The 144,179-nt window shown below is 38.8% G+C and overlaps 1 pseudogene; it reads right to left on the bottom strand.

Moving 5' to 3' along the window:
* Positions 1–60,423: 60,423 nt before the first annotated feature.
* On the bottom strand, positions 60,424–109,261 carry LOC135709394 (uncharacterized; annotated as a pseudogene).
* Between the last annotated feature and the right edge of the window lie 34,918 nt (positions 109,262–144,179).

Here is a 144,179-nt window from a genome sequence, read left to right as displayed (position 1 = left end):
AACTTACCCAGTACGTATTCTTCTAAACATTTCAAGAAATTAGGCTCCAGATTCATTTATGCCCACAAATTTCTTGAAATTATCCTCAGATTGCCCTTGGATTTTATTTTGGGGTTCCCTGGAATTCTGCTCAGAATTGTGATGGAATATTCCTCAGAAATTTCAATAAGCTTTCATTAAAATACACTTTGCATGATATGAAGATGTGCATCAAATTTTACTCAAAATAATCTCAGATTTCACAAGACACTGGAATTCCTCTATATGAAGAGCAGATTGCACTTGCTCACAAAAGAATTTCAGCTCCTTTATCAATTATAATCAAATTTTTCGAGTTTTTAAAACTGCATAGGACATTTTACGCCAGATTATTGAAAATGTCTTGAAGTATAATCACTTTTCAGAATTGAAAAAAAATTATTCAAGTTTAAAATGTGTGGAAAATATGCATGTTCCAGAGCTAGAAAAAAAAAACCTTTTAAAACTCTGAATTTTCAAAACGTTATTTGTTACTCGAGAATTTTTTGCTGCAGATCTATTAAGTTCGATTACTGAGTGCAACTAAAGAGAAAATATATTTTTTTTGCATTTTAAAATGCATTGCATTCCTTAAAATATCCTAACTAAAAGATTTTGTTAATTACATGTGCAATGATGAGATTCCCTGAAAAATGGAGGTATTTTCAGGAAAAATTAAATTTTCCTGTGAATTCTCGGTTTTCCAGGATTTTTCACGTAGCAGACACATAGTCATATCACCTTGTACCAGTTGACGATTGTTAAATATTATGCACTATAAAGATATGTCACTCATTATATTTTTGATAATGATGCTGCGCATTTTGCATCAGAGTATACTCCTGAGCTAAAAATAATCCCAATAAACCAAAAGTTCCGCATTCCACAATAAATCCCACTTTCTCATCATGGCTCAGGCATCTAATCCATGGGTCATTGCCACCTGCAGTAGCGTGTGGATTACAATTTTATGAGCTTGTTTAAATTACAGTCGTCTGCGATCTGGTCGGGATGTATTCAATGATTATTAAGTTTTAACTCTTCTACGCAGCCGATCAAAATTCTCCACCAACTTCGATACTCCCGGGGCAATGATAACGGTTCGCACTTGTTTCATCCTTATTAATCTTAGACCCCTGCCGACCTTCTTACGATCGTAGAAACGGTACGATTCCATACGGTACATTCCATCGCCTCTCATGATGACCTATCATCAAAGATCCAAGGGAGGTGGTTCACATTTTGCAACTTCACCACCACAGGTCTGGCATCTTGTTGATACTTGAGCCATTCTAATGGATTCCGACTGCGTTGAACACACCTTCTTTCCAAACGCACTCAGAGCGCTGCCACCCGGTGACGGATGGTTCTGATTAACGCATTCCTTTTCAGATATTTTCCCGCGCCACTGCTATGCTACTTCGGTCAGTGGACAGCAGAATTGAATGTGTTAAAAAAGAAATTCTTTCGCTACCCCGCAAATAATGATTCCCATTTGAATAAAAAATGATGATAGATCTGACCGCTTCGATTTGTTTCACTTGCTTCTGCTTCGCCTGTATGACGACAATTCTTCCCGGTGCATAATTACCGGACCATGCAAGGTGGTCCTAACCTTGATTCGCCGATCAACCCCCATTCCGAGCTTTCCTGCATTAGCTTATCACGCGTATAATCAAATTACGGTTGCATTCGCGAACCCGACCCGAACCGGACCCACTATACCGTTTGATTAGATGCAAATTGCTACCCTTCGGGTGCACCGGTCATCCCGGAACACTTTATGAGGATGTGACCGTGACTAATCACTCATGTTGTAGGGATCTACGAGCAAGCACGGACCTGTCACTCTCATCCAGGAACCAGTTCGCCCAGGCCAGTAGTGCCGTGCTCCTAATGTGTCACCATCGTGGATCGGCAGCGGACGTGAGTGAGTGGACCAGTTCTGCCACCGAGATAACGCATCTGACGACTTTGATGGGTAATCTCGGGAGGAAAAAGAGCGTAGGTTGCGGCAGAGTGCGGCGGTGTTTGCGATGATGAATCGCCGCCGGCTCAATTAAAGTGCGATTATAAATTATTTCATGTATGCCTGCGCGAGCGCGCATTCAAACACAGCACTCACTCACTGACTTACTCACTTACTCATTCACTGATTCACTCGTGGGCTGTGGTGTTCGTTGGGTGTCCATTAGAGGTGCCGGAGTGGGCCCTGCTCGGCAGCTGTGGTCACAAATGTCTGTAATTAGAGAAATGGTTTATTTTTCCTGTCAATTGGCAGCGCTTTCAGGGTGCGACAGTGCGGTGTAATTCCGTCTTAATATGTGAGATTACAAATTTGTTGCTTTGTAGAGGATGGGAAGCTTGCCCACGGAAAGTTTGCGATCATTCACTAACGTTTTCATTTTCTTCTATTTACAGGTGAGTTCGCAGAAAGACATGCAATTGACATCGATTGAAGGTAAAGCACTGGCATTGATTGCTGAGAATCATGGTTTTTAAGAGTATCGATAATAATTGCTGAATAGCTAACGCATTATACAATTTCACTGAGATGACCATTTGACAGATTCAACTCTAATTGAGTCGAAAAATTCAAATACATACTACATAATGTCTTTCATATTTGCACAGCTACGAACGTTCGCAAAAAACTCATATTTCAATTAGTGAAATTGCTTAGTGAAAAATAATTAACAAATGCAGTCTACCATTTTTGTTATTTAAGTTCCCTCGAAGTTTTTTGATGCTTGAAACTCCGAGGGAACTTAAATCAGCGTATCAAGCAAGACAGTTAAATAAATTGAAATTATGTTTGAGTCTCCGAACAAATTGTTCTCCAGAGTTTGGTTAACATAAGTGAATGTATGAGCAATATTGACCACTGTTTGAATTCTTAATAGACAAATTAATCAGTTCGTTCCGTGTTCCATGAAACATTTCCAGCCAAAATGCCAAAGAAACATTCAGTTTTGTCTCGACCCCTTCCGATTTGAGTGAAACATTGCTCACATGTTTGCTGCTACCAATAGTTGCATTTTCTATCTTAATATATTTTTTTTTCAAGAGTAGCGTTTGAAAAGGGCGTATTCAAAAAAAAAAATTATTATATTTTTTCAAAAAGTCATTACATGAAAATTATTGATCGGATCAAAATTACATCTGAGTAGGTAATTAAATGTGCTTCGAGTGAAAAATATACTGAACCAATAAACTGAGATACTTTAAAGTTAATAAACATTATATGTTGATTTTCTTTAAACAACCCTCTTCAATTTTTATTTTAAAAAAAGCTGAAGTAATATCGAAATTTTTTTAACTGTTTGCTCATTTTCACAGTTTACTGAAATTGCTTATTTCTTACTAAAACAATAATTTATAAGAAATGTGAGTATTATTTTTGAAAAATTTGCGCAAATGAACTTTTTTCGTAAGTCCAGCCGTTCTCAAATTAATGCGAATTTATAAATAATAACTGTGAATTTTGAACAATTCATTAACAGATACGGTGGCTGTCAGGCTAACCCGTTTCTATCTAGACACAGCAGAAGAGAAACAAGTTGATGTTGTCAAATGAAAGATTGGTGTTGGTCAGATAAGAAACAGCGTTTATTTATTAGTTTTACCCCTCATTATTTGAATACATCGAATATTTTGGGTGTTTAAAGTTGAAATTGAATTATAACAATGGTATTGTCATGTTCCAGGAATTGATTTTAGTTTCTTAAAAATCGTCCATTTTGTATCCTTCCGTAGAAGCATAAAAAAATCATTTTGGTCATACACCACTGGTAGAAGGTTGTTCCACATCTTGCTACATTCCATCATTCGAAGACGTTTTGTTTGGTGGCAAACGATAAACTTGAAGACGGCATCTACTACAAATGTTCAAAGATTTCTTCAAAGGTATTTTCAACCGAAATATTTCAGTTCTCCGATAACTTCACATGACAAGTTTCTTGTTTTTGAACTACACTTATTTGATTTGGAGGGAGGTTTACAACACTTGAAATTATTAGATTATATAACTTGAAACGCTAACAGAGATGAACTGAATGGAACAGATGAAAGATTTTCCAATATATAGGAAAAATGGCTCGAATGTTGGCCTATGGATTTAAGATTGGGTCCATCGCTAAAAATCTTCTATTTATCAATTTTATCTAGATGAACGCGTAATTTGGTATTAATGGATATTTTTGGTCGCTATTGAAAATTTAGTCAATTGCTGAAATTATATATGGGCCCTAATTAGGGGCATTTAGGCCGTCATTGAATCCATTCCCCTATATATATATATATATATAGTAAGCTACCGGCTTACATTCTTCACCAAATTATATGGCATTACTTCAGCTTTTTTTTTCAATACTTCATGTTATAAACATGAAGGGTGATGTTTTGAGAAAACCATCGTGTTATGTTTTTTTTTATAAACTATGAATTTACTGAGGTTTTTCTTTCAGTGTATTTTTTTTTCAAAAATCATTTGTAAACAAGTTGTTTGTAAATTTTTCTCAGATGTCATTATGATCAGATTAATCATTTTCATATTATGGTTTTTAGGAAAAATGTAATCCATTTTTAAATACGCTTTTTAAAAAGTTACTCTGGAGAAAAAAATAATAATATTCAAATGAAACAAGCAATCATTGATAGTAGCAAACATATGTGTAATGTTTCATTCAAATCGGAAACTCAAATGTCCAACCAGTTTCCTTTAAGGGCTGGAAACCTGCATAAATGCAAATCATTGCTTGACCTTACCGAAAATGGTTAAACATTGTGTATAATTCCTGCTAAACTTTAACTGAAATAGTTATGGAACTTTACTTGAATGTTTGTGTGATAAAGTTTAACCTTATGTTTTATGGTTTTTTGAAAGTGAACATTACAAATAATAAGTTGATAATAACCATTACCATTCAAAATAGTTGTTTTCTCCATTCAATTTCGGAAAGAAAACTATAATAGAACCTTTTTACTTACGGTTTGAGAATTGTAATGATAATGGTTATGGTAGTCAGTAAGGTTAATGGATGGTTTTGTACTGTCTGTCAACTTTACGTGGAATATATCGCGAATAGGTTGCCTGTGAATCAATGATTACCAATTCGCGATATATTCCACGTAAAGTTGACCGACAATACAAAACCATCTATGAACTTTACTGACTACCATAACCATTACTATTAAGGTTCAATTTACTTTGAATACATTTTTTAAAAATTCAAACGCAGTTTTTTTCAACGCGTTATTTTAGATTGCAAAAAGCTTGCGTCATTTTGTGTAAAATATCAAAAGGAATCGAATAGTGCGAGCTTTTTGCAATCTGAAATAATGCGTAGGAAAAAACTGCTTTTGAAATTTTCCAAAAAAGCATCAAAGTAAATTGAACCTTAAATCAAACCATATGTAAAAAGGTTCTATTACAGTTCTCTTTCCGAAAATGTATGGGGAAAACAATTATTTCGAATTGTAATGGTTCTTAACAACCCATTGTTTGTAAGGTTCACTTCCAAAAAACCATAATACATAAGGTTAAGACTTTATCACACAAACATTCATGTAAAGTTCCATAACCATTTCAGTTAAAGTTTAGCAGTCATTATAATCAATTTTTAACCATTTTTGGTAAGGTCAGGCTATGGTTCCACGTTAGCCTGCTACAAACATTTTCCCTGGCATCCAAATCCGATCAAATTTTGGGGACCTCCATACCGACCGAAAGAGTATTGGCTACTAAACATTTTGGATATGCCAAATGAACGCCCTAACTTTCCCCCTTTTCAGTGAGATGCAGATATTAGGATTTTTCTTGAGATTTTTAAAAGATACAGTTAGTGCAATCCATAGCTCATTAGGGCTCATTTTTTATTTATCAAATGAGTTTTTTATTTTCATATATTTGCATGCATAAATTGAATTACTCACCCAAAATTGCAACTGTTTCTTTTAGGAAAAAGCCACAGCTTGAACAGCAGCTGCCAAAATTTGTGAACATGCCAAATTAAAGCCCTAGCTTTATCCTTTGGTATGTTGTTTAAACATTGGGGGTTTTTTTTGAATAAATAATCTATCAAGAATATGCAAAAATTGAGCACTTTTGAAAACTATTAGAGCGCCTTATTACCGAGGGGTTCATCAATTTGAGCTTAGCCGATCGATTTTTCTATAGAAAAAGAATATAACTTCGGAATGAGTTATCCGTAAGAGTAAGTTATAAGCAAGACTATGCTGAAGGTAACTGGGTTTGTTAATTTAACTTTTTATCCATTCGCCCTTTTATCCATTCGCCCTTGTATCCATTCGCCCTTTTATCCCTTTTGATATTAAATTAATTTAAATTTCATTCAACCTTCTGTACGTTCGGCCGTTTGTTCCCTTAAGTTTCATTCGGTCTTTTGTACCTTCGGACAACTGTTTATCTTCGGACCTTTTGCCATTCGACCTTTTATCCTTTCTAGGAAGCTATTCAATTTTCATAAAGAAATTTTATCGGATGAAATAGGAGAGTTAAATAAATAAATAAAATAAAATAAATAAATAAATAAAAGAGGGAAAGGTCTAAAGACAACAGGTCGAAATGTCCATTCCAAGATTGTTGCCTCTACAGTTGTATGTACTACTGTCATCAAGTACATAACTCTAGATGGGAGCTTACCATCAAGCATACTGTATTGGTCGAAAGGTACAGTAGCACCTCCCCTACCCGTCTCTCGTTGAGATCGTTAAGTTAACAATGAAAGTAGCAGATACAGTGCTAGAGGCAACAATAGCTGCAATTTACAAAACTATCGACTAGATGCCTACGTCATATGGCGACTTGAGTGTGAAACAATCGATAGAACTGTTTCCGCACATCGAAGGTACATGAGCAAATCGGGGATAATCTCTTTTGGCAGTGATGGTGTGGGGGGGGGGGGAATAGATTCCCCTCACCATCCCTCCCAACAGGGGAGTTTGGTAAAGGTGATGATCAATCCGATTCGTACCTTCCTTAAAATGGAAATCGTTGGTCAACCGAATTAACTTTACAGAGCCGAGGATTCCTGTTCACTATACAATACATTTTAAACATATAAATAGTCAAAAGGTACAACACAATAAACAATAATTATTTATCTTTTGCTATCCAATAAGCCTCCTCCACCAGAGCGGGAGCTGCTTCCAGTGGTTCCATTGTATGACAGATTCGCCTATGGCACTTCCATTGTAGCAATGGACGCAAAACGTTGTCAGCACTCACACTTTCATCACGAAACGGTTGCTTTCCAAAACTGACGACGTATCGACCGAAAGAACTGCTGATGAAAAACAATGAGGAGGACCACACAATGGTTGCTGCCGAGTAAACAGACGATCGCGTTACACACATTGAGAGTGGAGTGAACACTGATCATAAGCAGTAGTAGTAGTAGTAGTAGTAGTAGTAGTAGTAGTAGTAGTAGTAAAATTATGTTTATTCCTGTTGATTATGGTAGTATATTGATTTATCATTTCAATTGATTAGCCTACCTGGCTCTTCATCTTTGTTTAATTTGATATTCTAATTTAATATTTTCGTTTTTCAACTAGTTTACAGAATTCCCCTTTGGGGATGTGTTTTATTTGAATTGAAAAAAGTGATAACCTAACTACGAGTATAACTTAACCTATCATGCTAGATCACGTATGATCTGATGATTTGACCTCAGACAGGTGTCTCTGAACCTTTCCAGGATGAATACTCTCCGTTCTTCTAATGTCTGAATTCCAGCCAGGAGGTTGATCTCAGAATTTCTAGTTTGCGCAACTCTCCTAGATTGGCAGACCGTACTCGATTACAGGAAGGATGATTTGTTTGTAGACAGCAAGCTTATTTTCCAGGGACAGGGTTGACTTCCTGTTGATTAGTGGATACAACGATCTTATCATAAGATATCTTATGGGTCTTTGCCGCGTTGATACGGATCTTCCAGCTGTTGAAGTATTCAGACAGGACGTCCAGGCCTCTCTGAAGTTTGGTAGTCAGCCCAAGTAACATTTCAAGTTTTATATCATTCTACAAGTCTAAAAAACAGTGTACAGAACCTTCATAAAACCCAAATTGTTACTTGGGAGAGCTCCGATGACCCTACCATTGTAGACGATGAATGTGTCATCTGCGAACAGAGACAACGATCCACCATCAGGGAGAGCCGGCATATCGGAGGTGAACAGGTTGAATAGAATGGGGCCAAGGATGCTTTCTTGTGGAACCCTGGCACCGATGTTGAAAGCATCCGATGTGATGCCATTCAGAGAGACTCGGAAAGTCCTGTCTGTTAGATAGTTGTTTATTATCTTCACTAGGAAGATTGGAAGACCGTACTGTTGCAATTTGCACACCAGGCCATCATGCCAGCCATTGTCGAACGCTTTTTCAATGTTCAACAACGCCATGGCAGATATTTTCGAAACAGACTTGTTCCGTCTGAGAATGTTTGTTACTCGAGTCAGCTGGTGGACGGTCGAACGACCTTTCCGAAAACCAAACTGTTCCTCGAGTAACAAGTTGTTTTCTTCGGCAGATGTTAGAAGCCGGTGGTAGATCACTCTTTTGAACAGTTTTGATAACCCTGAGAGAAGGCTGATTGGTCGATAACTTTAAGGACGTATCCTTCCCAGGTTTCCGGATGGGTATGACTTTAGCTGACTTCCAACACGAGGGGAAGTAGCCAAGTCTGAGGCACTGATTAAATATCAGTGCCAGATGGCTGTAGAATCTGGAACTCAAGTGTTTGAGTTCCAGATTCAGGATGTTTTCGAAACCTGGGGCCTTCATGTTTTTAGATGATTTGATATAGGCCAACAGTTCGTCAGCCGTAATCTCGGATTCCTCTGGTAAAATGTTAGGAATCTGAAGAAGATTGATTGCATTTTCAGCAACTTCAGATTCATGAGGGCTGACGATGTTTTATCCGAGATTATGGGAGCTGACAAAGTGTTGACCTATCGCGGCAGCCTTCTCTTCAGGAGTTATCAGATAAACCACTGGGTCCCCGGGACAATCCAGTGGGGTTAGTGGTGGAATGGGCCTAGGCTTGTTTTTAAGAATTTTTGTAAGTTTCCAGAAGGGCTTAGCACAATCTGGGAGAAAGCGGATCTTACTAACAAAATCTTTATTTCTGAGATCCACCATCCTGGCCTGAATGATCTTTGTTAATCGATTGCAATTGCTCTTCAAGTTTGGCAGGCCAGTACGCTGGTACTGCCTACGAATGGTGTTACGGAGTCTAATGAGATCTTTGGTAGGGCTGTCAAGGTTCAGAGTGTTACTCACCTGTCTGGATACTGGCACGTGTTGATCCCTGGGCCGGGAAATCGCCTCCTCGATGGTTTTTAGGCACCGGTCAACATCTTCGGACGTCCCCGGTTGGACATCGTAGTCGATGGTATTATTGCGCCCAGTTGCACTGATCATAAACAGCTCCAACTATGTTATTTACAGATTGCTCTGATGGGATTTTTGATAATAGATGATTTTTCATGGTAATTGCTGAAGAAATATTTCAGAAACATCGCAAATTCACTCTTTTCTGGTCGCACGATCTCTTATCCAATTGTTATTCATAAAACTCTGAAAGTATTAATTTGCCATATGACTGAAATCCAGGGCTTCCGGAACCTGTTTAAGGGTCATTGAATTTCCAAACTGCTTGAATGGCAATCCAAGTAATAATTAAAGCTTTGTAGATCATAATTAAGACTTATAGAATGCTTTAAATTCTCGATAAAACATGCAATGATACTTGGGATGGTTACTTATGAATTTTCCACAACATTCTGAAAATGTTTATATGCCGCATGACTAGTTTTTGATGAAATTATAACTTGACCACTTCCTCTGAAGCTTCCAGAACCTCTTCCAGGGACATTGAGTGGCCATTTCTACCCTGCTCAATTGGTATGATCACAAGTTACATGGCAAAACAAATATGAAAATTTGAATACGCCAAACGTCAGGTTTTGACGAAATCAGAGATTTACCACTTCCAAGGACGCTTTAGGAATGATACGGACAAAACGGATGCTACGACTACCATGACAAACTCCATCTGTAACATAGCTCGATCGGAGTGGTAGAAGGATAATGGTTTATTGCTTGCCTGCTTAGTCGCAATATACACGGATGAGGACATAGCTTGATCTGAATCTTTTTTTTTTTAATTATAGTCACTTTAACGATCTTGGGTTATTTGTGACTTAAAATCTGAATCGAGAAGACATAAAAAAATGAACGACGAGAGAAATGACATTAAAAAAAAAACATTAAAACAAGTGTATCATATTCGGCTTTACTTCGTGAGCTTGCCAACAATTTGCTCGTTTCCATCTACCACCCCGAGTGAGCTGTGTCGCAAAAAGGAAGAAGATTATATCAGTATTGCTTTCCACTTCTGACATAGCGTTATCATTCGGTTCGTTGATCGCTTGTCATTTTGTCATTTGGAGATATTCTTGATTCCATGGTAATGTAAATCTTATCAAGTCACAAGCAAACAACATTTCGGCATTCCACGATAAAGCCCCCTTTCAAGTTCGATAAATATCAAATAAATTTCTGACAGAACTTTCTCGCTGCTTTAGAAACTAAAAGAAGCACACGAGCAACTTCAGGCTCCTAAAGGTACCCATGCGTACTCTTAACAAATTGATGTTCAACATAAGTTCTGAAGAGTTCTGAATAAGAGTTCCATGGAATTTCTTAGAAACTCTAATGGCTGCATCAAAATTCCGTACAAGTTCACTATGAACTTCTAACCACATGACAACCACATTTGTTGAAGGAAAAAAAAGTGACATAGAAAGGTAAGATGTAAGGCATCCTGAGGTGACCATACCACACCATACTGAGCTGTGAGGGATCATACCAGGTGACTCATTGCATAGTTGAAAATTTGATTTGAATTGTTGGGTAGTTGAAGATTTCTATAACAAAACTTAATCAACCAGCAGCCTAGAAAACAAAGATTTCTGATCACCTGGTGGTGTTTGGAATATGTTCAGAGCCACCTTGCTTCTTCTTCTTCTTCTTCTTCTTCTTCGCATTTCAAGCTTATTGCATATCGCATATTAGCTTATTGCGTGCTGTCAACTTAGTGTCCTAGGTGCACTTCCACAGTTATTAATTGAGAGCTTTCGATGTCTGTACCATTTTTGCTTTGGTATAATTGTGTGGCAAGTCCAATCATACTTCAAACCCAGGGAAGTCGAGACATTTTCCAACACGAAAAATTCCTAGACTGGACCGGCAATCGAACCCAGCCACCTCCAGCATGGTCTTGCTTTGTAGCTGCGCCTTTATCGACTGAGCTAAGGGAGGCCCCTAGAGCCACCTTGTATCATGTGAGAATATCCGAGAGATGTAATTTGAATTGATGAACAGTTTGAGATCTTCTGTACACTTGTACCTGATCAACCTGAAGTTTTGAAAAAAATATCCACACGAAGAAGATCTTAAAACACAGATTATGATCTTCAAAATTATACATGATCAAGTTTAATCCTTGAACAAATATCTTGAGAACGTTTGGAAATCTCTAATCACTTGGCAGTATTTGAACATTTAATTTCTGAAAAATCTGGTATTTGAGAAAACAGCTGGGAGATGTCGTATGAATTGATGATCAACCTGATCAAGTTAAGGTCTGGAACACATATTTTGTGGAATTTTTAAGAGATCTATGATCACCTGGGGATATTTGGAATAATTTCTGAACAACCTGGAGTTTGAGAGAATAAATGGCAAATGTGGTATGAATTGTTGAGAAGCTGAATATCTTCAGAATAATACATGATCAAGCTGAAATCTTGAACAAATAACCTGACACCTTCTGGGAGGTCAAGATATTTCTGAAGTCTTGAACTTGGTCAGGATTTTTTTCTGGAGAATTTTAACTGTTCATTGTAAGATTAACGTTCTCCATCAAATAGGCTGGATATTGCTAAGCCTTGAATCTGGTGTATCTTGTATTATTCTCAAGAACTACAACTATACAACGATTGTAATCTCAATGCTTAAATATTCTCACATGTTACCAGAATTCTCATAAATTTTTCCAGATAATCAATAATCTTCGTTATGTCCTCTGAATTTATATTTTTAAATATTTTCAAGATTTATGATATATCAGTTTTTATCCTGAAGATCATTAATTGTCCAAATCAGTAAAGTCAAAATTAGTAATCAAACATTTCAATCAAATCCTCTGGATATAAAGTCAACCTACCTTTACTCGATTATTCCTTAGCTCGACTACTTGGACCATTCTCCCCATACAAATTAACCAAATTTACTTACCAATCTTGACATCCTCCCAAACTCAATCATCCCTACAATATCGAATTAGAAAGAACCCAAGTAACAATTTTGGTTTTATGAGGGTTCTGTAGACCATGATTTAGACTTGTAGCATGCTTTAAAACCTCAATAAAACTTGTAATGTTACTTGGGAAGTGACTGTATACTCATTCGAATAAGATTTTCATTAAGCCCTCTAGATGTTTGTTCACCAGGTATTTTCATGAAGGAATCCAAATAACATCTCCCAAGTAACAATTTAGCAGCCTTTTGGCTTTCACACTGATTAATTGTGGTTTTATAATGGCAATTAGCAATCTTTTTAGTTTAAATACAGCATTTAATAGTCCAAAACACATTCTTCGTGAGTAGTTCAGCATTTTGCTGTTTTAAAAACCTTTTAAAGTCTGACGATAAAGTCAAAACGGGTCTATTTTTAAATATGAATTTAATGCAGCACTCTATTCCTGTACAAATCTGTTGAGTCAGTCAATGCTCGGTATTTTTTTTATTGATGTCACGACAAAATACTCCATAAAGGTGTTTCATTATAAAAGCAATTATAAAACCGTTCGGTTTCAAACAGGAATAAAACGCATTTATTGCTGCTTTTTCAAAAAACCCCCTACTGTTTAAAAAATAAATCAATTGAAGCTTTAAACGCAGGATCACAAGTAATTGCCAAATGATAGTCGAGTAATAATAATTCTAGCGATGCTGTCGACGGAAGGGAAAAGGAAACCAATTCCAGAACTTCTTGGGAGGCCCAGTAGCTCCGACTGAACCGGTCAACAATGACATCACAGCCGACTGAGAAGAGTGAAGTAAATGCGGTTCACGAAGCACTGGAAGCCCTCAAATTAGACCCTTAAAATTGATGAGAATACCCAAAATATTGTCAATGGCGTTTGCGTTACGTTCTGAATAAAAACATGCATCAGTGCCAAGCTGGGACTGCGGGAACTGCTGACAGGAAGGTTCAGAAACTGTCAGTCAGCTGGAAATTGGCTAACTTCCTAACCATAGCAGCGGTTTGATTCGGCGAGAGGCTCAACAGTTCCAAAAAATCCAAGCAAGCGCACATTAACTTCCTTGCGAGCTTCCTCGCATCATGCGAGAGAAGAGTAACTTTTTGGGAACGATTGAGCTTCCACCTGTCCCAAGTTATGTAGATACACTTCCTGATAAACTGCTTCCAATGGATGATAATCGTCCTTATCGAAGATGCCACGCAAGTTGTTGATCCAACGCTGGCGTAGAAGCTCGATGCAATCGAACAACAAAACTATCGAAAGATAAACAAATTTTGACCTATAAGTTTTTCCAGACAGCTTTGAAACCATTAATGCCGTCATAAAACGAAACGGAATAGGATCAAGCAAAATGACCTCAGATAAAATCGATTAAGTCTGAAAATTGTCTTCATTAAAGCTGAATTAAAACGGTTTTGCATTTGTTAGCAGTTCCATGAAAGCAAAATAGCTTTTTCACAATTGGCCAACGGAAAATCAATTTTTATGCCACCGCTATATTGGTATTATTCCATCTGTTTTTTAATATCTTCGTTTATCAAGATGTGTTTCCTTGAAAATAACTTTAATCTCATCAATGAATAAATGAGCAGTAATAGAGATTCCAAAAATCACCAAATTATCTCGACTGGACGCAATGATTAATATTAAACATAACTATAATTTGTTTCCTAAATTAAAAATAATAAGTCAAATCAACGATATTATTAGATTAGATTTAGACCACAAAATGAGTACTTTTTTGATATTTTTTTGTAATTTTTTCACTTTAATTATGAAGAAATTTATGTGGAATTTTTGACAGATTCATTTTTGAACAAGGAATGTGACAAGATCGGATGATATTTTTGTATCCCGTTTTACCTTGATTGATGCTTTATTTATAGTGTTCTTAGCAAGCGTCAAAGGCAAATGGCACCAGTTTTGATGCCAAATGGCTTTTATTGTAGTTTTAATAAGGATTCCGAGTGGTTCTCAATGCTTTCATCGTATAACCTTTTGCTGCAAATCAATCTTGAAGTGCCTCGAAAATATGCCCTTCAAAACCTTCTTCAGCTTGGGCCAACTAGACAGATTCTAGTCTTAATGAGGTTTTAGTGGAGGTAAAAGCCAAAGCTGTCTTGGTCAGGGTTTTATGAATGTTGTTTTATAGTAGCCTTATAGTTCTTCATAAAACGTGAAATGTTACTTGGGCTGGCAGGTATTTTTTATAATACATAGGAATAAGAAACTATTGTAGACTAATAAGGTATTTTCTGTAGATCTTAAATAGATCATAATTTTAGCGTAAGCGTTGTTATGATATACTTCGTAGATTCGATACTAGCGACACTCACGTCTCTTCTGAAATTCTCAGTTAGACTACTTTCAGGAATAATGCTGAGGAGTAAACATTGGTTCCAATCTAAACAAGAGTAACAGAAGCATGACTGTCGCTATTCCCGGTCACGCCCATCTTTACCATAACTAGGGATAGGGAAGGAAATGTTGATGTAGTACTTACTTAACGAGAGGCCACCGACTTAGCGACACCCTCATAAGTGCTACGGAGTTGGAGGGTTGGGTAGGGTATTCGGTTAGGATTCACCTCAAGTTGGCGATGCAACCAAAAGTATGCATTGTTTATTTGTTGTTTATTTAATCTCTCGATAGCCGGCTATCCAAAGAACATATTCATTTCGTTTAGTGATCATGAATTTTAAGAGTCATGACGGAGAGCTTGGGATTAAACCCAGGATCTTCTGCTCAGTAAGCAAAAACGATCCCTCCAGGGTCATCGAGCATCTCAGAACCATAACGCTTCGCGACAATACAGGACTACGTTTTCGCTTGATATGCAAATAGTTTCCGAGGTTAATGTTCAATATCAAATATACAAATGATGGTGGCGATTTATTGTGCTGTGGAAGAGCATGGGGTTAACTCCATGATTTTCTGCTCAGTAAGCAAAATCTATCCCTCGAGGGTCATCGAGCATCTTATAATCCACAGCACTTCGCGTCAAAGTACGAATACATGGATGAACTATCTATTATTGAATAACTATTATTTACGATAATTACATGAAATAAATAAAATATAGACTACAAACAAAACGTGACTGCTAAAATCTCAAAAAAATATTCTCACAAATATATTCCACGCCACCAGGAATCTCAAAACCATTAGACGTTATAATGATACTCTGCACATGTTAGACACAAGAAGAGGCCAAAAAGCAAGCGTCCGACACACAAAACCCGTCAAATCCACTTGTAGTCACAATCAACGATTCTATGAATCGCGAGCGTTCACGAATCATTAAACCGCTGACTGCAACACTCTGAAAGCCAAATTGACAGGCTCTATGCGTCAAACACCCGCCCTACAATCTCCTCACGCATCCAACAGCACAAATCTCCATTACAACATCTACTACATCAACTCCGAAAATCACTCATCTATAGCAAGTGAGTGGAAGCAACCCTGCATGCAACCATTCTTCATGATACACTTTTTCTGCCTATCTTTCTATTAGGCCTGTGGACATGCGTTAGCTTCGAAACTTCTAACCAAACTGGGTAAATTTTCAGATCACAAAAAAAACCAAACTGGGTAAATTTTCAGATCACAAAAAAAGTTCTATTAACAACCAAGAATTAATCGTTTGAGGCATACTGAAGCATTAAGAAGGTGATATGTGTCACTATAGGAAATCATCATCGTTGCAAATATAAAGAAATTAAACATAACCCTTTGCTTCAGTACCGTCAACCTCCATGTGCATGGGGAGGGCTTAAATAGATCATAATTTTAAAAATAACATTTATTGGATATTAACTCATTATGCCATGTTAACAAATCCGTCTTCTTGGATTCAAAAATGGTGGTGAACATCGAGTTTTGACATCTTCACGTCGTCCTCGATCCAGAAATACCCATATTTTTTGGGTATTTGATATGATAGTTTTCCTCAACCGGTGGTCGCCATCTTGTATTTCAAAATGGCGTCCAATATCGATTTTCATCCTCTACACGTCGTCTGCTTTCCGGAAAGACCCATATTGTGGGTATATGACAGTTTTTTGCAACCCGATGGCCGTCATCTTGGATTCCAAAATGGTGACAGGCATCGAATTTTAACATCTACACGTCGTCCTTATTCCGTAATTACCCATATTGTATTTGACAGAATTTTTCAAACCAACGCCTGCCATTTTTGATTTAAAAATGACGTCCAATATCGATTCAGACCTCTACACGTCGTCCCCGTTTGAAATGGTAGCGGGTCATTTCACCGAAGGACGTTTCGCCGAATGGATCATTGCGCCGAAGAGTAAGCCATTTTCTACGGTTTAAACTTTTCTCAAAGCTCAGTAAATTTTGAAGTCAGTCTCGAAAAAAGATTAAGAAGGTTCGATTTTTTCAACCTGGCAAGCTATTCAAGTGTAATGCTTCCATCTTTTGAACATGAGCAGTTCTTTTGAGTTGTACTGATTTCGGAAATTGTTAGGCAATCAATGTATAATTTTTTTAGAAATGTTCCCTTCTTTTGTTCTTTCGAGTTGTTTTGATTTCGTTATTTTCGAAATAATCATTATGTTTGATTTATAGGAATGCTTCCTTTATTTAAATATTACCAGTTCATTCAGATTGAATCATGATTAAAATTCGGCGAAATGACCGATTTGGCGAAATTACCCATTCGGCAAAATGTTCTTCGGCGAAATGTTCTTCGGCGAAATGTTCTTCGGCTAAATGTTCTTCGGCGAAACGTCCTTCAACGAAATGACACAGCCCCTTCGGAAAATACCCATATTGTAGGGTGTTTGATAGTGTTTCTAAAACATATGGCCGCCATCTTGAATTCCAACGTGGCAGCTGATATTGAATTTTGACATCCACACGTTATCCTCGTTCAGAAAATACCCATATTGTAGGGTTATTGACAGTACAACTAAGCCATCTTGGCCTCTACACGGCCCCCTGTTCCGGGAACACTCACATTGCACAGCAGCACTAGCGCCGCGTAGTGGGAGATCTCTGAACTAATATGACCACCATCAAAAGGACTTGGTCACCTAAACAACTTTGCTCAAGACAGCAACTTTCTACATGGGCAGGATCAAGAGATATTCTATGTTGGACCCAAATTCCCAAATATAGTATACCGCCCGTCATAAGTAATATGAAAGTGAAGCGCCTCTAGTGGCGTACTTCGCATTTAAACCTGATTCGATTGGCATAGAAGACAATATAGCTTTATATATCGAAACAAATGATATAATCCACCCTATTAGAGAAAATCCCATAATCTGTTCGCTGATAGCCCCGCAATTAGGATCCGGCAATAAGGATTCCTGACTGTATTTCATGTTGGGGCTCTTTTAACGACATGATTATGATTATGAATGACCATATGAACTAAAATAAAAAAAACGGAATAGCCTTTTTTCATATGATTTGCTTTGCCACATCGCTTTTTCTCTGGTAGGGGAATGGCTCTAATGTTGGCCTATGGATCTAAGATTGGGCCCATCGCTAAAAATCTGCTATTCATCCATTTTATCTAGATGAACGCGTCAATGGGACATTGAAAATTTAGTCGATTGCGGAATTTATGTATGGGCCCAAATTAGGAGCATTTAGGCCGACATCACATCCATTTCCCCTATATAACAACTGTGCAGACTTAAGTTTCACTAACTGAGATGTATTTTCCAATATGTTCATTTGATAAAAGGTTCATTGAACCGAATATGTCATCGGTGATTTTTGCGTACTTGAATTTCGCAAGGGTTATTCATATGTAAGTAAGCATGAGATCAAGTTTTTGAGTCTTCCGCAGCACGGCTTTTTTTATTAGACGAGATGACTTGTCTAAAGCTATCACATATTATTTTCATTTTCCATGTAAAAAGCTAGGTGTCACTAAATGTTTGTGAAAGTAGGTGGATCCAGTTTTCTGTATCTAGATCCGCTTCGGTTCTGTGCTAGGGGCAAACATATCATCTATTACCAAATATTAAATTTTACTCAACACAAACCATACGCATAAAAGGATCCACTTCCTGCTGCCAAGATCGACTAAAAGCCATTAAACAGCCGGACAATTACAGCGAAAGAGTTAAACACTACATCAATTCATCTCCTCTGTGCAATTCCGCAAATCCATCCTCTTCCTCGCCCGAATCCAAACGGAAAAAGGTGTTGATAGCAGCCACACGACTATTAAATCAACAGCCCAGTCAAAGCCACTCGCACCAATCGACAAACGGCTGTGCGTGACCAGTCCTTAGCTCTAACGATCTTGTTCAATAGGCAGTCGCAATTTAGTTTCCCATTTTTTTTTCGCTATTTTGCAAACACCACTGACTGATCGCTAAGTTAGGTGTTGCGGTGGGAAAAGGGGCGCCACCCGAGCCTAGCCGGAATTATTTCGCACATCACGCGCCATCGCCGGTGTGTCCCCGGTCCTGAGTTGTCAGTTCCGGATTTGATGGATTGCGCTGCGAGTCCCGAACCAGCATTACTCCAATATGATCATCATCATCATCATCATCATCATCTACTTAGATGGTAGAGCTGGACGTAATTTTTCAAACGATCCGTCTTCGGAAATGATCTTCGGGTGCGTGCGACTAGGGAACCTACTGGGGAAAATGGGACCTCAAATAAGCTATCGGTCACGATTTGCGAGTGGCTTGTTATGATGGCGCTGCGTCGTCGTCGCCAAGGGTCCCTGTACCTATTGACGAATCTCCAATTCCGAGTTGTGTAATGTTGAGCGAAACTTTCCGGACGATAGCGGTGCGTGACGAATTGCGATTTCGCCTTCGGAATGGTTATCGAATGATCGGGCAAATTTTTGCTGATTTAGCTTCTTTGTTATTATCGCACGGCTATTATCGGGCTTTTTGGCAGCCAGGCAGGTAGGCAGTCTATGGACTTTTCGCTTCCCAGCTGATTGGGCAACTTTCGGCCGGGCGTGCGGTGATTGGTTTTCTCTTCCTGGGGAGCCAGCCTCGGACGGGGAATTGACACAATTGTGATTGATGCTGGCATTTTAATTTGCGAACTATGACGCGTCGATATGGTGTTGAGTGGGGCGATGATTGCCGTTTTGTGTGTTGGTACAATTTTGACATTCTAATCCAATGATCAGTAGTTTGGATTTGGTGAGTGGATGATTTTTCAGAATAGATGATTGAAGGCAAAGTATTCTAATTAACTTCTTGAACTTCACCATTCGGTAGTAAGGTAAGGTAATCGATCATTTTTACACTTCCGATCGCGCTCCAGTTCCATTGACCGTTGGACCTACCCGGTCAGTGTGAAGGCACGTGCACGGAAAAGGTTACCAAAGGTTAAATGCCAGTCGTCACTGGTGTCAGCAGCGGCAGCCTGTCAAATTATGAATCCAAACATGGCCAAGTCAAATCACGAGCAAACGACCTGACCTGCGCGGCATGGTGTGGTACCAGAGATGCAGATCAACTCCGTCCGGATGGACAGCTTGCACGGGGCGGCAAAATTCGAAAGTGTGAAAGTGTGTGGGGATCGCGTTATCGAGCATAAATTGATTAGACCCGCGTGGTACAACGACGGTGGTTGACGAGCTAGACCGATCGACTAGCTGAGCGCGCGAATTTGGCCAAAGCGCCACGGATTTCGGTTTCAGCACCTGCGGATCGGATGCTGTTGGTGGTTGGTCGTGATTAATGACACTTTAATATGGAACTTTCAGCGCTGTGTGCGAGCTTGGGGGCAGCTCGCATTCGCACACGCGAGTGATTAATTGTTGGCCGATTAAAGCGAGTCAAATCGAAAATCAAACATTTGGGCAACAAACATCGCGCTATGGGTTTCGATTTTTGCTTGCTTGTCAGTGAAAGTTTTCATTAACATTTATGAGGTGTCCTGCTCCTCGGTGGTTAGCTCATTTGAATCTTGTTGTGCGAGTTTGTTGAACTTGGTTCAATGAATTCTTTGCTTGATTGTGTGTACACTTTGGCTGCGGGATCGGATAAATGGACGCTTCCCTTTGGCATTCTGCGTTGGTCCGTAGCGTAATCGATTTTCATTCACGGCTCATGATGGTAATTCATGATGCATGCGGTAACCATAATCGATGCGCGTCTGAAGGGCTATGGACTACACCGCTGGCATTAATGAGCGTCAGCAAACAGGTAACAAAGAACTAGGAGTGGAGGTTCAATTGGATGCAATCATGAGTGTGATCCTTTTGAAAAATTCACTTTCTGGCTTCGTGGGCATGTCGAAGGGATGGTCGGGCTAGTCTCCAGAAGAAATAAAATCAAATATTTAATTAACTTTTTTTGAAAAAAAAAAAAGTGAATCATTTCGACTTAAACATTGCGACAAAACGATTATAAACCAGTTTGTATATAGTTGAAGATGCTAATTTCAAATAACAGACTGTAGTGGTAATTTTTATATGATAGATGGAGTAGATGAAAGCATATAGTTGATAGTTCCGTTAGAGTACGGCAGTGTGAAGATTGTATATAGATATTAGACAAGCGAGCTAGGACAACTTTTAAGGAAGGTACAAATCGGTTTTTTCATCTCTCTTTACCAAACTCCCCCTTTGTAGAGGGATGGTGAGGGGTGTCCCCCCGCCACCACTGGCAAAAAGAGATGAAAACCGACCCGCTCATGTACCAACTGTGTGTTTTGAAACAGTTCTACCGATTTTTTACCGCACTTCAGTTGTTACTTGAAGGAAGGCATCCAGTCGTAGGTTTGGAAAAGTGCAGTTTGTATATTTGAAAGGCACATTTGTAAGAGCATTACGGTGCCATTTTAATTTTTATTAAATACAAATATTACTTAAGTCTACTTTTAGTTAAGATGTGAACGAATACTAATGGTTTACTCGAGGTAAGAAGGGTGACATATTTGACGATAGGATCAAAGGAATAGCTTGGAAATGGGGTTTCGTTGAACTTCAGAGAGATTTTTTCCGGCGCTCTGGCACATTTTAGGTCATTCGTGATTTGTCCGGGGATGATATTTGAACTCGTGACCTTAAGTTTGAGATGCTTGGATTGCTTAACACTACGCTGCTCCGCCCCACCATCAGATAAATATGAACATCATGCTAAAACTGGAGCATTACCCCATGGAAAAAATTAGACGTTCTTTTTTTTTGTCAACTTTTTTCATTCTTACATTTTGAACACGCTGCAATTACCTAACGTTTCTTAGGATCTTATCTGAAGTTCCTTTAGAACTTCTCTGATGTTGTCTAGTAATTTCTATGGAAATTCTTTGGGACTTGTATTTAGTTCCCTAGGAACTTCTCAAAAGTTCCTCCGTAACATCCCCTACAGTTTTCTTGGAACTTCTGCTAAGTTCTTCAATATGCTCTGTTAAAATGTCTCAGGACTTCAGTAAAGCTTTCGGAAAATACCTTACTTCTTTGAATATCTCTGAAGTCCATTTATAATTTCCGTGAACTACATGCCCCGAAGTTTCCCGAAACTATCCAGAACTTCCTTCGAACGTTTCCAAAAGCTTCAGAGAAATAATCCAGCAGTTCGCTCAAAACTACCGAAACAAAGTAAGGGTTGCATCCAAGACACGACCGTAGATTTGACGTAGGATTACGTGCTTGGTATCAATATTTGGCGACTTTGTTAGGGAAACCTCTTTTTTCCATCACGAAAACGCCCTTTCTGATAACAAAATACGCATTTTCGTGCAAAAAACGCACGGAATCTATGTTTTATCCAATAAATAATAATAATAAATTATTGCCTCCCAAAATTTGAACTAATTTGGTAAAAAGCTGACTTGGAACAAACCATTTGAAGTTTATATGGAAATTACCATGGGAAATCCAAACTTTTTGTTCATTGTCTTGTCTTTGCACTGTTAAAAAGTTCTAAAGCTATTATTATGAAATACATTCTCAGCTAGAACTTTGGAGAATATAGTTTTTAAGCCAAACGTCAATAAAAATAGTTGTTCATTGTTTAGGAGATTATTCGTGCAAAATTTTCCATTCGCGTGATATTCGTGATCAATCATATAAATTCGAGATTTTCTCGAATTTTTGCTTTTTTGTAGCCTCCTGGAGAAAGACTTACCTTAATTCTAAGTGTTTCTGGTTAATTGACAAGGTGATGTGGTATTCGGTCATTGCGATAATTTGTATGTACCACTTCAATACTGTTACGCATTTGACCACAAACGTTTGGTTGCTGATTACATTATCAAAGAGCTTTGGCAAGCGAACGTTCAATGAAAATTAACTCTTAAACAACAATAATTTATGGCGGCCCTGAAAAGAACCGTTTTGTCGTGATGGTTAAGTAATGCTGAGCTAAAGGGTGATACGGTCAAAATTTGGTCAATATCAACTTGACGTATTTCTTTCAATTTTGCATTTAAAAAACCTGAACACCCCTCATTTTGAAGGTGTGTGTGTGTAGAATGTTGCTCCTATTTTGATTTTGGAATTCACTCTTCAGTTGTCAAAATGCCGTCCAAGCAAGAAGAGCAGCGTATCAAAATTTTGCTCGCGCATCGCGAAAATCCGAGCTACTCGCACGCAAAGTTGGCAAAATCGCTAAAAGTTGCCAAATCAACCGTTACAAATGTAATTAAAGTGTTTGGGGAACGTTTGTCGACAGCCAGGAAGTCTGGATCGGGGGGAAATCGAAAACCGGAAGCCGCTGAGACGACAAAGAGAGTTGCCGGTAGTTTCAAGTGAAACCCTAACCTCTCTCTCCGAGATGCCGCAAATAAGCTGGGTGTATCGTCTACAACCGTGCATCGAGCCAAAAAACGAGCCGGACTATCGACTTACAAGAAGGTAGTGACTTCAAATCGCGATGATAAACAAAATACGACGGCCAAAGCGCGATCCCGGAGGCTGTACACGACGATGCTGACGAAGTTTGACTGCGTGGTAATGGACGACAAAACCTACGTCAAAGCCGACTACAAGCAGCTTCCGGGACAGGAGTTTTATACGGCAAAAGGAAGGGGAAGGGTAGCAGATGTTTTCAAGCACATGAAACTGTCAAAGTTCGCAAAGAAATATCTGGTTTGGCAAGCCATCTGTACCTGTGGCTTGAAAAGCAGCATTTTCATAGCTTCCGCGACTGTCAACCAAGAAATTTACGTGAAAGAGTGTTTGAATAAACGTCTGCTGCCTTTCCTGAAGAAACACGGTTGTTCCGTACTGTTTTGGCCGGATTTGGCATCTTGCCATTACGGTAAAAAGGCCATGGAGTGGTACGCCGCCAACAACGTGCAGGTGGTTCCCAAGGACAAGAACCCTCCCAACACGCCAGAGCTCCGCCCAATTGAGAAATACTGGGCTATTGTCAAGCGGAACCTAAAGAAGACCAAAAAAACTGCTAAGGGCGAGCAGCAGTTCAAGGCAAACTGGCTTTCTGCGGCGAAGAAGGTGGACAAGGTGGCTGTACAAAATCTGATGGCAGGGGTCAAGCGTAAGGCCCGGCAATTCGGATTTGGAAAAGCGGAAGCCTAACTGAATATTTTTCCTGAATTTTATACTAATTGAACTTGAAAAAGAAATTTAATTTGATTTTTTAAATAAACGATTTCACCGATTTACACGCGTTTTCCCTTGACCAAATTTTGACCGTATCACCCTTTATTAGGGTGTTCAATACAGATGAGGCTCGAGAGCTGTATGTTGTTTGGAACGAGAGTGACGCGCTTAGCATAGATTTCCCACAGTGGCTCACGATGAGCAACTGAATCCGATCAGTAGCGGTGCGGCATCTTCCTCCTTCTTCGGTCAATGGACGCTCATGTGGGCTGCAGCTCGCTTCTTGCGGCAGCCTTTCCTTGTGTGCTGAAGCACAATGTTCAACGCCACGCGCCGAAAGCCCTGCTGCTGCTAATGGCGACCGACTAGATACCACCACACACGATGTTTGAATAAGCACCGTTTGGTGAGACCAGATGGAATTAAATTTTAAAATCTGGGTTAGGGCAAGTGCTTTTGTAGCAAAATTTCAAATCCATTCGCTTGCTTAGAATTAAAATCCATCCGCTATTGACAAGTTATAAGTAATCAAAACCTGACCACTTTTCGTAACGCGGTCGATATTGGTTTTTTGAAATTGCACCTCCAATACGTTCTAGAAAGACGTATTTTTGCGTCAAAAACATGTCACCTTAATTCTTATCCGGATCCTACGGTTTTGCTAATCCAACTACTTTATAATAAAATTATCTAATTTGCAGAGCTTCGCATGGTCATGCAATTAGCAGCGTCACTCATCATTCAGGTGTATTGTATGTGCTACGAAGAGTTCAATTACCAATATGTGAGATAATTTAAGTGCAGTTCCACGAACTTCAGAAAAATTTCGAGAACTTCATTGAAAATCTAAGAACTACATGATTTGAATTTCTCGGAAGTCCAAATTATTCCAGGAAAGTTATGACATTTATGAAAATTTTAATATTTATGAAAACTTCACAGAGGACAAGAGAACTCCAAGAAAACTTCATAGAAGTTCAAAAAATGTTAGGGACTATTTAGGAGCTTCAACGAAACTCCAAGAACCTACCAAAAAATTAATGTTTGATCCTTGATTTGTTTTTTGTCGATCTTTTTTTCCGTTCTGAGAACCAATGCTACCGACGCCAGGGAGGCAGCTCCCACACCTGGACCCTACACCAACGGCTTTGCTTCCCTCCGATGGAAGGCGTGATCAGAGATCTTATTCCTCAGAAAATCCCGACGGCACCAGGCTCTTGGAGTGATAGGTAGTTACATCACTTGCGCCACTAGGAGTGTTTAATAAACATTAGGAAAATACGGGAGCATTTTAAATTAAGCTTCAGGGCAGTTTTAAGATTTGGGGGAACCTCACGGAAGATTATTTCAGATATATAAATTTAAGGAAATTTGCGTAAAATTCTGAGAGATTCCTAATTTTTCAAGAAATGTGGAGAACTTAAGAGAGGCTTACAAAAATTTAGAAATATTTGGAGAACCTCACACAAGTTCAGGGATTTTCAAGGAAGGTAAGGGATTCTTTTGTTATTTCTTTTAAATTCAGTGCAAAACTGATAGCTTCAGGAGAATCAGAAGAATTTGAGATAAGGTCCGAGTTTTTCAGGCAAGATCAGAAGACCCCAGGATAGTCCTATTAACTGCAGGGAAATTAAAAAAAAATGAAGGAGTTTTTATAACTTCTGGAAAATTGATAAAGCTTCAAGAACTTCCTAGAATTCCAGAAAAAAGGTGGACTTTAGGGAAGATTCATGATCATGAGGAAAAATTAGGGCACTTTTGCGAAGCCCAGAGAAGTTCAGGGATGCACAAAAACTGTAAGGGAAGTTCCATGAGTTTCAGGATAGTTTCGAAAACATGAAAAGAACTTACAGGCAGTTCTTTTTTATAATACAGCGTTTATTTTTTCAGGCTCATTTGCGGTAGCTTTGCGGAGCCTTTATTCATTGTTTAGATAAAAAAAAATAAATACTTAAAACTACCGTTAGTAAAGCGGGGTTTTACGGGAATTCCATTTATTACCGAGCAGCAGAACCGAGATCTTAAATAGAATTGAAAGCTTTAGCGAAGCTTCGAGAAAATCAAGACAGATTATAGAATCAAAGGGCAGTTCAAACAATTTCAAGGAAATTGTAGAACCTTAAAGATGTTGGGAGAAACTCAGAGAATTCAGAAGCGTCAGGGAATTATGAATATACAGTGTATCGCAAAATTGAGCGTACACCGTAGTGAAACATTTTTTGAAACATTCTGAATAGAATATTTTTTTCAATCTTGACTGGTGGTTGAACAGATGTTTATTGATTTATCGTTTTAGTTTTGGACTTTATTGTATAACCTGTATGAAGTAAAATTTATTTTAGTGAAACGCACGATTTTCAACTTTTTATCTAGTGTACGAATTTTAGTAAAATTAGTGAAATATGAATGATCTTTTTTATGACTAAAAATGAGAAAAATTTAAAAAGTTTAGTTCATTATATTTCAAGACATTAAGGTTTTTCAAGGAAAAGGATTTTTTTTTTCAAATAGCTCTTACTTTTAATAAACGCAACCAAATAAGCCCAACCAATGATTGATAAATTAATGATGATTCAGCAGCCAGAAATTCAGAAACGTATCTCTTAAAATTGTGCTTTTAAAGATTTTTTCTGAAAGTTAAGGACATCTGTACACTCAATTTTGAGATACACTGTATATCAAAAAAATTGCCGGATTATTAAAAACATGTTCTCTTAATGGTAGGTAACCACTGATAAGTTCAGGGAAAATTAGGGACCGTTTATAATGGTTATAATACTTAAAGGAAATTGTCGAAACTTCAAGGTAAATATTTTAATTTCAGTAAAGTTACGGTTTCTCAAAAAATACTGAAAATTCAGGGCAGTCTAGAGAACTTTAAGGAAATTCAATAATCGTTTAGGGAGTTTAAATACCACCAGGAAAGTCTAGACTATTGAAGAAGTTTTAAATAAGTGTCGATAATTTAAGGGAAGCTTCATGAACTTCAAAAAATCTTGAGAACTTCAATGAAAATTATAGAACTATATCAATTATTTCGTTCTAATTCCATGAAAATTACGGTAACACAAAAGTTCCAGAAATTTAGAAAAACTTCGAAAACTTCACAGAAGGGCAGCGATATTCACAAACATTTCGAGAACTTCAACGAAATCTATGGAGCTGAAGGAGAGATCCGCGAAATTCAGGATTTTGTATGAACATTGGGAAGGCCAGTTCCGTTAGTTTCAGAAAATTAGTGGGAATTAATTAATTTATCTTTATTAGGGAGGCTTTCAGCCTGAGGCTGGTTCACCTCCAAATTAGTGGGAAGTTTCAAGAAGTTCCCAGATCTTCAGATAACTTCAGAGACGTTAAAAAGTTAATTGAGGGCTTCGCATACGTTCAGAAGCTCACTGAAGCTTAAATATTTTCGGGCGGTTCAATTAAATTCAGCTCAATACAACAAGATTCATGAGAACTGCTAAAACTTTAGAGAACTTTTGAAAATTTCAGAAAAGAACAAAGAACCTCAGAGCAGTTCCGTTAACACTAGAAAAGTCACATACATTTTAAAGAAATTTAGAGAACTTCAGCGAATTGTTAAAAGTTTAGAGGAGATCCATGATCATTGAAAAAAATTAGGAAACTTTAGGAAATCCTTAAAAGTCTAGGGAAGTTTAAGAATTTGATTAGAAGTATTGTGAGGCTCAGTCTAGTTTCTCAAACTACAAAAGAACTTCAAGGCAGTTTCATTAACTTCAGGAAAAAATTGGGAACTGCCAAGTAGTTCTGAAAACCTCAAAATAGTCCATTCCATATTCAACGGAGATTTCCATTGAAATATTCCTCAAAATTTTGGTGAAGCTATCTTCCGAATTCATTTTTTTTTTAGTTTTCCTTGGAATTCTCTACAATAAGAAACCCTTTCGAAAGATTCTCCGAATATTCATTGAATTATTTCCTTTCAATCTCACTCCTTCCCTTGGAATTCTACTTACATTGAAAGTCTCCTAAGAATTCATTGGCATTTCTCCTCACAAATTACTTAGATTTCTTCTCATAGTTTGTTTGGCAAACTCTCCTGAATTCATATTCCGAATTATTTTAAAGATGTCCTTTAGTTATACTTAGATTTAATTGTAATACTCGTTTGGTATTAAAAAAAATCCAAGGACTTATGCTCCGGATTCATTTTCTCCCACAAACTTTATGAAATTATGCTTAGAATACCCTTGAAATTTTCCACTGAAGCTCACAGGAGTTTTGTTCCTCAGAAATTCCTAAGAGTTTTCATTAAAATTTACTTTAAGGTCACTTTTTAGTCACAATTTTACAACTATAAGTCACTATTTGGTCACTTATTTCATCAAAATGGTCACTAAAATCACTATTTTTAACAGTAGTGATTGCTACCAGCCCTGATATTAGCTTATTGCGTGCTTTCAACTTAGTGTTCTAGATGCACTTCTACAGTTATAAATTGAAAGCTTTCGATGTCTATACCATTTTCGTATTAGTTTAATTGTGTGGCCAGTACAATCATACTCCATGCCAAGGGAGTCGAAAAATCCCTAGACCTTACGGGAATCAAACCCAGCCACCTCCAGAATGGTCTTGCTTTGGAGCTATGCCTTTACCAACTGAGCTAAGGGAGACCCCAGAGCTTCCATTTACATTTAACAAGTTCTTCGAGCTATCTACGAAGATCTATGAAATCAAATGGTGCTCTCTAAACTTGACTTCTTAGAAGGTCCCTAAGCTTCTAGGAATTCACAGTTTCAGTTATCTGAAAAATGGATCTCCTTGATCCTCCCCGCCGCACATTTTAAAAGTAGTGGTTAAGATATGTGAAATTGTCGATCTAGTTGATGTTTTTTTATACTCCTGGTATCCCACTGCATTTCAGAGAAAATAAGTATAATAGTGAGCATTGAATGCGATATAGGGGAAATGGCTCTAATGTTGGCCTTTGGATCTAATATTGGGTCGCTTAATATCTGTTATTTATCAATTTTATCTAGATGAACGCGTCATTGGGATGGTACAATTGGATATTTTTGGTCGTTATTGAAAATTTAGTCGATTGCAGAATTTATATATGTTCCCAAATTAGAGGTATTTAGGCCGACATTACATACATTTCCCCTATCTGTCTTGTTTACGTTACCCTTATGGAATGCGATGGAGTTCGCAACCTGAATACGGTTCTGAACTTAAGTATCAAATAATATAGATCATTGATGCTTTACGTATTCCTTTCGTGAGATCATGCTCGCCCAACATCAATTAACTGGAGCTTCCCCATAGCTGCACACTTGTCGTAAAATGGTTTCAGCAATTCTTATGCAACTTATTCCGGTTTCAATTAAGTTGCTGCAGCTTTTAGAGATGCAAGTGTGCTGCATGGAATGCACACCTCAATTCAAATTAATCAAATTGTAGAATTAAGACTGTGATCGGGATTTCTGTTTTCTTTGCCTAAGATGTTCAATTTATTTAAGAGATGAAGAGATTGTTGTCCCTTTCCAAACTGAGATCATCAAGAATGTTTAAAGTACTAGGTCATTGATAATTGTTCCAAACAATGCCTCAAGTTTACTTTTAAATTTCGACCTGATGATCCATACAAACTGATGGCCGCCCTACATCATATTTTCGTATAAAAACTTCGCAATAACCAGTAGGGTGCCCCACAGACCACCATGTTGAGAAAAGCCGTTAAGTTCCAGTTTAGATAAATAAAAATGTCCATAAATTTACCAACATATTTTAACCTGAAATTTCTCACGACTTCACTCAACTATACACGCCACTGTCAATCTTCCTCCGAATGGCAGAGGGACTATGCATACTTACGCTACAAGTTATGAATGCGCAATCCTTGATGATGGTGGTGATGATTGGACGAAAAGCGATAATGAAATGCATAATTTTTCAACTCCTTCCTTTGGCTCTTTAGAACCCGTCTCGGAAACCGGGTGGAATCAAAGTTCAAGGTCCCGCATATAATTGCCTCCGTCGGCAGAGGCGCGTCTTGACGCGTCGTGATTTTCAAGCAAGAAGAGTTGAAGCAGAAAATGTTATTCAGGTAGAATTTCGCATCATGATTCCATCTGCGGTCGGTCGGTGGATCTAAGAACACATCAGACGACGTGCGATGCGTGTATAAACTCGCACAATCAAGCGCAACAAAGACCTAGAATGTCGACTATTTTTTCCCGTGTGGTACCCATCGTCATCAATTGCGAGCGAATTGGAGCGCGGAAACAGATCTCCCCTTCATCGCATCATCGATTCAACATTGAAAAATGAAAAGCTCGCTGTTCACACCGACCGACCGCCCGCCCGGTGATTGACTGCCCTCGCTGAGATGCACTTCAAAAAAGGTGGTCTGATTTTGAATAGGGATCTACAATGGAAAATGCGCGGTGCGGTGTGTGAGTAGTGGCGTCAGTCATGCGAGAAACACCATCGATCCCAGCAACAGAGGGCCCACAAAAGATCGCCCATAGCGTCCCGCCTGCCTGTGCCTGGATGGGTTTATGATCGCAATCTGGCTGCCGCTTACGTCCGGTTTATTAGAGGGCCCTATTGCAGTTCTTCCGAAAGGTTTTGTGACTCGCTGCACACTGTGTGTTGGGGAGTGGCCTTTTGACTGCCAACTTGAACAACAAAACACACGGCCGGTAACGGCCGAATGATCAATTCTGAATATCGATCGACAAAGGGCGGTCCGATGGCCGTCGGTTCAATCGGGAGCCCTCACGACGACGACAAAAGGGAAACCCGCCAGATCAGCAGTCGGCGTTTTCGATGAAAAAATTAACCGATTATTAGTGTCAAGGCGGTACAGAGTGAACCTAGCCAGTCAGTCGGCCAGTCGGTTTGCGGGAGTGATCAAGAGAAGGGAAAATTTGCGTATAGACGCTCTGGTTCGGTGGATCGGAATAGCGGAGAATGCGAACGCACAGCAATCCGGAGGGGAAACCATACCAATTATGGCACCACGATACGACTTTATGACGAAGTCGATGGCCATTATGAAGCTGTCGACACGCAGCCCTTTAATTGGTGGATGTTTTGTTTTCTGGAAAGTAAGGATTTTGCAACCCGTAGGGGTTGCGACTCGCTTCCGATTGATGAGAGGATGATTTGGGTTCTGCTTACCCGCTGCGTGGAGGGAATGGTGTAGTCTGTGTAATTTATGGTTGTGAAAGGAGGTCAACTAGAGGGTTTTGTAGGGCGACAATTACAGATTTGCAAAAAACATGAAAATGGGTCAAGAAGGCGAAAGTAAGCTCACTTTCGAGAAGGAGTCAGTAATGGGTTTAATTGGGCTGATCGAGGGGTGATTGAATATTGATGGGAAATCTTATACCTACCTATGTTGAAAAGCAATCAATGTTTTGTTAACGATCTGTTCTTGATTACGGGTTTGGATAAGTTTAAAAATGGGGCTAAAACTCTCGATAAAGAAGACCAACTAAATCATAATTTACTTAGTCCGAGGTCCTACATGTCCCGAATTTTTGCTTGAGATCTGAAAAAAAAGGTGGACGGGATCTTGAAAATGTTTCCAAGTGACCAGTTCCAGGCCAAATAGGATAACAACATATTTTTTTTTGTCTAGACCTTCTCCGATTTGCATGAAACTGGAAATAATTAACATTTTCGGAAAAAATCCCGCCATTTTGTATCTTGTATTTTTCAAAATTGCGTCATTCACATTTTTCAGTAAATCGTAGCACGAAACGTAATGTATGATCGAAATGACGTCTGAGACAAAGCTATACAGAATTTAAAAGTCTTTCGGGGAAAAATATACACAGTAATATTTTATAGAAATTTTGAGAACAATTAAAAAAAAAAGTGTTGAAAATAGAAATATTTCGAAAAGTATATCTTTCATATCTATATTTTTTTAATAAAGTTTGTATGCAAACTTTTGGAGTATTTAAAATCATGCACACTTGAAAATCGACAAAAATCGTAGAACATCAACAATTGATCATATTTTTAAACTTCTTGTTAACAAGCTTTTTTATGTAATTTTTGAATAGATAACGATTTCAAATGTCTCACATATTGTTCTGTTTTAAAGTTTCATAAATCTACTAGCAAAAAATCAAAAATTTTACCAAACAATCTTGTTCATCAATTTTTTAAATGTTCAAGTGTGCATGGTTTTAAATTCTCCAAAAGTGTGCAATTTTTATGAGATTTATAAAAATATATATTTATATAAAAATTAATGTTATACTGGTTGAGGTAATTTCGTTTGTAACACTTAGTTGGAATTTTTACTTAAAATTTCTTAAAAAATACCAAGCATACTTATTAAGAACGACTTTCTTTTTCGCTACAACTTTGTTTCAGGCGCCACTCCGATCAGAATGGATATTTTTGTGCTATAATTTATTGAAAAATGGCAAGATGCCATTTTGAAAAGCTTTTCTGATTCGTTATTAAGCGTGGAACTGATTTTTTGCAGATCTTGAATTTATTGAAGTACAAAATCAAAACAAACATATTGCATGGTCATGAAGATTCACCTGTGACTGAGATCCTGGGTCTAGCAGGATCAAGATTAAATCAAATCAAGCAACGAAAAAAATAAAAATTAGAGCTGAGAACTCATCATTAGAATGTTCCTAATGTCAGGCGGTGATGTGGCATCATGTCAAAACATCATGTCGAAGACGAGTGGCGTGTGGCAAACGTCGACATGATGTTTTGACATGCTAGCAGCTACAAGCTACAAGCTACAAGCAAGACCATGCTGTAGGTGGCTGAATTCGATTCCCGGTTCGATCTAGGAATTTTTCGGGTGAAAAATTTCTCGACTTAAATCATGCTCATTTTGTGCTTAACACACGATTACAAAAATGCAAAAATGGTACAGGCTTAGAATGCGCTCAATGAACAACTGCGGAAGTGCCCAAAGAACACTAAGTTGAGAGCCAGCGTAAAGTTTCAGTAGGGCATAATTAAGCAAAAGAAGAAGTTAAACTTAATTCAAAGTGAATTATGTTTTATCCTTGAGCAGTTCCACGTCAAATGCCGAATCGGAATAACTAAAGAATTCTTCAATTTGCATAAAACTTTGCATTATTGCTTGTTATGCGGAATGATTCAGATTTTTGCTGAAATAAGTTAGTAATATACACATAATTTTGTTCGCTCTTATTAAAACTAGCGTACGGGCAAAACTTTTCTGCAATCAGCTCGCAACAAAATTTTGTTTATTATTAATTTATTTGATAAGGCTCAATCGAATAAACTTTACAGAGCCGAGGATTATTGTTCACTGTACAATACATCTTAAAACTATAGTCAATAAGTACAACATAACAAACACTTTATCTTCTGCTATCCAATAAGCCTCCTCCATCAGAATAGGATCCGCTTCTATTTGGTTCATTGTATGGCAGTATCGCCAACGGGGGCAGAGAGCTTCCATTGCAGCAATGGACGCAAAACGTGGTCAGCACTCACACACTCATCACGAAACGGTTGCTTTCCAAAGTCGACGACGCATCGACCGAAAGAACTGCTGATGAAGAACAATGAGGAGGACCACACAATGGTTGCTGCCAAGTAAACACACGATCGCGTGACACACATTGAGAGTGGTCTGCTTCTGTCGACAGCCGAGTTAACACTGTGCCACAAAACTTAAATGCACTAAACTTTTCGGATGCTGGTTTACCAGTGCATCTAAGTGCTAGAATGTTTTGTGACCGACGTTTTGGCTTCTCGGAATCTGGTTCCTGAAATTTTTGGAAGATTCCTTAAATTCTCGGAATATTCCATTAATTACGGGATCTTCCTGAGTCCTTGCATTAACTAATGTGACTTCTATGAAGTTCTCTGAACTTCTTCGAAATATTAGGAACACCCATGCACAGTTAAATCATTCTCTGAAGATCCTGGAACTTAACAAAAAAATTCTGAAATTCCTAAAGTTTGTAGGAACTTCTATGAAGCTCCAATTATTTCCTTGAAGTAAACTGAACTTGCTTGTGGTTCTCTGATCATCACTGATGTTCTGGAAGCTACCCTGAACTTCTCGTATTTCTTCTAAAGTTCTTGGTGCTGCCCTAAAGATAATGAAACTGTACTAAACATCTTTAAGCTTTCCGGAAAAACTTCTCTTGGCTTACTTGAAATTTACGTTCCCGCATTTTTTTCCCTGATTGGTTTGCCGTCGATCTTGTTTTCCATCCTGAGCACCAATGCTAACGACTCCAGGGAGGCACCTGGACCCTACCTATCGACCTATTATCTGATGAACCGGGGACCAACGTGATCAGAGATGTTATGCCTCAGAACATCCTGGCGGCGCCGACTGGGATTGAACCCAGGCCTGCTGGGTGAGAGGCAATCACGCTTACCACTAAACCACCGGCGCCACTTCGTTCCAACATGAAGTCCCCTAAATTTTCAAGAAGCTCTAGAAAATATTCTTAATATTCATGGAACTTTACTGAAAACCCTTAAATTTTACAGAAGTTGTTGAAACATTCCTGAAATTTACGTAATATTATATTACTGATTACGTTATATAATATTACTGATCAGATTTTTTTGAAAGTTCCTGCATTAATTGATGAAATTTCTCTTAAATTATCTGACATTTCTCGAAATACTCCGAACGTTCTTGAAAATATTTGAAACTGCCTAAAAATCATTGAAAATTCTCAAAAATTTCCTGGACTTTTCTGAAAATCTCGGATCTGTGTAGAAATTTTTTGAGTTTCTCCGAAGTTATGTAGACTTCCTGATATATCATTGAAGTTAGCCAAACTTCCGTGAGGTTCTCTGATCTTTATAGATGTTTTGGATGCTACCATGAAGCTCTCACAATCCTCCTAAAGTAGTACCAACAACCCTTAGATTAACGGAACTAGATTGAAAATTTATAAACTTTCCTGAAAATATTCTCTGGGCTTGCTTGAAGTTTTCGTTCCTTCATGAAGTTCTCTAAATTTTCAAGAACTGCTCTTAAATTTTACATTTTTTTCCAGATATTCATAGGACTTCATTGAAAAGCTTGCAATTTTCCATATATTTTTGGATCATTCCTGAGATTCTCGAAATATTCCATTATTCCTCGGATCTTCCTGAATGTTTCTGCATTAATTTGTGGAACTTATATGAAGTTCTCTGACCTTCCTCCAAATACTTTGAACGTCCCCGCAGATATTGAAACTACCTAAAAATCGTGTAAAACTTTTCGGAAATTGTCTGGATTTCTCTGTGCAGAATTCGTGTGAAAATATTTGAGTTTTTTTTTCGAACTTCTGCAAAGTTCCTGCTATTTCCTTGAAGTTAACTTAACTTCCTTGAGGTTCTTTGATCTTATCTGATGTTTTCGAAGTTAACCTGAAGTTCTCGGAGTTCTCTTTAATTTCTTGGTGCTGCCCTGAAGTTAATGAAACTGTACTGAACACCTTCAAACTTTACTGAACAGCTTGTTTTTTGTCGTAGGTACCGCCCCCTGAACTATTTTTTGTCGTAGGTACCGCCCCCTTAAAACCCTCCTAGTTCTTGGGAGATGCAAATATGTCTGTGTTTTTTTTGTACTTTTTTAACCAGTTTGACCAAATGTTATAAATTTTCACAGTGCAGCAAATGATATCAGATAGATGAAAAATGATTAGTAAGACTGAATTTAGATATTTCCATAACTTATGGCTACGATATTATCGGTACCCGGAGTCGCGGAAATCGATTCTGTAGGACATAGTAATATCCCAGACAAAAGTATCTTGTGGCATGTCAAATCATGTCAAATAGGTGATCAAGTGAATGAAGATGATTTGTGGTGATTTTGGCCAGTTTGACATCGGTTCCGGAACGCGGATCTGTGAATTCAGCGAACGGTTTGTTGAAATATAATTTCATTGAGGTTATGATATCATATTATGCCAAAATGACAAGCTATGATCGCTGAAATCAGATTGTAGTGTATCTGATGACATATGGACACATTGGCATTGGTTCCGGAAAATCCGTGGAATCCGGTTTTATACCCCACAATAACATTCGCGGTATAATAATCATGTTGCATAACAAATCATGTTAGCATGATAAGATTAGGTCAATAAAGATTATTTGTGGTAATTGATGGCCATTTCATAGATTCCGCAATAATTACCATAATTATTATTTGTGGGGTATAAATTCCGGAATCCCGGAACCGATGCCAATGTGACCATATGCCAAAGGAATTACCACAAATAATCTTTATTGGCCTTATCTTATCATGCTAACATGGTTTGTTATGCCACAAGATACTTTTGTCTGAGATATTACTATGTCCTACAGAATCGATTTCCGGGACTCCGGGTACCGATAATATCGTAGCCATACGTTATGAAAATATCTAATTTCAGTCTTACTAATCATATTTTATCTATCTGATATCATTTTCTGCACCAGACAACCGATTTGCGTTAAAATTTAAAACAATTGGTCAAACTGGTTAAAAAAGTACAAAAAAACATAGACATATTTGCATCTCCCAAGAACGAGGAGGGTTCTAAGGGAGCGGTGCCTACGTCAAAAGTGTGTTCAACTATTCCCCTTGAATAAAAACCAAAGTTTATGAAAATCGGATGAGGCATTGCTGAGAACGAGTTTGTTGAAAAAAATTCGTTCGTCCTGGTACTTTACGGGTTAAAACACTACAGAGACACAAGTAAAAACGAACGAAAGCAGGAATTACAATGCTGCCAATAGCATGCCGGGCAAAGGAAAAAAACGCAAATTGAACCAGCTGCAGCAGCAACCGTTCTCCTACTTATTCACTAAATGATAACTACGGGGCATGCGTAGGATCAATTCTACCGCGGCACCAGTGTTGGAAAAATCATCATTTCCGCTCTCATACGCTCTCAATATCACGCGTGATATTGGAATAAAATATCATGTTTTACAAGCTCCTTTGATATTGCGAGACTATTCACAACGTGCACGAAGTGACTGCTGCCAGCCGTTATGAAAGTTTCGGTTGCGTTCGGGTGTAAAACAAAAATATTTATTTTATATTATTTCGAGTGCAATATCACAGCTTTCAAAATCAACCGCAGTTGTTTGCTTGTTATTTTTCGTCTACGAAAATTAAGCGTGATCTTGGGCATTGGTGAGATTTGGTTTTGATATTTTCCCAACACTGCGCGTCACACTGCACAATGTCACAACTAATTATCGAATATTTATCTAACTATAATATTCGCCATTACAAATACGAGATCCAATGATGTAACATTGTAACAATTTTCCTGATATTCACTATAAATTCTCTGAATATTCCATGATTACTCGAATCTTCTTGAAAGCTCCTGCATTAATTAATGGAACTTCTCTGTAGCTCTCTGACCTTCCCCTGAAGTACTCGGAACGTCCCTGAAAATATTGAAACTGCCAAAAAATCGTTAACATTTCTTTGTAGTTTTCTGGATCACTATGATGGAAGATCACTGTCACATCACTGGCTGTCACTATAGTTATCATATTCATCAGAATCGTCATCATTGTTACCAGGTACGCATTGAGGATTCATGAAATATTCTTCTTCGTTTTGAACTGTGTGCCACAATGTTCCGATCTTGGGGTCTGAACGAGCCAATGCAGACTTAATCAAATCTGACAATTTGGCCTCTGAAGAAATTGTGCAAGCAAGATGGGGACGAAAATATTTATAATTTTTGTGGCAAGATTCACCAACTTGTTTATCCACAAAACTCAAGAGAAATTGCTTTAAAATAAACGAAATAATTTGGTTTCTATAGCATAGATTAGTAACCAATGATTTTACCAACTTATCCACGGATTCTGCTAAATGTTTGTATTTATGAATACATGGAGGTAGATTTCTTATAAACGGAAACTCTGTGTATACCTGCTCTTCTAAGATGTTGTACAACTCTGCTAACTTGTCCTTGTTCAAAAATTGGCTTGGCAAGGCCAAACTGCTTATCAAACGCAGGTTTCTCATCATATCAGCATGCACAGAGAGTAGCCTCCTGGTCATGTTTGAGTAAAATGCTCAAAACACCCCAACTTGCCCCATTCTGCACACGACGAAACTATTTCCACTGGATTCCTGAGACTTCTTCCCATAAGAATGATTATATTTGCAAAGGTTAAATCAGCGCTGATCAGAGATAATGAATTTTGCTCCTTTTATGTCGATTTTTTCCCACTGTGCGACGCCAGGTAATCAGCTCCCACGCCTGGACCCTACCAATCGACTCATCAACTCATGGACCGGGGACCAACGGCTTTACTTCCCTTCCGAAGGATATAAAACTTGATCAGAGATTGTATGCCTTAGAAAACCCCGGTGGCACTGACTGGGATTGAACCCAGGCCCTTTGGGGTGAGATCCAATATTCTCAAAGTATGTCTGAAGTTATCTAGACTCCCTGAAAACCCCAGAACCTGTAAAAGTTTATCAAAATTTTCCAGTTGGATTGTTCTTGAAATTGGAACTCCCTATTTGCTTCACTGCAGCAAATGTTGAGTTCCAGTTTAATTGTTGTATGTTTTGAAAAAGCTGAGGATTCTCTTAGTATAGGAAAAATCACATTCAGAGTTTATTGTTATATGATCGATTTCTAAATTCAAAACATTCGGGGTGGTCAATTTCCCGGAAAACTTGAGTTGAAGTTTTCGGATTTTCCCGGACATCACGTACTTTGAAAATTCATACCTCTTCAACCAAGTATTGCAGAAATAATATTTTGTATAGTTGAAGATTCTAGGTTTCAAATAACAATCTTAAAGTGGTCATTTTATTCGATAGAGGAGGAGATGAAAGTATAGAGTTGATAGTTCCGTTAGAGTATGGTAGTGTGAAAATTGTGTATATAGATTAGAAAGCGAGCAAGAACAACTTTGAAGAAGGTACGAATAGGGTTGATCATCTCTCCATTTCATTTTCATTACTAATGATTCTTAAACCATATTACTATGCGATATTAGTAAGTGAATTGAATTTTAATTGAATGTGCATTTTGTTGTTGAAATGAACTTGAAATTGATTACAACCAAATTTAGTCTGAATCCGATTTTTATAAAATTATACATTGAAAAGTTAACATATTTTCTCAAACAACATCATGTGTTGTGATGGCATGATCATTAGTAAATTGATATTTTTCCGCTCTCATACGTTCTCAATATCACGCGTGTTATTGGAGCAAAATATAATGCTTGACATTGATTTTACGTGTAAAGTTGAAGCCTCGATTAAAGCTGAGAGTTGAATCGACGCAAAAATGATTCCGTTGCACCTCGTTTCCTTAGAAAGAGAAGTTTTAATAGAGCTATCTCTTTTTTATCTTCAGTGATGGCAGACACGAAGCGACTGCTACCAGTCGTTATGGAAGTTTCGGTTGTGTTCGGGCGTAAAGTAAAAATCATGAAGCTTTGATATTATATTATTAGCTTTTTTTGATATTTTTCCATCACTGACACAGCTTGACAAACTTCACATTCAAGAAAGAAAAAAAAATAGACTCACAATAGACAAAGTAAAATAACAAATGATATAATCTAGATAACAATTCTTGTTATCTCAGGTGTTATTTTGTTGCAGTTGTTATCGCATTACTAATTTAGTTATCTACCTTGAATAATTTTGCTATGAGTTTTTCATCATACAGAGATAACATTCAGGCTCGTCATTTAAAGAAAATTCTTGGAATCTAGACGAGTTCATAGTTTACTGAGATTTTAGAGATCTAAATCATCAACGTGTTCATAGAAAAATCGTTCAATATTTGTTTCTTGATAATATGTAATCGTATTGCAGTACAATTTATTTGAAGATTTAGATTATTCAGTGGTGATTATTGACAGAGGCTGATTTCGTCTAGGGGTTCCCGTCCCCGTGACTCCATGAGATCGAATAGGCTAAAGCAGAGCAACGAAAAATTGTAATGCTTCAACCACTTTCGTCATCAAATGCTGGTTCAAGGTAACAATCTAAAAATACTGTCGCATCAATGCCAGTATCAATATTTGGCTATTCAATTGGCTTTGTTCGCAATAGTTCGCTTACTGATATTTTCAGAAACATTTGAAATCAGATATGCAATCGTTCTGATGTTCTGAAAACAATCAAATCCAGAACCGGCACTTAATATTTAATGACCCATTAAATGAATCCATTTGGACCACATCCCTTAAACAGACGACCACTGGCATTGCTTTGAATCAAAATGATAAAACTCACTTTTGCTTTCGTACACATCGATCGCACTTCGCACATCGGGAGCAAACGTGGTAGTATGTCATATCAACCAACCAACCAACCAACCACCACCGCAGCCTACAACCTGGAGACAGACAGACAGACAACCCAGGAGACAAGCCACAGCGCGCGAACGTGCGGGAACCTTTCGACTCCGAAGCTCCGATCGTAATCTGTTTTCACTCTGTCCAATTCATTCATTCGAAGCTCCACTGCACAGACTCCCGATGGAGCACATGGAGACCTCACAGCCGTCGTTGGTTTCGTTTTTTTTTTTTCTAGCTGCTTCGAGGGCTCATGTTCCAGAGGGCATTCTCACCGACGACATAGACGTGCCAAGCGAGCGATGTGCGGGTGGGGCGCAAGGGAGGTCCGGGGCGTTTTCAAGGTTGCCTTCCTTCTGTCATTCATCCAGCAGCAACATGAAACGATTTCGATTTCTAAATTGAATGTGTTTAGATATATTAAATGGGAATAGTGAGCTTTTTGTTCATAAATAAACATGAGGTTTCGAAAAGTGTCCGGGGGTGGTGGGAGGAGGATGGGGTTGAACTTCCGAAGGGGGAGAAATTGATACCCACAGGAGATTTGCGTGATGACGACGGTTCAGCAGAAAACGCCTCTAAAACACTTTCGTTTGTGGTATTTCGATTGTGATGGCGCGGTGATGACGATTGTTACATCCATCAGGGCAGATGAATGGGAAAGTGATTTCCGTGATTGGAGGCGAAGAAGAGCTGTCATCCTGTGCCTCAATTTTTTTGCTTTTCGTGGATGATAATTGCCGAGATGTACCTTTTTTTATAGCGATTTGAAGATGACTGTGGCATTTTGATGAAGGATGCTGGCATTTTTAGGTGATTCTGGAGAAATGTTGTCGGATTGTTTGATATGGAATGGAAAACGAGGTTCTGGGATGAAATAAAGCTACAAATCTCGAACTGACTGTAAGGCACAATGGATTAAGCCTACACACTAACGATCAACAAATGGCTTCACTAATGAGTCTCGGTGACCCTATTCCACAAATCTTCAAGCCCAAGACAAATTGAGACCGACAATTTTCCCTTTCTATTGGGCTTGACAACGATGTCAAGTTGCATAATGCGCACAGCATTCGAGTAATAGCATACGGTGCCTATATGGGAGCATTCCACAGAGCTAGTCGGTAGAGACCTTGCCCACATGCATACATAGTTCCCGCAAGATTTGGAGCAAATAAATCATTTATTACCCATCCACGCATCGTTGAACTTCGCAGACTTCAACGACGACAACGACAGCTGGTTGGTACCTATGTAATGCATGTAGGGGAGGACAGTACATAAAGCACTCCCGGGATAAGACGCACTTTTTCATTTTATTTTGAGTTTTTCTTGGAATTTTTAATCCAATTCAAGGATTTAACATGCAGGATTTTGAGTTCAGATGCTATGCTAGAAGTGTTGCTTGATAAGACAACAAAAAAGTTACGTAAAAGCCATGAAAAACACAAATGAAAGTCAGTTGGTGCGTTCTGCCCAGGGGGTGCGTTGTATACCATTCTCCCCTACGAAGGGAATTTGTGCCACTATTACAAGCTTCACAATACACACCATCGCCCACAGATGTTTCGATTGATTCTTTGATTTGACTTCTTTTTTTTCGAATGAAGTTGAATCACACTTGAATAAAAGTACGACCGCACTGTAACAACACAATACAATTGTTGCCGGTCTGAGAGAGACACTAGGATTAGTTGTCTCTCTCATAACGCCGAAAATTTCGTGTCATGTCGTTGCAGTGCGGTCGTACCTTAAATTAATACCTTTCTTCAACGTTGATGTTTGAGAAACTTGGTAGCTCTGCACGTATCTTGTTGAAGCCACTGCGTGTCTTGTAATGAGGTTGGATTTTCGTGTCAGTGTATGAATTAAATTACGATCAATCATATTGTAAATTGAATCTTATTCACCTCCCCTGGTTAACCGCCGTCGCAGAGCGAAAACAACGCAACTACACTGTATAACATTACGAGAGGAACCTATTGGTCTTGTTGTCATGCTCCATTAAACACCAAAATTTCAACTAGTCAAGGAGCAAAACTATGTTGGAAAACATGACCTCGATTGCATTGAAGATAGCTTGAACAAGATTGTTAACTATTGCGGCAGTACATTCATTCCTAAAACTGCAGAGCAGCTGCATCAAAATTCAAGCTTTTCCATGATAGGGCATGTTGTGTACGGTCTTTCATAAATTCCTTTTAATTAACCTTATAAATGTAATAACTTACTTACTTACCAATCAGGCTAACGCTTTGTTGTCCTCTGCTGTCCGAAGAAGTCGTCTCCACTCTACTCGATCCATGGCCACAGTTTGCCAGCCTCGTAGTCTGCGAAGGGTCCGCAGGTCGCCTTCTACTTGGTCGATCCACCTTGCCCGCTGCGTGCCTCTTCGTCTAGTTCGCTTTGCTTCGTTCTTTTGAACGCATTCGGAGAAGACGAGTGATTTCGAGCCGTACGAAGTAACCCTGGATTCAGCAATTCTGTTAAATCCACGCCTATTTTTTAAAGGAAGAATTAACATTAAACATTAAATTAAAATTGGACTCCATTTGGAAATTTAAGCTAAAAAAGTGTCGGTTCACGTGCGAAAACTTTCTACACTTTTAGGAAAGCGTATGTGAACCAGCCTCAGGCTGAAAGCTTCCATAGTAAAGAAAATTTAACTATACCTAAGCAAGATTGTGTCCTTGCCAAATACCAAAGCAGTGAAGAAAAATCTGGAGCTCACTTAGGAAAATGTCAAACCCGCTCTGACAAGTTTGGTTTCAGTTCGGAAAAAGTTGAATCAATGCAGGAAACGTTGGATTCATTTAGGAAAGCGATTAAATCAGCTAATGTGCACTCCAGAAAACGCGAAACTAATTCTTCAAACTTTGGGTTCGGGATATGTTGAATCACTTCAGGAAAGCTTTGACAAATCTAAAAAGGATTGAATAACATAACAGAAAAGAATAGACTTAATAAGAAAAATGTTGATGATTTATTCGAAAGTTTGAACTTAATTCAAAAAAGTTCAGACTCAGTTTTGAATCTGCTTTGAAAAGTGTCACCTCAGTTAGGAATTTCCTGAATCATTTCTGATTTGGTCTCACTACTAAACATTTTAAACCAATATTGAAAAGATTGCATTTAGCTCGAACATTGTTGAACCACTGTATAAAATAATTGAACCATTGTAGCAGGTTTGTAAGTTGAGTAATTTAGAAAGAATACAAAAATCTGGCGACTACGATGGGCTGGGCACATGGTAACAATGTTAGATAACGACCCAATGAAAATGGTTCTTGGTAGTGATCCCACTGGAACAAAACGAAGATGTTCGCAACGAAAAACTTGATCAGATTAAAGGCGGCTTACCTAATGAGTTGCAAAACAAGATTAGGAATGATGTTCGATGAAATCCGTTTTCAACAACTGAAACCGGCTCATCCGATTTCAAGGACCTGGCATGCCGTACTGGTCTAGAACTAATTTATGTAAAAAATCTGTAAAAGAACAAGGTGATATTCTACAATATAATAAAATCTAGCAAAGCGAGTATCCATACCCAAATGAATTTGCGATACTCGAAAAATAAATATATACTGAAAGTAGCGGCGCCGGTGGTGTAGTGGTAAGCGTGATTACCTCGCACAGTCTCAGTCGGCGCCGCCGGGATGTTCTGAGGCTTAACATGCCTTCCTTCGGAAAGGAAGTAAAACCGTTGGTGCCCGGTTCATGAGTTGATGAGTCGATAGGTAGGGTCCAGCTATGGGAGCTGCCTCCCTGGCGTCGGTAGCATTGGTGCTCAGCAAGGAAAACAGGATCGACGGAAAACAAACCAAGGATAAAAAAATACACGAAAAGTTTTTATTTATTGCCTCCTTTGTGATAATCGAAAATTTTGAGGGGGGGGGGGATGAGTGGTTGACAAAAAAAAACTTGAGATTCATTCTGACCTAATGAGTTTTATGTCTAGAAATATAGCAACAGTTTGCAAAACTGTTATTAATTATCCTTAAATAACGCGTTTTGGGGGAAATGGCACAAAACAAGCCTTTTGCGGCTGTAGATAGCCGGCAGTCGCATATAAAGCCAAACAACTTATAATTTATCAGAAAATGGGGAGAAATGGGTAATATGGTGTACTTCCGGTAGTCTGCGCAGGACGAAATCAGCAGCATTGGGATCCCCAGATGTTTTAAATAAGAACAGGTATCTCACACCTCTTGAAGCCAGTGGCATAAAATAAGTGTGACCCTGGGTTAGTTGTTTTCCCACTGTTCAATAGTTGGAAGATATACTATTTATGAACCACTGTTATCTAAATATTAAAAAATCCATCTTACTAACATTTAAACCGGTTTATCTGAAACTTTTACCGGAATTTGGTCTTGATTTCTAGTTTCAGCTGGTCAATTTTGATAGATAACCGAGCAATCGATCGCGAAAAATAAAAAAAAAAAAGTAAAAAATATCAAGCAACACAAAATTGATCTAGTTCTACCATTCCTTTCATATTCACTTAAAGACCTATCAAAACAGAACTATCTCAAAAACCTAAAGCATAGTTCCATAAATAGCGAGAGGCTTGAAGAAGTTCCAAAAAATTAAGATTCTCCAAAATTAATTGTAAGCTTTTTTTTAAAAAAATAATTAAGAGCTGTAGAAGGTTTAAACATTTTTTTGAATTTAATACTCAAAATTACTTGACATTTTTAAACGTGTCCATTTTTTTTCCTGAAAAGCAATTATTTGTTCCTATAACTGTCTCAGACTTCATTCCGATTGAAAGTGACATTTTCGAGTTATGATTTGTTGGAATTTTTTTAATAGGGTTAGTGAACCAGTTTTTGGTTCAAGAGGTTCCCTAATTGGCCCTATCTTAGTTTCTTTTTTAAATTGTTTTCCAAATGTATTTAAATGCAGGGTTTGAGCATAGATTTTGTTATATGATTACACGAACAAAGCCACTAACATTTATTTAAAATTGGTTAATAACCCTAGGGGTAAAAACTTCCCAAGTAACCATAGGCTCGTTATTTCGCCTTTTTGGCTATATACAGCTGAACAACGGCTAAACCAGTGTTTTCAAGTTCTGGTGATGCCCGCATATAGTCAAAAAGGTGAAATAACCAGGCTTGTTGAAACTCCTCAAACACACTGGGGGGTTTTAAAGCATTCTTTTCCTGCGAGTTTAGACAGCCCTCACCAGAGATGCCAGATTTTTTTCTATGCAATTCCGTAGACTTATTCGAATCTACGGATTTCTACGGATTTTTCGAAGGTGATATTTTTTTTTTTAGTTCTAAGGTGACATTTTTTTTTAGTTCTAAGGTGATATTTTACGTTAAATGATAAATCGATGAAAGAACTTTTGAAAAACGACTAGGGACAGCCCTCTGGTACCATTGCGTAGGTGACGTCGGACTACGTGGTCTTATATAATAAATGTTATTTTTTAACTGCAGCAGGACTTGTGTTTTGTGTAGGAATAGGAATTTGAGCGGGGTTCTCTATGTTTATAATTTTTAGTATGACTATGATTGCCCTGAAAAGAAGCTTTTGATATGAATTTTAGTTGGGACATGTTCAGAAATTTAACTTTTTTGGAAAATCTTGGTGGCCCTGAAAAGGGCCGATGGTAGTACAGACATGAATACCATGATACTGTTGCACCTTTAGTTTTTGGCATAGGGGAGAATGGTATATAAGGCACCCCCTGGGCAGAACGCACCAGCTGACTTTCGTTTGTGTTTTTCATCGGCTTTTACGTAACTTTTTTGTTGTCTTATCAAGCAGCACTTGTAGCATAGCATCTGAACTCAAAATCCTGCATGATAAATCCTAGAATTGGATTAAAAATTCCAAGCAAAACTCAAAATAAAATGAAAAAGTGCGTCTTACCCCGGGGGTGCGTTATGTACTGTTCTCCCCAACTTTCACTGATTGCTTCCCGGGGACCCTTGTTCAGCCATAACAAAATGTGCGCGTGAGGACTTCCACGGTGCTGAAACTCAACCGTGTCAAGCAGCTTGTTTAAGTACACACAGCACGTTACTAGATCATAATTGACCAGAGTTGCTATTTGTAGTGCAGTCAATTCCTGGATAGGATATGTTAAGTCATTGCCATTGTGTCCTTCTGACAATCGATGTAGGATATTCAACAAATGGGGCCACTTAATCTCATTTGCATCTCATTGAACAAACAAAAGTGCATTGCAAGCCTTCGGAAACTCTAAGGCGAAGAACTTTCATTGTCATATACAACAAATGTTCACTGGATGCCATCATGAAATATTTCATCCGAACTCATGGCTTGAATTTCCGTAGATGGCCGAAACATTTGGCAGGAAAAGCTATCTCTTCGCCGTGCTCGTCATATATTAAAAATGACAGATGAAACCCGTTTTGCGCAGGAGCGATCTCCAGGCATCATTCCAAAGGAGCGTTTCCTGTTGCCCAAGCAGCAATTCTGTCTCATTATCCACGGCAATGGTTTCCAGCTCAATTTAGGATCCAATGCAGGGGTTTCAAGACCATCTATGGCGATCTGAACAATAGCGGCGGTACAGTGGTGTCTTCATCTAATAAGAAAGCCACGTTTTAACCGTAGTTTCCTTTATAAAGTCGGACAAGTACGACGAGTTATGGATTACGTGCTTTTTGTGAACACGGTGAAGGCCTGATCATCATCGAACTGACGGGGAAGAGAGCGTCAGAACAACATTCGAGCAAAAAGAAAATTATCAAATAACTATCATATGATATATGTAATTTCGTTCTAATTCCTCAATGTGGTGTAAATTAAACCTTTTCTGAAATGTTATTACTAGGACATTGCTTGCTATTTTCAGAATTCACACAAGCACAACATCAGCAGCTCTGATTATGAGAAAAACTAAAATACATACATTCGTGACGGCCTTCGGCGACAGTGTCGTATGACAGAGCCTGCCGTATGACATTTTAGTTTGGTACTGTAATTTGAAAACTTATTTTTGCAAGTGTTGGAATCAAAAGCAGTCGATTCACAGCAAATGTGTCGACTACGGTGACCGCTTACAAGACTGGTCTCGACACGACTTTTATTCGCCTTCACCGTCGAGAGAACTTCAAGCAAAGATTGACAGTATATTATGGGAACTTTCGGCGGAGTGAATAGATAGTACGAAGGCCATGTTTCACGCACATTCTGACGTCTGCTTACGGGATATCTCATAGGAGAGAAGAGCTACAGAGTCGCCGTCAACGCCAATTTTATCAAAAAGCGGATAAGTGAGCAAGAAAACGGTTGACAAGTTGCAGGGGTGTATTTTACTTTATGCTTCTTTCCCTTCAGAATCAGATTATACTCTAGATTGTAAAATTAACTTCTGAAGGGAGACGTAAACTGAAAAAAAAAATCCGTAGAAACTATACAGATTTCCGTAGATTTTGCCTACGGATCCGTATTTCCGCAAAAAATTGTAAAATCCGTAGATCTACGGATATTTCCGTAGATCTGGCATCTCTGGCCCTCACCTCGATTCGCCACTCACTCGAGGTGAGGGCTGGCTAAACTCGCAGGAAGAAGTAATGAAAAACTTCTCGAGAGAGAGAGGTAGAGTGAACTTCAGCGAGAGGATGATTTGACGTGAGGTGCGCTTTTCGAGACTCCGGATGATTTTTTTGTTCGATGCAAGAAGCTCAGAGTTCACCCAGAGTGAGAGTAAGAGCGTGCGATAGAAAACATGAACATGAATGACAGCAAGCCTCACTTTCATTTTATCCCCCTTTGCTCACAAGCTCTGAAGCTCAGTGGAATGATTTGGCAGTAGGCATTCTACTCCTCAGAAAAATGCTACGCTCCGCTCATTTCAAACTCGCGAGCGAGGCTCCATCAAGCCTGGAAAAAAAAGTGCCTATGGTTGCTTGGGTCGAGCACCAGTGCCATAACTGGTCCACTTACCTTACGAAATTTAGAGGTTTTTTGCTTGATTCAAATGTCCGAATTTTAGGTGACCATAACAAACAGTTATGCAAAGTTTCATGCAAATCAGAGATGATCAATTCTGAAGTTAATTTTTTTCGCTATTTGGCCTGGAGGTGCTCAGAGGTAAATTTTATAGATATGTATGGGAAAATTGGTCGAAGTATCCAGGATTTCTAGTAAGGGGGAAAATCGTGTTAAGGATGGATTGAGTAAGAGCAAGTTTAATGTATAAGTTGAGTCCAATTTAGCATTTAGAAAGGCAACTTTATATGTGTCTCAAGGGGAGCTTGATTTCTTAAACCTCCCTTCACCATGTCTGTGTTTGAATGTCAATGAAATAGAATATTTGAATGATTTTCATTTCATTTTTGATAATTTGTGATTCCCTCTCAAGTAACATTTAACGTTTTGTGAAGTACTACAAGGCTTCTTTGAAACAACATTCATTAAACCCTGGTCTAGATAGCTTTGCCTTTATTACATCCACCAAAACCTCATTAAGACTAGAATATGTCTAGTTGGCCCACCCTGAGGAAGGTTCTAAAGAGTGTATTATCGAGACATTTCAAGAATGACTAGTTGTAAACAGGTTATTTGACGAACGCATTGAGAACCATTTGAAATCGTTATTAAAAGCATATCATTTTAATTCGGCTTTTTGAAATAATTTGCAGATTGAATTGATTTCATCTTAAGCTATTTTGCCTGTTCCTATTTCGCTACGTTTTATTACGACATTAATAGTGGAAAAGTTGCCTGGAAAAAGTTAAACGTCAAAATTCGTTTATCTTTCGATAGTTTTGTTGTGCGATCATTGCAAAGATGTTTTACTCCTTGATAAGGGCGATTCATCTATTGGAAGCAGTTACTCAGGAAGTGTACCTACGTTACTTGGAACAGGTGGAAGCTCAATCGTTCCCGAAAAGTTTTCCTTCTTCCGGATAATGCGATGAAGTTTATGTGCACTTGCTTGGAATTTTTTGAACAGTTAACCCTTTCGCCGAATGAAATCGTTGCTATGGTTCGGAAGACAGCCAATCAGCTGATGGACAGCTTCTGAAGTTTCCGGTCAGCAGTTTTCCGCAGTCCCAGTTTGGCACTGATGCTACTCGGATCAACATCGCAGCTTTTTTTCTGGGGAAGGCTGTCATTGACAATATGCTGTGTTAGACTGGCACACATTTATATGGGGGGATTTTTATCAATTTTTTCAACGGGTCAACCCCTAAATTTATGCCATTATGTAAGAAAATCACTCTCTGAAAATTTCAGCTCATTCGGATGTAACACGAGCTGGCGTTTTTGATTTAAAATTTGTATGGGATATTGGTTGAAATGTATGGAGAAATAATATCCCTTCACTCTTTCGTCCATAGAACTGGTTTAGCAAGCTCGATTAAGCTCATAATTTCAGCACACGTAGTTTAAACTATAAGGATCAACTTTGCTCAAGACAGCATCACGATTCCAGTTAGTATTATGGATATATTAATTAATGATGTGCATTCTGTTCGAATATTGCAACAAAATACAAGCAGCTTATGAAACGTATCAACTAGATTACCACTAAAAATAAAAGTTCATATTTTCCACAGGCCAACAACCAGACTCGTGTCAGTAGATGAGATAACCACTCTCTGAATGTTTCAACTGTTTTTGACGTAACACGGGCTTGCGCTTGTGGTTTCATGTTCATATAGGAGATTTGGTTGAAATTTTCATATGCAAACTGCTCATATACATTCCAACGCGCAAATCTCAATAAAATTAACTGGATTCATGATGCAATCTTCAGCAAAGTTGTTACTTATTAAGTTTTGAAAATGTGTATCAAATCGAGCATAAGGAAAATTTGTTTTGATCGATAAAGTGTAGGAGTGTATTCCCCATACATTTTTTCAAACTAAAAGCGCCAGCTCATCTTAGAGCCAAATGAGCTGAAACTTCCAGACAATAGTTTTCTCACCTAAAGGCACAAATCTAGCGGTTGGCCCGTGGAGAATTAGAACTTTTTATTTTTGTGGGCCAGTCTAATGCTGTGTATTTCCATCAATTTTAAGCGTCTTATTTGTCGGCTTCCAGTGCTTCGTAAACCACCTTCCCTTCGCTCCTCTCAGGTGGCTGCTCTGTTGTTGTTGACCGATTTTGTCGGAGCTGCGGGGCCTCCCAGAAAGTTCTGGAATTGGATTCCTTTTCTCTTTCGTCGACAACATTGCTAGAATTATTACTCGATTATCCTTTGGCATTTCCTTCTACGTTTGAAAACCCCACATTTGTAAACATTGAGATGTTTTGTGACACACTTTGCATCAATATATGCTTTATGATCCCGATTGAAACCGAACGGTGTTTTAATTGCTTTTATAAATGATAAAACACCTTTAATGAGTATTGTGTCACCGGATACCGCCATCTTGGATTTCAAAATGGTATCATGCATGGATTTCCGGTTCCTACATGTCACTCCGATTCCAAAGATACCAATATTGTGGGGTATAGTTTTTCCTAGATTCCGAAAATCGCAAAAAAAAATCGTTATTTCGAATTTACTTCGTAAAAAGAAAACTCGTTATTTGGGATTTACTTCGTAAAAAGAATTGAATACTGCGTAAAAAAGACTTCGTAAACGGAGGTTTCAGCGTATTTGGATACCATAAGTATGTAAGGTGCGATCCTAACCCTAATAAACGAATGGTGACCCGTAAAGTAGAACTATACCACACATAGTTTGGATGATACCCCGAACACGTCGTTAAGCTGTTTCTTATGGTTATTTCTATTAGGAAAGCCTTTATTTGGTTGAAGTTTCAGCTATGCTGGTATTTTCACAAGAGACGTGACTTTGGTATTACAACTAAAAGTCCTGGGGATGGTCCGGCTTAGTGGTTAACATTCATATTTCTCACGCCAAAGCCACGAGTTCAAATATCATCCCCGGATAAGTCACGAATGACCCAAGAGTGTTAAAGTGGCTTTAACTGATGGGGTAAGATGGGCCCCAACTATAATGTTATGTATTTCGTTATTTTCATGAAATTTTTCGAATCAACTGAATGCATTATTCGACAACGGTAGCTACCTACATGCTTCGCTATTGCAGAATCGAGTGAAAATTGACAGCATTCCGAGTCGTTTTCATGTACATTTATTTGTAACAGGTCGCTTAGTAGAGTGAATCAATCATTTGCTTACTATCTTTAAAGTATGTTACCTATGTTAACCAGATAAAATTGATACAGATGGGTGCAATCTGAATCAAAAACGAGATTCCTCATTCATTTGTTATATGCACTCGGTGAGAACGTTTTTCATATTCTTTAAATTTATCGCCTGATTTTATCTACTGCTGTCAGTCTGAGTATATGTGATCTGTTTGGTGGAATGAACAATCGAGCAGCTATATTTAAGCATCCAAGCATGGCTATTTTGCTGCTTGCTTGAATTCATGAATTTATTTATAATTGAACTACTCACAATCGGCTAAAATGCTTCTTCTGCAAAACACAATGTTTCGAAATTGTTTTCACAATTTGCATAGAAACTGGAAATTATAATACTATCGGTACAGATGAAAGCTGGAATAACTCACTAGTGACAATCGATTTTACCCTCGTAATGTATATTGAACATAGTATTGGAAGCAGTGCGCTGTATATTGCATCATTGTACAATTGCAGCGCACTACTTCTGACACTGTGTTTGTACAGAACGAGAGTAAAATCGATTGTCGCTAGCGAGTTATTTCGGTTTTCAACTGTACCGATAATAATTTAAAGTGATATTGGAAGTCGCTTTACCTTCTGATTCTTTTAAAATGTCCGAAAATAAGTTTTGTAGCTTTGTCGCGTCAGTGGTCTGACTTAACGTAAGAATTTCTTTCAGTGTATGGTTTAGCTGTCAGTGGATTTTTTCACCTTTGCGTCGACGTGGATATTGTTTACTTTTAAATAGAAGTTTTGAAAATGGCGTCTCGACAACAGGAGCTGCGAAATCTTATTTTGAACAAGTGGTTATAGAATCCTAATCGTTCACAGAAAACAATCGCTGGATTTGGTTGGGGTGACGCAACAAACGGTGCGAATGTCATCAGCAAGAACAGAGGAAGCCTAGAGTCTAAGTTTTAAGAACAGAAGAAAGAAAAAATTGCGAAAAAGTATCGCGTTTTTCAAGACATCTGTACGCGCGGTAAAATCAGTCAACCATTCATCTCAACCGGGAATATTAACAGTGAAATCTTCATCAAAAATTGCCTTCAGAAACACCTTTTGCCACTTTTAAACCAACATTCTCAAAACACCTTGTTTTGGTCCAATTTAGCATCTTGCTACTACTCAACAGTGACGAAGAAATGGTACGAGGAAAATAATTTCTTTGTGGTACCTCGTGACATTAATGTCCAATAGCTCCGACCGATCGAGATATTTTGGGCAATAATGTCGGAAAATGGGGGGAGAGTCAAAATCGGTTCAAAACTTCAAGCAGAAGTGGACAAAAGCACACAAATCCAGAGAAGAGAAGCTTGTCTAAACCTTGATGGCAGGAATCAAAGGTCCGAAAGTTTGGACGTGAGGGTGAAATTTAAATCTATTATTGCAAAAGTTTAAAGGAACTTGAGGAAAATAAATGTTGAGAAAAAGATTTGTTCGGATTTCTGCAACCTGTAACGTTCGTGTGATGATACAACATTTATTTCCGGACACGATTTAAGTGCTTTTGGGTTTTCAAAAGTGCCTTCATTGTGACTCAAATTGGCATGTGTTTTAAAACTTCAAAAGTGGCTTCACCGAACTAGAAAATTTATATTGAATGTGTATAAAATCATTCATGCTAAACAGACCAGCGTTGTTTTCGAACTCTTCAAAAATCATCTGATCGTGTTGTGGTCAAAATTTTGCTTTAATCAGAAAGTTGTAGAAGCATTGTCTTCCCCATTCTTCGATAATAGAAAAGTGAAAACTGAATTGATCTCAACCGAGCAAGGTAACATCTCTTAAATTCTGCATTCAAAAGCAATCAAACATCGCCTCCATTTCGCTCACGAAAGCCAACCTTCCCACAGAGCACAGCTGCACCGGCTGTTGTAGCTACGGGAGGCAGGCTGGCAGCCAGCACCGGATTCGCGTAGGTGATCTTGCAACACCACGCAAGAGTTATTAAACTGATGCTAAAAGGGCTATTAATTTAAGCAGCTCTCTTCATATTCTGATATGATGACACAAATGTGAAATTAATATCCACCCAAACCAGTCAAGCTGTCGACTCCTTGCCACCACCATGGAAGGTTCTCAAGATTGTCAAGGTCTTTCCCTTTCGTCAGTCCCACACGATTCAGCGACGGCAGCAGCAGCATCATCAGGGCTCAGTACGCTGATTGTTATTATCCGTATGTAGTCGGGCGCATCTGACACATGAAGCAGGGAGTTGACGTGAGCACTTAATTGAATCGTACTTGGGGGTAAAATGACGTTAATTGAATCGGAAAAAACAGGCTTGTAAAATGGGACAGTTCACTTGACGACGATGCCAGCTAGTTGCAGCAGAACTGTGTTTGCAGTGTGAATGATGACCTCTACTTCCGGTACAATAATGACACGAAGCCTACTATGTTTTCCGCATTAACCTGATCGTAAACACGATCCTGATCCCATAAACTAATCCTAATGCTCGATCACACGATTTCACCTAGAAATCGATTCACATGCTCCCATTTCACCGTGTCTTGCGCAAGGCAAACCTGTACGAACAAGCAAATAAAACCATCGAACATCATCCCTCGATCATGTCAAGCGTACTTGCACCGAGGTTGATCTTTATCTCCCCAGATCTATAATTTGTACAACATACACAGCGTTCACTTACGATCCGTCGGTGATCCGACATTCATCCCATCTCATGGCCGAGCCACCGCCGGGACATTTGGCGAAGGTATCTTCAGTTCTCACACGTCCGTTCCATGTCGATTTTTGTGGAGGCGTCCCTCTGGCCGTAATCCTCCAAGCGATCCAAAATGCAGGCCGATGTCGTGATTTGTTTCCTGCTTTCTGAGTAATCTTGTTCTACCCCAGTCGGGCTGCGATCATCAACAGTTCCGTTCAACGATGTTCTCCAGTTTGTAATCGCGCTCGTCACCAGGCCATAAATTCCCGCCTAACTCGTCCCAAAGTGCCACTTTAGATCCAACAAATCACGACCACCAACTGGTTAGTGTGATTTTGGTGAAGATCGAAATCTAGGTCAGCAGCGAATGTCATAGAACCCAAATTCGAGAATTTATGACTACGGTTCAACTGCAAGCTCGGCATGTGTGCATGCGCGCCCGCGAGGGGTTAGAACATGCATCTCCGCATGCGAGCTCGACGACGAGACTTTGTGTCATTGTGTCATTGAAAGTAAGCCCACGAAAAAATCAACATACCGTAAGTACAAATTGTCGCGCTGACAACTGGGACAGAATCATGGATCAATTCCCGTTCACTTGTTTGTTGTTTATTTTTTTCGATAGAATAATACACACTCACACACGCTCCCCGGGTCGTGACGCGAGAGCCAGCTCAGAACAATGTAGGCCTTCGACGGAGCATGGTCTAATGCTGCAGCACGCCCAGCTTTGGTCGATTTGCATTCTTGAAACGTGAATAATGTGGAGCGTGTTAGCGCGCGGCATAATAGCGTTCCCCCGATCGTCGATGCCCACGACATTCAATTACGGCGAATTATGCTATGAATTTATGATCTTGGGGAGTCGTTTCCTCTCGGAGGACGGAGGACTGCGGTTGGTTGTCAACAACGGTGGTGGTGTGAAAGAGTGAATCATCTGAAGCCTACGCGCCGTTGTTGTTGATGTTGATGTTGTTGTTTGCCCAAGCCCACGTCCGAAGAACGCAACATCTTTCAACACCTAGCCCGATCTCTCGTGTTGATGGTGGATACCAAACAACTAACGGTGCGCAAATCAAGGACAATTTTCTAATGAAGTGACCTTCTGCGAGCGTGGGATTGCACCGTGATTGCAGGGGATTGCAGTTGTGGTTTATGGTTCTGTCGCAATGTCAAAGTGTGGCTTAGGATTTGAAGCAACAAAGTAATAAAAGTATGGCTTCGTTTGAAAACGACTATGTATTAAATTTTCGTAATAAGTATGATTATGTCGTTAAATTGATAGGTTTTCACAGACCTCATCTGCAGGATCGTACTTCGTTCATTCTAAAATTATTCGAATATTGTACTGAGATTCGATAGGGCTGAGCGTCATGGATGTTTAGTTACAACCTTTCCTGGGACCTTGAAAGACATATTCTTGAAAACTGTTGCAGGTTTTGTTGGGATCATCTGGGATATTCCGAAACCTTCCGAGGATTATTTGAAATTTATCTTGAGAGCTTCAGACAGACAACCTAAAGAAAACTCTGATATAAGTGAAGACACATTTTGAGGAATGCATAGGTATTTACTACCCAGGAAGCTTCCTATGGAACTTTAGAGCTCGTGCAAGGAAGTTTTGAGATCTTCAGGGGGTGTTTATGTAAACAGAACAAAAAGTTCTTGTAAAAAAAGCTTGTATTTCTTTTCAGTCAAATTAGCAATTTTTAAAAAATATTGTGTTCAAATATGGTCGTTTTCATACAATAATGTTCTGTTCTTAAATTTTTCGTAGAACAATGCGCCATAAGAACAATGTTTTTGGATGCTACTGAAAAATTGTCAAAAAATGATTTCCTTCGTAATTTATGTATGAGCCCATTATTAGGGACAATTAGTCCGACATTAGAGAAATTAACAGGAGTGCTCCATTTATGTGCATCAAAGTCAAAAGAAATTTATAGTACTTTTAGAACTGTGTATCTTTTCTGAGCAGTTATGTGAACTGGTAAATAAATAGTCAAATATGCTGATGAGAAAAAGAAACCCTATTCCAACGTTTCTCATCTGATCCTTCCTTTAAATAAAATTGAAGCTCATCTCTAGCCAACCGTGAGTATTTGGTCTAACTAGTACTAAATGTGTGATAAAGTGATGTATTTCAGTGGCACCGGTGGTGTAGTGGTAAGCTTGATTACCTCTCACCCCAGCAGGCTTGGGTTCAATCCTAGTTGGCGCCACCGGGATGTTCTGAGGCATAACATATTTGGTCACGCCTTCCTTCGAAAGGGTTCCCGGTTCATGAGTTGATGGGTAGATAGGTAGGGTACAGATGTGGGAGCTGCCTCCCTGGCGTCGGTAGCATTGGTGTTCAGCACGGGAAACAAGATCCATGGAAAAACAAATCAAAGGAAAAAAATGTGATGTAGGAGATATGCCTCTAATGTTGGCCTATGGATCTAAGATTGGGCCCATCGCTAAAAATCTGCTATTCATCAATTTTATCTAGATGAACGTGTCATTGGAACGGTACTAATGGATATTTTTGGTCGCTATTGAAAGTTTAGTCGATTGTTGAATTTATGTATGGGCCAAAATTAGGAACATATAGGCTGACATTACATTATTTCCTTTTTTGACAAAATACTTATAAAATGTTGAAAAGCGCCTCGCTTTTCACCATTCATGAATGGTTTTATTTCGACAGTATATTTAATAGTTTGACTTTATGTGCCTCTTTTAGTTTTGTCGAACCTCTTAACGGTATCCTAATATGAAGAGCTTTGAGTGTGTTGATTTATTTCCTTTTAATTAAGTTGTAATTGCTCATCTTTTAACAGATATACGTATTCTGTCTACTACTTGCAGATGTCATCAGTGTCAAGTACTCATATGGCTGTTTCGGTAGTTTGATGATCATTTCATGATCATGAAATCACATCTATCTCCCTTTCTCTTGAATTTGACAGTTCCACGCCAAATGACGAGTCGATCTGACGTGACCTTCTCCAATTTGCATGAAACTTCGATTTTTTAAGCTTAATTAGGGTGATTTTGAGCCACTTCTGGGCTAGTTCATCACCACATGCGACTTTGTTTAATCGTTTGTTAATATTTGAGCTAACGCCATATAACAATTATTTTGTTTGTTTTTTACGATCTTAGATTTTTAATCTATGTTTCCATGGATGGAACATTATTTTAGTCAATTTAGAAATGAGAAATATTTAGAAGGCAAAAATCATGAAAAAACAAAAATCTCGGCTAAGCTTATTGATCGATCTAAAGAATTTTTTTTCTTAAGGAGAAATGATTAGTAAAATCGATGTTTTCCGTGGCCGGACTAAAGTTTTTCGATGTTTTCACGCACATTTCAGATCAAATTTCATATGGAACCTAAAACTAGGCCACATGAGAACTATTTTATAATTTTGGAATTTCGACAGGATTTTTATACTAATAGTTTTTATTTTTATTATTTTGATAATATCGAATGGTATTTATGAGTTCTTTTTTATCTTGATTGTTGATTTTCTAGTGAACTTAGCAAGTGGCTAGGGTAAATGGCTGTGAAATGGTTTTAATTGGTTAATTGATAATGGTTTTAATTGTTGCCAAATACCGTTTATTATAGCTTAAATACAGTTTTGAAGTCGTTATCAATGCGTTTATCATACAAACATTTTGCAGTAAATCAATTTTGAAGAGCTTCGAAAATACACCTCTCAAACCTTCTACAGGGTGGGCCAACTAGACAGATTCTAGCATCAATGAGGTTTTGGTGGATGCATCAATGGCAAAGTAGTCTTGACTAGGGTTTAATCGAAGATAACAAATCAAGAAGACTGGCAACTCTTCCATTTTCTCTTACGAACGCTATGAGACCTACAATCACGTCATCTGCCGCTCAAAGGTAAATGCTTCGAACGAATTTGATAGCAAAGATTACATCCTCAGAAGAAGGGTTTGTGTATTTGCTCATTTCTCTATGCGTTGCTTCCACCTTCACTCAAGCGCAGCGCCATTGTATCTGTCGCTTGGATTCTGGCAAAGTTGCCAGTCTTCTTGTTTTGTTGTCTTCGGTTTAATTAATGTTGTTTTATGGTAGCTTTGTAGTATTTCATAAAACTTTAAATGTTACTTGCGAGCGTCATTCATTAAGTGCGATCAATTCATATTGTTACCTAAGACTTGAAATACTTTCACCAACGAGAGTTGTACCTAAGGGTGTCCACGATGAAATTGCCACACTATGAAATTGCTCTAACTTTTTAACCGTTGGGTAGAATTTAATGAAAATTTGGGTGGATTTAGTTCATAGTGCATTATTTACATCCTGCAAGTTTTAAAGTCCTGTGATCAAAACTCGCGGAAATGGAGTCGAAAGAACAGCTCGTGCGTGATAAAATCTTGCGCATTCATCACGAGAACAAGGATCTCTCGCATCGTTCCATCGCTAAAACGTTGGGAATCGCGAATTCCACGGTGTCGTGAGTGATTAAGCGGTTCGAGGAACGGTTGACCACCGATCGGAAGCCCAGAAGTGAAGGAAAAAGTATTCCGTACAACACCAAAAATCACAACCGCGTAGTTGGGGCCTTCAACCGAAATCCGAACGCCTCCGTTAGGGATGTGGCTAAGAAGCTGCACCTAAGCCGAAGTTTTGTCCAGAAGGCCAAAACTAAGGCTGGGCTTCGAACGTTCAAGGTACAAAAGGCCCCTAATCGCGACGAGAAGCAGAACAAGTCCGCCAAAACCCGTGCCAGGAAGTTGTACCTCAACATGCTGACGAAAGTTGAATGCTGCATCATGGACGACGAAACATATGTGAAGGCCGACTTCAAACAGATCCCCGGCAACCTGTTTTTCACGGCCAAGGATAAGTTCAGCGTTCCGGAGCATGTCCGCACTCAGAAGATTTCCAAATTTGCGAAGAAATTCCTGGTTTGGCAAGCCATCTGCACGTGCGGGAAGCGGAGTGCACCTTTCGTGACCCAGGACACGATGAACGGACAGGTGTACATAAAAGAGTGCCTCCAGAAGCGGCTGCTTCCTCTCCTGAAGGCCCACAACGCACCAACAATCTTCTGGCTGGATTTGGCCTCATGCCACTACTCCAAGGACGTGCTGAAGTGGTATGCGGACAATAAGGTCAATTTCGTGCCGAAAATGTTCAACCCTCCCAACACTCCGGAGCTCCGCCCCATCGAGAAGTACTGGGCGATTATGAAGCAGCACCTTCTTAAACGACCTAAGGTAGTGAAGACAGTCGAGGAACTGAAGAAAGTATGGGTTTACATGCAAAAAACGGTTGATTCACAGGTTGTGCAGAATCTTATGGCCGGGGTTAAGGCCAAGGTGCGGGCATTTGCGTATGGACTGTAAATAAAATACGAGTAAAATGGTAAAATGAAGTTTAATAGTTATTTCTCAATCCCTGAAAATTTGATGGCAATCGGATGAAAACTCGAATTTTGCGAATCAATTTTGTGTGTGGCAATTTCATCGTGGACACCCTTTAGACCTTGATAAGCCAAATCCCACCATATTTTTTTCAATGCCATCGTTCACAAATAAAAATCGGGTAGCGATTATAACGACACTCTTCACTAGACTACAAGCATTAGACGCCTTTATTTTTAACGAGAAAATAGATACCGGCATGCAGCGTTACTTGAAAAGTGTTTGCTTTTTTGCTACAGCCAGATATTTGATGTTAGACAAAATCCATAGAAATACTACATTTTTTCAGATATTCATAGAACATCCATGAAAATGCTAGAATTTTCCTGAAATTTTCGGAATTTTTCGTGAATTTTTCTGGACTTCCTCGAGATTATATTAAATTCCTTGAAGTTTAGTGTACTTTTGAACTTCTAAAATATCCCACAATTTTCCTGAAGCATCTGGAAATGATTTGAAATTTTCGGAACTACCCGGACACACATGGAACTTTCTTTAAAATATTTAGACTTTCCTGAACTTCTTAGTTCCCACATTTGATCTGCAACTCTTGGATTTCCTGAAGTTTTAATAATGTCCCAGATGTTAGCTTTATTAAATATCTGTAATTTCCCTTAAGCAAAAGAAATTGCCCTGAAGTGCTCAGAACTTCTCTAGAATTCTTTAAACTCCTTTTAAGCTCTTAGTACTGCCCTGAACTTTATACAACAATCCTAAGAATCCCTAAGCTTCATTGATAATCTTTGAAGTTCGGTGGATATCTCAATTTTTTTTTAAAGTTTTTACATATCTGAAGTTTTCTGAACTACTTGAAAATTTAGGAGCCTCTCAAAATTTCCCGATATTTTCCTGAAATAAATGAAACTGCCCCCAACCTGTCTGGAAGCTTAAGGAGTTTCTTTTAAAATGTTCCATCAACTGGAAATAAACCGCATACACGAAAACCGTTAAATGTCCGTTTTAATTGGTCTTGCAACTGCTTTCTCTGTGTGCCAATCATCCACTTCTTGCTTCCATTGGTCTTTGAGTGGCTTGAAAATAGACACGTCCGCTGGTTTTGTAATGCGGGTGTATTAGAGTATAAGCGAAGACATCATATCAAGAAGACTGGTAACTCTTCCATTTACTCAAACGCCCGTATGAGATAGGCACAATTGCGTTATCTGCCGCTCAAAGGTACACGGAAACAAATCCGATTCCATTTTCATGAATAAAAAATCATGAAATGAAAAAACTAGCCATCCCATGAAATCGTAACAATGATTCATGATTTCGGGATGGAAATTCATGATTTCATAATGCAGAGGAATCAAGACCGCTAAAAGCGTTACACGTACTTGGCAAACCGTGTTCATAAACCGAACTACATAGGCATCTCTTATTCGCCTTTTGCCTTCCATCTTATTCAAGTACTGATAGTCTAGTGGTCAAAGTGTGGGTTTAGTGATCTCAGTGGTTCTTGGTTCGAATCCAGTTGGATGCATTATTTTATTCTTTTTACATTTTTTTGGTTAAAAGTTAAACCCATGAATTTAGCTCATGATTTCAACTCGGATGATTCATGATTTTGGGAATGTTTGCTGCGTTACGCAAAAGTTGCTCATGATATCATGAATATTATTCATGTTGTATTTTCATAACATGAAAATACGCTGTGTTCATGAAATCATGAGTCATTTATCTCATTTCGGAGATCGTATTTTTTCCCGTGTAAATGCTCCGAACGTATTGGATAGCAAAGGTTCTATCCTCAGAAGAAAAGTTTGTGTATTTGTTCATTTTTCTATGCGTTGCTTCCAACTTCGCTCGAGCGCAGCGCTACTGTGTCTGTCCCTTGGATTCGGGCAAAGTTGCCAGTCTTCTTGATATGTTGTCTTCGGTATAAAGCACTCAGAATTATTCCTAGCTGCTGACATAAATCTGCTACTTCTACTCCTACGTGGGAAGAATGACCATCCACAAAGAATATTACTGGCAGTTTGATACCTTCTTGAAGAAATAAAGGATGAAAGATTTTTTGAACGTACTCACTAAAGTTGTGAGTCATCATCCACCCACGCTCACTCTTCCCAATTCCCCATTATGGTGGAAATCCTTGTGCAGTTTCCTTTCTGATTCGATGTCCTGGAAGAATGATAAGTGGATTCACGACACTTCCGGTTGCGCTAAACGAAAACATCACTGTAACATTCTGTTCGCCACAGGCCTGTTCAACTTCGAACACGTTTCGGTTCCCTCTTTGAGCGATGACTTCTTTAGTTTTTTGATGGAGGTAGAAGGAGGTTTTGTCTCCATTAAATGCACGGGATGGGTCGATGAGCATATCATCCATTCCATGGTGGACCAGCCTCTTGTAAATTTCCGCAAACCAACTTCGGATGTCATACTCGGTTACACGAGCACTAGCCGATGAAACTTCTTCTTCAGGTGTTCGAATAGACAATCTAGCGGCGCCACTGGTTTTGTGGTAAGCGTGATAACCTCTTACCCCGGCAAGCCTGGTTTCAATCCCAGTCAGCACCGCCGGGATGATCTGAAGCATAACATCTCTGATCATCTCTGGTTCATTGATGGGTCGATAAGTAGAGTCTAGGTGTGGGAGCTGCCTCCCTGGCGTCGGTAGCATTGGGGCTCAGCACGGAAAACAAATCATGGAAAAAAAAGAATAGACCATCTAGGATTTCGCAGCATAAAGGATTTGAACCACTTTCGACCTAGAAACAAAGTTGCTAAGCAAGCACTAAATAAATTTCTTACTTTCCTTAGCACACTTACCAGGACAATCATTTTTGAAAGGAGTTTTGCAGGGACAGGAACTCTTTTACTTTAAAAAGTAGAGAACGACGCTGAACACGGGTATCCTCGCTGTTACATCCCAATGATCCAGGAGACAATTGTATCCTCTTCTTGCTTGGAGAGAACACTAGATGGAGCATTTTAGATTGTTTTCTGCCATTAACCGCTCAATCGGTATGGAAGAGTGGACCAACGAATCCCGTATTTGCTGCTGGCAGATTTAATGGATGAACCTTGAGCAATTTCATTAAGACACCTTTCGATTGCTTGTGGGCTGTAAACATGGTCAAGGATATTGAATTCTGAGGACAGTTCCAAAAGTGAAGATTTTTGGAGATGATTCCATGAAAATTCTGCGAATAATTTCTAATGAATCCTGCAGATAATTCCAACATAATTTCGAAAAGAATACCGAGATAATCAAATTTTGAGTAAAATTCCAAAGGAATGTTGAGGAAAATTTCAAGGGAATTTTAAGGACAATTTCAAGCTCATTCTGGGAAAATTTCTGGAGAATTTAAAGTTAATTCTTCTGAAACTTTAGGGGAATTTCAGGTCCAAGTGTTCTGAGAAAAAAAAAAGTTCTATAATATTCTGAGAAGAACTTCAAGGATATTGAATTATTAGGACAGTTCCAAAATGTATCTGTGGAGAAATCAAAGAAAATTATGCGGAAAATTTCTAATGCATCCTGCAGATGTTTTCAAGATAATTTCGAAAAGAATACCGAGAAAATCAAATTTTGAGTGAAATTCCAAAGGTATTTTAAGCAAAATATCAAGCGAATTCCAAGGATAATTTCTAGCCCATTCCGGGAAAATTTTCTAAGAATCTAAAAGAAATTTCAGTTTCAAGGTGTTCTAAAAAAAAGTCGAAAAGAGTTCTGAGTATACTTCCAGTGGATTTCTGAAATGAATTTCAAAAGAGCTCTTCTGAGAGTTCTCAAAAAAATTCGAGGAGAACCTCAAGGATAATGAATTCTGAGGACAGTTCCAAAGGATTTTTGGGGAGTATTCCAAGAAAATGCTGCGAATAATTTCTTGTGAATTCTGCAGATCGTGCCAAGATAAATCCAAAAAGAATACAGTGAATTTCTAGGGAGTACCGATAATTTCGAACTCATTCCGAGAATAATTTCTGGATAATACTGAGGAAATTCTTCTGACACTGTAAGGGAATTTCAGTTTCAAGGTGTTCTGAGTAAAAGAAGGGTTCTAAAAATAATTCCAGAGGAATTCTGAGAAGAATTTCAAAAGAGCTCATAGATTTTTAAAATCTTCGAAAAGACCCTCAAGGAATTTTGAAGATGGACTTTTTCGCAACTGTACAAAGTTCAAAGACAGATTTTAGATTCCCTAATTGAAAAGTGGGTATTAGTTTGTCATTGAACCTTGGTGTCCAAGAATTCGTCTAAGAATCTTCTCTGAAAATTTCAAGTCATTTGTTACCGTAGATAAAAGGCTACAGTTATTTATGTGCGTTGCAATAATTTCGGGAGTGTCCTTTATATCATCTATAAAACACATTGGCATCAATTCCTGTCACCCCGACTGGCGGTAATTTGGGACAGGGTTGACATGCTCAATCGTTCGCACAAGTCGTAATTCCGTTAACAATCCTGTACTCGCTTGTCAAAATAGTTTTGTGGGCTTTTGTTCCAATAATTACATATTTTTTTAAACCTTGGCATTTAGATCAAAATTTGAAAAAAAAATTGAACTACGATTTTCGCGGAAAATGACCAAGTTTAACGTATTCACAACGGTTATAGTAAAGTGCAACTACAACAGTATATAAGGCTTACCCTTGAAATAGTAAAAAAAAAACTGTAACGATGCCTTCAAAATATACAAAAACGTACTGCACGAAATTTCTGAAAGGTAACTGAATAAAAGATGACACCAGGACCTTGAATAATGTATGTTTGGGTTGATATTTTTAAATTGTAAAGAAGAGCATGACGCAAAATATTATTACAACGATTCCTACAGGGTTCAGAAATTGGAAGAAAGCAACCGAGTTGCTGGGCAAACACAATCGCAGTGATACCCAATTTCAAAACCAGGAAGGGTATCGACGAAGAACTGGACCGCCAAAAAACAGCTATGATTGCTGCTAGTGAGGCAAAGCGGCTACAAAATCGCTATATAAAAGAACGTTTCATCGATATTGTGCGCACACTTTGCAAAGGTGGCCGACCACTTCGTGGACATTCGGAAAGAGCCGAAAGTGTGCCACCCAGTTGGTGGCTAACTACGATCCTGTGCTGGAAAACACTTGGCGGAAGGTGCCAAAAATTGCCAGTATACATGTAACCGTATTCAAAATGACATGTTTACGTCGTTGCACAATGTAGTGTTGCGGAACATTGCGAAAACCTTGCGAGGAAAACCAGTGACAATCATTGCAGATGAGACGAGTGATTGTGGCCATCACGAGCAGTTGGTCATTGTCATCAGGTATATTGATAATGATTGGATTAAATTCCCAATTCCATTGGCTGTCTGAAAGCAGTTTGCATTGAAGAAGATGAACCACCACTGGAGCAATTAATAAATAAAATTAGCTAAATTGAACAGCAGGGAAACAGTGGTGGGTGAACAGCACTATCCACCACGCACTGTGGAGTACTCCCCATCCCCATATTAAATGCACCACAGAAAAAAAATTTGCCCCTCCTTAACAAGATTCCTGTGCACGCTAGTCGTGAGTGACAGGGTGGCTTAAACAGGAGCAAAGTGGGATTTTGTCCACTGTATAAAAAATGCAAAACTAACAATATTTACTTATGTAAATAAATAAAACTCCTGAGCATTTTTTTTTCTGTTAATGAATTATGTATTGATATTCATAAAACAGCTTAATTTAGCTTTATTTCTAAAAAATATCTTAATCCAAAGTTTGTTAGCCGAACAAATAAAATATGAATGCACTACAAGATTAACAGTGCTCGATTAAACATTTCATTTTCATTGCAATTTATTTCTTTATTCGTCGTCAATCAAATGTAGACTAGTTTAAGTTACAAAAAAACACTTAACATCTATTTTTATTTTTAATCTCTGACTAACCTCGAAAATAAACGTTTTTTAAAACCATTTTTGTTCATTATCAAATCAATTGTTCAATAATGTTCATTATAACAAGACATCATTCTATTTAAAGGTGCGTTCCTGATATAGTTTGTTCTTTGGTTGTTAATATTAAACATATTTCTGTGGGGGCAAACAAATTTAGATTTTCTAAAATCTCTGTGATATTCACTCTTTGTGCTACAACATCGTTTATAAAAGTTACCATTGCAAACTGCCTTCACTTTTCAAGTGCATCCAAATTGATCAACTTACATCTAGACTCATAAGATCGTAAGGGTAAACTCGTCTAGCCTAACTTTCTTAGAGCAAATAATAGAAACTGTTTTTGAACTGATTCAATGCGGTTTATATGAGTATCTTGATATGGAGCCCAGACTATACTACAGTACTCAAGGAGGGGCCTGACATATGCAACGTATAACGTTTTGACTGTGTTTGGATCATTTAAATCAAAGCTAAACCTTTTGATAAACCCTAGCATGTTGCTTGCCTTGTACATAATGATATTATAATGTTCAACAAAGCTTATGTTTGAAACTAGTATAACACCTTAATCTCTAACTTGATTGAACCTTTCAACTCTGTTTTGTCCTATTGTTATATGTTCTTGCATAATAATAGTCTTTCTTGTAAATGACATGGAATTACATTTGCTTTAATAAACTTTTTGTGCACCAAGTGTAAAAGTTACCAATTTCTTGTTGAAATACTACAAGATCAGACGATTCACGAGTTTCCAGGAAAATTTTCATGTCGTCTGCATATATTGAGACATTCCAGATATTCAATATGTGCTCAACGCCATTAACAAATAGAATAAACAGTAATGGTCCAAGATGGGAACCTTGTGGCCCACCAGATGTTACATTGACTACTGACGACAAATCTCCTTCAAATCTAACTCTTTGTGCCCTACCGGTCAGGTATGACTGAATCCACTTTAATAAATGTTGACTAAAACCTAACTTAGATAATTTGAATAGTAAAAGACGGATATCAACTCTATCAAACGCTTAACTGAAGTAAGTATATAGTGCCTTAATATAATGTCCCTTATCCATTGCGTTAATAGAAAATGTTTTAAAATTCAAAAGATTAGTAGTCGTTGAACGTCCTTTAACAAAACCATGCTGTTTGCCTGTAATTAAATGTTTAACTTGTGCAAAAACATTTTGATTTATTATAGATTCAAATAGTTTAGGAATGCAGGACAATATAGCAACTCCACGGTAATTTTTCGCGTCTGATTTGTTTTACACTTTTGAAAATTGGAGTCAAAAACGATTGCTTCCAAATTGACGGTAGAAAACCGGATTCGAGAGAAGAGTTGAACAGCCAGAACAATTGTTTTTACTATCTCCTGCGATACTGATTTCAAGAATACTGGTGGCAATCCATCTGATCATGCACCCTTTGATACATCCAATGTATTTAGAGAATATAAGATTTCGTTGAGGGTAACAAACTGTTACAAATTCATGTAAACTTCTGCGAGATAGAGCGCACATAAAATTAACGCTAGATTTGATATAAATTCACGCGATATTTCGTGTAAATTTAAGCGCAATATCGCATAAATAAGCAATATTGTATGCATGCTTGTAAACGATTTATCTGTTTATGTCAAGTATACATTAAACGAAGGGAGATGTTACGCGATAGTTTAAACCCAGAATTTTTTTTCTGTGTAGGTATAGCCAATACTGGAACATGGCCAATACTGGAACATCTGTCTTACACTAAGTTTAAAATATTGCATGTATTTCAAGTTGCGACTTAAACAAAACCATTCCAACACAAGATGCGAAACCGAACTTTTCGTCAGTGCGAACCTCAACCTGAGCTGGGATTTAAAAACAGAAAACTAACGTTTGTCAGAAAACAAGCAGACCCAATATTGATACCCGATCCAGGTTGGAACTGAATAATAAACGAATTCACTATTAGTAATTGCAGTAAAGATAACTGTCTCATGAGAGACGCTCATCTTATTGTTGTCCTAATTGTAACAATTCATAAGCAGTTAGATTAAATATTTAAAACAATATTGAGAATTATTATCGATCTTAGGAAAGTACAATGCAATCAATTCTTAAAACTCCACCTGCTACATTCCTATCATGGACCAAACCTGTTGAAAACGATCCCAATCCGTAGCAAAAATTCCTCATATTTCACTGAAAATGCACAAACCGCACTGTAACAAATCGAACTGGAACATGCTACACCCGCAAATCAACCGAGCTGTCACCGGAGCACAAAACAAGACATCAACACATATCCCACGACTCACAAAAGTCACAGTCCACATTCCTCAGATCTATCGAACGACGACGACGACGACTATCTATGTAGGCCCCCCTGCCGGCTGCCGTGATTGCATGCAATGCATTTTTTATTCTTATACCAATCGAAAAATCACAATCTTTCGGACGAAGAAAAAAAAAAAGTCGCGTTAATTTTCCACACTCCACACCGGCAGCTGTTGATCCCGTTTTCCGATCTTACCACCCCAGCAGCAACGAGCAGGTCTCAATCAGCCCCCTCAGTTCACCTTCGGTTGTCCGCACACCGGGGTCCGCCCAGTCATCTATCTACCCACCTCTCAATCGACCGACCGACCGACCGACCGGTGCAGTATCGGTTTGTTTAGTTCTTGAGGGCCGCAGTGTTATGCCACGTCCCTGTTCGAAATTGGTTACACGATCACCTGACACTGACTCTTAAGTCACATGCATACAGCGAACGAATGTGGTGTGCCCAGCTGGGGTCGGTAAAAACGGGCTGGCAGGTTCATAATGCGGATAAAGAACGCGTAGGATGGACATACTTGGCACTCGGCAGTTCATTTACTTAAATATGAGCTCGGAATTATTGCGCGGCTAACTTATGCAACGCATATTTAGGGCAGAGTGCTGCATAAGGGTAGACAGCTGGTCGGTGCGTTTCGAAATGGGTCATGTTCAAAAATCGATCGTGGGTAGAGCCGGTAGCCGATTGATGTCAGTTGGATGGGTTGAAACTCAGAGTTGATCCACTTCTAATCATTCGGCTCAAGGCCCTACCGATCAACCGCATTTTGAAAGCAGCACAATTACCAGTGCATAATGAGATCAACAATAACCCCCCTTCTCCAATGGAATCAATGTCTGCACCAGTACAAAGAATAGCATAAATTAAGCGACGTATAAACTCGTTAACATCATTAATACTGGCTAATTTATTAAAGCTCAACTCTTTATTTCCTTTTTCAGGTACGTAATGACTCCCTCTCCGGCGAGCGTAACTTCCATCTTCGGTGTGCATAACCTTCGACTTGGTTTAATGCTTCTTCATCTTCATCACGGGGGAACGACGATCATCATCGATCCGACCCGATCCAACGCGCATCGATTGCTGGCCGGTACACGGTTGGAGGGCGCAAGTATACTCCACTTTTGTACTTATTACACTGCCAACCGAATCATCGCGGTTTTGTAATTGCATAATGCTTCAAGCTTCAAGCTTCAAGCGCTCCGAGTGGATGATGCTGTTTGTACACAGGGTTCACCATAATTCAGTAATTACCCTCGCAAGTGCCCACTCATTGTGCACTTGCCCCGGCCGGTGGCGGAGTGGGTAAGGTCCGGATTTTGACGTCGTCGATAGACATCGGTGAAACGATGAAGATGAGAGCATAAATAACCGGGCACCTACATGCCTTTTAAAGTGTGTCGAATAATAAACATCACACGCCACCAAAGCGCGACAGGACCGGCGACGGCGACGACAACGGCGGTCGACGCAAATCATCAACGACCTGCTGTTTCGTGAAACCGTCGAATGGGGGGAGAAGTGGTCAAGCGTGAAGACGATCGGTTGATGTGAGATCGCAATCTTCAGATTTTGGTGATAAACCTTTATTGACTGTGACGATGAGTGGCATTGGCTTTGTATTGGAAGGTTAGTTGACGCAGAATGGGGTGGCATTCATTGTTTCAACGGTTTTGATAGTAAATAATGTCAGCCTTCAGTAATGCTTGAATGCCTAACTGCAATACAACTCTGATCGACACGCAAATTCATCGCATCTTCATCACAATTGTTTGGGGATGGGGAATTAAAAAATTAATATTCTTTTTATTCTTCTTCTTCTTCGCATTTCAAGCTTATTGCATATCGCACATTAGCTTATTGCGTGCTTTCAACTTAGTGTTCTAGATGCACTTCCACAGTTATTAATTGAGAGCTTTCGATGCCTGGTACCATTTTTGCATTGGTATATAGTTGTGTGGCAGGTCCAATCATACTTCTATGCCCAGGGAAGTCGAGAATGTTCCAACCCGAAAAATTCCTAGACCGGACCGGGAATCAAACCTAGCTGCACATTTAACGACTGAGCTAAGGGAGGCCCCACTGTTTAAATATTTATTATTAAACTCATGAATGGACACACAACACTCAAACATTGTTAATGTTTAGATCTATCTCACTATCCAATAAAATAAAATATTTAAGAGGATGTCCATAAGCTTCGTTGTTTATTTGGAAGTGATTCAATGTGCAACTTTTTACTGGTCCTAAACATCCTATCAGCATCAACAGTTATTCTTGTGCTGTGTTAGGTGAAAATACCTATTTTACTTAATCTTGATTCGTTGAATCTGAATCTGAAATCAGATTTTATTAAAATGAACGATTTTGGAACAAAAAAAAATATTTTATGTGGAAATCTGATGTATTTTAAAATTCTTTTCGAGTGTTTTCATTACAGCGACAATTTTTCTGATCTATTATGATATATTCCTCATTTTTTTTAGCTATATCAAGATGCCATATAGCATTATCCCAGCAGGGCACACTTCAAATAAAGTGCACTACCATACTGGGAATTGTTCTTCAAATGTCAAAGGGTTCTAACAGCCCCTTGTTGCTGTTTTTTTTTAAGTTTCAACATTTACATTTAAATTGGTTAACCTTTGGCTCTTCATCTTTGTTCTAGTTAATTAATTATTCTAATGTGATGATTGCGTTTAGCGCTAATATACAGGATACCCTTTTAAGGGCTTGTTTTCGTTTGAATTTAAAAATTTGATAACCTACCTACTTGAGCACAGGAACCTACCTAACTACTTGAACTAGGTTACCAAATAACGAATGATCTAGTGGTTTGATTACAGACAGACAACTCTGAACCTTTCCGGCGTTGACGTCTTTCGCTCCTCGAGTGTTTGAAGACCGGCTAGGTGGTGAATCTCAGAATTACGAGTTTGCGGTGGATTGTTAAGGATCATTCTGAGGATCTTGTTTTGGATCCTCAAAAGCTTGAGGTAGTTGCACTTAGCACAACTCTCCCAGATTGGCATACCATACTCACTAGCCGGCAGAATGATCTGCTTGTGGACTGCAAGCTTCTTTTTGAGGCACAGATTGGACATCCTGTTTATAAGAGGGTAGAGCGATCAAGATGTTACACTTGGTAGATGTCTTGTCCACATGGGATCGGAATAGCAATTTGCTATCGAGGGTGAGACCAAGGTAGACTACTTCACTCGACCATTAAATGGGAGTGCTATCAAGATGGATCTTGACGTTAGTAGGCGAAACAAACCGAGCTGAATTCGAGTGTGAAAACATAATGGTATATGTTTTAGCTGCATTGATACAAATCTTCCAGCTTTTGAAATAGTCGGACAGAACATTCAGGTCTGATTGTAGTTTACTCGCCAGAGCACGGATCACTCGACCCTTATAGATGATGGAGGTGTCATCTGCGAACATAGACAGGATACCACCACCCGGCAGGGGAGGAACGTCTGACGTGAAAATGTTGAATATGATAGGTCCAAGCAGGCTACCCTGAGGGACGCCTGCATCAACGTTGAACGTGTCAGAGGGGACATTGTTCAAGTAGACCTGGAATGATCTGCCCGACAAGTAGTTTTTGATGATCTTCACGAGGTAGATCGGAAAGTTGTATCGATGCAGCTTGTACACTATACCATCATGCCAGACATTGTCGAACGCCTTCTCGACGTCCAACAATGCCATGGCAGATGTATTGGAAACGGACTTGTTCCGCTTGATGATGTTAGTAACCCGTGCAAGTTGGTGAATGGTAAAGTGGCCTTTTCTAAACCCGAATTGCTCTTTGAGAAAGATGTTATAATCATTTGAAAACACCAGCAGACGACTGAGTATCAACTTTTCAGTTCCTGATAGGCGATAGGTTGAGAGATGTTATTGCCAATGTTGCTGATGAAGATGTCGATGGTGGCTTGAGCTCCGGATCGACTCAACCGGGTGGCAGTGTCCGGACACAAGTTGTTGAAGTGGGCTTCGTGCAGATCTTTTTACAAGATTGTGCCGTTCTGGTTTCGCCGACTATTGTCTCAGGCTTGATGCTTGGCGTTCAGTTCGCCAGCGATGATTATATTTTGTCGCCGTCGAGTTAGCTTGCTGATGTCTCTTCGGAGGTTTGCTTGGAGCAGTAGACCGCGATGATGGTGATTGGGCCAAGCGATGTACTCACCTCAACTCCGATGGCTTCGATAGTTCGAAGCTTGGTAGAAGCCGGCAGCTGATGTTCCGTCTCGCAGCGATGGCCACTCCCCCTCTCCCGGAGCTGGTGCGGTCAAGCCTTACGAGCCGATAGTCGGGAAGGAAGACGTTCAGCTCGGGCTTCAAGTGAGTCTCGGTGATGACGGCTATGTCGATGTGCCGTTCGTTGAGAAAGTGAATAAACAGCCTCTTGTCGAAGAGCTTACGCCTTTTATTGAAAATTCCCGGACAGTGGCATATCAAATGTTCCGAGTCTTCCTTTTCTATGCCACAGAAGCAGCAAACATCATCTTGAAGTTTTCCAATCAGCTTCAAGTGATAACGGCTTGGACAATGACATGTTATAAGACTTGAATAAATTCTAAGATCTTTCTTAGAAAGTTACAGGATTTTGTGGGTCACAGAAATGTTTGTATTAACGAATTGCTTCGACTGCCTAGCAATGGAAGTGTTCTTCCAGTTTTCCTCCACGCTTTTAGCTCCATTCTAAGAGATGCAGCCGATAAGCCACAAAAGGGCTCTGTCCTTATAAAATTATGAAAAGATCCGAGTCTTGCTAGTGCATCAGCTCATTCTTTTCCGTCAATCCCGCAATGACCAGGAACCCAATATAAGTTGACTTGATTGTGACAAGACAATTTTTGAAGTGATTGAACACACTCCCATACAAGTTTTGATGCACATGTCGCCGATTTTAAAGCATTTAGAGTAGCTTGACCGTCGGACATTATGCATATATTTGAACTCTTATAGTTTCTACGAAACATATAATAGAACACTCTAAAATTGCTTGGATTTCAGCTTGAAGCAAAGTTGGCCATCTGCCCATAGGAACCGATATGTCTATCCTTGGGCCAGTTACTCCTGCTCCCAAAATACTTTTCAAATACTTGAAAAAGTCGATTGAATTTGTACTTTTTCTCCATCCAGTCTTCGTTGTTCCTTACTAGAGAGTATGAGCATGATTAACCGCCCATGGTTGCTACTCTGTTATTGCCAGACCAGCTGTAATTACACAGAGAACCAATAGACGATGCTTGGGACTAGCAATCATCCTCAATGTGTAAAAACTAGTGATCTCAAACTAGGCAATACCAGCGCCGGCCGCGCCCGAACACAGGTCAAGAAAGGAACGGGTAGGAATGTGTTGACGTGGCACTCGCTTTGATGAAAGCCGAGAATACCTCAGCACTTCCACGAGGAATCATTGGGATATTGTGTTATAGGGTTGGGTTTGCAGTAGGGTTCGTTTTGGTAAACGATAAGCTGAATTGATGTCCTAACAATCATATAACGCGAAAGAGCTTGGGATTGAACCCACGGTCACCTGCTCAGCAAGCAAAAATGTTTGCCGCTAGGCAGACGAGCTCCTTTTTAATCATCGAGTTGCTGTTATTACCATGTGGTCATGTTAACAAATAAAACGATTGACGAATCTTGAATGTGGATGGACTTGAGATTAGACTCATGATGTTCTGCTCAGTAAGCAAAAAAGGTTGTGCTAAGGCCACCGAGCCCCTCATATCACATTATAGCGTTACTCAAGTTTTTATAACTATTCAAACCCTGCACCGACGACAACGAAAAGTTTTACAAAATACACGATACACAAGCGATCTTACTATACATTTTTAATATGAAAGGACCTGGGACCACGTTTTTCTGCTCAGTAAGCAAGCCACTGCAACCGACGATCTTTGAAATCCTAAAACTAAATGCTACGAAAGAGTATTTAGGCCTTCATTAAGATCCACTTTCACGCGACGTTCAATGTTTCGATTTTCTCCTTACGCATGATTCAGGCAATCATAACAAGCTATGACCGACGTGACGATTGTTTAAGACCTGGTTAAACAAGCTATTCAAATGAAATTACCTTCTCGAATTTCACATGGCATGTAATGAACAACAGAAATACGCGATAATTCATATTTTCAGCGGTTGGTGTTTAATTTTAAATAAACTAACGGTACTGCCTACGACAACGATGGCGATTACGACTGCGACTACGACGGCGCCTACGATAATGACAACAGTGAATTTGTAACTTACCATTTGTCTAGGATAAACACCTTTGCCCGGCACCTCTACTGGTTCTTCATGTCCGCTAGCTGTCACTGCAAAATATGTAATAGCAATTACCTATTACAAGACCTTTGTAATAATGGTCATCTGGCAGGAGGGTCGCATCTAGTGCTTTCCCCAGGAACCGTTCACGGCCACCAGCTACCACCCGTCCAGTCTTGGGCGTATCCAGCGAGACATCCTTCAGCTAACTCACAATCTCCGACTTTCAATGCAAATCGCAAACACACTTACGCTAGTAACAAAAAAAAAACACACCCGTGCAAATAAACGGATCCAATAAACGTCACTCTCGCGAAAGCACACCCGTCGTCGTCGAACAGCAAAAAAAGGAATCGTTGGGCAATTTTGTGATACGGATTTCCACAATCAACCGGGAATGCACGAATTTCACCACACCCAACTGCGAAACACGTTCAGAAGCACTTTTGGTACACTTTTGTTCGAAAACCCTTAATTTTTTTCAAAAATAGTTGCGAGTGAACCAACATCATCACCGTGTAAATAAACTAAAATTAAAATTATCACTCGCGATGCCACAAAGGTGTTGCGTCAAATCTACTGTTGCTTGCAAACCTAATGAATCATGTTTTCTTGCTCGATTCTTAAACTTCTCGGAAAGCGATAAAACCACCACTCATACACGTATACCCGTCCGGGAGGCAGAGTGCCAGCGCTAATCCGGCAAATGCAGCCGAAAACTATGAAAGCGAATGCACGCACAAAACAGATAACAAACTTAAAACACAACCGTATCCAAAGGCGTTCGAAACTCGACTCCATTCGTTGTTCCTTACTAGAGAGTTGATACTAACAGTTTTAAGAATCCTAAGATGTCCTCTAAGGTCTCCTGCAAAAAGTTTCACTGACCTTGTAATCGTATATCTAGCGGTTAGGCCAATAATTACCGAACATCAGCACGGCTTCGTGAGGAAACGCTCTACAACAACCAACTTAATGGTGTTTGTCAACTCGCTGATCAACTCCATTGAAAAACGACGACAAGTTGATGCGATCTACGTGGACTTCAGTAAGGCGTTCGACAAAATGTGGACAAAATGAGGTGTATGGGATTACCTAATTGGGCCACGAAGTGGCTACAGTCTTACTTAACTGACCGTTCAGCCTATGTGAGCATTAACGGTGTTAATTCGCCTAGTTTCGAGATACCCTCTGGTGTTCCCCAAGGTAGCCATTTGGGGCCTTTAATTGTCATCCTGTTCGTGAAAAATCTGTGTAGTCGACTGTGTTCTTGGAAACTTATGTTCGCCGATGACTTAAAGATCTTTCGTACAATTAAGTCAAGACTTGACTGTTGCGCACTCCAGAAGGATATTGATTCCCTTTTGCGCTGGTGTACATTGAACGGTATGCAGGTTAATGTCACAAAATTCTGCGCAATATCTTTTAGCCGTTCACGCGAGCCCTTACGACATGACTATAGGATAGGACTCAGTAGTTTGCTCTTCGTTTCTTCAGTTAAGGATTTGGGTGTTATCATCGACTCTAAAGTCAGATTCAATGAGCACATCTCCATGATAACTGCTAAAGCATTCGCCACATTAGGTTTCTTGAAACGAAACACAAACGCATTCCAGGACATCTACGCGCTGAAATCACTATACTGTGCTCTCGTCCGCAGTCTTCTAGAGTATGCTGTTGTTGTGTGGGCACCCTTTCACGCTATTCAAGCTAACAGAATCGAAGCCATTCAGTGAAACTTCGTAAGATACGCTATACGTGTTCTGCCCTGGAACGATTCGGTAAATTTGCCGCCTTACGAAGAACGGTGCAGGCTGATTGACCTGAACACGTTGGCAGCAAGGAGGAAACTACTTCAGCGACAGCGACGTGTTTGGATTGCTTAACGGTGACGTTGATTGCAACTCTTTTGTGAGCCAAATCTACATCAATGCTCCTCAAAGAGTTCTACGTAGTTACACGCTTCTGTGGTAACCTACCCATCGGACCAACTATGGATTCAACGAACCGTGGACTTTGTGCTGTCGTGTGTTTAATTGAACGTTTGATGTATATGATTTTAACATTAGTAAGTCTACTTATAGACAAAGAATTCGAAACCTAGCCTAGAAAATATCTGTACAACATTATGTTGAAGATTTAATTAAATAAATAAATAAATAAATAAATAGAGCATACTTTTCGGAATCTAAATGTACAAATTGATGCAATGGTAGCATATAAAGCAAAGCATCCAATGCCTTCGATGCTGTACTTCTGATTGCACCTGTTATTGGGAGAGTTTGGAGATTTTCTAACATACCCTGAGCAACGCTCTGTTTTGTTTTTAGCCACCAGACCAATGCACCATAAGTAACCCTGGGTTTCACAATTGCCGAGTAAATCCGATGTATCATTTGGCGTTTCCACGTACAATTATGACTAAATCATCTGCGAAGCCAACTATTTTGAAGCCTTGGGCTATTACATTTTTGAGAAGATCATCAACTATTAAAGACCACAATAGAGGTGATAACACGCCTCCTTGCGGGCATTCTTTGATGGTTTACACTGATGAGTAAGCTTCCAAGGTTTGCTGATATTTCTCTTTTTGATAGCATCTCATTGATCCACGTTTCAACATAGCTGTAGTCCTAGACAGGGGCAAGACAGTTCCTAATCATGAGCAATTTCTGAGTTGCTTTTGATGCACCTCGAGTAACTCACATTGCTCAGTGAGAAAGATCACTGAAATTTGCTTTCTCACTTTTCGCATCACAGCAACATATGAAGGTGTACTTTCATTCAAAGCCAAAAAGCTGCTGTCAATCAAAACAACAATTAAAAAAAATATGTTTACAGAACTCAATAACTCAGTGAAACACGGAGACACATAAATTGATTGATTTGATTATCCTGCATCATCTCTGCTTAATAATCTTCGTTCAACTCTTACCAACTATGTAAACGGAACCTATTGCTGCCTAACTGCTTGCCCGGCTTTATATGGTGGAAAAACTCGATCTGCCTGACCAAATCCTTAAAATCCTCGTTGAAGCAATTCCGTTCCCATGGCTTGATGAACTGCCGCAAGATGAAACTGCGAACCGAGCTCTGAATTACCACTGTGCCGTTCTACTGACGGTGAACCCATCCTTCCTTTTTTGGTGCTTCTGCTGTGCCTTCCGGAAGATCGTGATGCGGTCCCGTTTCTGCGATACGATCCTTTAAAGTAGAACATCACTACATTCGTGTGTTCTTCGGTTTCTCGTTGGCTAAGTTCATAGTGACCCAGGTGTAGAATTAGTTGTTCATCTCCATCTGTCTGATGATATCGAGTGATTGGCAGCGATCTTGTGAACTTGATCACGTCTCATGACGATCCTTGCACTTCGATTCACTGTCCGGTTGATCGTTGATGGGTTTGAAGTCCGGACGAGGATCGCACTCACCGGAAACATTAGTAGCGGTTACTTCAACGTCCTCCTCCTCTTCGGCTTCGGAAATGACGGCGGCTGTTCTTGGGTGTTATTCAGTTGTTGCCCCACCGGGGAGATGTTTTCTAAATGTCATTAGTTATTACCAGTTTTAAAGGGACTGCTGTTACGACTACTGGATCAATCGATGCTGATGGAATCGTTACACTATAGGTGAAATTCCAGATGTTTAGAAGAATAGCTGTTTCGAGAACTTGTTTGATCAGCGATGATCCTTTTGAAGTGACAACTGGGACTGGCTGCTGAGGAGAAAGAACAACTGCTGAAAGCTGGCTGGAACTGTAAGTTCTTGCTGGTAGTAAGCAGGCACCGGCATGGGGATTCTGGAAGTGAGCCATATTATTAATTTTAATATTTACTTTTATGCTTAATTTAAATGTATATCACACACTTGCTAAATAGCCTACGGTTAAAATCTCCTAATTACAGACTAAAAATAAAAAAAAAAACACCCGGAAAAACACAGGAAAGAATCATACAAAAATATAATTGGGATTTGCTGGTCATCATGCAAGTTTGTAAAATCTTTTTTTACAAGTTTTGACACGCCATGTATTGGTATACTATCAAAATACGCTACGAGGAGAAGGGATCTAAAATTGAGCAAGATATACTACGTAATTAGTGGATGGACCCTTATATGATGTGATATGGGTGGTTAATCATTGGGATACGGATTATGTTGGGAATGAGATACGAGACAGTTAGGTACAAGTGGACATCTGGCACATTTACCCTATTTAGTTTGTTGTTCAGTTTTAAAATCTTAGTTTTGCAATTCTCGATTTCGAATTTTGAATCATTAAACAGTTTTGTTAATTGAGGGTTTTCAATACAGTAAATTTCGTTGATTCAGTGGCATCAAATCTCAACAACCTTCACACTTCTCCACCTTCAAAAACGCTGCCCACATTTAACACGTTCAACTAAACTATAACCTAACTGAATTCTAATTCATGATTGACGTGCACTTCTCGCCTCTGCTACTGCTGCCGCTGCTGAGATTTCATCACGCAAATCAGAATTCCAAACCCGTGCGCATGCATGAACCGACGAATGACGATGCGGGTGCCTGGCCTGTATGCTTTTGCCGTCAAAGTTGACCACTCGATGTGGTCAAAGAACTCGTCTGTTTCAATTTTCATCACCCAATGTACTGCCGCAATCAACCTTCACCTGGCCACTAGTAGAAGGTGGGTGCTACCGTTTCCAGCACGGCTTTACGACCACCATTCCCAAAGTTGAACGCATATTGGGTAACCTGATATCGCCCGGACCGTATCAAATGTCATACCATTCGCAGAGCCGACACGTCGTCGAAGTCCTCTCGTAAAAATTTAATTGGCCGTTGTTGAACCCAAATAACATAAATCATAAACATGCTCGCATCTGCAGAAAACGCAGAAATCGATCTTGGCTCTTTCTGTGTTTTATGTATTACACCTTTCTTGAACCGTAAAGCTGATCCGGTATCGAGAAGAAGGTGTTGGTCAGATCCGGCTTATTAAAACCAAACCAACCAACCAAAATTCACCTTTAACCGAATGCGTCGCCGGTCGTGGTCACTGCATGAAGGATATGGATTAAGTCTCTGCAAAATACAAAAAAATATTCGATAATAACTATTTTACTACGTTCGCTTTCGAAACGGCCTTGGTGGGAAAGGGCACGACTTTTGTTGATCAGCCGTAGAACTATCAGATAGACCTGCATAAAGGTTAAAGTGTTGGCCCATTGAATGAATAAAAAATCCTTAAATTTACCTCCATAACTCGATGCCCTGACTTCTACATCATTTTATGGAGAGTTGACTGTAATTTATATTGAATACACCAAACTACTCTCGCGTGCTTCCAGGCCGTGCGGATAACAAGACCCAATCAATGCTGATGCTAAATACTTACCCTTAATCATCCGGCCACATTGATCCGAACGAAAATTCATCATTTGTTTGGGCGAAACAAGCAGCATCATTGGCTTTGCCTAGCCTAATAAGGAAGCGTCCGTCCATAACATTTTATGCCAACATTTCGCGCCTACCCGGTCATCATAAGCTTTCATAACTACCGCGAGACATCGCGAACATAATTCAGAGTGCAATTCAACCTCCTGTGATCTCCACCAAAAGATCCGCTCGCTCATGAATATCGAATGATCAGTAATTTGCACACTTCCCAATAATTACTACACACGATGGGACGGTGCGAATCGAATTTTTTGTCCCCTGACCAACTGCACGACTGACCTAACCGATCCGTGTCGTGTTTTTTTTTTCAGTGCCAAATTTCTCGGACTTATGGGCTCTCTCAGCTGCATCCGCCCGGCAAATCGAGCTCCGATGGTGATGTTGCTGGTTTTTATGGACTGATCACTTAATTCGATACATGGCCCAATAAATATTATGCTCATACCTCCACCACATGTATGCAAGCATGACACGGATCGCTCGACTAGGTGCGAAAATGGGTACCCCCAATTATGCACCGCACTCTCAGATGCATCGCCCGCCGCGGCGTACAACGTGCAATTATGAGCTAATGTATGATCTGCTTGGGGTGACTTCAGCGAACAATTTCGGGTGAAGGACGGGCTGTTTTTTGATTTTCTTTATTGGAGACGAAAGTCGCGCTGTTCGGAATTGGCCCAGTTCAAAGGCGGGAATTTGTTGAATTGCATATTGAAAGTAATCAAGTGTGGTAAATGCTCCGGATTCATAAATGTTTAACGCGAAAATATGAATGCTTCGACTTGATGAGGTCCAATTTCGGGAATGGACGGCAGTTTGTAGGCTGGAAAGGAGGTTAACTGGTTTGGGCGACAGTCGGAACGAGAAACGGAGCGCGTAAGTGATGAAATTAACGGCCAATTTTTAAGCTGATTAAAGTGAATTGGATTTCGATTGCGACGGTGGCATACTTTGGAGGGTTTATGATCGGTATCATTCGTGTGTCAATAAAACATAAACATATGCGAATGAGTCAATAACAAAGAAACTCTCTGGGAGGGTTTTATCTATGTACCCAACTGGAAGGTCAGTTATCCAATTCAGTTTGCTGCCACAGCCGGGATGTTGACACGACACGTGCGTTCATTGCTACCCACACGATCAACGATCACTTTGCATAAATAAACGGTGGCCAACCGTTCAATAGGCTTCGAATCACACTTGCCACACTCTTCAAAGATTGTTTTTCTCTATTCCACAAACACCTCGAAGCAGTCCATGAATTTAATGGTAATAGGATTAACATCGGACTAAATATAGTGCTTCTTCCCAGTTCTCAGCTCAACTACTCCCAACTTCACCAACTGTCTCGGTAGCTTGGCAAATACCAGACGAAGAGTCAAACAGGAAGCAGCAGATTAACTGACAAACAAACAATCGTCAGGCTAAAAGTAGAACTCTTCATGAAGCTGTCAAAATGGTTTGGAGTATTCTGACCCGGTGAATGACCCATATAAACTGATGACTTGACTGGCGATAGGCGAAAAACTGTTTGCATATTCAAGTCAAACCGATTCAAAGATTGGCAAACAAAGAGGTTTGAGTTTAGTGATTGCCGAAAATGGACTGGTTAAATGTTTTCTCTCACCATTCGTGGATATGAAGATGGGATTTATGTAGATTAGGGTGGGTCAACTGTTATGTAGCAATAGCTCACATCAGTCTGTTTGATTTATGTTGGCATCCGCTAAGAACTAACTATGCCAAGTTAGAATGAATTTGGTTGTGACTTTTTCATTTTCCTTTGCAAATATTAAACACCATAGAGTAACTTTTGGCAAAAGTGATGATCATTGAGTTTTAAAATGACTGCACTGACTAGTTCTAAATGTATCGACACGAAAACGGTCAGGACTCAACAATTTGTTGATGTTTTTTTTTTTTTAGATAAAAAAAAAAGTTGTGTTCGATTATGTATTAGGTAAAGCAACATATCGAAGACTCTTAATTAGCAAGATGGCCCACTTAGAAATACTTCGAACAATTCCATAGATACATCCAAATTCGCAACATAGCGACTGCATGATGAATCTATATTATATTCATAAACACTCGTTAACGATTAAGGTAGTGTGCATGCGACTCTTTTGTGATTGATTAAATCTCGAGCAAATAAATAAATCGACAAAAATATGTTTGCAAACAATGATTTTAAATGCCAATTTATCAATACTGTAGATCGCGCAAGAACATTTTCCTTGCTGATTGTGGTACTCTGTGGAGATCTAATAGTTTTGGAAAAAATAACATTTGACAGTGGGTTTTAAAAATAAATCCAAATTCTGAGCTGTCACTTGTCTTCTAGATTTTAAAACACGAATATTTTATTAATTTTTTTTTAATGATGAACCTCCCTTAGCTCAGTCGGCGCAGCTTTAAAGTAGGCCCAACAAACAATTTTAGCTGATCAGCTGAATAAGCAATTTTCTATCTTAAGAAGCATATTTATGCCTGAAAAAGCTCTTATTGAGCGTTCATTGTTTGATGAGAGGTGGCTGAGTTCAATTCTAGGATTTTTTTCGGGTTGAAAAATTTATCGACTCCCCTGGACACTGGCGCAGCGCTGGGGGAGGGTTATGGTGCAACCCCCAGAGCCTTGAGATAAATATAAATTGTCTTATTATCAGAGATGCCAGATATACAGACATGTCTGTGAATTTACGGACTTTTATTTTTTTCACAGACAGTTTTTTTTTGTTACAGACATTAACAGACTTTTGTAGTTTTTCACAGATATTTACAAACGTTTGTAATCAAGGGAAAATATTAAAATTTATTTGGTTACACTGTTTTACATATTTAATCAAATTAAACGTGCGATGCATGTTGCAACACGCACTAGAAATTCGGACGTTTTCCAATTCACCACACAAACGAGTTATCACTGTTATAGACGGTCATAGTTATAGACCGGACAATGTGCTGCCATGTTATATCCAAAATTAACATTTTCCATATGATTTGACGGTTTGTTTGGATGCGTCAACTCACGTTGGCCGGTCTATAACTTGACTGTCTATAGTCACTGTCACTGAAAAAGTGAATGAAATCGAGGGGGACAGAAGTCCAAGATTTATTAAAAATTTGCCGAAAATTACTCTAAAGTTTGGTTTATTGATTTACAGTCGGAGAAATCCATTTTATCGGATTGATCCGATATAATCGTGCTTAAATCTTATATCGGGTCACATCTCTATAAGTATCATGATAGGTAACGATTACATCCGTTGTTTATAAGAAAGGAACGTCGTGAAATCTCAACCAACAATTCAAAAAGGCTGATCAGCTTTTGTAATTAAATCTTGTAATGATCTTTTCTCGCAAATCGAAGCTCACCTTGCCAAATCAACAACACCGTCGGCTTGGGAAAAATCTCTTCCATTTGATGGTGAAATTGATTTGCGTAGGTGTGCTTCAGTTTACAAAATAAGCTTATCACATGTTTGGTGATCCACCCTTCAGTATTGTTGGTTGATAAATCTGTTCGAAAATCGCATGTTCAAAAATCATTTATGGTGATTCCTTCAAGAGTCCACAAATTGCCTGATGATGGATGAGATGCCCTATCACTTCAAGTGTTCTAGAGCACACATTTTGGACACAGTTGTGACATCACTCATGAAGTTGGAACTCCTTGTCTGCTGCATCAAATTTGAAGTTCCAGTTTCATTGTTATAAGTTTTATGGCAGCTGTGCTCTTGAAATTTTGAGGTGATAGTATAGCGCATCACACACATTATAGAAAGTACGGAAACGTTTATGTCACGAATGGGAATTCTCCGATATATCCAAGGTCATTCCTGATTTCCATCACTACCTCAACAGACTTCCCCAATCTCAGACATCCGGTGAAGATCAACATCGATGGCATCTATCGTTTGGTCTTGGGTTTGGTCACGTTTGGCCATCAATTCTGTTGCCAAATCTCCAGGCAAATATCGTTGCTTCCAGCGTTTGAACATGTAACAATCACAAAAGCAGGTGCTGTGATTATTTTGCAAAATGTGATGAATAGGTTGCGTTTCAGCAACCCTGATCCTGATTTATAAACACTTTTTGAGCAGGAAGTATTTAGAATCGTATTAATAAGCTTTTGATTGTCAATTTCTATATATTTAGGTTGTGAAATGTTGAATCTCTCACTAAAATGTGCTCGTTCCCCCGCTGCTGGCGTGCAAAAGAATCAGTACTAAGTAACTAACGGATTTCCACACTACATGGAATATAAGATCGACTCAAATTTAAGTTTAAATTACTCAAACTCTAGAAAACGTAGTTTACTTGTAGAATGAGTAAAATTTTCCGAGCCTCATCAATCTTTTCGAATATGACAAAAATTGACGAAAAATCTATTCATTCTAGAACCTTACACTCAAAGAATGAAAAAACATATCCAATGGAAAATATTCATTAGAGTATCACATAACTTTTATGTGATATCATAATTGGGAATTGCACCACAAAACCACATGAACCTTATGTGTCAAATAAGATTTAAGTGATTAATCATATAGAACTCATGTGATCACATGTATGTTATGCGAAATTCAGATAGATATCATTGGTTTTGTTAATGGAAAAATATTATGTGCATTCCCAATAGAAACTACATGAAAACTTTTTTTCCATGCACTAGTTTCACATGTACATCGAGATGTTGCTCATATTAGAAAACAAATTCCTATAAAAGCTCGAGAAGTTTACTCAGTCTATGAGTTAACTACTTTTTCAAGAATATGAGTGAACTAATCTCAACTTTGAGTTGACCTCATTTGTCGTGTAGTCGTAATTTATCTTTATATTAATTGCTTTTAACGTATACGGCGTAAATGGATGCATTCTCAATTCCAATTAGGTCCCATTCGTTTAAAGCAGGTCATTTTTGCTCGAACATGACTTTTACAGACATTTTAAAAATTTCGCATCTATTTCATGAACACCCCTCTTCCCTCTTCTGCTAATTTTATGCAGCCCAATTACAGACATTTCTGAAATTCACAGACATTTTTCGCAGACTTCTGAAAAACAAATCTGGCATCTCTGTTTTTTATACAAAATGTGGGTTAAATTTTTATACTTTGCTCATATGCACAAAATGAGAATCGATTTTAGCGATTTTTAGTATCGACCACTTTTCGTTGTTTCGTTGTCATGTTTTTATTTTCAAGATCCCCGAGGAAAATTGTGCGTATAAGTATCAAGTATGCACTGAAGAGTGTTTTCTTTTAAATCGTGGTGATTTGATTATCTAAAAGTCAACTTGTTCCAGATATTTAATCCAAATTCTCAAGGAAGTAATATTCAATTTCTCAACACTTTTGTATTACAAATTTTCCCGATTTCTAATGACTTTCAAGAGTTTCTTCTAAGCACCTCCGAAAGTTTCTTCTGATATCCTTTGAAAGATTTTTCAGACATCCCGTGGAAGATTTTTTTTTAGCTTTATCCGGAAGATTCTTTCAACTTATCCTGATAGTTAATTTTCTAAATTCCCCTAACCAAATCTTAAGGAAATTAACCTCAACTTCCTTCTATCTTTTCTTGTAAGCTTGTCCCACTTTTACTTAAGCCTTCCACCGGACGAATCCAACAACATCTCCTGGAAGTTAATTCCGGTGTTTCTAGATTTGATCTGGAAGTTTCATCAGACTGAAATTGGCCAATTCCAACGATTTACCTTGAAAGTTTCTTCCGAGTTCCCTCAAAGAATCTGCGGACATGCCCGGGAAATGTCTTTAGAACTTCTTCTGGAAGTTTCTCTAAACTTTTTCTGAAGTTTCTTCCGACTTGCCCCGGAAATTTCTTCTATCTTTGATATCTTGATAAGTCTGTCAGCTTCCCCTTGGCGTAGCGTAGCGTATCGGGGTGCCAAGGGCACCAGGCCCCCTCCAGAATTATGTAGGCTCTTTCCAGGAATTTTGGGTGTTTTTTTATACACCGGTATCAAGAAATTCCAAACAAACAGCAAACTTTCTAGGAGTTTTGAAAATTTCTTAGAATTTTTATAAGCTGCAGAACACTTCATATAAGTGCAGGGAATGTTGTAGAAGATCTAAACATAGTTCAGCAATCTTCTAAGAGCTTCAGGGATACTCGTTTAAGTTTAGGGAACTTCGTTGCAGATTGTCAGAGATCATAGTTTAAAAAACCTCAATGAACTTCTTAGATGTTCAAGAATATTTATAAATGATGGGTATCTTTCCAGAAGTTCAAAGATGATGAGAAATCTTCGTTGAATTAAGAGGGATGGAATAGTGGAATTTGGAATAAATTCAGAGAACTTCGTAGAAGTTGAGGAAACTTTGCAAAACTTAAGAGAGTTTTGTACATTGATGGGCTAGAAACTCAGAGTTGTACTATCAAATACGGGAGCGTGTCTCTTATCTTTGATACGAGAAAGAAACAAAGGAGAGAGAGATTTCATACCTGGGTGAGAGCAGTTGGACTGCACGGGTTTACTCTCGCATAATACAATCGAGAAGAGCACTAGGGTTTTTGATCTAATTTCCGTCCTACTAAGCACAACCCGCACTTTACCTTTCTTTTCTGAACGAGTTTTTTCAAAAAATTGAATATTTCTGTCAAAGATGACTTGCAAATTTATTCACCTTTCCATTCGTACCGTTGGATTTGATAAAGAGTCACAAATTGTTGAGATATTGTCTAAAATCTAACACTATTTCTTGATTCTAAATTCGTTCTACGAGTTTTAATTCCGTCCTAATGCATTTAAACGCCATTAGATTTTCTTCGTCCTACGGATAAACGTAGAAAAAGGGGATTCGCTAGGAGCGATTCTTTTGTTTTGATAACAATGAGCGTAAATATTCATACAATGCGCTCTAACAGGAGTTATGTTGTAGCTAATGAACTAACGCATCGGAACAAACCTATTATTGATTTGTGCACGGTGAAATCATTGATATTATTGATCTTTTCTGATCGATAGAACGGAAATGGGCGATTACGACGAAGTAGCGCTCTACCCTATGTGTTGACGGACTACTTTTCAATCGCGAGAGACGTGACTTAGAGATTTACATGAATTACTACGGACGATAGAAACTCATGAAAAATATTTTGCAGTGGCTGTATGGTTTTCAATAGTGTGGCAACATACCAAACTATGCATTTCTACTAATGTGGTCTTCTTATAAGGTCGATGCGTAATGCTCATTTAATTGTTGACATGAAGCTAGTTTAGGTACTTGCGGTAACTAAAATATCAGATCATCGACCGAATGCCATTCGGTTTTAAAGCAGTCAAACTGTAGTTTTGTATGCAGAACAGCATCAGTAATTAAATTAAAAGTTTTCAACAATCAAATTAACGGTGGTTTGACACTAATTTCACTTATAATTATAACGCTATCTGAGGCCCCGTGTTAGAAATGTCGAATTATTCAACATTCATGTAACTGGATTTTTCCATAACAAAAAGCTAGTATGGTTGCCAACATTCCTTAACACTCCGAACACGATGCCTCCAGTAAAATGAGTAAAGTCAAACTTGCAATGTTTGAAAAATCTTTAGGTAGACGATATAGTAATGCTCCTTGGATATTTTTTTCAAGACTTAAATTTAATCAAGTTCTGAAGATCTCCAACTGTTAGAAAATGCAAATGACCTTTCTTATATATTCTTGCAAGACTGCAGGTGGACCAGAAAGTATTCAAAATAGGATTGAGCGATCTGGAGAGAAAGATCGATCTTATATTTGGCTCTAGAATCGATCCACTGATAAAATCGGTACCAAAGAATCGATCTTTGGTAGATTGATCTTATGGTTTATTATTTTAATTGACCTTTATGACGTTGATAACTCGCATACTTGTGTAATCTCATTTCAAGTACTTAGTTTGCTATCTTCACTTTCGCTCTAGCCAAAAATGTTGGTTTGTTATTGTTATCTTCACTTTCTGACCATCAATACTCTTGCAATAGAATGGACTTTACGCTTGTTTTCGTTGGTACACACTTAGAATTTTTTACAGGAGTCAATATTTTTTTACTGGGTTTTTGAATTACTGAAAAACTCGGTTAAAATTCAAATGACCGTTATTCGTAAAGATTCGATAAAATTGACAAATTTTATTTTTCATCGTTAAACGGGGTTAACAGAAGTAAGTCTGTAAATTTTCTTAACACATTTACTCAACTTTGAATTTTTCACAGATTTTTTAAATTTTACCGAACAGTTCCGCAATTCAAAAACTCGGTAAAAATTACTGACTTAATGAGTGTGTACCCCAAGAAATTCATTCCTTTATAATATGCAATTAAATGTTGTCGTTACGGTAAGGAGCAATGAGCACAGGAGAGAGGTAGCGAAAACCGTCAAATGTTGCTGTATTCTTAAATATCGGAAACGCAAATACTGACGTCATTGTAGGAAGCGATGCTGATGTTGACGTTATGTTCGATAAATTTACCACGCAGTCTGGGGTGAAAGTATATCGTTTTTTTGATGTTTATATAATTCAAAATTTAACACCTTTTTTTTAGATCGAAAAGATTGAAGGAAGAGATCGATTTTTCGATCATTTCGTGGACAAAGAATCGATCTTAAAAATCGGAAATCGGGATGGAAAAGATCGATCTTCCAAAGATCGATCCAAAATCGCCCAATCCTAATTAAAAAGTTTTCCAACTAATCGAATCTGATGGAATCTTGAATGATTAATCTAGATTTTATGGAATTGTTTGTACATTTCAGCTATTTTGTCCAGAATTAGCACTCCAGGGTTGTTTGGATGGTTTAGAATGTTAAATAAAATTTCGGTTCATTTACGTGTGTATTTTTTGATAAATTAAAAAAAAACACCGTAAAAGCTCTTATCCGTATCCGTATCCGTAAGTACAATAAATAATAAATTAGTACTGATAAATTCAATCAAACTAACTCCATTTAAAATTAAAACAAAAATAACCCAATAGGCTTTTGTAGAATAAAATTCAAATATTATCTAAGAGGAACAATCAGAAAAGTTTGAAGTTCATTCCTTTCGATTAGAATTAAAGTGAAATTTAGGACTTTAAAATTGAATTTAAATTAAATTCCGAGATATTAAAAGTTAGTTAGTCCGAGGCATCGAAAAAAGTTTTTTTTTTGCAAATGGTTTATAGTTTACATTTTCTCATCAAATATTATAACCTAGAAATTCAAAATCCGCTAGGTGCCTTAAAATCTGAAGGAAATTACATTATAGCTTAAATTTTTGAATGACTGCGATTCCTGATTTTTCGCAGTTTTAAAATATTAATTTTATTGTTATTCTTATCACGAAGAATTTTTCCCTAGAAAAATTATGTAGGTCTCAAAATATAGGTAAGTTTCCCTACATCTAGTCCGGGAGATATTTTTCTATATTAAAAAAAATTGTTCGGATATTTTTCAGGCATATTTTTGCTGGAGTATAATTATCAAAATTCTTAATTCATTTTTCAATATTCATGTATTAGATTTTTAATGAAAGTACATTCTAAGAAGGATCTGCAGTTTTATCTTAGTCTTAGAATTCTGATAATCCATCCAATTTTGAGATTTTTATATACATTTGAGTCCGAAGAATTTATACTTACAATCTGCATCAGTTATTGAATGGAAAATTTTGAAAACATATGGTTTTGGGATCTCTCCTAAATGTATGTAATTTATTCTATTTCAAAGCCAGAAATTTTTAAAATTATAAGTCCTAGTCATGTGTGAGGTTTAATTGATTATCTCCCAATCTAAAAAAATAGTTGCAAAATTAATGGAATTATATAACTATGAGAATTATCTTTGTGAAAATTTTCTTAAGTTTGAGATTCTTAAAATCATTTTGAGATGAAGATAATATGTAATTTCAAATGCTTGAACAAATGATCATTACTTGTTCAAAATCAGTAAGCTTTAAAGGCTTCCTCAAGCGTCGTTATGAAATAAATGTAGTAAAATTCAATATTTCTCCATTAAAATAATAGCAAGCCTTGCAATACTGTTTCATATTATTTGACAAAGTGGAAATGTATCGAACAGGAAAATAAAATCACAAATAGATTTGACGCCTTTTGATTGAAGAGCAGTTCCATTGTTTCTATTTAACCGTATTTAAAAAAAAAAAAAAAACAAAATCCCAGTCGGCGCCGCCGGGATGTTCTGAGGCATAACAAATCTGATCACGCCTTCCTTCGGATGGGAAGTAAAGCTGTTGGTCCCCGATTCATGAGTTGATGGGTCGATAGGTAGGGTCCAGGTGTGGGAGCATTGGTGCTCAGCACGGAAAAAACAAACCAAAGGAAAAAAAATAATGCTGCAGCGCCCCCCCCCTTTTTTTGGTCCTCTCCAGCAAAAATTTCTAGCTACGCCAATGCTGCTTTCTCTGGAAGTTTCTTCTAACTTTCTCCTGAATTTTTTGTGACTGCTTTGGAAGCTTTCTCCAACCTCTCCAAAAAGTTTCCATTCGAAATAACTTTTAATTTTTTTTTTTCATTTATAGATATTTCTTCGCATAGTTAATATCACGGGAATGTTTTGATGAGAATTTTTCCGGAAAGAATGTATATTTTGCATGAGTTTTTAATTGTTTCCTTATTCTTCTTCTGCTTCGCATTCCAAGCTTATTGCATATCGCATATTAGCTTATTGCGTGCTCTCAACTTAGCGTTCTAGATGCACTTCCACAGTTATTAATTGAGAGCTTTCAATGCCTGTACCATTTTTGCATTGGTATAATTGTGTGGCAAGTCCAATCATACTATTATGCCCAGGGAAGTCGAGAAATTTTCCAACCCGAAAAATTCTTAGAACAGACCGGGAATTGAACCCAGCAGCTTGCTTAATCGAAATAGCTTTCAAATAATTTGATGAAGTTATTGAAAGTGATTCCTGGAATGTCTTTGATACTTCAATAAAGACAAACTTTTTTTTAATGACGTCACTTTTACAAACCCTCTCCAGCATAATCCTGGCTGCGCCACTGTCCCTGGGCAAAAAAAAAGAAGACGAACACAAAACAATAAACTACCCGCATGGTTCAATCCACAACTGAAAAATTTAAAGAATAAAAAACAAAAAGCTCATAAACTATACAAAAAAGAAAAAAAACTGAAACCAATTTGCGAAACTATCACAACTTATGCAACCAATTAAATACAGCCATCAACTCTGCATATGAGGACTATAACCGTAAAGTCGAAAATGAATTCAAATCATGTCCTAAGAACTTTTTTAATTATGTAAACACGAAATTAAAAAGCAGCAATTTTCCTTCGCGAATGAATTTGGATGCAAATGTAGGCGAGAATTCTTCTGAAATTTGCAGTCTCTTTGCAAATTTCTTCCAAGAAGTATACACCACATTTTCCGAAGAAGATCGTGACCGCGATTTCTTTGCATTCATTCCTGAAATTTCTAAAAACATCTCTGTCAACCAACTTTCTCAACATGAAGTCCTCAATGCACTAAAAAACTTAAACGCGTCGAAAGGGTCTGGACCTGACGGCATCGCACCCATATTTTTGAAAAACCTTTCTGAAGAACTCGCATTTCCTCTAGAGCGTCTTTTCAACATGTCTCTGAAAAATGGAAAATTCCCTGAAATTTGGAAATCATCTTATTTGGTACCTTTTTTCAAATCAGGTGCAAAATCAGACATTTGAAATTATCGTGGAATTGCTATTATTTCTTGCATTCCAAAACTTTTTGAATCAATCGTAAACGGCAATATTTTTCAGCAGGTGAAAAATCTAATTACAAGCAAACAGCACGGCTTTTTTAAAGGTCGCTCAACTACCTCTAATCTTCTAGAATATGTATCTTTCATTATTAAAGCGTTGGACAGTGGCAAGCACGTTGAAGCGCTATACACCGACTTCAGTAAAGTATTTGACCGCATCGACATACTATTATTAGTCCTCAAATTGCAGAAAATAGGAATGGAGCCTGGACTTTTGAATTGGCTTCAATCATACCTAACACATCGTAAACAAATAGTTCGCTTTCAAAATAAACTTTCAGGGTTCTCATTTAGGTCCACTTCATTTTATTTTGTACATAAACGACATATCCTACATACTTAAAAAATAAAATTGCTTGTATATGCAGACGACATGAAGCTCTTTATGGAAATAAGTAATTCTAGCGATGCAGAAGAATTCCAGAATGAAATCAATATATTCCACACCTGGTGTAGTAAAAGTCTACTTCAACTGAACGTAAAAAAATGTACTGCAATAGCATTTAGCAGAAAAATTGAAACACCGCATATTGAAATATCATTAGGCAACCAAATAGTAGAAAAAAGCAAAATTGTAAGAGATCTAGGTGTAATCCTAGACTCCAAACTAACTTTTATAGAACATTATAATACTATCATTAGTAAAGCAAACAGAATGCTAGGCTTCATCAAAAGGTTCAGTCATAATTTCGAAGACCCATACACTATTAAGCTTTTATATACCACATATTTATGTAAGGCCAATTCTGGAATACTGCCACCTAGTATGGAATCCATACATTTCCATACACGAAGAAAGCATAGAATCTGTCCAAAAACAATTCCTTTTATATGCTTTACGTAAATTGAATTCGACTGCATTTCCATTACCATCTTATGAAGCGCGCTGCATGCTCATCAATATACAAACACTTAAGGAGCGCCGCCAATTTGCAATGCTTTTCTTCATCAACGACATTAAATATTTCAATGCGCATAGATTCGGCAGAAATTCTCGCACAATTAAATTTTTACTCACCTTGTCGATATCTTAGAACACGGAATTTATTTTCAGAAACATCGTACAGAACAAACTTTGCAAAAAATAGCCCAATCAATCGAATGATGCGCCTATATAATTTGCATTGCGGAACTATTGACATCACTATGTCCAAGCAGCAAATAAAAACTAAGCTAAAACAGAATAGAATTAATGCATAGTATGTAAGTAAACATTGTAATACTCATTGTATGTAGTCTACACTGGCTTGACGAAATGGAAATAAATAAATAAACTAAAAGGGAACTTGCCGCACAATCATACTAATGCAAGAGGTACATGGTACAACAAATTAACAGCTATACGTATAAAACGAGAATAAACCCGATTTTCGCTAGTGAGTTTTTCCAGTTTTCAACCGTAGCGACATTCATCAAACTATTTCCTAATTTGAAGATTCTCGATTTGAAACCTAAGATTGTGAAAATTATACCAAAAGTTTTCATCTGATGACATTTAGAACTTAAGATTATTCATAGCAGATTTGTTTCCTTCTTTGAAACACGAACGGTTCTTTTGCGGCTTATTGGCGTAATGGGTTTTAACATGTTGGATGAAAAATGCATCAACATAATTTCAATTTCTTTATTTGCTACTGATTATTTCTTAAGGTATTCTGTTCAGGCCTTATTTCCAATGAATCGTTTGCTCACTTAACAAAATACGGAGTACAAATATCAGCTCCAACAATAAACATATGAAACTGGATCCCAACGTATGATGCAGTGCAGCAATCATGCAGTTGCATTTGCAAAGCGTGAAGTTCATATAGTTTCCGAGATTTGTACTCTGAAAAATTTGAAGCGATAGTGCATGTCCGTCATCATTTCGATCATATGTGGACTCCATTTAGTATTTATGTCCACAAACAGCAATAGCGCAGATGTCGTATGACGAAAATTAAAACCTAAATATGATGGCTTAATGATCCATCACCTTACTAATGATCTTATTTTTCAATTCTCATGGGATTTAATGATGGATTTTTGGTAGATTAAGATACTGGTCACTTCCCCTGGAGGAACCTGGAATATGTACGAGTGTGTCCAATGTGGTCCTGGAAACTTGATAAGACTATAGAATTCTCATGTGATTTGAGGTATCGCATGATGGGTTTTAAATCAAGTCAGATTTTGGCCACTTCTCCAGAGGAACCCGGATTTTTTTTTTCCAATGATCTTATTTCTGAGATGTCTTGTGATGTGAAGTGTCGCATGGAGGTTTTTAATTTAAGTCAGATTCTGACCACATTCCCGGGGAAAACAGAAACATATCCAAGTATAAGCAATGTGAGCTAAGACCCTTAATGAGGCTACAGATGGTTTTGATTTTGAATTCTCATGTGATTTGAGGTACTGCATTATGAGTTTAGTTCAAGTCAGTTTCTTTCCACTTCCCAGAGGGAACCCGGAACATATCTGGGTGTGGCCAATGCACAGTGACCCATAATGGAAATTTATCAGGAAAGATGCATTTAGTTATTGCCTGAAATTGCAACGTTGGCAAAATAAGTATCTTCTACAAAGTTGTTCCTTACCAAGCCCTAATTTTGAAGTAAATTCATAATAGGGTGATTCTTATTATCATTGAATTCAAAAAATGTTGTTTTAGTTTGCAGAAAAAATGGTGTATATTCTGCGGCAAAGTTGTAGCTCAGCTAATTTCAAGCAAATTTGATGAAAAAAAAAACGTTATTGTATACCTTGAATTGACTGGTTTAGAGCAATTTTCCTGAATTGACGCAGGGTTTCTCTTAATAAAACACAGCTTTTTTGCTGTATTTTTACGTAAAACTTCTCGGCAAAATTATCTTTCGATAACTTGAAGAACGTTTAAAGGCGCAAATTGTGTTGATCCCTTTTGCCGTTATTGACGTTCTTCTAATAACAATATGCTCTTTTGACGGAGAAGTACGTCTTTTGGCAATATATTGGGGGGTGAAATTTCGAAAAACCAAAATTGACTGCGCTACGAAAAGTGGTTAGGTTTTAACCATAACTTAGTCAAAGCGGATGGATTTTAATTTTAAACAAGGCAATCGAATCTGCTGAAATTAACACTTTATCAATTTTCAATAGGTCACTATTGAAAATTACACAAAGGTCCAGTTCTTACAGTGGTGATAAATTATCACCAATTGCCTGCAAAAGTGATTGATACGTCAAATCTACGGTCGTGTCTTGGATACAACCACTTACTTTTTTATGCTAATATGTATATCAGATTTTTCTTTAATGAAATTCATCTATGATAGACTTTTTAAACTTCATGAGACGCATGTTTTGTTGCCACTGTCTGTATCTCTGTTCATAAAGCAGTTAAACCAAGTTATGTGTTCAAAATTGACCAATTTGACGATTCTAAAGAAATTAAAATATAACATAAATCTAAAAAACGATATTGAGGTTCTCAGAATTTCCTAAAAATGTGGTAGTGTTGTTCCTTATCGAAAAATATGAGACCGCTATGTTTCTTATTTTTTCATAAGGATGATCATTTCCATGATAGGGTGGTCAAAAAATCGTTTATTAAAAATACTTGTTTTTAAATTCATAATTTATTGAGTTACAGTGACTGTAACATGGTCACAATGCATGGTAGTATTTATCGTCGCATAGGAGTATTGAGCAAAAATCCCAAAACTTGATAATTAAAAAAAAAATAAAAATAAAAAAACGAATTGCTGATTTTTGATATGTGGTGTAAAAAGCCTAAGTTTTCAAGGAAAAATATAAACACATATTGTGCCCTCTGTCTACAAACCACGAAGACCATAAAAAATCATATACAATATATGTTTTCCAGTACAAAACCCCATTTTTTAAATATTATTATATTTTTATATAAAGTTCAATGTTTCAAAAATTTTGAATTTTTGAAAAAAAAATCATTTTTGAAGAGAAAAAAATCGACTAAAAAATAGATTTTGTGGGCCTCTTGAACATGGAAATAGTCACCTTAATGACAAAAACACAAGTCTAATGTTAGCGGCACCGGTAGTGAAGTGGTAAGTGTGATTACCTCTCACCCCAGCAGTACTGGGTTCAATCCTAATCGGCGCCGCCGGGATGTTCTGAAGCATAATATCTCTGAGGGAAGTAAAGCCGTTGGTCCTCGGTTCATGAGTTGATGGGTCGATAGGTAGGGTCAAGGTGTGGGAGCTGCCTCCCTGGCATTGGTGCTCAGCACGGAAAACAAGATCGACGGAAAACAAATCAAGGAGAAAAAAAAGTCTAATGTTTTGCGATAAGAAACAAAACTCAATTTTGTGTATGAAATTCTGAGACTGGAATGAGCTCTTTCAAATGTCAACAAAATATATTTTATATGTTTGCCTCAACTTGAGATAGAACTAAACATTAAAAAAGGTCAATTTTTTAAAAGAAAATCGCCAATTACTCTTGATCGGCAAAAGTTCAAAAAATTTGCTTAGAAATTTGAGATTGGCATTGCACTCAATTGCGTTGACGTCTTCAGCTAAAATTATTGGCTTAGTTAGGGGCTGCTCATAACATACGTAGGCAATTTTTGAGTGGTATTAGACCCGTCTCATCTCCCCACGATTGTCCACGTCCATCCATTTTTTTTTGTTAATTAATGGACTGCAGACAGTGTCTACGTGGCTTATGAACAGCCCTAACAATTTGAGGATAACATTAGTGCAGGTTTTGGTCGCATACATGACGAACGTAACAATTTTATAAAAAAATGCTGAAGACATGAAAGCTGTACCTACATCTTCAAATAACTGAGATATACGAAGTTTTGTAAAATTGGGTCGAAATTCACACATACTATTTTCAAAATTTGTTCCAAATAATACTTTTATCATTCTCCGTCGCTCTGTACTGATTAATTCGATCTTTTCCAAAGCAATACTATTATCTATAGAGTACTAAAAAAACACAAATTACTCTAAATAGAGTATAATTCCTCATAGTTTCTCAGAAGTACATATGAGATATTTGTATTTGAATTAAATAATATAATTTACATCATCAATCAGTAGACAATATTTAATAGCCGTTTAACCTGTCTCCGGTTCATCCCCGTTAGGTTTTAACATCACTTTATAATCGTAAAAATCAGACAGCACAACAGTGATAAAATCTTGCATTGAAGCTATAAAGCATTTCTTGATTCATACTTGTGACTCTTAAATTACATCGGTTTCTTCACGTAACTTCAAGCAAACATCATTGAAATTTCAACATCAAACTCAGGAGGTGTCTGAGTACACTTGCAGCACCTTCCCAAATTGTGTTTCCAGGAATCTAATTGCAAATTTATCGCATATTATCAATATTAATTTTAAGCTTCGGAACGATTCATTACCTTCCACTACCTCCAATAAATATTCATTAAATGCATGAAACATCGCGTAAATTTCGCCAGCATACTCCCCCTATCCATAACCGACAGGGTACCTCCAATCTTTCAGCAATCCAATTCACGGTCACCTCCTTAACGGACCACCATCAGCAGCGGCTCGGCCCTGTCTTCGCCGATCGTCCACATTCACAATTTATAAAATACCCTCCTGACAGCTTTTCACCCGAGCTGGTTGGTCGGCTCAAGCTAATTTACATGATAATAGCTCGTAAATCGTCACAAACATCGGTGCTTAAATTATAATCACCTGATGGAAAGCAAACCTGCGCTACATCTAACGACGGACGACCTTCAGCGGCAGCTTCAGCCAGCATTGGATCCATTTCCTCGGCTCTCTAGCGTGGTCGCAGTGGTGATGCAATCGGCCAATTGTCGGACGGAACACAATTCGTTGGGAGAGGGTGGAATAGTTTCCGAGCATCATGTTAGATTACAAAACCGTATGTAATGATCGTTTCTGCAGTTACCATCGTCGGTGGATGCCCGAATAAGGAAGACGGTAAGGATAGGATCATGGGCACTCTTTTGCCAAGACCAAACCGACGACGATGACGGAGGGAATAATCAAATGTCGATCAAGTGAAAGAGCGAACATTTCTCCGGGCCACACGACTCTGCTGCGGCAACCAAGACCAACACGGCAACGTCAGGTCGAGGCCATTTCCGTTGTTCCGTTGTGGCAGCATAGCGTAGCGTCGATCGGTAGTTTGAATCCTAGAAATTCCTTTCGCTCTCATTTGAATAGGACTGCAAATACGAGCCCAACTTTGATCACCGCTTTTCCCCACCGTTCATGAGACACGGGAAGGTGCAGGCAGTATTTGCACTTACAGCAGATCTTGATGTAAATTATCGTTTCCGATTCGGTCCGGGGCTTCTATGCAGCCGTTGAATCTGTAAGCTGTGCCTGTCGGCGAGTGCGCGCGCGTTTACTGCAATTAGATTCACACGCCGCCGCTGCTGCCACAGTGAGAAGAAAAGTCAAAACGATTTCGAGTTGAGTGCAGCAACGGCAACGGCAGCAACGGCAGACGATGAGTGGGAGACTCTTTGCTGGATTGGGCCGGGAAGGAGTATGTTGTTGCGGGTGATTTTTATAATTATTACGTTTTAGGTCGTGTGTTGGCTGTCAAGAAGCGGGGCGTATCGTAACAAGCATAGCATTTCACTGGTGGGATGGACGGCCAGGGGGCTTTGGTGCGGGAGGTTCACTTGGCAAGGTCTTACAGCAGACGAACATGAACATGATCTAAGGGCACTTCGGATGGGATAACAGGTCTGTTGGCATGCATGGCTAATTTTGTCTCCATATATTGTGAATTAACTTAATTATTTCAGGAATAACAATCGTGAAATAAATTTGGATGAAGATAGATTAACATGAATTTTATTTAAAATACCAATTTATTATCCATTTTCGGCAAAACACTAAAGACCAGAATCTATGAGCAAGAATTGAGTAACATCACAATTCCAAAATGCATTTTAAGGCAGTTCGAAAGACTTTTAGGATTCGTTCAGAGTAGAAGAATGTACTTTTATTTTCTTTTCCGTACTGAGTACCAATGCTACCGACGCCAGGGAGGCAGCTTCCACACCTGGACCCTACCTATCGACCCATCAACTCATGAACCGGGGACCAACGGCATTAATTCCCTTCCTAAGGAAGGCTTGATCATAGATTTTAGGCCTCAGAACATCCCAGCGGTGCCAACTGGGACTGAACCCAGGCCTTTTGGGGTGAGAGGCAATCACGCTTACCACTACACCCCCGCACTGCTGATACTTTTTACCCTTCTTACAAAGAAGGGTATAGATATCACTTGAAGAACCGACTATCGATCCGAGGCCCGGAGGGCCGAGTGTCATATACCATTCGACTCAGCTCGACGAGATCGGAACATGTATGTGTGTGTGTGTGTGTGTGTGTGTACGTGTGTATGTGTGTATGTGTGTATGTGTGTGTGTATGTAACGAAATGAATGCGCTCACGTTTCTCAGCAACCGCTCAACCGATTTGGACAAACTTGGCGCCAAATGATAGGTCTTGGGATCCCATTGAACGCTATTGAACGGTTTTGGAATCGGTGAACTGGTTCCGGAGATATGGCCGGAATAATATCCGGTGAATATGGGCCTTCACGCTGGATTTAACGGAAAACGTATCAAAACCATCATGCGACACATCAAATTACTACAGAATTCAAAAATAAGATCAATGCGAAGTCGTGTTAAGTGTTCCAGACCACATTGGACACACTTGGACATGTTCCGGGTACCCCGGGGAAGTTGCTTGAATATGAATTGAATTAAAACCCATTAAATCACATTAAAATACGATGATAAGGTGATTGGTAGCCTCACCAAATAGACTACACCCGGATATATTCCGGGTACCCCCAGGCAGTGGCGTAGCGTCACTGGATGACACGGGGGTGGGGGGCTTGGTCACTGATAATGACAATAAAATAAATAAACTTGAATAAGTAAGAAGGGTCTGATCACACCATAGGTGGATAAATTCGGGTTTTTTTTTATATGTTTACAATTTTTATTTTTAAATTCTTTAGCAGTAATTCATGAAAGTATGTTGATTTGTTCTGTTAACATTTTGAACATTGTTTCTGGTAATTTTATAGTATGTCAAATCAGGGAATAATATTGTTATGCTAGTTAACCTGATTTATGATATATCAAATTCGGACAGGGTTGGCATCAATGCATCAATGACATCTCATGCTGGAAGTCTTAGGATTTAATCTCATCCCTTGACAAGTCACATAGTGCTATAACATTGTCTAAAGTGATAACAGACAAATCTCTATAACTCGATGTGCTCAATTTCTTTAATGGGATTTTAGTTTTCGGTACAGTCTCAACTTTTACATATTTCGATCGCTCCGTATGATAAAAGGCACAATAATGCAGTACCCAATTTGAAAAGAAAACATAAGTTTAATTTAAATAGCATACGATCTTCTTTTTTGGCTTTATACCGTCGCCACTTGGACTTTTCGTCTGTTCTAAATTTAGTGTTACTTGAGCACTTCCTCGATTCTTAATTGAGATATTACTAAGTCCGTACATTTGTTGCATTAGTGCATTATTTTGTGGCAAGAACAATTATACTCTACGTCAACGGGAGTCAAGAAATACCCACATATCCAAATTTTACATTCCCCGTTTTTTTCGATTTTTTGGAATTTTTAAAATTTTCCGTTGAGCGATGTGCATTAAAATTATGTACAAAAAAAAATGCGAAGCCGAACGGATCAATGGGTCTATGGGGACATTACAAAGACAGCTACATAGAAAAAATCTGAATTTCAACCAACGACATGATTTGTAAGCTTGCATACAGCGTTGCTGATTTATGTGATTTCGCGTTTAAATTTACTTTAAATTACGTGTAAATTTTTCGCCAAATCTAGCGCTAATTACGTGTGCGCTGTATATCGTAGAAATTAACATGGCTATTTCAAACAGTGTATACTCATGCGGTAATTCCGGTTTTACTATCACCTTCAAGTGCATTCTTATTCTTATAAACCTTTTTAAAACCAACCTTAAATAGAAATTGATATGTGGATATTTTTTTCAGGATGTTGAATTCGCAGAAAAAAAACTCGATCTTCAAAATTTGTCTATGTTTAAATTCTAGGTCAAAGTTCTATGTCTAAGTCTAAATCTTACTGCCTTTAAAATTCGGTAAAAACTATTATCAAGATTTTAGTAGAATCATTTTGTTTAGGGGAAATGTCGACGCAACGAAGAAGACAAAATTCCCTGATATTCCCTGATTTTCCGGTAATTTTCAAAAAAAAACTTCCAAGTACAGTACCTACCCGGTTTTGGCAACAAAACGCCTAAGCTATAACTTTCCTCAGCATATATTAGTGCTTTATGGACATTTTTTCAATAAAATACCCCACGGACCTCTAACCCATGAAGAGTGGTCCAGCACAATTTCAAATTAAATAAAGCGTTTAATACATTTTATAGAATGCAAAAAAAGACAGAAATCTCGTGTTACCAAGAACGGAAAGGATCCGCATTCTACCCTAGAGACATACATTCATCCAAATCTCCTTCATCTTCAGGTGACCAGCAAATCTCGGTTAGCAATTTTCGTGTTTTTCTCGCGTAATTTTGGAAATTATTGCTGCTTAGGTATTTTAATTAAGCACAAATCTGAATGCGATTAAGCCCAAGGTTAAATGGGTAATTTCTAAGACAGCAACACTTTTGCTGGATCTTGAATTTGGATCTGCGACAGGTTTGAAGTCTTCACAATTTGTGTATGAAAATTTCGCTCAAAATTTGACAGGCTTTTATTTCATTGTTCTCAAGGCTTTCATTTAGATTAATTTGCTTTCACATAGATCAATTCTTCTAAAATAAATTTGAAATTTTCTCTGGAAAGCCCTTGAAATTTTTGCACAGAAATTCTCTATAGAACTTTCTATGAATTTTAAGCTCCAGCGAATTTGTTATATTTGAATGAAATTCTCCGTATAATTCACCTCAGACCAATAATTGAAAAGAGCCTATTAGTTTTTTTTTTGAGCAAAACTTGTAATCCCCCTGCCAACACCATCTCCCGCCGAGAGTTGTCTCCAAATTTTGCTCAGAATTATCTTGGTGGTCTCCTTTAAATTATTCTGAAAATTGCATGGAATTCTCATTAACATTCTCTAGAAATTCCTTTCCAAATGTGCTTGGAATTATACTCGGACTATCCCTATAGATCTTCGCATAATTATTTTGGAATTATACCATCGAAATTCGCGTTCCTTGGTATTTTTCAAGAATCCTGGAATCCTCTTTACTCTTGGGAGATCTAGTAAAAAACTCTGCTAGAGTTTTTCCTAAAGCTCCCTAGAAAATATTCTCAGAAACATCTTGGTGTTATCTCCTTAAAGTGACTGTAGTTATCCTGAAAATCTAGACCAGTCCAAGGGTCTTGAAATCTTATTGTTTCCGAAGAAAGAACGAGGTATATTTTTCCAGATTTGTCAACTAAATTCGTGGGATTTTCCCGGTGACTTCAAATTCCAGCTTTTTCCGGTTTTCCCGGTTCACTGGTCACTCTGCATTTCACATATGAAACACTTGTTTTTAATCCCATTATATTTGTTTTGCCTTGAGCACATTTTGAGACTCAGCTCCATAAGAAAATTATACCGGATAATATGTTTAACCAAAAGCTTCACGGGCGGTCTCCTCCGGTGGGAAATAGTAAAAATGACGCTTTACTGTGAAGCTTATTTTACGAGCTATTCAGGTTTTCAATGAAGACCTAGAATACTTCACGCAGCCACTCTATGCTGTCAAAGCAATTCTTGTCTACGTATCTTTGAATCATTACTCAATCATAAAAGTGCTACTCCAAGCAATAAAAAAAATACCTCCCAAGCAAGACCATTATCCTAAATTCTCATTTATTTATTTCTCTGAGCTAATCAAGCTGTTAGGAACACAAATAGGAACAAGAACTAGAAGTATTAAGAAGAAAAATCATTATCTTCTCTTAAAACTGGGTTTCAACAAGGCAAGTCAGTTGATCAACTCAGTTGAATTCAATTGACTTGAACGTGTAAACTATGCCATTTAGCTCACTTGAATTAAAAAAAAATGAACCGGGCTCAACTTTTCAAGCCAATTGAATTCAATTGATGCCTTGTCTAAGCCCAGCTTAACTCTTAATCATTCTTTCATTTACTCAAAAGCGCTCCAATGCACTCAAGGGATGGGTTTTTTGTGGAACACAGGTGGATAGAGCAGACGCAGAATCTACTTGAAAGCTCAGGCGAAATTGGGTATAACATCTATTAAGGAACGCACATTTCCATAAGCAGCTTGTTTTTTCAACAACTAACAACGTCTAGCCTCTCTACGGAACTGAATTTTTATCTCGATTCAACTCAGGAATGTGACAACACCCAGTGGGAGCTGAATTTATAATAGGCTCAAAATCATCGAAATACCCTATTATTTGAGTTACTTTTGCTCCACTTTCAAAAATGCAACAGCAAGCATTGAACAACCACAACTTCGCAACTCTATTTAAAATTTGAAATTTAAAACCATCCTCAAACTACAACGAGCAATTAAGTTGTTTGAAACTAGCGAAGTCAGCCATACTTATTAATATGTTTCTGTTATAAAGAAATCTTTCCCTGACTTTGAATGAAATTCCCTGACAATCCCTGATTTTCCAGGACCGAAAAGGAATTCCCTGATATTCCCTGACTTTCCAGGTTTTTCAGGAAATCGACACCCTGGGAATGATTCTTAATTTAATTTTTTTTGAAAATTTCCCTCTCAGAGTTCTTTTCAGAATTCTTCTAAAATAAATTTGAGATTCTCTCTGGGGGTTTCTTAATTTCTATAGAACAGTCCGAAAAATTCACTACAGAACACTCCATTAAATTAATGGAATGCATCCTAAGGTTATCTTCGACTTTTTTCATTATTATTCCAGGAGTGCACTCATGCAGTTCACCTCCAAATTCTAATGAAATACTTCTCAGATCTTTAAGTTCTCCTCTCAATTCTTCAAAATTTTCCGTAAAATAGCCTAAACATTATTCTCGAGATGCCCTTGGAACCACATCATTCGGGTAGTTTAAAATGACGTATCTTACCAGTGAAATTTTGCCTTGCAAAATTATTTTTAGATTTTGTCATCTAGAACCTCGAGAAAAAAGGGTCTTAGTTATGCTCTACCTAAGATAATGAGTTACCTAGTTTTCTGAACATCTCTGGTAGAAGGTTGCCCCAAATTTTCATAAAGCTCAAAATTCGATTCCTTTGATAATGTTTGCGGATCCTGAAATCCTCTTCACAACCCAAGTTGCAATGTTGGTTTTATGAGGGTTCTGTACGTCACAATTTAGACTTGTAGCATGCTTTAAAACCTCGATAAAACTTGCAATATGACATGGGAATCGTCATGGAGTTTTCCACACAACTTCTTAACAATTCTACAATTGGGTTCAAGTTCTAATTAAAACTCTTCTAGAGCTCTTCCCAAAACTCTCATGGAATTTTTCTGGAAAGCGAGCAAAGGTAAATTTTGAGGAAGCCACGAATAGGGTCGAGCATCCATATACAAAACTCATCCGTTGATGAGGGATGCCGAGGGGTTTTTCCCCCCGCCACCACTGACAAAAGAGATGATCGCCGATTTACTCATGTCCCACCGATGTACACCCCTCACCATCCCTCAACAACGAATGAGTTTGGTAAAGGTGATACTCGACCCGATTCGTACCTTCCTCAAAATCGTCCTTTGCTCGCTTTCTACTTTCTACAAACAATTTTAACACTGCTGTACTATAACGCAACTATCAGCTCTACTTTTTCATCTCCTCATCTATGCATAAAATGTTCGCTTTAACTCTGATATTAGACGTTTAGTATCTTCAACTAAAAAATAATGAAGATTCCCATGAAAATACATGCTGTCATGAAATTGATCTACTATTTCTAAAAATTATCTATAAAATTAATTGCCAATCATAGTTCAAAATATTTAGAAAGGGGTTTGTGATACCGTGACGTCATTTTCAATAGGATGATTGAGAATGTGTGACAATATGTGACAGAGGGCGAGGTGGAGTTAATTTTCGCCATAATTTTACGTGACATAATTGATGAATGCTTCTTTAGAGCCTTTTCCCCTACATGCAGCCTCCTTCTGATAAAACAAAAATACATTTAAATCAATATGTTGAAAAGCCAATTGGTTTCATCACAATAAGTATAGAGCTCTCTAATGGTATGAATGTCGAATTTAATTCCATTTGACTGCAAAATCTAAGTGAAATTCATCGGTGGAGAAATTTTATGGTGAATTCTCCCCAAATTATAGAAATGCTTCACAGAGAAAATAATTCAAGAAGACTTCGGTAGGTAGTATACAGAACCGTAAGTCATGTTTTTAAGATGCAAGGTTACAACCATTGCCCTCAGCATGATAGCGGAATGGACCCATGATCGTACTCAAAAAGTTATTTTCACCTGCTTGGGATAGCTTGGTCAGCTACCTAGCTTGAATTAATCAAGGATGTGAGATACTTTTGCAAAATGTCTACGGAACCTAAGGAAATGTCTGTATTTGTCAGGGGTAATGTTATCTCAGAGCCATGCTTGGCATACACAGTTTTGGTCACGAACTGCTCATTTGCTAATAACTTTACACACCGTTGACGGAACATAGTTCTGTTTGCAGCAGTAGATAGAATTGAGTGTAAGCTTGTTATAGATATGTAAAAAAAGTAGATTTTAATTCTAGTAGTAAACTGTATTTGTTTTTGCGTTGTAAAAATTAGATGAGAAATGCTCACTATACATCTCGGAATTTAAGTGTTGAATTGATTAGTGTTGATTCAAATCTTAAGCTTCACCTAATCTTCGCATATCTTCAGTAAACTATGAGCCTAATCTATCAATTACTTTAAGGGGAAGCTCACCTCTCCGAAAAAAATAATTACGTTTTGATTTTTCTAAAAATATTGGAAAAAGATATCAAAATTTTAAGAAAATCACATATTTTTTAATTTTTCAAAGAAAATTCACGTTTAAAAACATTTTTTATAAGTCATTATGGCATAAAGTTGGACTCAAAAAACCACAAAACATCGACTTTTCGGTTTTGCTGAGGGTCCAATTTTTTTTCATGATGAGATAGAAAAAAAAATTTACATGTAATTTTTGACAAAAATCTAAGGAACAAACTGATTTTCTTTGATTTTTGATATTTTTTCCCAATATTTTTAAAGAAATAAAAATGTACCGAAAATATTTTTTTATTTTCGGCCCGGTAAGATTCCCCTTAAAGAAAAATAAATTTCATCATCTGAGTGAAAAGTTATTACCAAATGAGCAGTTAGTGTGTACAACTGTGCATGCCAAGCATGCTCAGAGCTGGGTTGCAAATGCTCATTTTACATAAACACTTAGGAGAAATGCCTCTAATGTTGGCTTATGGATCTAAGACCACCGCCAAAAATCTGCTATTTATCAATTTTATCTAGATGAACGCGTCATTGGGACCGTACTAATGGATATTTTTGTTCGCTATTGAAAATTTAGTCGATTGCTGAATTTATGTATGGACCCAAATTAGGAGCATTTAGACATTACATGCATTTCCCCTATTGTTCTTAATAATTCGCAATTTCGAAGATTTTTTGAAGTTCTATTTAACTCCATTTTGACTTTTTTGTAACTTTCTGAACTTCACAAAATTTCCTACACTTCTATGAGATTCTAATTTTTTTAGATCTTAATTGCAATTTCCTAAGCATTCCCATGATTTGCTAACTTTTTTTTTTAGTTCTCTAAATTTCTTTGAAGATCTCTTGACGACTCTTTGATTGATTTGAACTTATATAAACTTACTCTAAGCTTGCCTGAGGATCTTTTAAGTCATTGGATAGATTTTCTGAGGTTCCTAAATTTTCTCCAAAACTGCCTTGAGATGTCCCTTGAGTCTTTTTGATATTTCCTAAACTGCAATCCTTGAGCTTCTTCCAAATTCACTGATATTATTTGATGTTTAAAATAAAGGAAGTTTCTCTAAAAGTTTCCACATTTCCCAGTTCACTAATCCGTCTGTAATTGTAGTAGGAACATCTGTTAGGTGTTTTCTGAGTATTTCAGAGATTTCAAAAACTGCAATGAAGTTCCTCCAAATTCCATCGACTTTCTCTGATGGCCACAGCCGTTCTTTGAAATTCAGGAAATTTATCAAAAAACTACAAGGGACAGCCCTATGGGGTTGTACGCAATGGTGACGCAGGACTATGTGGTCTTATATAATATAAATGTTACTTGTTAACTTCAGCAGGAGCATGTGTTTTGTGTAGGAATAGGAATTTGAGCGGGGATCTCTCTGTTTATACTCTTTAGTATGATTCACGAAGAGCTACTGATTCCGATCAATAGTGGTGCAGTTTCTTTCTCCTTATATGGATGCTCATGTGGGCTGCAGCTAGCTGCTTACTGGCAGGTTTTCGTTGTGTGCTGGAGAACACTGTTCAATGCCAAGAGCCGAAAGTACTGCTGCTGCTGCTGATGCCGATGACCGGACACCACCACACACGATGAATGGAACTGAATCTGATCAGCGGTTGTGGGCAGCCTTGATAGCTAGCTTGCGGGCTTCTGCTTCCATTTATTAACGTCCTTTTAAACAAACCACCTTGAGGAGGTGGAGATAGTTCATTCAGGACGGCCAAGTCGTAACCAGACCCAGCCGGTTAGCATCCCCAGGTAGCGATAATCACAGGCTACTTAGAGTTGGCTATAACCTTTTTACTCTGTCATCGTCATCACGGGCACTACCGATTTATTGACAATAGTGCTTTGGTGACAACGATGATCCCCCGTTCTTGTTCGCATTACTGACGGCAAATATCACCGCCAGCAACCCCACCGGGCACCGCGTGGAGGTAAGAATCGGTGTTCAGGTGCACAGAGGTCGCAAATCGCCGGTCAGGGCAGAACCCAACAACCATTGATAGGCGTTCTTATGCACCTGCTTTACCCGGTGCTGCTTGCGGGGAGTCTTTCGTTGTGTATTGGGAAACACCACCAACCGGATGGAATTCAACTTTGAAATCTTTGCTAGGGAAATCGCTTTTCGCAGGCAATCGGTGATCATTTTAATTATCATAGCAACAGCTGCACATTTGTGACATTTTGAAAAATGATAATTTTTTAAAATTTAACAGATGCGTAGAAATATTTTTGATCGATTGGCTATAAAATTATTGAAATTGGTCAATTGGCAGCTGAGTTATTAACGTTCAAAATCTTTCATAATTTTGTTACCTGTTACATTTTTGGTTTTCACAAAGTGTACCCCCATATAGAAATCACAGACGTAGTCACACGTCAAAAAAAAATCAAGACTGCCCTGGAGTGCATAAAACTTCAATTCAGCTTTCTGAACTTGCCTGGAGTTCATTGATCTTCTCAGATAAATTCTAAGATAATAAGAGAGATAATGAAACTCAGGAGCTCGATGCATGAAGAACTCCTGAGAGCCGTAATTAATTACATATACAGTGAGCTTCGAAAATATTAAAAGTGAATACACTGATACCTCCGCTTACGAAGTTTTGTTTTACGCGGCATTCAGTTTACGTCCCTCTTTTTACGCAGTAAATCCCAACTAACGAGGAGTTTTTTACGAAGCAAACCCCAAAGAGAACGGAAAGCTGGGGCTTGCCAAATACCCCACAATATGGGTAATTTTATGGAACCGAGGTGTCGTTTAGGGACTGGATATTCATGTTTGACACCTTTTTGAAATCCATGATGGTGGCTTTCGAATACCGAAAAAACTTGAAACCAAATATGGGTATTTTTGGAATGGGGGTGATGTGTACCCTAATACAAATAACCATACAAAAGAGCTTAACGACATGTTCGGGGAATCATCCAAACCATTCACCCATGGTATTTGTTTATTAGGGTATAGTCCGGAAATCGATGTCTGAAGCCATTTCGGAATCAAATATTGCCGCATTTGGTCAGAGAAAACATGGATATTCTGTCAAACACTCTACAATATGGGTATTACTGGAACCCCGGTGACGTGTAGAGACTGGAAATCCATGTCTGACGCCATTTTGAAATCCAAGATGGCGGTATCCGGTTATAGAAAAACTGGGAAATATTATCAAATACCCCACAATGTGGGTATTTTTGGAATCGGGGTGACGTGTGGGGATTGGAAATAGATGTCTGACACCATGGTGAAATTCAAGATTGTGGAGAGACCTCCGATTCCAATATTTTCAAAAAACTTTTTTTGAGAAGTAAATCCCAAATAACGAAGTTTTTTACGCACTAATTCGATTTGTGAACCCTCGGTTTGGTTCGTAAATGGAGGTTTCAGTTTAATAGGTATCTGCCAACTTCAGTGCTGCTTAGAAGACCCCAGAGAGGTTCAAATACGTTCTGGGAGCACCAGAAATGTTAGTCTGTTTGCATGATCAAATCCCAAGTAACATTTCAAGTTTTATCGAGGTTTTAAATCTTTCTTCAAGTCTAAATAATTGTCAATTTTTGGTTTATAAGAAATTGGAGGAATTTTTCTATCATATAAATTCGAAATTTATTTACTTTTTTCTAGTGTCCTGGAGAAAACCCTACCTTAATACGAAGTGGTCATGTGCTATTCGGTCATTGCGAGAATTTGTATGCACCACTTCAATACTCTTACGCATTTGACCACAAACGTTTGGTTGCTGGGTACATTATCAAAGAGCTTTGGGGTGATGTGGCTGGCAGCAAAGGCGAGCTAACGTTCAATGAAAATTAACTCTAAAACAACAATAATTTATGGTGGTCCTGAAAAGAACCGTTTTGTCGTGACGGTTGAGTAATGCTGAGCTATTACGGTGTTCAACACAGATGAGGCTGGCGAGCTGTATGTTGTTTGGAACGAGGGTGACGCGCTTGGCATAGATGTGACACAGTGACTCACGAAGGGCTACTGAATCCGATCAGTAGCGTTGTGACTTCTTTGGGATGCAGCTCGCTGTTTGCGTTGTGTACTGCAGAACAATTTTCAACGCCACGTGCCGAAAGCACTGCTGATGCTGCTGATGATGATGACGACTGACCGGACACCATCACACACGGTGATTGGATAAGCATTTTGAAATCTGTATTAGGGAAAGCGCTTTTTGCAGTCAATCGGTGATAATTTTGATCACCATTGTAACAGTTGACATTTGTGTAATTTTCAATAGAGACCTATTAAAAATTGATAAAGTGTTCATTTAATCAGATTTATAAAGAACTTTCCAATCAATTGGCATGTTTAGAATTAAAATCCTTCCACTAATGACAGAGTTATAAGTGGTCAAAACCTGACCACTTTTTTTAACGCGGTTGATTTTAGTTTTTTTAAATCGCACCCTCAATATGCTTCCAAAAGATGTAATCTAACGTCAAAAGAAAGACGGGATCCATCATTATTGTTGAGTTCCTATTCAAATCCAAATTATCTTGTTTATCAAAATCAAGATCGTACTGGGCCATGCACACATGTTTTTTTTTTGTATGAGGCCATTCGATATTTACTTAAGCACTTAGGAGGGTTGGGTAGTGTTAAAACTTGTCTTACGTTTTCTTACATGGGAGAAATATCTTAAGTAAACAGGAACAAGTCACAAAGAGTCAATTCAAATATTCGATGTAACATCTTACAAAGGGCGAGGGGACTTTTGATGAATTCTGCTAAGTCTTACGATGGGGGGTTTGAAAATATTAAAAAAGGATACGTAATTATTGCTCTTGATAACATACTCTCCCGTCATCATTTGGATATCGACGACAGTTAAGTTCTGCGTCCCCATTGGATACCTTGATTAACTTGCACCAAAGGATCGATTCCAAAAATTTTGACATATGGCAAGAACTCTTAAAAACCTGAGATTGATTAAATCTGTTAATCGATTATTTTAAACAAAAAATCGATCTATTTTTGGAAAAATTGCCCAATATCAAAGCAAACATTGGTGATTTCGACTAGATTCCACTACAAATTAGGTTGTCCGTGCGGTCGGTGACAGGTTCCCTACCTATGTGATTGTCCAGATGGCAAAGAACTAACAAGGAATAGGTAGTTCGCCTAACAAAAGGCTCTTGGCGACTGGTACTCGACATGGTGGTTTGAATAAATGGAAGTTTTGGCGTGGAAAGGCAGTACGTCCAGATGCAGACCCTTACTGACAGGTCGGCAACCTAGTGGATACAGCCCGTGGCACTCAACATCATTCCTCTGCGTTCATCTGCTTTAACTGCCACTCCCGATTCAATATGAGTGATGCTCATTCAGTCACTTTTTTAATTATGGCTACCCTATATCTGCAACCTTAGATTTTTTAATCTAGTTCATTTATTTGAAAGGTTCAATCATGTATGCTTTGCGAAGCCGATAATTCATTGTTTCGTCACAAAAATTACTTAATTCTCGGAGTTGGGACGAATACTTGCGGCTTACCCGAGGCTAAAGAGGTACATTGTCGAAGGATAGGGTTAGGAGATAAGCTGCGGGTAAGGTGACTCACCCTAGATAAAAGAAAACAATGTTACCCTTCTGTAGCAAAATATTCAAAATTAAACACACTTGGTGACGAAAATACACAAAACTGCGTGTAGCTGCTTTTCATAGTTGGAGAACTAAAGCCGTGCGACCTGTTTGATGATTGAATGTCAGTTAATAGTTGTCGCGCTGTGTAATATTTGAACCGAATTCATGTAAAAATATATTACAATTTCGCTGACTATTTAAAAAGGTCCCATTTGATTTGATCGATTCTGTTAATCGACTTTCACTTTCGATAATCACGGCTATACAAACAGATAACACGGTATACTTACAACATAGATTGATAAAAAGATTTTCATCTAGCATCCAGAACATCAAATACAACAGTGATTGTTTTTGCAACTGCGTTATTAACGAAAGAGAAAGTCGATGAAGAGAAACTATCAAAGCAGATAGGAGCTTTTAAACTGTTCGTCTTGAAATATACTGACCATTTCAAAGTATTTACTTGTGGCCATTAATTTCATTAAACTTATTCACCAACTTAAACTTAAAAGTACCTAAACTTAAACTTAAAATTACCTACAGTCAACGGGAAAATGTAAGATTCTATTACAGACTTGCATGAAAAGTATGCAGAATTAATAATTTTGCAATATTTATGTTAGCTTATTTAACGAACAAAGTTTGTTTCCCCACATGCATTGTATCTAGAAAATCATTTCGTGATGATTTTATACAAAAATATGCATTCTGGAAAAACTTGCTTCAACGCTGCAGTTCATTGCAAGAACTACCATTCAATTTGCTGTATGATATATATGCAGAGGACGTAATCAATCCAACCGAACATTAGATGTAAAAATCGTTTTACGTATATCTAAAAAAAAAAAAAATTGTAAGCACCATATTTATCACGAACAATTATGATCACTCGATTGCATAAACCGTTTCAACCTGTTAACCCACCTTCGGGGAATGCGTTCGAATTTGAACACCCATGCGCCACAGAAATTCTGCACATGCAAAGCCGCTCAGGCAAGCTGAAAACCGCTTGTAATGAATTAATTTGTTGTAGCAAATCCCGTGACTCTGCCGACTGTGGGAGATTCAATTAACTGCACGTTCCAGCAACTGCAAACCTGCAAACCTTTTTCACGTTTCTCTAGTTTTGGCATCATTTGTACCGACACTGACTGTTACTGCCGTTGAAGTTCACATTTAATAATAAAGAGCAAGCAAATTTATTTGACTTGAAACCATTATTGCCGAACCGAGTGCTGGGGAACCGGGGAGCGACGCCGAAGATAATCTGACTTATGTAAGATTGGAGCGAAATTGAAATCAAAGTTAAATATTTAAACAGTGCTCGAGCTTGCACCGATCGATCCTGCTGCAGCTTTCCTTCTGGTCCTCGGCCGTCGTCGGTAGGTGGCTCAGTTAGAGACATATGATTTAAGTTATGGCATTTGGCTGATTACGAATGATGGTGGCTCATGGTGGTGGTGCCTGAATTATTCCACTTTCATTCGAGTTCGATGCGGGAAATGCCCTGCCTGGGTCTGGGACGACAAGTGGCCTTCCAGCATCGCAGGCTGGCAGGCGCGAGACAACAACGGAATCTGATATAGATTCTTCTGAGCGTGCACCCGAGCGCGCATGGTTGTTGTCGTGATCGCAGGTAGGGGCGCAAACGAACACGAATAGTAAAATGTTGTGATTTTTTTTGATTGAATTAAATTACAGAGTGGATAAATAATAGCTTTTCGCAAAATTAAACCGCTTTCGGGAGGGTGGCCGGAATTGCTACAATTGCTCACCGCGTGTAGCGCTGTCTCCGGTTTCGCACACTTATGAGTAGGGCCAGATCTGCTCCGTAGCTTATCCGGTTATGATATTTGCAACTCTTCAAATCATTCATTCATATCTCGCACATTCCGTTCCGGACGGTAGACTGCTCTGCGGGTCTCGGATGAATGGGCTGCTCTGTCAGTGTGGGGCCTTGGATTGTTTTTTTTTCATTTTCCATGGCGCGAGCCAGGACGGTTGTTACATATGGATTTCCGTCATGTTTGCAAACACATTTTGATATGTTGTAGGATGCTGTTTGTACGGAAGCGTGTAATTTTACAAATTCGTGATTGATTGTGTGCCGTAGGGAGGAATGGTTAAGGATTGATCTGGCCGTTTGTGTTTCGAAGCTTTGGTAGTTGGTTTGATGAAACTTACCCAGAGGGTGACAGAGGAACGAATCAATAAGTCCTTTCCGATTGTTATGGGGTTTGACGGAACTAATCAAAAACCCCGATTGCATATGATAGAACAACGATGGTTAGGATAGTCGGATTAAAACCCTCGTTTCCCAGATAATGGACTCAAAGTTCATAAAAACTTTCCTAATTTGTGTACGATCAATTTCATTTACGAGAATTTCTAATATGGCATGGGACGGAAGATGATAGGTAAGAAAAGACTACAATACTTGTTCGCTAACTGGGCGTTCGTTGTACGTCAAAAATAGACGTCACATTAAGTTTGACATATCGTTGTGATGAGAATTTGAAAGGAAAATTAAGTGTTAAAATAAATAAATTTTAAATTATATTCATTTCACACTGAAATCAGGACAGGAAAGCGTTTTTAGCGAAATTGTTAAGCCTTTTAAAACTCGTTTTTTTATGCAAACATTTATATCCATCGACAGAATATTTCATGATGTAACCAGAAGTTGTTAGAAGGGGCCTCCCTTAGCTCAGTCGGTAAAGGCGCAGCTACAAAGCAAGACCATACTGGAGGTGGCTGGGTTCGATTCCCGGTTCGGCCAAGAAATTTTAGGGTTGTAAAATTTCTCAACTTCCCTGGGCATAGAAGCATGATTGGACTTGCCACACAATCATATCAATGCAAAAATGGTACAGGCATCGAACGCTCTCAATTAATAACTGTGGAAGTGCATCTAGAACACTAAGTTGAGAGTACGCAATAAGCTAATATGCGATATGCAATAAGCTTGAAATGCGAAGAAGAAGAAGAAGAAGAACCAGAAGATGTTTTACTAAAAGCACAGTGGACAATATTTCAACAAATTAGAGACAAATTGGTAGTTCTACACCTATTCAACATAATCATCAAATCTTCGAATTGTTTGCATTATATTACATTCAATTAACATAATTTCCGTAATGAATCCAATTAAATTCAACCAGTTTAAAGAGACGAAAAAATGTTGCATCTATAAATATACAGCAAAAAAATAGATTTTAATGTAACATCCAAGAGGATGCACTTTAATCATGTCGAAAATCTCATGTAACTTTTATGGCCACGCAAATAAACAAATGCAGTAGAAGCAGTGTAATGCCAGTTCATGTACTTTATCAATGATAATTTTGTCCTTTATGGCAAGTAATACAGTGGTAGACATTCGTTTAGCTGAGACCCAGTTTTTCTATGTATATCGAAAGTAATACACAATGAATGCTCGGATTTGGTCTTGTACGATAGATTTCATTTATTTCTAATAAATTCATCAATAAAACGTTACGTTTAGATAACAAAATTGAAAAAAATATCGGTACACGGGTAGACATTCGTTTAGCCGAATTGTTAAATTTCACCATAAAGATGACTTTTAATAAAGAATTTCGAAGAAAATCGATAGTTAATACTTAGTATGGCCGCCATCGTTACGAATCACTTCAAAAATACGGTTTGGCATCGAATCAGACAGCTTTTGCAGTGCTGCCATGTCGATTTTGGCCCAACAATCTTGAACTGCTGTTTTAAGACTGGAAATGTTGTCAAACTGACGTCCGTTTGCGTAAACCATTCCAGCCAAGATTCCCCATAGGTTTTCTATGGGATTACAATCAGGACTGCAAGCTGGCCAGTCCAGCAGTGGAATGTTTTTTTCATCAAACCAAGCCTTGGACTGTTTGGAGACGTGGATAGATGCATTGTCCTGCTGATGTCCTCATTTGCGTCGTTTTCAATATGACCGATCAAAACGTCATCCAGTAGCTCCAGGTACATTTCGGAATTCATTCGGGTTGAGATGAAACAAATCGGAAGCCAGCCCATACCATCAAACTTCCACCACCAAAGTTTCGCTTCGATCTAACGACGCTGGTTTGATTCAAATCGTGCCAGTAGCAACTATAACAATCAGGCCCGTCTAAATTAAACTTTTTCTCGTCAGAAAACACAACACTACGCCATTCCGTCTTCCACCCCATGTACTTCCGGGCGAACTTCAGCCGATTCTGCTTATGAGTGAGATTGAGCTTCGGTTTACCTTGTAGTTTATTCCACTTGATGTTTGGCGATTCATTCAGAATCCGCGCAATTTGTCGGGAAGTAACCGGAACATCGAGCTTTTGCTTTATTTGGGAACAGGACAGTCGATTCTGTGTTGCTTCATGCCCTTTGGTGGCACGTTTAATGCCATATTTCGAACCCATTTTGAGGAAATTCCTTACTGCTTTCTCAGATCGACCAATTTTTCGGGCGATTGAGACATTCGAGTGGCCCTCTTCCTTGAACAATCTTATAATCCGCCGTTCTTCCTCCGTCAGTCGGGCACCCTTCGCCATTCCTGAAACTATTACATTTGTCATTAATCAATAAAAATTAAACACCGCATTATTGACGCACCTTGTTGATTTTAAGTTGTTTTATCGAAATGCTTTAAAACACACTTGAAAACCGCGAGATATTTGCCAAAACCAAAACGTTTTCGCACCTCGTCTAAACGAATGTCTATGGTGAAAACGCTGTTTGAATGTTTACATCCGCCGCTACCGGTTTGGTGAGTGTGTGCGTGCGACTCGTTCCTCTCTCATCAAAGTGATGCAGATACACTACCACTACGACCAATCACATCCCGAATAAAAGCATGTTTTAAATATAATTTTTGAATATTTTCAAAATTTTTAGCTCTCGGCTAAACGAATGTCTATCACTGTATAACACCATATTTTCGACACGATTGAAGTGCATCTACTTTGATGTGATATTAAAATTATTTTTTTGCTGTGTAGGTTAGCAACGCTCCTGGCTTCAACCGACCTCAAAATATTAATTAAAAAATCCTTTGAAAAGTCCCTTGTAGAGCTAGTCAAAAAAAGAATGAGTTCATTACCCAATGATCTGTAAACAGATCAACAGAGGTCGTTTCTTTTGTTCCTCCGTGGTTTAAATGGATGACGGAGTTTGACTTCATTGCGCATAACCTTGGCAATTTTTGTTGTTTATTAATTTATTTGATAAGTCTCAAACGAATTAACATTACAGAGCCGAGGATTCTTGGCCACTATACAATAGTCAAATGTACAACACAATAAACACTTTATCTTCCGCTATCCAACAAGCCTCCTCCATCAGAACTGGAGCCGCTTCCAGTAGTTTCATTGTATGGCAGCTACGCCAACAGGGGTCAGAGCTCTTCCATTGCAGCAATGGACGCAAAATGTGGTCAGCACTCACACACTCATCACTAAACGGTAGCTTTCCAAAGTCGACGACGCATCGCCCGATAGAACTGCTGATGAAGAACAATGAGGAGGACCACACAATGGTTGCTGCTGACAAAACAGACGATCGGGTGATACACATCAAGAGTGGCCTGCTTTGGTCGACAGCCGCCTGTTCAGTCACTCTGCAACTCTTTACTCCTATGATAAAAACCAATAAGCAAACATCAGTTTATACGTGCAACATGGTGAACATTTCCTTACCCTTTTGCCCCTATGAAAATCCCATAAGATACTGTCAATCTTTCCGTGCAGACGGTGCACAGTGGGAAAAATTTGATAAAACCGCGACTAAATTGAATATCTCTGCTGCCAAACGGTTTCAATCAACATGTTTCACATATTCTAAAACGAAAAACTCTGCTGAATCGACTGGTGGTGATCTCATTGGCTGGAGACTTTTGCGTACCGAGATAGAGAGCTGGGATCAACCCGAGTTCCCGGTAAAGTTGCAAATGCTACTATCTATCGACATAATTTTACACTTTATTTAACGTATATTACTGGAAATTGATAGCACAAAGTATATATGCTGTAAAGACATCATATATGCCCTCAGGGAAACTCTACTGACCAAAAGGAGAATCCGGAGCTTAAGCTTGAGCTTGAGCTTGATTGACCACCCACGGTTGCTACTCTGTTACTGCCAGATCAGCTGTAATTACACAGAGAACCAATAGACGATGCTTGGGACTAGCAATCATCCTCAATGTGTAAAAACTGGTGATCTTAAATTAGGCAATATCAGCGCCGGCCGCGCCCGAACACAGGTCAAGAAAGTAATGGGAAGGAATGTGTTGACATGACACTCGCTTTGATGGAAGCCGAGAACACCTCTGCACTTCCACGAGGAATCACTGGGATGTTGGATAAGAGGGTAGGGTTTGCAGCAGGGTTCGTTTTGGTAAACGATAAGCTGAATTGATGTCCTAATGATCATATAACGCGAAGGAGCTTGGGACTAGACCCACGGTCTTCTGCTCAGTAAGCAAAAACGTTTGCCACTAGGCAGACGAGCACCTTTTTAATCACCGAGTTGCTGTTATTACCATGTAGTCATATTAACAAATAAAACGATTGACGAATCTTGAATGTGGATGGGCCTGAGATTCGACTCATGATGTTCTGCTCAGTAAGCAAAAACGGTTGCTCTAAGGCCACCGAGCCCCTCATATCACATAATACCGTTGCTCAAATTTGTGTATCCATTCAAACCCGGAACCAACGACAACAACGAGTTTCGCAAAATACACGATACACAACCGATTTTACCATAAATCTCTTTGATATGTAAGGACCTGGGACCGCGTTTTTCTGCTCAGTAAGCAGGCCACTGTAACCGACGATCTTTCAAATCCGAAAACTAAAAACTACGAAAAAGTACTTAGGCCTTCATTAAGTTCCACTTTCACACGACGTTCAATGACAGGGTCCTATCCAGGATTACATCTGAAAAATCCAAATCTGGCCAACGCCCACCTAAACCTGTTCCCACCACCCACCAACCCACCACCAACGCCCAACGCCCAACGACAACAACGAGTTTCGCAAAATACACGATACACAACCGATTTTACCATAAATCTCTTTGATATGTAAGGACCTGGGACCGCGTTTTTCTGCTCAGTAAGCAGGCCACTGTAACCGACGATCTTTCAAATCCGAAAACTAAAAACTACGAAAAAGTACTTAGGCCTTCATTAAGTTCCACTTTCACACGACGTTCAATGACAGGGTCCTATCCAGGATTACATCTGAAAAATCCAAATCTGGCCAACGCCCACCTAAACCTGTTCCCACCACCCACCAACCCACCACCAACGCCCAACGCCCAACGACAACAACGAGTTTCGCAAAATACACGATGCACAACCGATTTTACCATAAATCTCTTTGATATGTAAGGACCTGGGACCGCGTTTTTCTGCTCAGTAAGCAGGCCACTGTAACCGACGATCTTTCAAATCCGAAAACTAAAAACTACGAAAAAGTACTTAGGCCTTCATTAAGTTCCACTTTCACACGACGTTCAATGACAGGGTCCTATCCAGGATTACATCTGAAAAATCCAAATCTGGCCAACGCCCACCTAAACCTGTTCAGGGTCCACCTGAAATGACTAACGAATAGAAGACTTTGACTACCCAGCCATGCAATAGTCTCATTCCGTGCCTTATGGCAACTTGATGATTCTATTGCGCTCATCTTTTGGCACCACCCAGGGGAGACTTGGTCCTGTACCCAATGCTTAACTTATCTCCTTTCCACTCAGCTACTCGCAATTTCTTGTGATATAGTGGGCGGAATATTATTATATGAGACAATTCAATGCAGACGTCTTTCCAAATTTGGCAGATCGACAGGTAATCGGTGAGTTAACACGATAGTTGCTATTCAACAACTCGACAACGTCCCCTCGTCAACGCCTGCTATGAGAATTTCCCATTGCAGACGCCAACGAAATGACGTCATCGAGCTATCGATCAACTACCCTGGTTATCGCCTGGTACCTTATAGCACTCTCCCCCTGACCAAAAGGAGAATCCGGAACGAGCGATAAAGTGGCCACATTATAAAAATTGGCCTAGAACCTTGTGATTTTTTCTATGTTGTCCAGAATCAAGAGATCAAAGCGTATTTAATATGGATACTATATTTTGGGGTTTAGTGGCCATATTCTGGTTCTCTGGATAATCTGAATTGACATTCTAGAACCTTGTGGTTTATTCTATATTGTTCAGAATCAAGAGATCAAAGCGTATTTAACTTGGAATACATATTTTGGAATACAGTAGCTATATCTTGGTTCATCGGATAATCTGGATTGACCAATAAAGTGGCCACATTATAAAAACTGTCCTAGAACCTTGCGATTTTTTCTATGTTTGTTCAGAATCATGAGGCCAAAGCGAATTTAATAAAAAAAAAACAATTTTGGGGTGAAATGGCCATATCCTGGTTCTCCGGATTTTCAAATCTTTATTAAATTCGCTTTGATCTCATGATTCTGAACAATATAGAATAAACCGCAAGGTTTAGAACAATTTTTATAATGTGACCACTTTATCGGTAAATCCAGATAATCCGGAGGACCAGAATATGGCCACTATACCCCAAAATATAGTTGTCATTTTAAATACGCTATGATCTCTTGATTCTGAATAACATAGAAAAAATCACATGGTTCTGGGACAATTTTTATAATGTGGCCACTTTATCGGTCGTTCCGGATCCTCCTTCAGGTCAGTAGAGTTTCCCTGAAGGCGTATATGGTGCCTCACACCATATATACTTAGTACTATCAATTTCCAGTAATATACGTTAAATAAAGTGTAAAATTATGTCGATAGATAGTGGCATTTCCAACTTTACCGGGAATTCGGGTTGATCCCGGCTCTCTATCTCGGTACGCAAAAGTCTCCGGCCAATGAGATCACCTCGAATCGATTTAGCAGAGTTTTTCCTTTGAGAATATGTACAACATGTTGACTGAAACCGTTTGGCAGCAGAGATATTTAATTTAGTCGCGGTTTTGTTAATTTTTGCCCACTGTGCGGTGGCTTAACTAGTTCGTTTATTTAGTAAGCTCAATCGCGTGAGCTTTACGGAGCCGATAGTTCATTGTTCTTTGTTTGTAAAAAAAATTCACTTAATTCTATGTCTAGTAGGAGTTGGGCTGAATACTCGCGGCTTACCCGAGGTTAGAGAGGTATATTGTCGAAGGATAGGATCAGGGGAGGAGCTTGGGGGCAAGGTTTCGTTGTCTCATCAGAGTGTTGTCGCCAGTATGAATGGTATTGCGGTTCTAGTTTCGTCTGGAGTTTGACCGGCTATGGTGACCAGTGGGCGACGATGAGGCTCAGCGAAACGGGTGGACAAGACAAACAAAAACTATTTTTTTTTTTTTTTTATTAATTACTTTATTTGTACAGGCTCAATCGAATAAACTTTACAGAGCCGAGTTATCATTTTCGTTATACATTATTGATGTCTTATATTATATATAAGTTAAAGGAGCTGGACCGGATACTCGCGGTTGTCTCGAGGTTAGTGGAGATTTACAATTTTTTTGGATGGGAAAAGGGAGAGGGAGGTTTGAAATGTGGTTTTCGATACAAATATTTAATTAATCCTAAAACATGAACTTCATCTTCATCTTGAAAACAAACATTAAAAAAAAAATCTACACGCACAATACACAAACTAAACACAAGGTTAATAAAACTTACAATCTAAGGTTAGTATTCTTAAAGTAAACATATATGAGTTTCATAAACTCCAGATCACGTCTAGCCAAAATATCCCGAACTGGAACATTAGGTTGTCTACCTCGAGCCCGAAGGGAATCGCACAGCTCAGATCTGACTCCACGATGCTCAGCACAAGACCAAAGGATGTGATCGGCGTCTTGGTAACCTTGTCCACATTCACAGAGATTGCTGTCTCCCAGCCCAACACGGAACAAGTGAGCGTTTAACGAATAGTGATTGGACATGAGGCGAGACATCATACGAATGAAGTCTCGACCCACATCCAACCCCTTGAACCAAGGACTCTTCGACACCTTAGGGATGATCGAATATAACCATCGTCCCAAACTCCCTTCACTCCACTTATTCTGCCAGCTGACGAGTGACTGTTGACGATAAATGAAGAAAAATTCGTTGTAGGCGATTTGTCGATCGTAAATATCGCCTTCCATAGCGCCCACCTTAGCAAGTGAGTCCGCCATCTCATTGCCCGGAATCGAGCAATGAGATGGGACCCATGCAAAGGTGATGACAAAAGATCTTAAAGATAAAGCACTTAAAAGCTCTCGTATTTTCATGAGAAAATACGAGGAGTGCTTTACCGGCCTCATGGATCGAATAGCCTCGACAGAACTGAGACTATCCGTAAAAATAAAATAGTGATCTGGTGCAAGTGAGGCGATCGTTTCTAGCGTATAGTGTATTGCCGCCAGTTCAGCAACATATACGGAACAAGGAGCTTGAAGCATTCGAGAGGCGCTATGAAATTCGTTAAAAATACCAAAACCAGCGGACGACTCTATTAATGATCCATCTGTGAAAAACGTTCTTGCAGAATCAACATGGCCAAACTTTGCAGCGTATAATGACGGAGCAATCATAGGACGATGATGCTCTGGAATTCCGCGGATTTCCTGCGCCATAGATAAATCAAAATTCACTGAATTGCCGAAGTCAGAGAAGCATACACGATGAGGATTATGCTGTGAAGGGCTGACATCCTGTGTTATGTACACGTAGTACAATGTCATAAAACGAGTTTGGGGGTTTAGCTCAAGAAGCTTCTCAAAGTTTGCAATCACCAGTGGGTTCATAATTTCACAACGGGTGAGGAGCCTGAGGGATAATTCCGAAAACCGATCAGATAGTGGCAACATGCCCGCTAACACTTCGAGACTCATCGTATGAGTCGAGTGCATGCATCCTAACGCGATACGAAGACAGCGATACTGGATCCGTTCCAGTTTGATGATGTGCGTTTTAGCCGCCGACTGGAAGCAAAAACTACCGTACTCTAAAACCGATAAAATCGTTGTCCGGTACAACGTCAGAAGATCTTGTGGATGGGCTCCCCACCACGTTCCGGTAATTGTTCGAAGAAAATTGATCCTTTGTTGGCATTTTCGTCTCAGATACTCAATGTGGGATCTCCAGGTGCATTTGGAATCGAACCAGACCCCAAGATATTTGAAAGACATGGAATGAGTGATCGGCCTACCCAAAAGTTGAAGCTTCGGTTGTGCTGGGCTATGCTTCCTAGAAAAAACGACCAACTCAGTTTTCTCCGTGGAGAATTCGATACCTAGCTGAATAGCCCAAGTAGACAAATTGTCTAAGGTATCCTGTAAGGGTCCTTGCAGGTCGGCCTCTCTGGGCCCTGTCATAGACACAACTCCGTCATCTGCAAGTTGTCTCAGCGTGCAGTTGTCACTTAGACAATTGTCAATTTCTCTGACGTAGAAATTATACAAAAGGGGGCTTAAACATGAGCCCTGGGGGAGGTACATGTAACTAAATCGAGAAGCTGTAGAGTTTCCATGAGAAAAGCTCATATGTTTCTCTGACAGCAAATTGTACAAAAAGTTATTAATTAATGGAGAAAGGCCACATGCGTGGAGTTTGTCTGAAAGGACCTCAACCGATACTGAATCAAAAGCCCCCTTAATATCCAAGAACACAGAAGCCATTTGCTCTTTTTTAGCAAAAGCCAACTGAATTTCAGTGGAAAGCAACGCGAGACAGTCGTTCGTTCCCTTGCCCCTACGGAAACCAAATTGAGTATCTGAGAGTAGGTGGTTCGTCTCAACCCATTTGTCCAAGCGAAAAAGGATCATTTTCTCCAACAATTTTCGAATGCACGATAACATCGCGATGGGACGATACGAGTTATGATCTGAAGCCGGTTTTCCAGGCTTTTTAATGGCTATAACTCTCACTTGCCTCCAATCATCCGGAACAATATTAAGCTCCAGGAACTGACCAAACAAGTTCAACATGCGCCTCTTAGCGACGTCTGGGAGGTTCTTCAACAAGTTGAACTTGATTCTATCAGCCCCCGGAGCCGAATTGCCACACGAAAGGAGCGCGAGTGAGAGCTCCAGCATTGAAAAAGGCTGGCTGATCTCGTCTACCGAATTCGTCGTTTCGCGAGGAATCATCCGTGCCGGCACGGAATCAGGACATACTTTTCGTGCGAACTTAAGAATCCAACGATCTGAGTACTCCTCGCTCTCGTTGTTTGAAGACCGGTTACGCATCCTTCGCGCCGCATTCCACAGCGTATTCATCGACGTTTCGCGCGATAATCCGTCCACGAATTGCCGCCAGTATCCGCGTTTCTTGGCTTTGATGAGGCTTTTGAGTTCGCGTTCAAGAGTCGAGTACGCTTCGAAATACACGGGTGTTCCACGTTTCCGGAAAAGCTTAAACGCGTCGGACTTTTTACGATAAACCTCTGTGCATTGGTGGTCCCACCAAGGGGAAGGAGGTTTCCTACGCAAAGACGTTCCAGGAACCGACCGAGTTTGAGCTCGAAGCGCGCTGTCCAAGATCAGATTGGAGAGGAAGTTATATTCCTCCAACGGTGGAAGCCCTTCTACCGACGACACGGCTTCCTCTATCGCGGTCTTGAACGTTGTCCAATCGATATTACGGGTGAGGTCGTACGCGACGTTAACGGATTCCGACGGATTGAACCCACTGGCAATCGAAATTTTGATCGGCAAGTGATCACTACCGTGGGGATCTTGGATCACATTCCACGTGCAATCCAACGATAATGAGTTAGAGCAAAGTGTGAGGTCTAATTTACTTCCATTCGAGGATGGTCCAGCCAAACGTGTTACTTCTCCATTGTTAAGTATTGTCATATTGAAGTTATCACAGAGGTCATATATAAAAGTAGAACGGTTGTCATCATACAGTTCCCCCCAGCCTGTACCGTGGGAATTGAAATCTCCCATGATCAACTGTGGAGCAGGAAGTACCGAACATATATCTGAAAGTTGTTTTCGATTAACAACGGCTCTAGGAGGAATATAAACAGAAGCAATACAAAGGCTCTTACCTTTAAAAATAGCCTGACATGCGATAACTTCAATACCTGGAAATTGTGGAAGATTCACTCTATAGAAGGAATGGCACTTTTTGATCCCCAAAAGCACCCCTCCTCCACGCGAATCCTCACGATCCAGTCGAATAATGTTAAAATCATAAAAAGGAAGATCAATATCTGAAGAGAGCCAAGTTTCACAAAGAGCAAATGCATCACAATCATTATTGTGAACTAAAAACTTAAAAGAGTCTAATTTAGGAATAAGACTTCGACAATTCCACTGTAGAATAGTGATATCCCCGACCTCGTTTGGAAAATTATCCATCGAAGGAAATGATTGCTGCAAGGAGGGGCCATTTCAATGTCAATTGCTTTAAGAGGGTCTTCACAGTAGGAAGCATTGCCAGAACAATGCTTTTCAGAGGATCAGAAATATTCAGGTACTTGAGGATATCGTCCACAATTTTATCAAATGAGAACAACCCAGATGAAGAAGGGGCTTCTGTTCTTAAAAATGGGACATCAGGGGTTTTGGATGTCCCCGGGAGAGGTGGAAAATCCTGGGTATAGTCAGTTCTTCTGAATCCAGGAGGAGTAAAAACTTCCTTTTTTCCACCACTCCTTGATTTGGGCAAGCTGATTTGAGGTTCTTCATTCTCAACTTTCCGCGAACGGATGCGTTTTCGTTTCCGTGCTGAAAAAAGGAAAGAAGTTCCCTCCTCAGCCAAGTCAGAGTCAGTCTCGTCATCTGACAAAAGAGAAAAGGGATTTTTGTCGTTGGTCGATGGCGTGGCTGTCTTAAGCATTTCTGCAAAAGACTGCCGGGAACGTTCCTTAAGTGAGCGTTGTAATTTCTCCCCGCGTTGTTTGTACACCGGGCATGACGAGATACCATGAGGAGTTCCCTTACAGTACACGCATTTTGGTGCAGTGACTGTGCAGGCGCCATCCTCGTGCTTCTCCCCGCATTTGGAACAGCGTGCCTTGCTGCCACAGTGGGACGCCGTATGTCCCAACTGCTTACAGTTTTGGCAGTTCATGACCCGGGGAACGAACAAGCGCACAGGTAGTCGAAGTTTTCCCAGCTCGATGTAGTGAGGAAGGGCTGAACCAGAAAAGGTCACACGGAACGAGTCTGTGGGGGTAAAACTCTTTTTACCCTCGCTGACAGATACTGAGCCAAGTTTTTGGACATCCAGTATCTTCACCGGGGGAAGCAAACGGTTCTTGAAACGGCCAACCGCCTGCTTCTCCAAGATCTCGGGGGTCAGACTCGCTTCGGTGACCACACCTTCGATCTCCACATCACGAGCTGGGATGTAAACTCTATACTCGAGCGTGAAGAGCTGGGAGGCAGCAATCTCGTTAGCCTGCTTCAGGTTAGAGACGGAGACACGAAGTTTATTGTGCCTAACCTTCGTGATTTCAGTCACGGCTGAGTATCGCTTCGTCAGATCATTCGTAATTTGCATTACATTCAAAGGTTTGTTTCTGGGCTGAAAGTAGACAACCCATGGGCCAGTCGAGTCATCTGGATAGGCTCGCGATCGGGGGTTTATCTGAGCCTGTCCTTTGCCAGACTGAGACGATGAACCAGGGATGACATCATCTTTCTTCTGAGATGACGTACGTTTTCGACCCTTCTTGCCATCGCGTGGCAAAGTGGTGTCATCTTCCGACAAAACGTCCATTTCGTCTTGCGACAAAATGTCCATTTTGCCGTACTAGTGGGAGCGAAAAACGCTCTACCACTGAAACGATAATCACTCGGACACAATACACAAAAAAACTACAAACACAGAACACAAACTTAAAATTTAACAGATGGGCGAAAAAGAGAAACAAGAACAAAAACTTATCTGATACTCCTATACTACTACCACCGAGCGTTTAAACAGCAGCAGCGGAGCGACGCGCAGCGTGGATGATCTTCGATCAGCGTGTGCGGGCGGTCTTCGTTAGTGTGTGCTTATGTGAGGGTCGGCACTCAGCTGAACACACGATGATAGATGAGCGGTGTAAATGCGGAGGCAGATGCTGACACTCGATGACGATGATCCGTGTGCAGGTATGCGTTACCACGCACCGATGGTGCGCAAAATGGTTGGCGAATTGGCAATCGCCAAAACAATTTTCCTTGCGATGATGCCGAAAACACACTTTCTTCTCAGAAAAAAAAACTCACTTTTAGTTAATTGTTTAACTGGGAACTATGTCAGGAAACACTTAGCGAGAAAAACTGATAATTTAAATCAAGTGAATATCGAGAAAACTTCCAAAATAGCGGAGCGCGAACTAAGTCGACCGTACTTCTTGCTAGGACGCAGTGGGGAACAAAAACTATTAAAGAGAGACAAAAGACAAAGGAATTAAATTCTTATACTAGACATTTGAAGAAACACATAAACCGACTGCATATAGCAGATATCGCGAGTTCCCAACACGTCTCTGATAGGAACATAGGGTTGTCTTCCTTGGGCCTCAAGGGTATTCAAAAGTCGCTCTCTGGCGGCGTCATTATCCGTTCATTGCCAAACTGCGTGATCGATGTCATCGTAACCGTTTCCACACCGACAAATGTTGCTATCCACGAGGTTTATTCTATTGAGATGAGAGAATGTGCGGTGGCATGCTGGTACCATGGTGGAATGAAAAGATAAGGCAAAGACAGAGTTGCAGAGTCTACGTCATCGTCGATGCTTACTGAGCATGCAACCGTATATCTAGATAGAGCTGGAATAAGGGCGTAACAGCCTTTGAAAACAATGACTTCTCTCGTGGATTTCTCGGAATTCAAGGCACGCCTACACGAACCAACATATCCATTGGGTAGGAGAAGTCTTCCTTTACTCGATGGTGATGTCGATTTGCCAGGGAAGTCGACACCCTAATTCCAGCTCTATCTAGATATGCATCTGCTTTTCTTTCATTAGGGGCAATGCCACAAATGCAAACAATTCCTTTTTCCGCGTATTTCTCGAGAATGAAATCTCACTCAAGTAAACCACCACGATGATTGTGTAGAGCGAGGGTCATCATATCCGATAGAATTGAAGGCTTACATGGATTGACTTTGAACTATAAGAAATTTACGAACGAAGCTATAGTTTACGTTTTAGACATTGGTCCTTATGAACGCTCAGTGTCGATTTCACGAACAATGCTAAGTTGAAGGTTATATAAGCAGTATATCTGGAGCACTTTGAGATTTGGGCGTAATTGCTTTTGTAAACAAACACGTCTATCACCAATTTCACGCGAATAAAAGAACAATCTCACGAACAAACTACACAAAATGATAGGGGAACCATTCTTCTACCTGCTAGTGTTGTTAGATTTTTAGATTGAGCTTTAATTCGCGAGAAATCGACAAATGATGTGTTTGTTTAAACAAGAAATTACGCCCTAATCTCGAAGTTCTCCGGATATCTGAAGTATACTGATATCAAAAATTCATACAAGCGTCCAACGTAATGACATTTTTTAAGTGGCTGTTACTTTGAATCATCCTGCATATATTAAAATTTTAGATAATTTCATTAATCTCCATTTGCTGATGGTTTTGAAAAAAAAAGTTAAGAAAATTCGATTTAGGTTTGTATTGATTGAGATTTTTTTCTCCCAAGAATCAATGTTGCCGAGTAAACTCAATGTTCCAATCGTTTGAGTACATAGTTTCCCAAATCTTTAATACTTTCTCAAGTAGTGCTTCCCGACACTTTTTTAGGTCATTCCATTTTTTTTTATTAAGTCCATCCAAATTTCAATGTCCATCTCACATCCTTGAAGCTCCTAACAGAATTCATAATACCTTCTGTAAAAATTGAAATGATAAGAAAATTGAATTCAATGTAATTCCAGTAAGTTCAATTGCAAGTATCGTACCGTTAGTATGATTGATATTTGAATATTAAGTGGCAATTGCTTTTGTTATTTGCAACAAAAAGTCCAAAAAGGCAAATGCTCAATTCCAGTAATTAAACGTTGAATAAGACATCAGTTGTTAAACGCAAAGGAGAAACTGATGGAAAATACGCTAGATGAAAGTCATACCTGGAAAGGTACTGCTTCTCTGCATGGCAAAAACCACCTACATTTGCTCTATCTAAACATACAAAATAAAAAAAAAAATGAGCTGCAACGAAATACTTCAACACTTTTCTGACATTTCGAGTGCACATTGCACATTTTTTCGTCTCCCTATTTGGACAGCTCGGCGGGGCTCTTTCCACATTTACCTACTCACCGGCTTCAGCAGCTGCTGGCTGTCCTTAATCAAGCGAACTGTCAGCAGCTCCTCTACCGGTTCATGACTGCGCAAGTAAATTTCCCAGGAAACCATAATGCAGTGCGCATACGTGCAATAAACGATTAACATAATTTAATTAAAATGGTTTGCATAAAAAAGAAGTGATTTCTGCAAATGAAAGCAGTTCGACCCTAAAACAGACATTAAACCCAAAAGCGCAACTTGGCGCACGGACACGAACGACTTCACGGCTCGGTTTGTCCGATGTGGGGATGGATGGAAGTGAAATGAGTTATTATTTTATGACCATTTTCGGCCACTTCCAGTAGCAGCATCAGTAAGTACCTAGTTGGGTGATGTGGAGACGGAAGCAGCCTGTCAGGTGGAGGGGTTGCTGGAGATTGATAAAGTGACGCTTTGGCTCTCTAGCAGCCTCTATGGTCCGAATGAAGACCGTGCAGCGTGGAAATTAATAGCGTTGTTACGCAAAAAAAAAAACTGTTAATTATAACATTAGCTTTGAGTTGAGTGATACCAACAGCGGTCAAACGGAAGTTGTAATACATGTGCAGTTCAGTTTGCATTACTGGAATCGCTGACTGAATTGAGTGATTTAGGTTTCAAGAAGCTATACAACGTTTTGGATGAACAAATCTTACTCAAAATAGAACAATTAGAATCAGTCGCAATCAATGCTGTTAATTCAAAGCGACTGCCACTTAGTCAAATAATTAGTCACATCCGCTTTCCCACTCCCACTCTCTTGGGTCCGACCATATCCGGAGATGAGATATCGCACAGCATGCAACCGCACACCGATAATGAGAGCAGAAAAAGAGACATCCAACCGCAGCGCGCTTTTGCTCCATTTTCGGCCCACGGAAGCCCCACTGCCGCCGCCGCCGCCGTCCTCGTCCGTGCGGTGAGTGTGCATAAACGAGCAATTGTCCGTCGTCGTTCGTCGTTCGTCGTGGGCATTATATTATGTTGTGCGGCTTAATGCTCACTTAGGCTTCAATGTGTGGTGACAACCGTTTCGTCGCCTCCATATACTGCTGCTGAACTGCCTTTGCCAGAACCGGACCAGAAGAAAGCCCAGCCATGCAAGAAGGTGATATTTTTATTAATTTATTGGAATTGATTTCCACCTGCGAGCCTGCGAGTTCCGAGAGCAATCCACTGACTCTCGCTATCGGACGTGATTTTTAATCAATTTATTTTCGTATTTGGACTGCGGTGGTTGGCGCGAGGTTGGGCCTTAGGTATTTTTTTGCACTCATTTAGTGCAAATGGTTTGCACAACTTGTGAATGGTTACAAATAAGGTAATTGTCGCAGTGGTGTTGGGAAAAATATTTCTGTTCCACACTCCTGGCAGTTCCATACGTATTTGTACTGGCACATGTTTCTTCTCTAATTGTGGATAGCATGTTTGTTTATTGGTGGAACTAATTAAATACTACGGGAACATCCATAAAGGACGTAGCACATTTTTAACTAATTTTAGGAACCCCTCTGTCTCCTTGAGACTGTCACTAAGTACGTTACGCACCAAGGAGAAGAGGGTGTGACGAAAGGGAGGTTTAATTGTTCTTGAATTTCACGTGACGTACTTAATGCATGCTCCCTTAGCAATGATGCATTCAAGATAAATAATGCTGGTAAGCTCCACCCAGTTTTATCTTCGAATTAAATCCCGATCACGACTGCCGAGCTATTTTGTTGTTGACGACGTCGATGTTAATCAATACGATCCTTGACAAATATTTGGCAGCTCCTCCAATCAGGCCGGTATGAACAGTTAATCTGATTTGGAGCTTACCGCGATAAGTGGGCTTTAATGCATCAGGTTTATTGAAGCAGCCCTGCACAGTTAACATAATATTGCTTCTTCTAGAACCTTTAGCTTTAGGGGCCTCATCATGTGTCTCACACTTAATTTTGTACTTATTGTGAATCATATCCATTTCATGTGTGAATCTTATGCTATGAACTATGCCTGAACATTATTGATTTGAATTGTAATACACTTGGATTCTAAAGGATGCCCCACATCAAATTGCATCACGGAAAAAACGCTGTAGAAAATGAATCAATCTGATGCTGAGGAAACATGTTTTGCTGGTTGTGCGATGATCTGAAGTTTTTTTTTAAAAATTGGGTTTCCGCCAGCTTTTTAAAAATATGAACCATTGTGGCGACGTTGGTGTCAAGGTGAAAAGTCGAAAAACTACGGATTTGCGATCGAAACAAACGGTGACTGAATTGGCACATGCACTGCAAATGAAACTTCGACAAGCAGATGCTGCTGCCATCGAACAGAAGGTTACGCACGGCAGCCTATCACGAGTGTCAGATGAGTTTTCATTAGTGATCTGTTAAAACTGTATCTTACACTAGAGATGAACTAGCCTAAAAAAAATCTCTTTAATAAAGAATAAAAAAAAAAAAAAAAAAACTGTATTTTACACAGCACTTGAAGCTCTTGCTTTGATTTTGGACCTCAATATGATAAGGAAGAACTACGAAAGACTGCAAAAAGGTGCTAAGAAGCGAAACATTTATCTTTACCCTTCTTGTCATGAAGTTATCCTGATCCATCACAGAAGTATCAGAAACGGCTGCTGAAATTCGACTCTCAGATCTTCTTGAGCATACTGCTATCAGGATTATCGAGGCTAGTGCTGATTTTCTTACAAACTTCACTGTTTCTGAATTGCAGAATGTGGTACTGACGGTTAAATGGGGATTCGACGGCACAAATGGCTTAAGGTTCAATTTACTTTGATGCATTGTTTAAAAATTCAAAAGCAGTTTTTTTCGACACATTATTTTAGATTGCAAAAAACTCGCGTCATTTTGTGTCAAATATCAAAAGGAATCGAATAGTGCGAGCTTTTTGCAATCTGAAATAATGCATCGGAAAAAACTGCATTTAAAATTTTCCAAAAAGCATCAAAGTAAATTGAACCTTAAGCGAGTATAATATGAAGTATGATGGGGATGATGGCAGATAAAAATGTTTTTGTTACTTCTTTAGTTCCCATAAAATCAGAAACACATGGAAAGATACTTTATCAAAGTAAGAATACAGTACATAAGTGAAACGACAGATATCATTCAACGAGAAAAAATGTATATGGAAAATCAAATGACTAAACTTGAACCAATATTTATACAAAAAGGTGGAAGGGTGATGAGAGTTGAATTGGAATTGCTCTGCACATCACACCAGAAAAAAATTCTAGATCAGTGACGAATCAAGATCTTTTACATTGACTACTCGTGTTGGCGGTAGGCCAACGAGAAGCAAAAGCGAGTAAAAATGGTTTCCGAATGTTAACGTGTATTTCGATACAAGCGTTAAAAGTTTCCTGTAATACATGAAGGCTCTTAGGAATAATTAACGTGAATCCCTAAATGTTTTCTCACTGACGTTTAGTATTTTAACTCGTCTTGTTAGTGCTTCCTTCAGTCCTCTTTTACGTTCGGGTTGAATTGTAAGTGCTGTAAACCAGTAATATTAAAACACGTTCTTTTTCTGTTTCAATGTTCTACTACCGTCACAAAGAACAGATCCTGTTATGTGCACTGGCCTGGTTTTACTAACCGGATGATTAACACCGAACCTTTAGCTTAGCAAGCTTTTGTAAATACTGTGGATTAATTAGTCCTTTAGCTAATTTTAAGGTTATCGTAAGTGTAAATAGATTTTAATTTCATAAGTAAGAAATTCAACTATTATTCATTAATTACCTTTCAACTATCAAAGGTTCTAGATCAATTCACGGAATAGTAATAGTTGTAAGGGTTTTAAGTAAATTTTAACTAGATTTAGGCACTAATTTAAGTTCTTCCACTATCAATAACACCACGTTAAATTGTTTTATCATCACTGTTTTACCCACGTCATGCAACATCTCGGTGAATGACGTTTCTTCCTACGGCCACGTAGGTGTCAAATCGGAGTGACATTCGATGAATCGACAGCCGGTCGCATTAACGTGTCGTTTCCTTGGTGGACGCGTCGTTCATCCGCTGAATTGCAAGGTTGTTTCGATTTATAAGGTGAGGCGCGCCGACCGTGGGATCGTAAGAACTCGAATCATCAGATCCACTTCTAGTCAGCTTGAGCGAAGTTCAGAATAAGCGAGAACAAGAATTATGCGACGATGCTCGATTTCACCGATGATGTGACGGAAATGTGCGATTCTAGTGGGGCATACGACTAACGTGAAAGACTCCCATCTTGAACTTTTTTTTTTTTTCCTTTGGTTTCCGTCGATCTTGTTTTCCGTGCTGAGCACCAATGCTACCGACGTGCCAGGAAGGCAGCTCCCACACCTGGACTCTACCTATCGACCCATCAACTCATGAACCGGGGACCAACGGCTTTACTTCCCATCCGAAGGAAGGCGTGATCTGATCTGATAGATGTTATGCCTCAGAACATCCCGGCGGCCGCCGACTGGGATTGAACCCAGGCCTGCTGGGGTGAGAGGTAATCACGCTTACCACTACATCACCGGTGCCGTTCCCATCTTGAACGTCTGCTAGCTTTCACCTTGCTCTGTGCCCAACTCATATTCTTGTTGACTTGTTTGGTTTCTTTGTTGAAGCTCTGCCGCCATAAGCCCCTAGGTCTGCCTCTGCTGCAATGTCCAGCCGAATTTCGATGCAGATTTTTTTTTCAGCCTTTCTTCTGTGTGGCCGACTCATCTCTACTTACGCTCTCATTTGTTTTTAATATCGGTTTCTGATGACATCGATGATGGAGCTCACCATTCGAGATTCAGTTGTGAGGGCATAAGGTACCATGTGCATGTGTTCACCACATCTCGTTTACGTATAACAAGTGCTAACTTAAAGCAAAATAAAGTTAAAATATGCCATACCTTTGCAAGGCATTATTGTAGAGACTATCGATCTTCAACAAAAACATGATTATTTTAAACATTATGTACTTCAACTATAAAAAACTAAACAATAGTGTATAAAAAACCTAAAAAATAGTTAAAACTATATGAAAATTAATTATATTAGATTAGAATCAGTACAAAAACAATTTCTATTATACGCTCTTCGTAAATTAGGTTGGACTTCATTTTCTCTTCCATCATATGAAGCACGCTGCATGCTTATAAACATACAAACATTAAAAGAGCGTCGTAAATATGCAATGGTTTCATTTGTAAATGATATCGTTTCGCAGCGAATTGACTCAACAGAACTTTTATCAAAATTAAATTTCCATGCACCCACTCGGCAACTCCGAAATCGAAATTTATTTGCCATAAAACATCATCGCACAAATTATGCAAAATATGGGCCATTAAACCGCATGATGGCCTCTTACAATAAACACTGCGAAACCATTGACTTTACAATGTCTCGGCATAAACTGAAGCAATATTTTTATTCCATAAGAAATAACAACTCATAAAAGAAAAGACAAGAAACCTGACACTACTTTTTTTTATATAAATATATATTTAAGAAAACAAAACTGCATTAGTTGTACTAGTCTACGTTGGTTGTCGAAATAAATAAATAAATAAATAAATAAAAACCATAAAATAATAAGGCTATTGTACTCAAATTAGGGAAGAGAGCGACAAATGAAACCTTCTCAACTTTAAAGTACTTGAGCTAAGCTTTGGTTTTGTGTCCTCACTTGCCCCATTCTCTCCTAAAAGCTTATGAAGTTATGCAAATATAAAGATAAATTTGCTATAACTTTACAAGTAATAATTATAACGATTCGTGATCTGCAGCAAAAACGTGCGTTTTGATTGTATTAATAATTGTCTAGAATATTATATACTTGAGGGAACTTCCATAGAAAAAGCTCCATAACTTTGAAAATGCAGGATTTAGAATTTTGGCGTTTTAAGTGAAGCTGCTTGTTTTTACATTGTCTACAACTTTGCTCAAGACATCGTTCCCCTATATCCTCAAAGAAAAAAGTTTGTTTATTTTTTATTTTTTGCCTAGTAAGGCATGACTAATTTTTGACATTTTTATATTATGGAAAATAGTCATTCAAACATTTTTTCCGAAGACACGATATGGTAAAATGTAAAGACTAGGCTCTAGGAAAAAGTTTATGCCGTTTTGACCACAGTGCATGGTGATTGCACTAGCTTTGTAGATCATAGTTCAATATTCTATAATATTCTACTTCATCGATTTTTGCTTTACCGGCTCTAAACATGAATCGACAAACATATAAATAAACCAAGCTGCTAGAGAGGACAGACCTACTTATGCTTTTTTTTTTAATGAGTCTGATATGGGACTCGATCCTGAACTGTTGGGGGTTGCTGCTGCCGTTGTCTTCGTTCGATCTCAATGGGCCATGGATGGTCTCATAAATGAGACTGGTTGATAAGACGTAAACACTCTTGCTTTCGATGTTTACCTTGCTGAAGAAGCAATTCACATCGCATTGAAATGCAAAACACTTGAGTTTAACCATCTGTTTTGAACAGTAGTGTGATACAATGTGCAATGTGAACTTGTAATGATAGTGAAAGATTTTCAATATTTCACAGATTGAAACAATAGGAATCCCCGTGTATTACACATTGAACCAAGGTAAAATACATGTAGAATTAATGTGATAATGCATTTTATTTATTTTTTCCCAATCCACAGTTTTTTGTGTTGGAAATTTTCTTGAAAATCCTGATTATAGAGTATCATTGTACTTGCAACGGAATATATGAACCCCCAGCAGGCCTGGGATCAATCCAGCTTGGCGCCGCCGGGATGTTCTGAGGCATAACATCTCTGATCACGCCTTCCTTTGGAAGGGAAGTAAAGCCGTTGGTCCCCGGTTCATAAGTCGATGGGTCGATAGTAGGGTCCAGGTGTGGGAGCTACCTCCCTGGCGTCGGTAGCATTGGTGCTCAACACGTAAAACAAGATCGACGGAAAACAAAACAAGTTGCCACGGGTATTGTGCGTTTCCCAGATACCCGGTTCAAGCTTCAGTTGGCTGCGGTGGCTCTTCTTTTCCTTCTATTCCTGAATAGATAGTGCGAATAAGGGCGTCTATGTTATGTTTTGCTGTGTCTGTTGTTGACATAAGAACGTCCTTTTCCTTAAACTCGTTGAGGACGCCTTGTTTTGCATCAAAAGTTATCCTTTTTAAAGGACTGATCTTCACAACAGAAAGGGCATAATTATGGAGCATTGGATTTGATGAAAATATTCTCAGTTCCATTCGTCCAACGCTCCCAGCTTGGTGAAGGATAGAGGATAATACACACACTCACACACTTACATCAAAATGGCCATTTCGTTGCGAGATAAAGTACTACATGTGCCATTCTAATAATTCTAACCACACTTACTTCAAAACCCTACATTGTGTGTATTTTTGAAGCAGGTTTAATAAGTAAAGGTAATAAATCAATGTTGAATGTTTTGTTTGAATTCATATTACACACTTAGAAATAACTAATTTTACACGTGACGGAATTCATCTTTGACATAAAAGATGAGACGTAAACAACCATGTCATGTAATATTAAGTGCTTCGAGACTGAAAAGTTCGTTGCTCCACGAAAAGTAAGCTCGATTAAGTTATATTTCGCGTCTGTTATGACTCAAATTTATGTCAAATTTGACGCTCGTATATGTCACTCTCAGAGCACCTAAATTTACATGAATTTTTCTAAGTGTGTAGTTCAAATTGTTTCACTATGCGGCGCTAGTGTGAACTTTCTGTATAAACTATAACTCGAGATCCTGACCATCTAGAAAGTTACTGTCTTGCGACAAGTTGTTCGGGTGACCAAGTCCTTCCCGGAGGTGGACAACTTAGTTTAGAGCTCACTCACTACGTAGCGCTAGTGTGCATGTGGAGTTCCTGTAAAATCTGTATCTTCATACCACCTTGCAAGTTACTGTTATCGACAAAGTTTTATAGGCATCCCGATGATGAGCTGATTAGTGGTGGAAATGAACCAGCGTCTGGCTGAAGAAAAAAAAAAGACAACCAACCAACCAGCTCATTAGTTCAGAATTCATTCACTACGTGGTGTCTGTGTTCATGCATGAACTTCCTGTATGTGCTATATTTTGCAATCATGGCCATCTGGGAACACGCTGTCTTCGGATAAGTTCTTCAGGAAGCCAATATGGATATTACCGGAACAGGAATGACGTCCTGGTTCAGGAAGCTGTTCGAAGTCGGCATCATCCATAATTGGTCAGCAGCTTGTTATACAGCTTTCGAGCACGGGTTCTAGCTACGGTATTCTACTTGAGTGATCGATTTGGTTGCCTACTGGCGCGGTATGTTCGTAAGCCTTTGCGGTAGCGAATTCGGTGCGCTGTACTACGGGCGGATTCAAATCGTGATCGGACATACCTGGGATGCTTTTGATGGAAATCACGACTTTTTCATCTCCAAAACAAAAACATTATATGAACTGATAAAATACAGTGTTATTGTTATGGTTGTTGTTAACAAAAAGACGTCAAAAGCTTCCGCAAGGTCGCCTTTCGGATTGAGGAAAAACGCATTGCCTTACAATATTTATATTTTTGCAATAAGGTCGATGTGAGCCAGAAATCCATGCGGAATAACATAATAGGGAAAATGCAGGTAATGTCAGCCTAAGTGTCCCTAATTTGGGCCCATACGTAAATTCAGCAATCGACTAAATTTTCAATAGCAACCAAAAATATCCATTAGTAACGTCCCAATAACGCATTCATCTAGATAAAATTGATAAATAGCAGATTTTTTAGCGATGGGCCCAATCTTAGATCCATAGGCCAACATTAGAGACATTTCCCCTATATGCCACGTTACGAAACTAATATCCAGATTGTTGTTTATGTTTACATTAATTTTGGAGTTGTTTATAGTGGAATGAGCTGTGTGCTATGTTTGTGCTCTCTTACCCGCATAGCACATCTCTCAAATGCTTGCGTGCTCAGAGAATCTTTTGCTTTCGAACAAATCTACAGCAGTCACTCAAAGGCAAGCTAAACTAAGTTCAGGCTGATTCCTCACTCATTGATAGTAAGAAGAATGTAAAATGGAAATGCAAATTGTTTGCTCTTTTTTTTTTCTTTTTTGACGTAGTACTACGTCTGTCATTTCTATATGGGGGTACACTTTGTGAAAACTAAAAATGCTAAATTTAAGACTTTATCATTTTTCAAAATATCACTTTTGAAAATTGCACGAATGTGCAACTGTTGCTTTGATAAGTAAAATGATCACCAATTGCCTGCGAAAAGCGATTTCCCTAACACAGATTTCAAAGTTGAATACCATCCGGTCTCACCTAACGGTGTTTATTCAATCACCGCACGATGATTGGTGGTGTTCTTCAGTACACAACGAAAGGCATCAGCAGCTGCAGCAGCAGTGTTTTCGGCGCGTGGCGTTGAACATTGTTCTCCAGTACACAACGAAAAGCTGCCTGCAAGCAGCGAGCTGCAGCCCACATGAGCATCCATAGAATGAGGAAGAAGTCGCCCCGCTATTGATCGGAATCAGTAGCTCATCGTGAGTCGCTGTGGGCTATCCATGTCAAGCACGTCATACTAAAGAGTGTGAACAGAAAGAATCCCGCTCAAATTCCAATTCCTACACAAAACACAAGCTCCTGCTGCAGTTAACAAATAAGATTTTTTTATATAAGACCACGTGGTCCTACGTCACTATTGCCGACAACCCCACAGGGCTGTTACTTGTAGTTTTTTTTTTTGGTTCACGCATATATTAATAACTGCTCTGACTGGTAGAATTGAGAACGGTGTATCTCAGAATTGATCGTACATCCTAGAGGACAATTTTTTGAAACATGGTGAATATGAAGAGCTTTGAGTGGATTGGTTTTTTTCTTTAAATTCCGTTATAATTGCTTATCTTTTGACAGATACGCGTATTTCGTCTACTACTTGCAGACTTCATCAGTGCCAAGTGGTGTTGAATACTTGGCACTGATGAAGTTTGCAAGTAGTAGACGAAATACGCGTATTTGTCAAAAGATAAGCAATTACAACGGAATTTAAAGGAAATAAACTAAGCTCTTCATAAAGGGATTCCGTTAAGAGGTTCGACAAATTTAAAGGAATGGTGAATATGTATAATTTTTTTTAAATGGTGGCTTGTTGTTGAACAGATGTTTATTTATTTTTTGCTATAAAGTTTTGGTCTTTATTGAAAGAGCTTGCGTGTATTTTCAATTTTTCACCTACTGGACGCATTTTAGTAAAATTAGTGGCATATGAATGATCTTTACTACGACTTAAAATAAGCAAAATTTCAAGGAATTATGACCATTTTAAAAAGGCGTTTACTTTAAATTGCTTTATTTTTTGTAAAATTAACCAAACATGCCTAATACTGAGAAAATAATTGATAGATATTTGCTGAGTCAGCTGTCAAAAATTCAGAGACGTATCTTTATAATTTGTTATTTTAGAGCAGTTTTTCTAAAATTTAAATACAGCTGTACGATGAATTTTGAGATACACTGCATATGAAGACCCAGCATCGCATCAACATTATACCAACAATCAATACGAAACTAACGGTTTTAAATTGGCTCACTACTTGACTAGCCTATTGTTCCCAAGTATCCCATTCTAGTCGAAATTCTAATACTACGCAATGTTTGTTTTGATTCGCTATGAAAGTTTGACAGATAAAATGAGGGGTTATTGGTTTTTCCTATGTTTCGAGGGGTGAATCGATTAGCTTGGGACCGAAGAGAGTACCAGAGCTGAGCCAAAAAGTTGAGCACGTTATTTCGGGACCTTCTAGTCTTAGAGTTACCTCTATGATTATACCACGGTCGTTCTAATCCCTTAATCTACTACATCAAGAAGAGCAATATGAAGTACTAGATAAAGGAGTACAAATACGGTAGTATTTCATATCTGCAGTAGGTATTGAAGATAATTAGTCATCAGAAAATCTCATGCAAAGAGCAGCTTGGATTTATTTTTCTGGGATCATGATCGATCCCATGCATCGTTTTTTTTTAAATCCTTGATTTCAAACGATCCCACTCCTTGCGCTGAACAATGCTGTTTTCGGCATTTTTTTATGACTGTACCATTTGTTAGTGGAACTGGTGAAATTTGAGTTTCAACTGTTTTATTCCACTGAAACTAGCTAGCCTTTTGATGTCCATTGAATTTGTCTAAACCTCGGCCAGGCCTAGTCTCGAAACCTAAACATAGGCTTTGTCAGAATCCAATCGAAGAAAATAGTTCAAAATGCATCCTGGGATAAACCGCCCGATGCGGATTTTCGCGGGTTTTCTATTCCGAATCCTTAAATTTAACAAACAGTAAGGACTAACTAACTCAGTACTTTAACTAGAATTTCTGCCCAAAAAAAAAAACGCTAAATTGGAAATGGAAATGCTATGAAAAACCACATCGTGCTTTCAACCCCGGGGTGTGTTTTGGCCTGATATATCCTACTAGGAATATCGATACATTTTTAGAAGTAGAAAGAAGTCTACATGCTGATATTTATAATGAATTTTGTAGGTTCTTGAAGTATCACACCAAGTCAGTATAATTTTCCCAGGAGAAATCATTGCCAACAAATGTACAAGTATAGTTGATATGTTATTACTTTTTCAGTAATCCCCATCTTATACCTGTTTGAGGAACTTAAAGGATGAGGAAACCAGAGCTCTCTACATGGCTTGCAGTTAATAATTCGATCTCACTGTAATCGTGAAGCGAGTTCACATTCTTCTTATTCTTCTTCTCCTTCTTCTTCTTATTTCCTTTATTTAACGTCGCACAGTGGTCTAGAACTGTGAAATGACGGTCAAAAGTCATTATCTCATGAATCTTGCATTTTAGACTAGTAATGTCTTCAGGAAATTTTCTGGATAATAAAAGGCCCTTCTTTTGACATTGACAAATCGATGATTTATCCTCCTAGAAGTGAGATTCAAAATTTATTTTTCCGAAAATTCCATATTCCGGTACGGTGCCTCCGGAAAAGTTTTAGAAAATATCAAAACAAGGAGGAATTACTTGCCTATTTTAAAGTGCAGTGTATATTCCGAAAATGTGTGTATACTGATGTTTTGATCAATTTTGGACCCTACTTCGACGCAGAAGAGGTTCAAAGAATGTTTTAACTAGGAAAAAAAAACACTTTCAAGGGGTTTCCCATTAAAAACATCCCAAATCATGCAGTATTTTACATATAATTAATGTTTCTGCATGTTTCTGCATGAAATTTCGAATGTTTTGAAGAAAACACACTTGAATACTTCTATTCTTATTGGTTTTGTCGTGGGATGTGGTAGGAAATGGTAGTTAATCGTAATTATGTTGCTAAAAATTATATTTTTGGAGCAAAACCAATAATAACTCACCTATTTAGCGATCTAGTGTGCTATGATACACATCAAACTTTTGTGTATTAATTTTTGAACAATTTGGTAGAACATTTCAAACCAGTAGAAGTTTGAAGAAATTAATTATTAAGTTGAAACTTATTTTAGGAGGTTTTCCACTAAAAACTTTCCATATTTTAGAAATATCCACCTAGTGTCTTCAGCAAACTTTCTTATTTTGATATTTTCTAAAACTTTGCCCGAGGCACCGAACCGGAATATGGAATTTTCGGAAAAATAAATTTTGAATCTCACTTCTAGGAGGATAAATCATTGATTTGTCAATGTCAAAAGACGAACCTTTTTATATCCAGACATTTTTCTGAAGACACTACTAGTCTCAAATGCAAGATTCATGAGATAATGACTTTTGACCGTCTTTTCACAGTTCTAGACCACTGTGCGTCGGTCTCTGTTCCGCAATCTAGTGCCAATCACCGGCGGACATCGATTGCCATCCATTGACGGCAATCGAATGTGCAGGAAGGCAGCTTCCACACCTGCGTAGGATGTCGCACTCATTTAAACGCACATGGGCCGGGACCAACGGCTTTACTTCCCTTCCGAAGAAAGACGTGCCCAGAGATTTTTATGCCTCGAAAAAATCCCACTGACCTCGGCTGGGATTGGGAATTTAACTCAGACCCATTGGGGTGAGAAAGCAGTCACGCTTACTACTACACCACCGGCGCCGGCATTTCGTAAGCTTACATTGACGCTTTATTTAATGTTGCTCTTTCATTACCCGCCCCTACTTTTATTGAAATTTCACCTCATATTCTGTGCTTCTTAAGGTTTCGAACAATTCGACAGTGAGCATGCATAAGGGCGTATACGCGATGATCGATTCTCTTCATCGATTTTCTCTTTGCATTGCTACAGCTAAGCGAAACAGTTTTCTAGAATTTGTTCAATGCAGAGTTGCAGTTGTTTTAGTTGACTATCAAAAGCAGCAGCAAACGCACCGATAAACATTAATTCTAGCGAGCTATTACCAAAAGAGAAAATCGAGGAAGAGAACCGATCATCGCGTTTGCGTCTTTATGCATGCTCATTGTTGATATTCTACATTGAAAAGGCACCAAAAATGTTGAGATAGGGGAAATGGATGTAATGTCGGCCTAAATGTCCCTAATTTGGGCACATACATAAATTCAGCAATCGACTAAATTTTCAATAGCGACCAATATACATTAGTACAGTCCCAATGACGCGTTCTTCTAGATAAAATTGAAGAATGGAAGATTTTTAGCGATAGGCCTAATTTTAGATCCGTTGGTCAACATTAGAGCCTTTTTCCCTAGTCAAACAGTTTTCTATCTAGTTCGTAAAAGATTGGATTCATGATTGAATCCTTGATTAAATCCAGGGAGTGAATTGAGATTGGAAAAATGCATATATTTGAACAAATCATGATTTTCAAAATCATTTGACTTTTGGAGAAGGGATGTTCTTTGAAGACTGAAGATAACTATCTCTTCAGAAGAGTGGAAACTCATCTCAACTGAATGCAAACAAAATAAATGCTGCTTTTGTCATCAAGCAATCATCATCATTATCATCAAAGAGCACTGACACCAACGACATAAAAATCCTATTATTCGAGCAAAGAGCTTCACATAATCAATACGTAAGAGATACCTAACGGCATTGGAAATTCATACCTTCTTTGGCAGCCGGAATTTTGAGGCCAACAAGCCCCGCACATATCACTGCTCTTAACCACTACGTCAACAACACACAATCACCTCTAACCGATAAATCTGTATTCTGTTGAAGCTAAGTTGCTCTTAAACACCGATCCAAGGTGAATAAAAATTCACCCTCGATAATCTCAATAGCCGAGAGACTGTTGAAGACCTGAATAAAGGCAAGGGAATGCGCATATGATTAGTATTTTCGCATTAATGACCCTTCGCTCAATTTCGACTTCTGTTAGATTTTCACACTGCCGTATTCTAACGGAACTATCATTGTTATCCTCTTTTGAACTTTCTCTAGCACAAAAGCTTCATGTTGATGTTAGTATACCATTTCCTCTCAACTCCCTAAATGATGTGTTTTTGTTTTTGTCAATGAGTTTTAATTTGCTAGAAATCAGCGTTTCAACTCAATGCTTACAAATGCAATCATGTAGTCAATTATCATTAATTAAGAACTTTAAATCTATACATGAAATTAAGTAGGGTGCATTTTAAAATATGCAATAGTAGTTTTAGAGCAAAAAAGCAACGTAAAGCAACGTTATTCTGATTTATGTACGACCTTCTACAGAATTGACTGGTACTTTACGGATTTCATCTCTTATTCGCAATTCTCGCCTCCCAATGCGTGCTAAAAGACACATATGAATCTCATTTTTTCCTGTATACCAACTATTCCGATCAAATTAGCACCCTCTCAAAATAAACATTCATCCGAAGGAATCGATCAGATTTGCCGGAATGCCATACCGCAACCAATAAACCATTTTGATTACAACTTCCGATAAACTCAACAAACCCCCACTTCACCCCACATTGATCATTCCCTACCCTCACTCGGACACCGAATCCTTCAAAATCTTCGCTACCGAATTAACGAACCGATGACAGTGACTGATTGTCGTCCACTTAGCGGTACCTGTAGAGCTTGTCGTTTTTGCATATTAAGCCAGTTCCCATCGGAGCAGGTTTTTCACGACAGAAGGCTTTAAACTGCTTGAGTTGCCGCCACGCTGGACTCATTCGGATGACAATATTTGCTCTCCTTTGATTCCGAACCCCGCCACGACGCGACACGCCGGCGAGGGTGACGATTTGCGGCAATTTCAGCTTCGGCTTGATGAATGAAGTTGGCAAATTGGTTGACATTAAGGCAGACGGCGGATGACTACCGGGGATTTCAGGTTTCCAGTCGCGCGGTACCGAAAAAGGTAGATACCGAACGACGACCGATGATGTAGGTTGCATGCAAATCTGCGCCCATTTCGAGGGTTAATGTAACGGTACAAAATAAGTTATTGTGGGCAGTCAGTTTGCGCTTTGTCCGAGCGTGAGATTTGGTCGTAATTTAACAATGCTCTCAAAGGTGTAATAAAATATGTAACAGAATATTTTTTCCCTTCTTCTCTCTTGGCAGGTATGTGTGTGTGCTACACGAACAAGTGCTCGAAGACTTTCTACCGCGAGTGAGGGATCCCCCGCGCAATACCCACGCGTAAGTCCAATTACCACGGTCTGACATAAGTCCAATAATGTGAAGGAAAGCGCGCAAAAATCCGATCGCGACATTGGCTGCTCGGCAAACTAGTTCGCACCCCGCCTCCACCACCGCCCTCCGCCATTGCATGGATTCAAGAAGTGATCTTGACATAATCCCCGTAAAGTCGGTAATAAGCAACAACAACTGCAGCCTTCTGGGGTCTCCTTTTTGGACCTACGTAGCATAAGAAAAAAACAAGCCCGGGGTGGCGGATGGAACGTGCAAAAAGGCGCTGCTTGGAGGTTTGAGATTAAGCAATTATCTCATCATTTTGTCCACACTTCTCATCGTAGTCGTCGTCGTCGTCTTAGTCGGTACTTTAGCGCTCGCGATCATTGAGTATTTGCACTAACCTACGACGAAGCTGTGGATAACTAGAGGAGCTTTTGCTCGAGATCTCTCGTGTTCCGAACCGCAAGTCTCGTTAATGGGGAAGGCAGTTTTCTTTTATCAGCCTTATTACCTTGGCTAGCTCTAGTTGGATTGGT

Source organism: Ochlerotatus camptorhynchus, unplaced genomic scaffold (assembly GCF_037179485.1).
Source record: "Ochlerotatus camptorhynchus isolate MF236.1 unplaced genomic scaffold, CSIRO-AGI_Acam_v1.1 ptg000360l, whole genome shotgun sequence".
NCBI classification, from domain to species: Eukaryota; Metazoa; Arthropoda; class Insecta; order Diptera; family Culicidae; genus Ochlerotatus; species Ochlerotatus camptorhynchus.
This window is presented reverse-complemented; position numbering and strand designations above follow the sequence as displayed.